At 38.4% G+C, this 112,003-nt stretch overlaps 3 protein-coding genes across 3 annotated transcripts; all 3 read right to left on the reverse strand.

Moving 5' to 3' along the window:
* Nucleotides 1–2,771: 2,771 nt before the first annotated feature.
* On the reverse strand, nucleotides 2,772–17,076 carry LOC140236492 (receptor-type tyrosine-protein phosphatase alpha-like). The gene is made up of 18 exons (XM_072316415.1): nucleotides 17,069–17,076; nucleotides 15,410–15,459; nucleotides 14,718–14,935; nucleotides 14,063–14,150; nucleotides 13,515–13,591; nucleotides 12,583–12,619; nucleotides 12,157–12,254; nucleotides 11,341–11,454; nucleotides 10,513–10,655; nucleotides 9,308–9,443; nucleotides 8,728–8,877; nucleotides 7,826–7,925; nucleotides 6,838–6,911; nucleotides 5,852–5,983; nucleotides 5,131–5,259; nucleotides 4,307–4,470; nucleotides 3,462–3,594; nucleotides 2,772–2,978 (listed from the first exon to the last, which is right to left on the reverse strand). The coding sequence occupies exons 1-18, from the start codon at nucleotides 17,074–17,076 to the stop codon at nucleotides 2,907–2,909; spliced, it is 1,923 nt and encodes a 640-aa protein (XP_072172516.1). The 3' UTR covers nucleotides 2,772–2,906.
* Nucleotides 17,077–17,129: 53 nt separating this feature from the next.
* LOC140236493 (phosphatidylinositol phosphatase PTPRQ-like) lies at nucleotides 17,130–79,951 on the reverse strand. The gene is made up of 10 exons (XM_072316416.1): nucleotides 79,867–79,951; nucleotides 61,610–61,693; nucleotides 60,760–61,071; nucleotides 56,552–56,830; nucleotides 24,285–24,581; nucleotides 22,913–23,203; nucleotides 21,936–22,238; nucleotides 20,823–21,005; nucleotides 18,377–18,624; nucleotides 17,130–17,204 (listed from the first exon to the last, which is right to left on the reverse strand). The coding sequence occupies exons 1-10, from the start codon at nucleotides 79,949–79,951 to the stop codon at nucleotides 17,130–17,132; spliced, it is 2,157 nt and encodes a 718-aa protein (XP_072172517.1).
* Nucleotides 79,952–86,045: 6,094 nt separating this feature from the next.
* On the reverse strand, nucleotides 86,046–108,882 carry LOC140236494 (telomerase protein component 1-like). Its single transcript, XM_072316417.1, has 23 exons — nucleotides 108,655–108,882; nucleotides 108,214–108,282; nucleotides 107,334–107,440; nucleotides 106,278–106,411; nucleotides 105,460–105,590; nucleotides 104,498–104,593; nucleotides 104,002–104,094; nucleotides 103,337–103,530; nucleotides 102,666–102,777; nucleotides 101,258–101,365; nucleotides 100,747–100,920; nucleotides 97,670–97,857; nucleotides 96,503–96,681; nucleotides 95,767–95,932; nucleotides 94,672–94,771; nucleotides 92,833–92,961; nucleotides 92,096–92,220; nucleotides 91,235–91,364; nucleotides 90,421–90,540; nucleotides 88,565–88,711; nucleotides 87,676–87,756; nucleotides 86,687–86,845; nucleotides 86,046–86,183 (listed from the first exon to the last, which is right to left on the reverse strand). The coding sequence occupies exons 1-23, from the start codon at nucleotides 108,880–108,882 to the stop codon at nucleotides 86,046–86,048; spliced, it is 3,108 nt and encodes a 1,035-aa protein (XP_072172518.1).
* Between the last annotated feature and the right edge of the window lie 3,121 nt (nucleotides 108,883–112,003).

Consider the following 112,003-nt stretch of genomic DNA (forward strand, 5'->3'; position numbering starts at 1 on the left):
TTTTTCTGTTTAAAAGTCCTATATTTGATCACACAACGCATGAATGAAAGCAAAACGTATACAGAACCACATCTTTGAGCTGAGTAGGAGCTATCATGTCCTATATTTGATCACAGAACACAAGAACCACACCTTAAACTGAGTAGAAGCAACAGCTTTCATGATTAATTATAGCTCACTCGTAATCGCATGTTATGAAGTCTTATTAAGATAATGACGTAAGTAAATGACACATTATTTTCATATGCCTTAATCACTGTCCATGTTCTTAGACACTTCTGAGAATAACTCAGTTTCAGATATCATGTAAATTGGACTTTTATACAACTTGACTCATAGCTAGCAATCAGCATTATGTTTGATCACCTGTGCACCTATTTTCATTTTCAAGATGACAGTTAATGTTCCTTAATGAAATGGCAATTCGTACGGCATTGATGTAACATCTCTTGAACTTTTTCATATTGCTCTAAATTTACATGTATGTAAAACATCATGAAATCTCATTTTTGCAGTCATTCACTTTAATTCTCATGGTATAAGGGACCCCGCTGTAAAACAACGCTGTCACGATAACAGAGTAGGGTCATCCGTCCGTTAAATTATCCATTTTCATGTACCTTTGTTTGTATATATTTTTATGACGGAAAATAGAATACAACATAATACATTCCATGTCTGCAACAATAAATCTAATGTACATAATAAGATAAAGAAGTTTCTCGAGCACCGTATATAGGTTAATCTTTTAGAAAGTGTAAGTGTATGAATGTTAAGAAAGTACAAGTTTACCCAGGAGAGATATACAGGAAAGCATTGAGAGTACTCTGCAGGCTGTTACTGGTATTATTGGCATGTACGTTGTACTAAATGTATAGTTTGAATGTATTGCGACTAATTGACAAATTGCCCAACATCGACGTAAATAAGCACTAAATTGATCAGTGTTTTAGTACTAGTCTAGTACTAAAACACTGATCAATTCAGTGCTTATTTACGTCGATATTGGACAATTTGTCATTTAGTTGCAATGAAAACATCTCGACGGAAGAATTTCCTAATTTGAATAGTTTTAATGTACTTATAAATACCTTAAAGCGCCTGAGCAATTAGAGGGATGGTACAGTTTCGGTTTGAAATAGGGCTTCAGGTTTCCAACTTCTTTTAATGGCATTTTTCTTTTTAGATAATGAGAAACCTCGTGTGAAATATGAAAGAGCATACAATTCTAAGAGGAATTCAAAGTTTATTTGTTACTTTCAAAAATTGGTTTTGAAATGGCCGAGATATTCAAAACAAAGCAATCCTAATAAAAGGTAGGATCCACCCTCTATTAGGATCGCTTCATTTACTTTGTTTTGTCAGTGGTGTCTAAAGTGTCTTGCAAAAAGTTACTACCTGAATCCTCACCTCAACCAATACCATACCATACCTTTAATGCTCTCTTGATCATTTTTCACCGTTTCTTGGCAATAAAACACCAATACACAGATGCTAAACATCAATCCAGTATTACAGTCCTCATGTTTTCGTTCTTCCACTCTGACTACAGTAACGTGGTCTATAAAGTAACATTTCTGGGGTTACCCCATCGGATTTTTGAACTGCACACCCACAGAGCTGTGCCTTTCTAATCCGCATATAAATCAAGGGATTTAATTATTGGTGGTTTCTGCATTTCAATTACCCTCCCCTAACAAACGCACACACACACACATACACACACATGCACACACAGTCACACACACACACAATAACAAAACAAAACAAAATGTGAAACCAGCATACTGATCCCATTCTAATAATTGACTGATAACAAATGTCAACATCATTATAATTCACACTATTTTGATGATTACCAGTGAAATTTGATATCCACAGGCGTAAATATATACAGGAGAATTGATATAACACAATTAACGCTACATGTCTAGGCACTGAAAATGACATCGAGTCTGGGTATTAAAGCACGAAGGCAGTTCGGAATAAGTTCCAGAAAACATACAATTCAGTTAAATCAGCTCTGCACAGCGCTGAGTAATAGCATACTCCTCGTGCTTCTGCCTACAAATAGGCTACAATACAGTCATATTCAAATTTACACGCAGTTTGAAAGGAAACAACACATGAGAACGATACCAAGCCATAATGCATTTGTATTCAGTGTCTACACGAGACGAGTCAGACTGTCAGATACAAAGCACTGATCTTACTTATAATTATTAATGACGGCTTCACAGAGTAAGCTGGCAGAGGAGAAACAAAATAATGATATAATATATTATTATCAAGTTACGAAAATGGCCACTGCCAGATGGGAAGATTTCGGAATGCACAATGGATGAATAAGTCTTAAAATAAACACGGATTGTAGAAACATGCACGAAACGATTACATCACTGAAGACAGGAAAGTACGTTTCCACAAGAATATCATTTCAAATTATAATTTCTATATAGCCGACACCTTGGACTGCACCATGACTTAAAAGTCCCCATTGTGTATCTCGGGGACAAGTAAGATTGCAATTTCAGTAAATTCAGAACTTTCTGTGCCAAAGACTGTGGACTGTATGTACAATAATTATTATGGTTTTCTGTACCAATCGGCACTCAAAGCACACAAAGGGTTTACGTTCGTGACAAAAATTGTCTAAAGGACAATCGACAGAGGGCGCCATTCCGCTTCCTCAGCGGTGCTCCAACTTTCAGTGGGCAACACACTCTCTCCGTACAAACTATAATAATTATAAAGAAATTAAATGGAGCACACCAGACAAACAAACAATAAGCATTTCAACTCTGAGGCATTCAGATATCAACGAAATGATTGCAGCTGATCAGTGTTTGCCACACGTTAATTATGGATATATTCTTTCCTCCAGCAGGAAACGGACTTGGTTCTATTTACACGTTTTGGTAGATGGAGTCAGAATCCAGCTGTGTTCTCACCGCCTTGTAGATGAACTCGTACTGTTTCTGCGGATTGAAAGATACGCCATAGTGTTCAGCGTCAGGTTAATGAATATGGTAATAGACAATAAAAAAAAAATAAGGATGCACATTTTCAGAGAAATGAATGAATTTGGAAGAGTAGTGGTGCGATAATATAGACAATATTTGACATTCACTATAATACTTTTTTTTAATAACTGCAACCCTTCGCCTAAGGCACACAGGGTGGTAAAAATAGACACCAACGCTTGACAAAATATCAATATCTTAAAGTATTTTGTGGCACAATTCATTTTTCATCACACGAATAAGTTTATTGGGACCTTATAATACATTCATATTTTAAAGGAAGTAGATTGCCCACTGTCAACATTATTATCTGTGCATGTAGACGCTGTGAGTATTCCCAACTGTAAGCAAATAACCACAACAAACAGAGAACCAGGAAATGCAGTGTTTAATTTCAGGCAAAGGATGGATACATCACAATTCCTTCTACGAAGTTACCATGGTTACAGCACCAGGGCGAATGGCTCGTAGTCTCTTGCAAGCCTGAAACACGTCGACAACACGTTCTGCCTTAAGTCGTTCAAGCACGGCAAACAGAGCACAAATCATGCCAGTCACACCCTCTCCGTCTCTAGATATTGCAAATATTTTTGAGAAAAGAATCGAATCACTAGAAAGTCAATAACCATAGATCACATGCGATTCCATTTGGTCAGGAATGTGCTTACTTTTTCGTTCTTTCACAAGTGTGTCGAAATTGCGTTTGAATTTTGATTATTCTTGTGAGTATGAGCTCATGACGTAGCAGGATGATTTGATGCGTAAGGCTCTTAACATGTAAGGGAAAAGTTTCTATATTTAAATACTGTCCGGCCTTTCTATCCTTTCTATCCATTAATGGGTAGGTGGAATTCTGTTGTGATGAATAAAAGATATTACATCTCTTTAGGAATATATCGTTCATTCTGAGAATGAGAAATTTCAAAGTAAAACGCCTAAATCCTATACCCTGTGAGATGGCAAATCAAAATACCACCACTTGCCGCTTGTATTGGAGAGCTGGAGATCTTCATTTCTGTCTTTCAACACATGAAGATTTGTTAAGATTTGTCACGTCAATTACTCACTTTTTTGTTCAGAATTACGAGATTACTGATGTAAAATTTTGACGGTGATGGTTCATCGAATTACCCCCTCCCCCCTCCCCCCCCCCCCCCCCGCCTGCAATGTCTGTAGGAAGGATATTTCTGAGAGAGCGAGCTGTCTGTTTTTTATTAATCACGATGAGCACACCAGGACGAGATTTTGAATAGTCTTGAAGACCATGGAGGAATTCTTCTCACCTGCAGTGAACGAGAACTGGTCCTGTACTATCCCCGTCCTCCCCCTCACTACATCTCGCCTTGGTGAGCTGCTCGTACAACTCCAGGACGTCTTGAATGGAGGACGGCAGCTCGGCCTGCACTGGACATGACTTCAACTGAAGCTGGCGCACTTCATGTACTTTCTGCGGAATACACGCCACACTGAAATTTTGCATCTCCCTTGATAATCATTAATTCGAGTATCACGAGTACCAATCTGGACTACGAAACATGAGATGCTATGTCAACTTTTTAAGATATTAAGGTGTGGTGGTCCAATTAATCGCGTCTTGTGGTTTACATGGGTCCACGATTTGAACTCTTGTTTCCTTTTAAGAAGTTTTACCAAAACTCAATCACCAAGCCTCCCCTTCCTTGCTGGATTTTACCCATTTGCACACTTGGGCAGAGTAGAGTGATGTGGATTGAGTGTCTTGCTCAGCCCATAAGTTCCATTGCACAGCCTGAACCCAAGACCTTGAAAAGTTTGAAAAGTCACTGTGCTGTCAACAGACCACGACTTCACCTCCACTTGGAATTTTTCTTATTCACCATGTTCACCCCCTTCCCCTTGTATTTCAGCGCCTTCATCACTCGTATTGTGTGTTCTTTGTCATCTTTTCATATTCTCAACTTCCTATCTTTGCCATTCTTCTAAAATCCTTACTATCTCAATCGTTACATACAGCAAGACGTAAGAGAGCCAGTTCAAGTAACCAAAATTTTCAGAAACGCACATGTCATTTCTGAGATATTGAAATCTCCTTGATGATTTACGAACACGAAATTCGATGAGACTTTACCTTGGACTCGTCTTTGACGACCTGTATCGATCTGCAGGTGATGTGATTGAGATTCTCCTTACTCAAGAGGGTGACAGTGTAAGGCCCGTATTTCTGGCTCCCCTTCTCGGGAAAATATGAAGCGAATGACTGTTGCGGAAGAGAAAGATCAACATCAGCTGCAAGGATCGGTATTTTGGGGGATTTCTAGAACGCTGTATACCGAGTTTCATCATTGGGGTAACGTTTGGTTGACAAATTTGTTGAGGACAACGCGAGTCAATTAAACTTTTACATGCTTCAAACTTTTTTTTATTGATTTAACAAAGATGTCCCAATGAGCATGGTATCAACGAAAAAATATTTACGCATTCATATTCATAGCTATTTATACGTAATGTTTCGAAACACCATTTCCTAATATAATCACTGAATCCCCTAACGTTGACAACACCTATTTAAGTTAAGTTTTGATTTCCGTCTCATTGATTTCTTCCAAGATGCACACACCTGATTTCATTGATTTCATTCAAGGGTTGAGATGAAATCAAGAAAAGGGGAAGAGAGATACAAAGATATCGGTAAGTATAATAAATATAATTTATAATCATATAACAGTACATGACGAATTTGGCAAGAATACGTGACTGATTTCGTCTTATTTGGTTTGTCAAACTCTAAAGCTATACTGATTTCTCTTTTTTCCAAATTATCACAATCAGAGATATGAACGGATGTTCACCTTGTCCTTGCAACTTCCGTGCAGCATGAGGATGCACGTGACCTTGTAGTCTACCACCAGACGCCAGAGATCTACCACGGTTTCCGGCAGTGGTGTCTGGGTCCCTATAAACTCATTTTTGTGTTTGAATCCCTGGGTAAGTTTTAAGGAGAAAATCAAATGTGAGCCGACAATCGTTGTGAGTAGTGACGAGAAGCTTAAAATCTTGTTTTTATGTTAACACTGTCTTCATTGATATCTTGTAAAGTAGAGATAATCAGAAAAAAAAATCACAATTAATGAAAATAACAGGAAAAATAATGTACAAAATAATGATAACGTTATTTATCATGTTGACTATATTTTGATACAATTATGGTTTCATGGTTCCAGGTAACTCTTTTCCTCAGATAAACGTAAAACCGCTGTTTGCACTTTAATACTTATTGAAAATACTTCCCCACATATCATTTTTGCAAGTTCAAATGGAAATTACCATAAACGCAAAAAGTTAAAACTATAACTGATTAACACATAAAGTATTGTTTATCGCTGCAGACATTTTGTCAAAGTAGATGCATCTCTAGCACCATATATACAATGTATTATCGTTTAATATTTTCCTGGGTATAGTTGTATTGGATGGAGGAAGAATGGGACAAAGCCTCGATTGAAAGTTTGATTAAAGGCCCTTGATGTCAAGATCATACGTAGTATGATAGAATGAGATGACAGATATAGAAATGAGATAAATCAAAATCTCATGTACAGACAATCAAAACAAGACTAGTAATACTTCCACAGCCATCCCCACTCCCAAGGAGTGACGAGTCGTTACGTAGCGTGATAGAAGTGATGGGACCTTTGGTATAAGGTATGATATTAGATACAGTATTAAGACATGGTGCAGGTTGTTGCTAAAATCAAATGTAGTTACAGAGAACATGATTGTTGAATGGTAAGATTTGAACATGGGGGCTAAGGTTTAAGGAGGTACACCACATTACCGGAAGGAAAGAGGCGTTGATGTAGTCCGTGCAGCCGTCAATCTGAGTCATGAGGTAAGGCCGCATCCTGTCGACTGAAGTGTGGCAGTGAAGGAAACTCGGTTAGATGAGACCATTTTAGACAAGAGACAGATACATTCCACATTATTTGATTAAGGTATTTCGTCTTATCGCCGTAGTGATCTTCTTTATTCATACAGTTTTTGGTATTGACAACATCATAATTGATAAAATTGTAGAATCGCAACTGATGGACAAGTTGTCATAGTTGACATAAGCACCGATTATTTGGAGTATAGCCGAGATACATTTTGGGAGCATATTACATACATACCTCTTAATTACGAGTCGTATCCATCAAACCATTCTATCATACGTCATAATATCCGTCCGATATCCAGTGGTGATTCTGAGTTCTTATGGCCTCGGGTACTGCATATTCATTCAAATTTATGATTCTTGCCTAGAGTTGTTGCGTTGAGTTTGTTTTTTTTTTTCGCATGAATTGATAAACTGCCCTTCATCGACGTAAATAAATATAATGATGGGCTGCCAGTCTAGGAAACAGTAGGTCATAATATGAATACGCAAATAGTGAGCTCATGATATTATCGCCTCTCAATATCCTATTGATCTTGTACAAAATGTAAATGATGAAATGTTCATTTTTTTCTGTCAAACCGTACAAAAAGTGATGTTATTATCGGCTGAAATCATTCGAAAATCGCATTCAGTCAGCTATAGCATTTGAGAGTTGGGCATATCTGAGTTTGGGAAAAAACAACAACTACTGAGAATTTCAAGATTTCTTGTGCAAACTATAGGGCAAGTTGTAAGTCATGTTATGGAATTTCCGCATTTTTATCAAATTTTGATCAAATTTTCCCTGTTGTGCTAGCACAATACCACTCCTTCTTTTCAGACTAACTTTATCTGAATCGTAATTTCCCTTTAAGTTGTCGTGCATTGTACATTGTATGATACATACTTGGAAGTTTGTTCTTGTAGCGATTCTTCATTGAGTTGAGTTGACTTCTGGCGCCAATGGTTTCTGTCTTCTTCGGATGGACAGAGAAGGCATCAAGAAGCTGTAGGTGATAAGAATAATGATTATCACCTGACAGTAAATGTATCATAATCATCTCGATCATGGAATATAGACTTGATTTTACTTGCTTGCTTTCATCTCTGAAAACAATTTTCCAGGCATTCCAACACGACAAGTGATGAAACACTTGCAAAATGCCTATCTAAATGAATGAACAAGACGAGACAATAAGTGGGCTTCTTGTTGAAAGTTTTATGTACGCGACTCTGTGGCATTTATTGTAATAGTCTGCATGTGTGGAGTGCTATTCATAGGAAAGAAGGGGCACAATAGGTGATGACTTGATTCCAGTGAAAGGGGTTACACAGTGAGGAATATGTTTTGGCGTTACTTCCACGATGAGAAGGTGGTATGCAAGAGTACCAAATACATTATAAAATATACTCACAATAAACTTGGGATTGGTCGCTTATTCTTTCGAAGCTTCACCCGGAGCTGCACTGTCTGATCCAGTGCCGCCGTATCCAATCAGAAATACATGTTCATAACCTGAAGCAATGCTGAAATTTGTCTTTTTTGTCTTTTTTTTTCTTTTTTCTTTAGAAAGGCACAAAATCTCGCCAGAAGCAAAATATATCTACCAAAAGGGGTCAGTACCACGGTTGAGCTTTTCAATATCATTCTTTTTAAAGCTATTGTTTCCATTTCCGTTGGATAAAAAAAAAGAAAAAAACACGTAAGGATATAAGGTAAAGAAGTAGAGATCTTTACTTGTATGCTTGTTTTTTACTTTAGGGAAATTTTTGTTTTAGTTATTCATCATCTGATCTCGGTGACCTTACCCGGAACTCCTGGGCCATGGGGCAGGATCCAGTCCGAGGATCGGTGGCAATCAACTCAGCGTATCGGGCCGGGAAGGCGTCGGGGTAGATTCGAGTGTCTCCGCACGTCTGGCTCTCGAGAAGGGCGTTGTAGATGAACTTGTATTGCTCCTACATACATGCGTATTTAGTGTGGTATACCTCAGTTGTGTAATGTACACATACCATTATGGTATGATTCAGAGGACTAATGGCCCAATTTATGATGATGTAAAATATTCAATATTACAGAAACTGAAAAACAATCGAGTAATAATTTCTACATGACGTGACACTCACACACACAAACACAAGCACACAAATATATATATATATATATGCATTCATTTCAAACAAGTTTGGAAACATCGTCTTCAAAAACCTTATTTTTGCAAAGAATCCCTCCCCCCCCCCAAAAAAAAAAATGTATATATATATATAGGACTATATATGATTTATATATATCATTTCAAACAAACAAACACCAACGCGTCAGCGAAAGGCACTCTTTCTTTATAACTAAAGTAAGAAATCGATTTTAGCAATTAAGCAAACGCCTTACCACAACTTGGACCATCTTGAACCGGCGTTGCCGTAAACCAGAGACGAAGTTGTAGACATCCACCTTTCTCTCATGTTTCATCTGGTCCAACATGGCGTCTAATGTAATATACGTCCCCGTCCTGCCTACACCAGCACTTGCAGAGATAATTCACACATACCAGACAAATGCCATTGGCAAATACTTGATAATCATACTTGTTCATCAGAACTTTTTGAAACTACGTTGTGCATAACTTATTTCATCACATCACGATATTGTGCATCACATTTCCCAGCTGGGTATGATGATACATTGAAATGTAGTAAACAACAACAACAACAATATCAACAACAGACAAAGTAACACCACTTAGTTGTATCGAAATGTTTTTTCTACATCATTGCAATTGTAATCCTTGATACTTTAATTCTGCCTTGTAAAGTCTCTATTTGTATCTGGCAAATCTTGCTATTCGTAATCAACATGTTTCTTAAAGGGGATGGCTAGTGACTGATCAGTGGGAATCAGTGGAAATGCTGGGGGATGATTGTTCCAATTCTTGTGGGTTTCATTTAAGAGTACATTATATATCTATCGTTGTGTGAAAATTATTTGCGTCAGAACGGTCTCATATTCAAGTAATGTAAAGTTTAATTCCCCGTCACTGTACAGGCATGCTAACCTAGAAACATTAAACTGCACATTACTTAAATATGAGACCATTCTGAAGCAAATAATTTTCACACAACAATAGATATAATGTACTCTTAAATGAATCCCACAAGGATAGGAACAATCATCCCCCAGCATTCCCACTGATTTCCACTGATCAGTTTATAATACTAGTCATCCCCTAGTATACTAAGGTAGAAGGCTATTGCCAGTACTGGGGTGCACTATTGGCATCAGACTGAACGAATTTGATGAGCCAGACAAGTGTTATGCCAAGTCCCTGCTGCAAAGTAAGTAGCGCTCATCCGTTTGGTCTTTGGTTATGGAATAAGTGTGGCAGAAAGAAGTACGCTGAAAAATGGCAATGCACCCATCGCACTCAACTAAAGTTCCACAGATGCATATACCTCTATTTCAGCCATGTAAGTGTATTCGTTACCCGCTTGATTACCCGGTTTGATCAAATAATTTAATCAAAGTGGGAACAAAAAACGTAATTTGCCTACACATCAAGGCGTGCAATTCTGCAAATGTAACCTTTATAAGCTCACCTGCAGTGAACAACAGTTGGGGTCCGATCGAGACGCCTTGTAACTTGGATGAATGTCATTAGCGGCGCTGTGTACTCGGGAACAGCCATATCTGGCCAGGCTGTGTAGTGGTACTGCACCACCTCTCTCTGAATGTCACCACGCTGATGAACACAGGGAACATTTCGGAAAAACGGAAAAACGGAGAAAAAAAGAATGAGAGAAAGATATCATTCAGAGGGGTGAAGGTTCATATGCGAGTTTCTTCACTTTGTCTCCCTCTAAAATTAAATTTGTTAAGATCGCAACTGCTGATCTGTAAATCGTGTCACTGCCGGCAACCAGGGACAGCCTGGTGGTAATGTCGCTGCCCGAAAGCAGCAGATGACAGGTTCGAGTCCCACTGGTTCCTTTGTTTCCGACAAGTTTGTTAATTTACAGATCAGCGGTTGCGATCTTAACAAATTTGATTTGTAGAGGGAGACAAAGTGAAGAAACTCGCATATGAAAAAAAAAAAATAATGTTCCCATGCCAAGGAGAGAAGGTTTACCTGTTTCATTTTTTTTTTTTTTGCCTTGTCACCTTTATAAAAGCCATGTTGTAGAAATGGATCAACTAGTGTGAAATTTCACGTAGGGAATGTTCAAACCAAACAATTAATGTTGCTTCACAATCAAGAAACGCAGTGCAAAAGACCAAAATTTATGTATAATCATTTTCTTTTTATATCAAATTTGTCTAGTTGAATTATTACAGATTCTCCAGCGTAGTATTTGGTGTTGCACTAATTTTGTTTTTAATGAGATATATCTAATCAAAACTTCTCAACGTATAATTTGCCTGCTTACCGTGATGTTGAAAGTCCTGACTGCATAATCAGGGTGAATCTCAGCTTTTACCAGCACAGCGTGGATGTCGCCATAAGTCATGGCTTCGTCTGGCCAGTATTTCTCACATTTCTTCTGAAATTTTAGAGAAAATAAGTGCAAGACGCGTTACATTTCAGTCGAAATAAAGCTTCATGTGAATCGTTATCGCACGGCTGATAGAATTACTGCAATGGCGTTTCAGAGAATGTAAAAAATCATGCGTCAAATTTACGTAGTTCATACTTCCCAGTGTGGACGAAAGCACTTCGTGAAAGGTGATATAATGTTTTATCTTCATTACCGCAAGGTATTTCCAACATCTCAGGATATCACAAAGTGCTAGCTTATTCAGCTTTCCCACAGTGATGGTGAAATTATGATATAACACATCCATCAATCATGTCTTTACGATATTAATATTAGGTCTGATCATAAAGTATACATTTCAACTGTAAACATCAAGTATCAATATCTACGAGAGATCTTAGGCTGTCAATTTCATAGATAGTCCTACAGGCGTCACTATCACAAATATCATCTCAGATTAGGCCATCAGTTTGGGGGGTAATGAAAGCAATAGTGTCCAGAAATAATTTCTGTTTAAACTTCCAACGAGGCGCTACGTATAGGATGAAAAAGGAACGCTTTAACGAGGTTTCAAACCGCGTGTTTCAAACCTTGTACATTAATGTTCATTTTGATGTCCTTTTAACAGTGGTTTTTGGCAGAGATTGAGGGATAAGAAACGTATATTTCCGCCAATTTGGATAAAAGTCGAAAAAAAGATTATCATACCTTTTTGCCTTCAACCAAGTTGGTTAGCATGACGATTTTACCACAGCCATACTGCCATATCATTCGCCAGAAGTCCTCCAGGGAAGCCACGTTCGGACCTTTAGAAACGCCGAGTGAAATATAAAATATACATCTTAAATTGAACCTTTCAAAGAGGTCAAAAGTTGTAAATCAAAGCACATATAATACAAAATAATGCCTTTATAATGGCATATTGTTATTAATTCAGATTGAGAGGGAAAAAACGACATCTTACAGTAATTTCAACTAAAATGGCAGAAAAGGTATGTTCGCATCCTAGAAGAAAAAATGAAAGTTTGACACACCAGCATTGTGCCCGTATCTGATTCATTTGACACTAGACTCGTGCGTATCAATGCCTCCTAATTGTTTTGTTTTGTTTTTTCATATAGAAATGAATCTTACCTTGGGCAGCAATAAACTTTCCAGGAGACTTGTAGCCCTTGGAATGGTGAGAAAACATAAACATTAATACAGCCATAGTATGCAAAACAACACCATTATCAATGTAGCTTTAAGAGATAGAGAGTAACCAAACAAATGAAGTGGTCTTATCCAGCTTTGTCATAATATATATTGACAAAACATTTATGTGAAAGCCATACTGTTTATCAGTGTAATAAAAGGAGATGTATAAAAGCGAACGAGATTTTCGTTGACATTTATATTGGTCTTCGCTTAACTTCCTTACTTGACGTGAAATGTCAAGATAATGGATCCCTCAATTTCTATTTTAATGACTCTTGGGAGAAACGGATTTTAATTCCTACATCATCGACCAATAATATGAAAGAATATATAGGAAAGACGTAAGGTGATATGAATGTCGTTCTATTCAATCATCACTGTCTGTGAAAACATGTGAAAATTAAAACATCGTTGAAACTTAGTAGACATGAACATCATGTTTTAAGTAGCCAAGCAGATTGTTTCTTCTTTAAAGATTTAATGGAATTAATTGTCAGTGCCGGCGCACTGTTTTCAAAAGTGTGGGGGCCCACTTCCGGGTTTCATGAGCTAACAAGCAAAAAAACAAACAAACAAACAAAACAAAAAACAAGGTCCTCAGCTCATCTCTACCCGTCCACTTCCGGGTTTCTTCAGCTGACAAGTAAAAAAAAAAAAAAAGTCCTCAGCTCATTCTCTCCCCTCCCATTGTAGTGCCTCTTACGTACTTCCGGGTTGAAAAAAGGGGCCCAAAGTGATGACACCTTATGTATTCCTTTGTATGGTGCACAAAAAGTGTGGGGGCCCGAGCCCCCACGGGCCCACGGCTGCGCCGCCCCTGATTGTGCCATCAGTTAAGCTTGATTTTCCGACAGAAGGGAATGACTTACGTCAATGTAAGAGGCGTTGATGTAGTCTGAGGATGGATCACCTTCTTTCGGAGTCAATTCCACTCGAGAATGGTCGTCTGTGGGTATACGAAATTGAGGGGCACAATTTTATCCCTTTCAAAATGTATTGCTAAACGATTGTTTTTTGCCTTCATAGAGGCAATGATCTCCATGACAGACGTCACAGTACACTTGTAACCTTCCTACAAAAAGTAAGCATCACTTTTATTCTATAGAATGAATCATTACTACAGCATAGCATGTACATATATATTTACATTCCTTATTTTCTACAAACGCGACTCCTTTATTTTGAAAATATGCGATATCACGATTGCAGCTTATTTTCATTTCCACGGCTACAAAATAGAGCGTTGCTGAAACATATATCGCGATGACAATGCATGACTAATAATGCCTATATCGACAGTCTTACAAAGCAATTTCGAAGATTACCAAATAATATCGTCGAATTGATGTAGAAAAAAAAAACATAGCACGAGTCCCATAAACCGATTGTAGAAAGAAAACGTGGTATCTATACTTACACGGAAGAATGTTGATGAAGCGATTTTTCGTCCGGTTCTCTTCTTTAGCCGCCACATCCCAGGGATGTAGTTGCTCCGAGGGAAGACTCTGTGCCAACGAATCATATAGACTTTGAACACTATTCTTAAAATCTATTATCAACTTACTTTCTTTTAGATGCAATTTGCATGACAATGATTAGTGTGGGAATTTCCTACATTCAATTAATGTCCTAGAATAAGGCGGATGAGAACCTAATAGGAATATTTTAGCATTGAAGTGATGAATAAATCAACGGTATTTGCAATGATTGTAACCTTGCGTGAGTGAGATGTTTGGTTAAGTCAGGGAAATTGAGTAAAAAAGAAGATTGGGTTAAAACAGCCTGCTGTCCGTCTCACGTCAAACCAAACCTACAACCCTATCACAACCCTAACCTTAACCCGAGTACTAATAAATGAAATAAGACCAAAGAAATTGTAGCTAGAGCAAAATTTTAGTGCCACCTCCTCTAATAATCGCCATTGCTGTGACAATTTTGTGATGTCACTAGTGTTACAATCTATTGTTTTTATTTTGCGCCTGATTTGACTGAATTCGTTGCAGTCAACTTGAATATGAGTAAAGCTGCGTTAAAAGGAAGCGCTTTTGTAGAGTAGATTGGCAACATCTTACCTGATACTCTGCTTTCAAGTCGAACAGACCTCCCGAATTCTTCTCCGCGAGATAATGGCCGAGCTCACCTACGGGAATGGGCTGGGGCTTGTTGCTTTCAGTCAGTACGTTTTCGTATATCGAGGTTCCCGCCGTGCCAGGGGCAGTCGAAGCCTCCTTACCGTCCAGCGACTCGCATGAGGAGAATGAGGGTTGTGAGGATCGGTCTTCACTCATATCTACAATCATGAGAAAAGGTACATATTACATGAAGCTGATATTGATGTCAGAATAGCAATTATTTACCAGAAAATGAAGAGGAAGAAAAGCAGCGAAATATCGCAATACGACGGTCGAAAGATTTAAATTATAATTATTATTGATGGTTTGCATGTAATGTTCAGCTGTTCAGTCCTACTGTCAAACTTTGCCCAAACATCCTTTTGTGCAAATGATCATGTATCAAGTGTAAATGGGCAATATGAAATAAAAATACATCATGCGTGTGTGCATAGGCCCCTATGTGTGGATATGCATGGAGTACGAGCTTATTCGATAGAGCGACGATAACCAAAACCTCAATTTCCATTTGTCATCAGTCTCGATTGAAATACATAATGTATGCTATAAAACTGTCCTCACTTATTTTACTCTCCCACACACAAACCATCTTTGTTCTTTTGAACAGATATTGACTCCTAGGACAACCTTACCTCTTTGCTTTGGGTGATGGAGTTCTATTGATTCGCTGTTACCCGCGGCCCTGTGAACAAAATCAGAACAGCTATCTTAGGCAGCATCATGAAGTCATGCATTGTCTATTTTCTACGTCTGATGCTAGGGATATCTTTGACAAACTATCACTTATGCGGCAAAGAGCAAGAGCAATCATTCTCTATGCTGGTCTGTGGTATCTGAGAACTCGTATGAGCAGTTGTAGGCCTACATGTCACAGGCAATAATATATAAGTTATTGTGATATGATCAACAAATAAACAATCTGTGCTGCTGAAAACCGCAGGGTACGGTAAGAAGAAGAAATGAAAGTTCAAGGTATGTTTTTAGTGAGTTTGTTCGAAAACTGATTGAGGTTTCTCTGTTCTGGCATATTCAAATAAAGTGTTGCGCATAAACAACATGAAGAATAAAGGACCCCTATGGAAACCAGCTCTGCTGATCAGGGTATTCCACCCCATGAAGCGGCAATAAATTCAAAATTCAAATTCAAATTCGAATCAAATGAGATGTTGAGGAACCGCATGTCAATGTTTCCGAAAGAAGACTATGAGAAAAGAATGAACATGTCCTTGCGATAAAGCCCAAAGGAATATACTCTGTATTTACTCATTTTAAGTGAAACAAGCAAAATAAAACGTTGATTTACATACCCCTCATTTTTTATCTTTAGGGACCCTCCTGAGGTTTCCATCCCACGGGCTGTTTCGCCCATAGGTATTGTGCTTGATCTCTTTCTCCATTTTCGTCTGAAAATACAGAATACAACAAACGATTGTACGACATCATCATCTACAAGTTTCATCCCAATCGCAACAAACAAAAACTGCTATAAATACTCGTTCATCCCAAGAACGATCACAGACTGGAACACACTCCCTCTGACAGTCACCGACATCACAAACAAAGACTCCTTCAAAGCAGCAATCCTACAGTACACCCAGGAGCAAAGCAACTAGATCCCACACTTCTTTCGCAATAAAACACCATCGCACCCCCTATCCGGTTGGCCCCTACTAAGGAGTGTTGGACAGTAATCAAGAAGAAGAAGAAGACATATCTCATTTTAAGCAATTTGTAGATTTGAAAGGCGACATACAGTATTTGTTTACACAGAAATTATTGTATATGAGATTGTGTGTGCTCGCGTTTATGGTTATTTCTATTCTTTCTTTATATTCATATTTAGTTCAAATTTGGAAAATACATAAAGTGTCTTTTATCCTTAACACGTAAGTCGCATACTCAGAGTATCATGAAGTCAACCCGGTACGATGGCGTATTTTGTAATTAACATTAATGATTTGAAACAGTCTGTTCAACTTGAATCTATTTTTGACTGAGGGGAGGAATCATCTAAATCTTTTCTCACTCCCACCTAATCTCATAAGAATATTGAACAAAAATATGTATATCATCAAGCTTGAAAAGACTGGATTTAAATCAACATGAGAGGTGAAGTCACCCCTCGGCAGTCTTTTTCGACTCAAAAAGGAGAACAATGTCTGCACATGATTTTTTTTTTAAAAAAAGTATACCTTACTCAACTTACAACATCAAGCACCCATTATCTGTTCAAAACTTTAGAAAAGGACTAAAAAGAATAGATCTACTTTTTCCATATGTTACCTACATACCTGTACATGATTGCCGCAAAAATAATTATCATGAGTACAGCAAGGAAGGCAACGGCTCCTATCACAGCAGGTAACACGCCGCTATTGCCCGGAAGGTTTTCATTGTCGGCAGGTTGAACTGGTTGTTGTTCGGCAACTGGAGTGATTGGTGGTGGGGCTAATATAACAAGACTGGGCGTTACTTCGACATAGATAAACCGTCACTAATGTTATCACATTTCTCTATTGGATTTACAAGTGAGATTAAAAGGTGCGAAACAGCTACAATCCTCTTTGTACCAACTTGCCTATGAACAAATGTATGTAAATGTATAAAACATATTTATGATTATATTCATATATATATATACATATATATATATACAGATGAAATATATTCTATAATACATCAAATGTCCTATAATATATATATATATATATATATATATATATATTATAGTTTTTTTTATATTTTTTTATATTTTTATGTATTATGCTTTTTCTTTGCTCAAAGTTTTCGCTATATATATAGGTGCTTTCGATTCCTGTTTGAGTACATCAGCCAGATAGCATACAGTGGCATGATATGTAAAAAAAATGATCATAAACTACTTTATTTACTCGTCAAATGCAGGGTCGTCCATTCAATGGGGTCACTTGGGCTCCCTTCATTGGTGTCGGTGAGGGCGCGAATCTACAAGGGAAACGTTTTCAAAAGTGCCTATATGTATGTTATACTTAGAAAACATCGAATTCATATGTCTTGAAGAAATGCTCGAAGAAATAATAAAATGATTCTAAAGTTAATATATAGATGTATTTGAATATATAATATCCATTATGTCTATTTTTATGTATTATGCTTTTTATTCAAAAAATGATGCTGTTCCACTTAGTGACTGTATACACGCTATACACTGCTATACAAGCGATTTTTGCAGCATCGCTATGACATAACTTTTTAAGTTATAGCACAGATTAACATTTCCTTTGTAAAGCTTCCATAACCTTCCACCTTCTGCAGATATTCCTGTAGATCACGACAAAACATTGCATCATTATTTTCTTTAAACTCTATTGATTGTCTCTGACACTTGCAAGGCCTACCAAATATTGATGTATGTATGGATGGGTAAATTGAAATGTAATAGGTTTGAATTATAAGGCAATATTCCTCAGCCCTTTTGTTTTCTAATTATTAACATTTTTTTTTTCATTTAAAACTTGCGCTGGAATACAAAATAGGGCTTTGATATATATTTTCCTGAGAGGGATCTATGTATCAACTGTGTATGGATTGGGCTTTGGAGTCGCGAAGGAAAAACAAACCTGTAATGAATACAATGTTCCTGAATGCAGTGCATTTAGTTTCGTCTGCATGTTCCTCTGACACAGCGCCTCACACGCGACGTTGATGGTAAACCTGGACTGATCCTTATCCTGCCAGCCGATCGCCTCATAGGTTAGATTGTAGCCAGTGATTGTAAAATACTGAGGATTTGGTCGCTGCCATGTGACGATTGCTTCAGTTTCTGTCACCGACAGGACAGTCACGTTTGTCGGCGGTCCCGGAAACTCTACAAACCACAATGGGAAGGATCAGCAATCATGATCATGGGCATGTATTTCGGTTCATCCCAATCGGAAAATGGACTTTGTTAGGCGAATTCAAAATAATATATATTTTGGGTTGCTCCTTTTTTATATACCAACGCCTGTCCTGTTCTTAGTTTTAATTTTATGATTCAAACCTATATTTTAATCAACAAAAATGCTGCGAATAAAGATTTTTTTTACCTTATCTCGTATTCAGCCTTTCTCCAAACTTTTGCTGAAACTATATTTGCCCCAACAGAGATATCATTGTACGGACAGAAAACCTCTCAAACCTCCAAGAAGACCATGTCAATCCTTGTCAATGAAATGAATAGAATATTCTTCCTTTGAAGTACATTTTTCGCCTAGGACTTAATTTCGAGTGAATCGGTAATGACGAATATACAAAGATTTTTACTTCGGTTTGGAACAATGATTACTTTGGGCGTCTCAAATCATAACATTGTGTATAATAATCATGGTTTGCACCACAACGTAGTACTAGACACGCATTTGAGACAAGGAATTCGAGCCACACAGAATGATATAACAGCAGAAAATAAACACTAGTTCACACGTCTTTGAGTTTCATAGCTTAAGGTTCCATTTCTTACCCTGAAAAAAAAAGGCGGAATATTTAGTTCATTTCCGCTGTCTTCCCTGTAAATAAAAGTATATCAAACTATTCAAGAAATGAACTCTGTAAATAAAAATTGATCGATTAATCTTTACTTCACACTTTGTTCAAGGTACCACGAAGCAACATTTAACTTGATGTTTTCCTTATATCCTTCCATGCATTTTATTTCCGTACATTCTGTCATTTTAAGTTTGTAGTGATAAAACAGCAAATTGTTATCAATATGAACTCGATGATAATGTCGAGCATTTCGATTCATTACTGATTGACATGAAATGATCAATGGTAGCTCCATGATCAAACAAAGAAAATTGAACGTTTTCATCACATGATGTGCTTGTGTGTGTGTGAATGAGTAAAAACGAGAAATGGGACAGAGTAAGAAAGACGGTGCGTCCGACTTATAAAATATTGTATGTAACAGAGAAATGTTGTCAATTACTTGGCTTTTTTGTTTTCCTCGTAGTCTCCGGACTGTAGCTTCCACAGATGTCAAAATTACACGCTCTGACCTTGAAACTGTAAGAATGAAAAGCCTTGAGCTGCTGAATTCTTAGAGTAGTAACCTCCTGCGTCGGTTCCACTGACGCATTTCTCTGCTCTACCACGACGCCAGAAGCAATATCAGTCAAAGCATACTCGTAGTGGGTAATTGGTCCGTGGCGTTCGCCACATCGTGGCTTCTCCCAGCTGAATGTAAGCCGAAGTGACGCAGTTTCTACCACATTTACACCAACAGGGCGTCCTGGCACTATTGAAATGGGATGAAATGAAATATTTCTTGGCAATATAGTAGGTGCACGGTGTAGTCATGTCAAATTGAAAAATGAAAGAAAGCTTAAGTGACTGACTTAAAAATAGATTTGAAACAACTAAAAAAGTGAAATTTAATCCACTGATTATTTCACATTTGAAAATTAGCTGTTCTTTTTTAACATTCACAATATGATCATGATACACCTAACGAGAGTGCAAGCGATTTATCATGGCAATTACACTAGTATAATTTAAATGACGATGAATTCTAAGTAATTTCTGCGCTCCACTTACGACAGTATTAATCGGATAAAGTATTGTCTTCCAATATCAATCCAAACACAATTACATATCCTCTATTTCATACTCAAGGAATATACGTTCTTTTCGGCGAATTCTGCGTTGTGCTGGCAAAGATCACACGGCAGCATGTTGACAATGCTTTAGTATAGCAATATGCCTAATGAGAAAGTAAGTGAAATTCTTATTGTGCATAAAATAAGTAAAATCAAGAACAATGAAAAATTATTAAAAAAAAAAGAATCTTCCCGAGGAAGAAAAGGTGATGAGAAAAAAAAATTGAATGGACAATGAGCCAGGAAGAGGTGGAGACATACATAGAGGAGATAGGGATGGCAGATCAACACTTGCCTGCATGGCGCGTGATAAAAGTTGTACACGCAGAGGCAGAAAGATACCCGTATGAATTACTTCCCGTGATGCATACACTATAGTTCGTATATGGAACAAGGTTGTCTAAAACCCGTCGCAGTCCGTCCTGACTTCTGACCCATCCATCGTCGATCCGATAGGATGAAGAAGGAATACAGAGGTCCCTGTTCAAAACTTGGTAAGTTACACGATAGTAATTCACAGGACAAGGCGGCTCAGTCGGTCTGTTCCAGGTAACGTGTGCCTCTCTTGAAGTCAGCTGACCGATGCTGACGTTCTGCGCCAAACCAGGTGCTGTAAACACATTGGATGAACGGGGTTCATCAGTGATGTTGGCCCGATATGACTTAGTTTCAGCATTTTGGTGTTGCGTAAGCTTTAAATTTTCGAAATAGGCCTAATTATTAATGGGAGATATTTTCACAAGTTTTGTAAATCTAGGGTTTATCATCGAACATTTTTACGAAATCTAACTTCATTGTTATTTCTTATGTGCTAACAGGAATTATCGAACGATGCAATGGAATGCAAACCGAATTGTCATGTCATAGTGGGGAAAACAATCTCAGACAACGCCACTATTGTACAGACACAATTAAGATTAAAGCAGGCCAGTAACTAGCGGGGGTAGGGTGTGATAGGGGTTCGAACGACCCTCCTCCCCCCCCCCCCCCCCCAATCAAGAATATGCACGAGATTGATAGATGTCAGTTTTAAAAACGCAAAAGCTCATTCGCGTGGGAGGGGGATACCCCTGCCGCTGGATTTGATCTCAGCTCGATTAGCGTCTCTTGTGCTTCTTTCCTTTCATTAACAAGAAATGATTACCTGAAAGAAGTGGTTGACACCTTTCGTAGCACAAATCCAAGAAGAATGATGCTGAACTTGGTGTAGATAATGAATTAGGACAACTCAGTATAGGCACGAAGAAGATATGTAAGAGGCTTTTCTTCATGGCTGATGTAGCCTACACGTCATACCAGACTAGAAATGGTATAAAAAAGATAATAGTTGATTTTACATATTGGGGGGGGGGGGGAGGGGTACCGTCCGGGAGGGGTGTATATATTATTCATCTATTCATTACTGTCTTTTTATAGAACGGTCGATCCCTTTTTCAAATTTGAACCGCCCATAAAAATCCTATCCTAAAATCCTAATTCTAGCCTGTAAAGCAGATCAGAACGGAAAGTAAGAAATAATAGATTATCTCAAACGCTTCACCTGCGTCATTACGGGTCGATCGCGTCAAGCTTTCCCTTTCACTGTATCGTGTGTCCACGTCCGTCTCGGTAACTACCCGTATGCGGAATTCATAGCTGGTGCACGGGATGAGGTTGTTAAACTCTTTGGACGTGGTTGTTGTAAGGCCATCACTAATCACTCGTTGGTTGCTCTGTTGCACTAGCTTGTATTCGTAGCCCTGGATATTACCGCGTAAATCTTCACAAGCTGGCCTGTTCCATGCGAACGTAATACTGTCTTTGTTCCAATATTCAGCTCTCAGGCTGGCGACAGAGCGAGGATCTTTCGAGACATTGGCACAGTGTAGGAAGAAAGTTTAGGCTAAATGCATTGAATTGGCAGTTAGGTGACGTTGTCATTCGTATTCTTCATTAAAGAGAAACTATCTCTCAAAGGTGGGAAAAGAGCAGGAATTTAATACAAGAATGCAATTATAAATTAACCAGCATTAAGGATTTAACTAAGCCTCGCTAGCAGAATACAAAATTAAACTTCAGGTCTAGCTAAACCATAGATGAATCTAAAATGGGTTTAAACCTTGGTCTACAGTAGCATACGGGCCAAAGTGTCTGTGGTGGTGTCGTGACTTCCCACCAACTGTGCTCAATATACAAGTGTGCGCGGTATGTTGTGTTGTGTTTGGCTGAGTATCATACAGTGCATATTTCATTAATTCATTTATATTTTTCAATTTCCAACAGAAACATATAGAGATTTTACAGCAAATTTAATGCATAAATTTCATCACATTATATAATAAAGGATAGGTTTACAGAATATTTTAAGTATACAGATATGCTGGAAATGGGGAGGAATGCTAAAGAAGCAGGGCTGGTAGGGTGCATTCCCCCACACGTAATACAACATTATTCATGTCCGGGATACGTGTTTGCATGTATGTGTGTCATTGACGAGCTAACACGAAGTCAACAGCCAAAGTCAATTAATGGATATACCTGCACTCGAGGTTGTCAAGAGTACTTCAGCCATGCTGGCAGATACTACCCTGATCCTATAGGTAGCGTAGGGTTCAAGTCCAGTTAGAACAACGGGACTTTGTGTGATGTATTGGCTCATCACGGGCTGATTATATGCCACAACTGTCGGACACGCTTCTCTTCTTATCAGCTGATGGGTTACCCGCACCTGGGGTCGACTGGTCTGGTCCGGACAACCTCCCCGCACCACCCATCTCACTGCCACAGCCGTAGAGTTTGCCTGACTCATTTCGGCGCTGTCCACTAAAACTAAAAATGATCGAAACCGGTAGAAATATATCTATAAAATATAATGTGGTGTCTTCATTTTTGCCTTTTGAGAATAAAGATTTAGATGTTTGTAAACATAAGTTTATTCTTATCTTAATTATAACAATATTAAACGATGACAATGTAACAAAGAGATCATTAATGTCTATGCAAATTTGTGCATGATATAGAGGTTTGAGGTAATAAGCAACCGCATTAATACGTCATAAGAATTCTATCCTTAAAGGGGGTGTGTTTCCTATATGAAGGTATTATTTTACGGGCTTTACTCTAACTTCTAGTTGAAAATATTTGAGAATGAGTGTATGAAGGTCTAATCTTCAGGGTTATTTCTAGCATTTAAAGAGGAAATCCACCCAAAAAATAAATAAACTTCAAAAGAAAAAGAAAATTGTCCCTATAGAAAGAAACAAAATAACAAAAATCGGATAAGAAATAAGGAAGATATGACATTTTGAAATTTCACATTTTTTCGGAAAACATTTCTTGATGAGTCCCTATGAATATTCAAATGAGCGAGGTGATGATGTCATACCCTCACAATTTTTCGTGTGTGTTATATATGAAAAAAAAAATCAGCTAATACATGTAAAAACACGTTCTCATACCAAGATATATCAGAGTTAACATTTGTTATTTTCTTATTTTGGGTGGTTTAAGGCAAATTCTATGTTTGTGCAGCTGAAATATGAGCTTTTTGTCATTTCTGTATATGAAATGAATAAGAAATTGTAAGAGCATGACATCGTGAACTTGCTCACTTGAATATTAATAAGGACTGGTCAATAAATGTTTTCCGAAAAATAGTAAAATTTCAAAATGTCATATCTTCCTTATTTCTCATCCGATATTTTGTTATTTTTGTATCATTCTGTAGGGAGGTTTTTTTTTTCTTCTTTAAGAGAGGAAAATGGAACTGAGTCATGCAAAAACAATCTAAGAAAATGTTGGAATGTCTTGTCTCATTAAGTTTTTCTTAATTAGCAATCCTTGTCTCCACAGAATGCTTTATGTTTGATGCTTGTTTATTTATTTTTGTGGGGGTGGATTTTTTTTTTACCTCCATTCGATGTGGTTGCTTCTACCTCAGTAGACTGGTTGTTGGCGCCAGTCACGGTGATTCTGTAAGTGGAGTAGGGTTCAAGTCCCGTGAGAACCACGCGACGTCCGGTCACACTTCTACTTATTTGCTCATTGTCGCCCACCGAGTGTCTCGGACAGGCTACTCTTCTTATTAACTGGTAAGACACCAGCACCGAGGGTTTCCTCTTCTGGCCTGGACATGATCCATGTTCTGTCCACTTCACTTTTAATGACGTCGAGTTAACCTGAACAACCTGAGGACTGACCACTGAAACTATCAAAAGGGAACGCGGAAAACGTCAGTCACAAGAATGATGCGTCATGGTAGCTAGGATTGAAACAAGATGATTCTTACCTGTCATTATCGTGATTATAGCTACAGTCAATTTCTGTTCATCCCACTCTTGATATTTCGACTAAAGCACTTTGTCTTTCGTGCATAACTATTGATCCATTTTTTTTTCTCCAAAATTAGGATAACAATCGGCAATGACTTTGTTGACGTTTAAAATGCTAGTTGAAGAAGATGCTTGGATGTATTGAAAGTGGTCATTAAGGAAGTGCTTATTACCACTAGCTGTGTCGACAGGGAAGTAAACGGATAATAGATATTGCTTTGCTCATTGGCATAACCTATTCGGTGGAAAAGGACTCAAATCATCAGGGACCACACGATTGAATGTTTGTTTGTTTGTTTCCTTGCTTGTTTGTATGTGTGTGTGTTATGGACTGACACGCAACGTCTCCTTTATAGTCTTCAACTTTTTTGTTTGTTTGTTTTTTTAGCATAACGAAAGAACACTTTAATTACCCTTATCATACGTTGGTAGCAATGCGAGGGAATGTGTACTTTTCTTTTTTTTTTTAATAATTATATTTTAAGTTTCTTTACATCGTTGACCCGCACTGACGTCACGAGCTCCTGCAGTCTTCTTTGTCCAGCGATGGCGACACCGAAACTGTAAAAATGCATAGCTTTCAAACGGATTGTCCGTGTTTTCTCAAACTCACTGATGTGTTCTGAGAATACTGCTGCTATCACTCTATCCACAAATAATGATATTTGGGTGTCATACCTCTTTGAATGTTCATCTCACATGTAGATTTATTCTCCAGTGTCTCTCTATGATTCCCAAAGTTTATTAAATTAAAAGCAGTAGAGTTCGCAGTATAATTGAGGGCTTTTTACACTTGTAAATTTTTGCTTAGCCCCGGACTATCGGTGGGGCTAAGGGGGGGCCTTAGCCCCACCGATAGTACGGGACTATCCTTAGCCCACTTTCTGTTTACACTCGTTTTTGCCAAAGTGGGCTAGCCCCACCGATAGTACGGTACTATCTGGCCCTGCAAAATAGCAGGGGTTAGCACCGCAATTGCGGTGCTAGCACCGCAATTGCGGTGCCAAGCAAGTGAGTGTAAACAGAACGAAAAAATAATCCTGGGCTAAGCGACGGAGACGAAGTGCGACCCTCACTGACCAATCAGAAACGAGGTAATCAAGTGCTGCCGGTGCGTGCGTGTACGTGTACAGTACACAGCGTAATTATGAATATTCATGTGGTTTGGAAAGTCCGGGGCTAAGAAAGACGAGTGTAAAAAGGTCAGTTTTCTCCTTAGCCCCGGACAAGAGATAGTACGGGACTAATTGGCGAGTGTAAAAAGCTGAAAAAATTGGTACGGGACTAACGATAGTCCTGGGTCAGAGAAAGTCCGGGGTTAAGAAACACAAGTGTAAAAAGCCCTTTGGAGAAGCAACGCAGAGATAAGAAAATACAAATATGTGTAGTCTTGGCGACGCGCATTCCAACAATGGTAGTTAGTATTTTGAAGAATGTCAGTACACCTAGCGATCAAAGAACAATGGGTTATTTTGGTTAAGCCGGCAGAATATCGATACAGGCATCAGACATGACATTGTCACATGCACCTTTTATTGAGTTTTTGCAGGAATACTGTAATCTAGCTAGATCTATTCGAGATTCACTGATTTTCCTTTGTTATGCTGAAATTAATCTTTATTTATATGTGATTTAGTCTGTATTGTTTGATTATGTCAGTCATGTGGACATTGAATGATGTCATAATGTTCATGTTTGAGTTATGGATTAATAAAAGAACTGTATTACAAAAAAATACATGTGTAATTTGATGCTGTTGCTCCACTGCATATACAATCTTTTCGTCTCGACAATTAACACTGAAATCTCTCATTTTTTGTCATGCAGAGATTTTAAAGCAGTATATGAAAGGATTCTGTGTGACATAGATATATTGCAAAATCATTCATATCGCTTTTTTATGTATGCATCATGATTCCCACGTTCACACTCTGGTTTTCCACGTGCATTGCATATTCGGTTACAGATCGCTATTCCGAAGGTCTGTTATTCCGAAGCTTCGGTTGTCCGAAAGTGAAAAAACTTTCTTTGACTCGGAAATGAAAAAGAGTTCGCTACTCCAAAAACAAATTACATGAAGTGAAATATTCCATGTAGTAATCAAATAAATTCCGAACAAAAAAGAATTAACCATAAAACATTTTGGACAGGAAATCTCTACTTAGTTTATGAAACTGTCGGATTAGGGAAGCTTATCGTATTTCTTTTTTTTATCAACAAAACCATAATACATCACATTAAAGTATCAAATGTCACTTTTCTCTCCGAGTATCTGTAGAGCCCACAAATGTCAAAATCGTCAACTAATGTCAGAATTACCACAAATGTCAAAACACGTCGACCACAAATATCATAATTACCACAAATGTCAAAATTACCACAATGTCATAACACGTCGATCACAAATGCCAAAAATTTCCACTTTTACTGCAAATGTCATTATAATAATGAAAAATAGTGAATCATACTATAATTTGATCAACGTTTGTCTGTCTGTCTGTTAAATGGGATGAAACTTGGTGGGTGGATGAAGGTTGATCCCAGAATTACGCGCAACTGTCATAACGCGTCAACCGTAAATGTCAAAAGTCATTGATTGCATTATTCATTATCGTGTACATGTACATGGTACACATGTACATGATGTGATTACACCCAAAATTTGTGAGTTTGCTTGCATCATAATACACTGACTTAATAACTTTTGTGGTAGCTCTTCTTTTGTTTTGCCCAGTTCAGTGGCGTACCGTGCGTCGACAGATCTGGGGGCACCCCCCCCCCCCCCATCCTCCCATGTGTTGGGTCCTGGTGCTCACCGGCTGATGATTTTTTTTTTTTTTAGCGATCCGATGGCCCCCCCCCCCCATAGTTACGCCACTGTCCCAGTTAAGACAAGAATTTTGTTATTATAATATTACTGACAGAATAGTGAACGGCATGGCTTGTCAAAGGTTTACAGTTTTTGAACGACAGAGAGGAGAGTTTATTTTCGCGCAAAGTTTAAATTGCTCCGGACAGTGGCGTAACTACCGGGGGCGGGGGGAGGGGCACGTGCCCCCCCCCCCCCCCCAATCCGCTGGTTAAAAAAAAAATAATAAAGAAAATAAAAACTTACGAAAATGGTAATTCAAGGGTTATTAAACTGCTTTTGAAATCGACATGAAAGGGTGATCAAGAAATTAGATATTTTTCTAAGATTTTTTTTAAACCATAATATGATTAAAGAGTTATATAGTGTGAAACATTGTTCAAAAAGCCCGGCGCCGACAAAAGATTGTGATTCAGCGTGATTCCTGGTTCTCATTCTGAATATAAGCAGGATGTGCGCAGTGTACTCAGAACATCCGAACGGCAGAGATGTTGCGCAATGTGATGTAGAATGTACGTTACTCTTCGCTTATATCAAAGCTATCATTGATTTTGCAGTGTTGTTTTACATATTGATATACTAGTCTATATTAAAATGCCTTGCATTGCCAATAATAAGACTTGACCTGGGTTATTTTGAGAAACCTCTTATGAAATATGAAATAGCATGTAATTTTATGAGGAATTCAATGTTTATTTGATGAAAATTGGTTTTGAAATGGCTGAGATATCCAAAAAAGAGCGATTTAATAAAGTGTGGGACCCACACTTTATTACGATCGCTTTGTTTTACTTTGTTTTTGGATGTTTCAGTCATTCCAAACACGATTTTCATCAAATAAACTTTGAATTCCTCTAAAAATGGTATGTTCTGTACTCTATCGTAAGTGTTTTCTTGGTATCTCGCAAAAAGTTAAAAGCCCAATTCTCATCCCCACCAATACTGTACCATCCCTTTGATAACAGACATTGCGCCGACAAGAAAGATAGGAGTTTTTGCACCTGGAACTTTTATTTTTCGGGAAGATATTTATTGGGTAAAAATGATAACATGTATTCAAGACACATGAAAAGAACATGTTTCTTCAGGCGCTGGCTCGCTTTCGCTCGCTCGCAGACACAAATAAGTGAAGTAAATGATGATTCTGGATATATGGAATGACTTTAGAGGGTATTGTTATAAGGTATTTGCAATAAATTATCAGCAATGCCAGCAGTTATAGCCTGCAATAAGAGATTGGAGCTCCACGTCCTGGGTTATCAGAAAGATAACTTTCTCTTTCATTATAAAAGTGTATTCTAGAGCGCTCGCTACGTTCGCTCGCGCATCTAATTTCGTAGTGAATAACATGATCATAATTAATACTTTATGATTAGTGCTAGTGGTGCGTGTAGTAGTTTTAGCGAACGCAGACTTTTCTTCGACAAACAAGGGTTTTTGACTGCAAACTAAGTTTTCATGCCAAGCTGGGGTCGGTGTAGTGTAGTTTCTAGCCGTTTTTATTTCGTCTTTATTTCTCCGAGTTGCAGCAAGCCGAGTGAGAGCGCATACCGAGTGATTGCGATGCCCGAACCGTTTTTTTTTTTTTCGCAATCACGGGGTATGCGCCCTCACTCGGCTTAGCGCAATACAGCGGGCTTCTGCACATTATACACAAGCTGCAACTCAGAGAAATAAAGACGAAATAAAAGCGGCTAGAAATTAGACTAGGGTCGGTGACGCTTGTCGCTATTCAGGCACTGAAAATGACAAAATTATCACAGTTTTTGCATTCATTTCATGAAGAATTCATCAAAACTCTATAAAACTATACTATGCAGGTACCTTTGATGTTGCTAGAGATGTCAGCAATACAATGGGATACATTGTAAGGTATACTACTGTATTGTGCATGGTTACCATGGTAACCGGATGCCTACGGGTGATTGGTAACCCCCACAAAAAATATCTGGAATATAGACAGGTTTGTTTGTTTTGCCTTTCAAGCACATCACCCATTGTAGATCGGATCTTAAAGGACAAGTTCACCTTCATTAACATCAGGATTGAGAGAATGTAGCAATATTAGTAGAACACATCATTGAAAGTTTGAGGAAAATCGGACAATCCGTTCAAAAGCTATGAATTTTTGAAGTCACCGCTGGATGAGAAGACTACTGCAGTGATGATGTCACATGCGTACAACGATATAAGGAAAATATGAAGAGAATTTCACAAAATTTCATCTTTTGAAAAAAGTACACATTCCCTCGACTCGTTACTGACATGTGTTATGGGTAATATTATTCCCATTGCCTTTAGAAAGAGGCAAGTCAAATGCTCTTTTATTATGCGAAAAAAGTGAAAATATGTTGAATTTTCTTTACATTTTCTTCATACTGTTGTACTCATATGACATCACGAGCCTTAGTAGTCTCCTCATCCAGCGGTTCCAACACAAAAATTTTTGAAAATTCATAACTTTTGCATCGATTGTCCAATTTTCCTCAAACTTTCACTGATGTGTTCTACTAATATTGCTGCATTCTCTCAATCCTTATGTTTATGAAGGTGAACTTGTCCTTTAAAGTACCTACATCAACACTATAGAATTAGCCTGGATAAAAGGGAAAGGACGCCGAGGATTTTTCCCTCATTCTCTCCTTAGCATTAATTCATTACTGCACATTTTGAATCACCTGTAGGTATACCATGGTAACCATGCACAATATCATACCTTACAATGTATTCCATTGTATTGCTGACATCTCTAGCAACATGTACATAGTTTTATGGAGTTTTGATGAATTCTTCATGAAATGAATGCAAAAACTCTGATAATTTTGTCATTTTCAGTGCCCGAATAGCGACAAGCGTCACCGACCCTAGTCTAATTTCTAGCCGCTTTTATTTCGTCTTTATTTCTCAGAGTTGCAGTTGTGTATTGTGCAGAAGCCCGCTGTATTGCGCTAAGCCGAGTGAGGGCGCATACCCAGTGATTGCGAAAAACAACAACAACAACTGTTCGGACGTCGCAATCACTCGGTATGCGCTCTCACTCGGCTTGCTGCAACTCGGAGAAATAAAGATGAAATAAAAACGGCTAGAAACTACACTACACCGACCCCAGCTTGGCATGAAAAGTTAGTTTGCAGGCAAAAACCCTTGTTTATCGAAGAAAAAGTCTGCGTACGCTAAGACTAAAACACGCACCACTGGCACTGGCGCCTGCTGCTAGTGGTGCGTGTAGTAGTCTTAGCGTGCGCAGACTCTTTTTCGAACAATAAGGTCTTGTCGCAACTAAAGTGGCCTGTAAAATTTTATTGATACCACAATTTGGAACAACATACTACCTAGGGGTGTTTAAGAGGGTTCAACCGACCACCCCATGCAGTCAAACCTTTTCTGCGGGGTGGGTTCAACGAAGTCATTTTTTCTGGGTCCCTGCGCCTTGACTAATCAATCATTCAGTCATTTAAGCGCAGAAACTATGTTCATATAATGCTACTGCATTCATATTTCACATTCCTCGAGTAAATTAATATTTCCATTCCATTTTCCAGAATTATTCAGAGTTACAAAATCATTAAAAAATCTATCAATAGTATGCATGAAATCGCACGATGACCAACATAAATAAAAAAAAAATCTCCCTACCGTGGGAGAGGGGACACACCCTCCCCCCCCCCCGCTCGCTCCGCTCGCTTTGCGCCCCCCCCCCCCCCCTTTACGGAATTCTTGGACTGCCATGACTATACGTACAGTAAATGGAACAGTCCAATTCGTGGCAATGTTGCTCAGTGACTGCGCTGTGGAATGTTTCACATTCCGTTATATTAAATGGGTTAGTCAAATACCGGTTAGTGATTGGCTAAACACAGTCACGTGATGGAGGTACATTCGTTATGTTCGCCCATGGGCGAACATTCTTGTTATGTTCTCCCATGGGAAAACATTAGCCGGGTTCACACGTACACCAATTAGCGGGATACAAATCTCGAGATTTGCATCGCGACCGTCATCCCGAGTATTTTGCACGTGTGGACAGAAAAAACCCGAAAATTAGCGGGATAAGCATCGCGATGCTAATCCCAGGAAATCTTGCGCTGGTTCGTCAATTAGCGGGATAATTGGCCCCGCGCTGGTACGTGTGAACGGTCGGGATTAGAATCTCGAGTTTTTATATCCCATCATGTAATGCGCACATCACAACAGCCAGTGCCGTATATAGACCGATTCAAGCAACTGTTCATGGAAGTGCGCCCTCTTAAGGCGACGCCATAACTGGGGGCCAAACAGGCCGGGTCGGCAAGCGCCGTGCGTGCGTGGCAAGGGTGCCAGCCGGCAGCCAGTGCTTTTACCACCCGGCGCCAGCCGGCCACCTAGCTATCTCTGGCGCTGGCAGCGATCGACGCATTTGGATTTGTGACAACTAGAGTCTATATATTTTTTTTTTTTTTTGCTAGCTAACTAAAAATAAATCAAATTAAACAACTTATACCGACTATGAGCGAATGGGTATATGACATACGGCTGTAGCCAAAACTTGAATTTCAAGGTAAATATCGGTACGATCCGTGAATGTTTGTAGACTCTATTTCTTTGGCGATGACTTGGGTATACTCGCGTGTAAGCCCCGTATATTCACATTTTGTGTAAGACTTGCAAGAGAATAAAAACCGCTGGGGAGAGTTATTGCTAGGCGCAGGCAGACGTCTTGCTAATAAGCCTAGGCTGTTGACAAGTTAACTGATATAATTAAATACAAATAATGAATAAGAATCTTGAGCTAGATATGGCGCAATATTGCAAGCTATCAGTTAACTTAACCTTTTTAGGGCAGGCTCTTGCCTTTACTCGGGAGTGTCGGGCCAGCAGGGTAGAATCTGTCTAACGTTAGATCTTGTCTAGAAATCTAAGCAAGAGTCCAGACTAGATTTAGACCTATTGACTTCTATACATCCTATATCATTTTCGGTTGTCGATAACTTCAGGCGAGCCTAACTGAGTAAACCAAACGGAATATAAATTTACGCGTTTCTAGGCCGTATACACTCTAAAAACGCAAATGTTGAATCAACATTTAAAAGGGCCGAGGAGTGACAGCATTTTTGAAGTGTTGCATCTAACTTTTAAGATAACATTTTAAATGTTGAATCTAGCAGGAAAACCAACACTTTGAAAATGTTGTCACTCCTCGGCCCTTTTAAATGCTAATTCAACATTAATTTGTGTTTTTAGAGTGTATACAACTGTACCTAAACTTAAGTTACGACTACGTCGCCTGATGTCTACAACCGAAACTTCTACTGTTTTAGGTCTAAGTAACCTTGCATATCACGTTAACGCCTAATATTATAATCTACAAAAGTGATTTTCAAATCATACTTTCTTAGTATGATTATGAAACAGATGTTTGCCACCATCCATGGTTTAATATTTATAAGTATCACTTTATCAAAAGTCAAATTTAGAGTTCCAGGCCAAAATTGAATAGGCCTATGGCCAATTCAGTGCTGAACATTGAAGAAGTGAAAACAATATAAGAATTTAACGCATCTTGAAACATTTATTTAGCTGTAGTGTAGGCCGTAAAATGTTTGTCATAATAATAAAGTCTAGCCAGGAAGTGGATTCTAACTTTGGCAAGTAGGACACCAAGGATTAAAAAAAAAAATCCCCCCAAAAATCGGTGAATTATCAAATTCTTTGATCTAAACTTGTCTTCCAAGATGAACAACATATTTCACGAATATGCAGTGATAACCTAATTAAATAGAGAATCTAGTAGACATAGTTTGTTTAGAAATCTGTGCATTTTTATATTGTTGTATTTCACTTAATTGTCTTTAATTTTGCCTTAATTTATCATGCGTCAACGGTGTCTGAATTTCACACTCTGCCGTGCAGCTTCCATTTCCATTTTTTTTTCTGTTATTTGTGCACCCAACAACTGCACAATGTGTTTTCCTGATCCTTCCTTTGAAGCTTTCAAAGTAGATCATTGTCTGAATCACTCAATTTGTCCAAAAGAAAAGCATTAAAGGCCGCTGAATGACTTTTCCACACAGTGAGTAAACAATCACAATATAGCGCGGCGCCAGCGGTCGCCGGCCGCGGCGCAGCGGCTGCGCCCGGCTAACTATGCGCGATGGGTACGCTAGGCTGCTGAGCTGCAAGTGCAACTCGCTGGGTAGCTAGCTCGCTGGAAGCCCCCGTTGGCCGGCCGCGTTTTTTTTTTAAGACGGCACAGATTGGGGCATGGCGCGTGTTAAACCTATAGGAAAAACGTTGGGTTAGGGTTTTTGGTTATGGTTAGGGTTAAGGTTAGGGTTGGGGTTGGGGTTAGGGTTAGGGTTAGGGTTAGGGTTCGATGGTTAGGGTTAGGATTAGGATTAGGGTTAGGTTTAGGAATAGGGTCCCCGATAGATTTTTAGTTTCCCCAATCTGTGCCGTCTAAAAAAAAAACACGCTGGCCGGCCCCCAGTTATGGCGACCGTTATAGCGCCGCCAGCGGCGGTAGGTGAATAGGTCATCGAAATTGAATCGGTCTATAAAGAGAGTCTGGTCAACTGCTAATTTGGACGCCATGTCGTTACCGCGCGTATTACGCTTGGTTACGTCTGAGCGTAAACGCTAACCCTGTAACGCGGCGTTACAGGGTTAGCGTTTACGCTCAGACGTAACCAAGCCAAAGGGGTAGTTAACAATGGGCACTGCGCACGTATGAGCGCACTTCAGTAACGACATGGCGCCTGTAGATCACGGGACCAGCTTTTGACCAATCACAGGCTTCAAAATACATAAGCCAAAAACCGAGTTGGCCAGACTCTCTTTATATACGACACTGACAACAGCGAGGCCTCTGCGAATAGGTCCTTCACCTCTTTGGCGCACCAAAACAACAGCGCGCGAACCACACCACTGACGCGTAAAAGACAATGGGCAAAGGAAAGTGCGCACAGGCAGTGATAGAGAAGGGCGCTGCGTGACCCAGTTTGCAGGCTTTGCTGTATATATCTCTATCGGCAATTAGCGGGATAATTCCGTATAATAATAATAATAAATAATAATAGTGGCTACTTGTACAGCGCACAGGTCCACTTTTCAGTGCTCATGGCGCTTCAAAAATGAAAAAATATCATATATTTACATGCATATACATATTCAAACATTTCAACAAAGAAAAAAAATGGTAAACAAAAGCAAATATATACCAAATAAAGAATACAACATATATCAATTGAAAATACAATATTAATCCAATATTAATGACATACAGCAATTACAGTCCTCAGTATGAAAGGAACAGATAAGTTTTAAGTTTGGATTTGAATGACTCTGTAGATGACAGTTCCCTTAACTGAAGAGGTAACTGATTCCATAATTTTGGTCCCATAACGGAAAAAGCACGATCACCATACCCATGTTTTATCTCTGGGTGTTTGGAGTAAGAATGCATCTGATGATGAACGTAGCCTTCGTGTCGGATTGTATTTTTGAACAGAATTACTTATGTATATTGGGGAAAAAGAATGAACTGAATGATGTACTAATAACAGAATCTTGAAAATAATCCTTTTTTCTACAGGTAACCAATGTAAGGAACGGAGAACTGGTGACATGGAATCAAACTTATTAGTAAAAGTTAACAATCGGGCAGCAGAATTTTGCAACCGTTGAAGTTTTGTGACATCTTTTTTTGAAAGATTACACAACAATGAATTCGAAAAATCCAACCGAGAAGAAATCAAAGCATGAATAAGTATCTCAGCTGCAGATTTAGACAAATATTTCCTTATGAAACTTAAATTACGCAACTGATATCGAACATTCCGCTGAATATGAGTTACATGACTTCGAAATGACATTTCCTGATCAAATATGACACCTAAATTACGGGCTGTTTTCGACGGAGTAATGCAAGTGCTACCGATGTTGACATGACATGACTGATAATCAACTTTGCTTAACATGTGCTTTGATCCCAATAACAGAAACTCAGATTTATCATCATTTAGTTTAAGGCCATTGGATGTAAGCCAAATTTTCAGGTCTTGCAAACATGCTTCGAGTTTAACAATGGCGGATGACAATGAAGACACAGTGGGTTTAAAAGACAAACAAAGTTGTATATCATCCGCATAACAATGATAACTAATACAATGCTTGCGAAATACTTCACTAATTGGTTGCATATACAGAGAAAAAAGCAGCGGGCCTCCAACAGAACCTTGAGGTACACCAAACTTTGTCATAGTTTTACAAGAGGTAGAATCACCAATTCTGACATAATGAGATCGATCACATAAGTAGGATATAAACCAATCAAGAACAGTTCCTTTGATGCCCAAATATCTCAGTCGTTGAATCAGAATAGCATGGTCGACTGTGTCAAAAGCTGAGCTCATATCAAGCATGATAAGAGCAGTGATGTTACCACTATCTAATTCTCTGAACACAATATCTGATAAGTTGACTAACAGTGTTTCTACACTATGACCAGGCTTGTACGCAGATTGAAATGAATCAAGCAATTCATTATCTTGCAGATACATTGTCAGTTGTGAGAAAACAACCTTTTCGAGCAATTTACTTAAATAAGGTAAATTTGAAATTGGACGGTAATTTTTTAAACACTCCTGATCTAAGCCTGCTTTTTTCAAAGTTGGATGAATAACTGCTTTTTTACACACCTGTGGAACTATACCTAATCTCAGGCTAGCATTTATGATTCTTGTGATAACGGGTGCTAAAACTCTGCCACACTTCTTAACCAATTCTGTTGGGATTGGATCAAGTTCACATGATTTGTTAGGTGAGTTCTTAATAAGCTTTTCTATCTCATTAACAGTGACAGACTGAAACTCACTCAATTCTGACTTGACTTCACATCAACTACAATGTCATTTTGGCTGTTCACAACGAGTTGGGAAACTCCGTTGGATTGCCACAATTTTATCAATGAAATATTGATTAAAACAATTGGCTAACTCAACCTGATCACCATGAGTGAGGTGTTCTGGTAAAGGAGATCGCTGTTTTCGGTAAAGTAAAGCATTAGCAACTTTGTACAACTTCTTTGTATCTTTCCCACAATCCGTAACCTTTTTTGAATGATATTGTAACTTAGCATCTTTAATCAAGGCATTTACACATCGCCTTTGTGCATGATACATCTGCTTGTGAATCTCCAGTTTTGTGGACCTTGACTTCCTTTCTAACTGTCTACGAAGCAGTTTTGCTTGAGCTATTTCTGGGGTATACCATTCCGTATTGGGGTGTATTGTGACCTTGATTCGTTTCTCAGGTGCCAACTTATCAAGGGTGGCAGTGAGTAAGGTGTTATACAAATTCACTTCATCATCAACATTATTAACTTGAGGTTCAGCTGATAAAAGAGACTTAACATGAGTATCAGCAACAAACTCTTGTGGGTTTACAGATTTCAAATTCCGTGTCACAACAAATGTTTTTTTGATACAACGTTTAGGAAGGTTCTATTCACACATTATTGCTGAATGATCTGATATACCTTCCACAACACCGGTATTACAAAGTTGTACAGTGTTACCTTTATGAGTTATAAGCATGGCCTCGATTATGAGTTAGCTCATTAATATGTTGAATCATATTAAAGGCTGACAATAATTCAGAGAACAACTTCGAATTCGAAGTTGATGAGTCCACAGGTATATTGAAATCACCTGCAATCAACAAGTCAGACGAGCAGAGAAGCTGTCTATCGAGAACATTAGAAAACTCATCCAAGAAAATCTGAAACTGTACTGAACTGGGTGGACGATATACATTGATGAAATGCAACGATTTCTGCATATAATTCAGAGTCATCTGAATCATTTCAAATGTTGTAACATTTGGGGAATCTACAATTCTGATATCTAAATGACTTTTAAACAACACAGCTATTCCTCCTCGTTTGCCAACTCTGGGAATGTGCTTAAATGTGAAGCCATGTGGTGTCAATTGACCAATCGGAGCAGCATCATTAGGCGTAAACCATGTTTCACAAATAGCAACAACGTCTAATTCATGATCAAGAATATAATCTACAAACTCAGCGGTTTTGTTCTTCAGCGATCTGGCATTTAACATAGCAAATTTCATATTCATACATGAAATATCAGAATTCACAAATTTTCTTTCGTGTAACAACTTCACAGTTTGATCCCTATTTTGTCTTATTACTTTTTTACCTCTGTGAGTCTTTTTCACTCTGTTAATCTGTAGTGCTGTTATTCGTTGCCATGTCACTTCATTAATCCTAAGGCACTTACAAGAAGGTTGAGTGGAGTAAACACTATGAGTGTTGAGTGGAGTATGTGTGGACGCTCGCCAAATTAGCGGGATACCGATCGCGATCGCTATCCCGCTAATTTGGTACGTGTGGACGCTCGCAAAAAAACTCGAGATATGGAGCGCGATCGTCATCCCGCTATTTTTAGACCGGGGGCCCAGAGCATTTATTCAGCTGAAAAAGGTCACACTTTTTGATGGTCTCATCATGTAAGGATGTGGCCAAGGGTCAATAAAATGAATTGCTGGCAAGTCACATCCTGTACCGTAAGCCTAGGGACCACAAAAAGGGACCCCGAAAAATGGATTTATTCAGCCGAAGGGGGTCACGGACAAAAGTTGGTGGATATTGTTCCTTTGGGTGTACTTGTCATGAAAACAGCAATGCCAGCTATTTTATCCTGTACGGGGCCCCAGACAGTAGCCCCAAAGGGCCCCAGAAATATGGTGTTATTCAGCTGAAAAGGGTCACGGCTAATTTCTTTTGCAATGGAAGTAGTTCCCATCAGAGATATCCAAAACACCAATGCCAGCTATTTTATCCTGTACGGGGCCCTAGAGAGTAGCCCCAAAGGGCCCCACCCCCCCATAGGCCTACGTATAAACACACACAAACATTGATTTTATTCAATTAAAAAGAGTCACGGCTAATTTCTTTTGCAATGGAAGGAGTACCAATCAGAGATATCGAAAACACCAAAGCCAGCTATTTTATCCTGCACGGGGCCCCAGACAGTAGCCCCAAAGTGCCCCTCCCCCTATAAGCCCTACGTACAAACACACACACACACACTGACTTTATTCAGCTGATAAGAGTAACGGCTAATTTCATTTGCAATGGAAGTAGTACCCATCAGAGACATACAAAACACCAAAGCCATTTATTTTGTCCTGTACGGGGCCCTAGACAGTAGCCCCAAAGTGCCCCCCCCCCCCCCCAACACACATACTCACACAATCTAGTTTCATTCACCTGAAAAAGGGTCACGGCTAATTTCTTTTGCAATGGAATTAGTACCCATCAGAGAAATCCAAAATACCAAAGCCAGTTATTTTATCCTGCATGGGGCCCCAGACAGTAGCCCCAGATAGTAGCCCCAAATTGCCCCCTTACCCCCTCCCCCTCCCCCTCCCCCCACACACACACACACACATTGATTTCATTCAGCTGAAAAGGGTCACGGCTACTTGCTTTTGCAATCGGAAGTAGTACTCATCAGAGATATCCAGAGCACTAAAGCCAGTTATTTCATCCTGTACGGGGCCCCAGACAGTAGCCCCAAAGTGCCCCCTACACACACACACACACACACACACACACACACACACACACACACACACACACACACACACACACACACACACACACACACACATATATTGGTTTCATTCAGCCGAAAAGGGTCACGGCTAATTTCTTTTGCAATGGAAGTAGTATCCATCGGATATCAAAATACCAAAGTCAGATATCTTATCCTGCAGAGGGTCCCGTACAGTAGCTCCAAAGTGTTTTGCTTTATTCTCTTTATTGTTTGCATCTCTTCTTCTTAAATATGCGCTCCTTCGTCTTCATTTTCGCGACAACGACAACGCGTCCTCCTCATCATCATCAGTTTTGCTGTTCTGGCAAACATTTTCCAGCGTATCGGCTACGTTCGATTTTAGAGCGGCGAGTGCGGAAGACGTGCATAATTGAGTCTGGGAAAGTGTAGGAACAGCGTAGCTAAAGCGGCCAACAGCGTTATCGAAGCAGGAATGAAGCGTCGTAGGAACAGGCCTTGATTTTATACGAGAGTAGAGAACTTAGTGAGAGCGTCGTTAAAGCGGGAAGGTCGTGCTTTGATCAAGAAAGCGGCGCAGCAGCGGGACCATGTCGTCGGTGTCTAGTTTAGACTATATTTCCCGTTCTTGTGCCGCTGTTACTACGGTCAGAAAAACCTGGAATTGTTACGCTCATCCCGCGGTATTTACACTGTCACTGCTCTCTCCCCGTTTGAGCTACGATTCAAAATAGGTCAATCTTGATGGGGAGATGAGGAAGAAATTTTGAACCAGTTCAAAATTTCTTCCCGATCTTTAAAATTGCCAGATCCAACCCCATCACCCAAACGCTGCTGCTACGATGCTCCCGGTCCCCGTACACTTTTGCCGCTCTCTCCCGATCTGACAGATTGAATAGATCGGGATGCAGATCTTGATAGTGGAATTACATGTGGGGACACTTTAGGAACACTCCGTGGGGCCCCGTACAGCTATATAACTGGTTTCGGTGTTTTTGATACCTCCTTGAATACTACTTCCATTGCAAAAGAAATTATAGCAATGATTCTTTTCACTTAGAATAAAATAATACGGGAGCACTTTCCAGCTACTGGCTAGGGGCCCCTTAACTGGATGGGTTTGTGTTTTACGTATCTCAGCTGTTAATTCCACTGCCAAGGAAAATAGGCATACATGACTGTTTTCACCTAAAAACAATTAATTCATATGGGGTGGGAATACCTTGGGGCTATACCTGTCAAGGGCCATGCATCCGGGCCAATATCGCACCTCTTTTAATCGAATTCTTTAATGTTGAATTAAATTTAGCAAAAATTTCGCCTAGATGACATGGTAGTTCAATGTCATATTAATCTCTTCATTCAAATTTATTTTGAAACATTCACATTACCTCTAACCTTATTCTAAATAACACTTTTTCAACTGAAATCGATATATAAGACAAGTACCATTCCACTATCCGTTCATTCATAAATTCATAATGATATAGTCACGTGATTACATGCTGCGCTCGTTCATTCAAATTGATTTCTGGCCATCTAATTTAACATGTTCTGCAGTCAATTAAACAGATGTGTTCATGCTTGGCCTCTTTCCTTATTTTCTTTCGTCGTAGTTATTGTTTGTAAGCATCATAGCATTTCATGTTTTCGTATTCGTTTAAGAGACTTTGACGCCATTTTTTAACGTGCTTTTTGAATCCAAAGAAGTAAGAAGCCACAAATTATTTGGCCGTTTCGAGCGCTTTATTACGAGCGGTCGGCCAGTTACAAGAAGTCAAGGTTATGATCCTCAAATGTTTTTTTTTTTTTTTTTTATAATTCTTTCTATGTCTTCTAGAGATATACGTCTGTATTATTGTGCTGTCATGACTATAAAAAATGAAGTTAAGCTGCATTACTGGTACACGTATAGGCCTATAATGACATGTATATGAAAGAGAAGGAGCGTTACCAGTCTGGTTACAGAACAACCAAATCCAGTTATACTAGATAAGAAATATGACACTTTTACTGCTTTATAACAGTAATTTATAGATGAAACGAAAACACACATAGAAAGACATGTTAAAAAGATCTGAAACAAAGAAATAGCATGATTTGAATTTGAATGAACACGTTTGGAATTTGACTGTCTTTCGCGAAATTTAATGACTGAAATACACTTTTCGGCAAGTCAAGGCGAATTTGAATGAACGTAGGGTACCAGCCAATTTGAATACCCATTTTACGAATTCGAACCTTCTATCAAAATTAATGAACCAACAAAAGTGCGAAATTGGCTGGGAAAACCTAACTGGCTTTGATGTTTTGGGTATCTATGGATGTACACTAAGGCCTACTTCGATTGTAAAAGAAAAACAACTATGACTCTTTTCAGCTAAATGATGTCATAATAATTATGGGGGGGAAGGGCACTTTATGGCTACTGTAACCTGGGCCCAGTACAAGATGAAATGACTGGTTTTCGTAATATGGTCATCTTGGTTGTGCACTATACAGAAGTATGCTTCCTTTGCAAATTTCTTGAGTGTTTTGCTACTGTAACATATGGGACCCCGTATACAGGATAAGATGACTTGCTAAGTGTTTGTGATATCTCTGTTCAGTAGGCCCTGATATTAACGTTACAAAAGAATTTGTAAGACCATTTTCAGCTGATTCACAGTACATGTACTGTGGAGCTACTGTCTAGGGCTCTGTGCAGGATGAAATAACTAGCCTTGGTGTGTTGAATATCTCTGATAGGTACTTCTTCCAGTGCAAAAGAAATTACCCGTGTTTGGGGCTATACTGTGCGGGGCCCCATACAGGATAAAATAACTGGCTTTGGTATTTTGGATATCTCTGATGGGTACTACTTCCATTGCAAAAGAAATTAGCCGTGACCCTTTTCAGCTGAATGAAACTAGTGTGTGTGTGTGTGTGTGTGTGTGTATGTGTGCGTGTGTGTGTGTGTGTGTGTGTATGTGTGTGTATGTGGAGGGGGGGGGGCACTTTGGGGCTACTGTCTGGGGCCCCGTTCAGGATAAAATAACTGGCTGTGGTGATTTGGATATCTCTGATGGGTATACTTCCATTGCAAAAGAAATTAGCCGTGACCCATTTTGGCTGAATGAAACTAATGTGTGTGTGTGGGCGTGTGTGTGTGTGTGTGTGTGTGTGTGTGTGTGTGTGTGTGTGTGTGTGTGTTGGGGGTGCACTTCGGGGCTACTGTCTGGGACCCCGTACAGGATAAAATAACTGGCTTTAGTGTTTTGGATATCTCTGATGAGTATGCCTACTACCAATTGCAAAAGAAAGTATAGCCGTGACCCTTTCAGCTGAACAAAATAAATGTGTGTTTGGGGGGGGGGGGAGCAATATGGGGCTACTGACTGGGGCCCCGTGCAGGATAAAATAGCTGGCTTTGGTATTTTGGATATCTCTGATGGGTACTACTTCCATTGCAAAAGAAATTAGCCGTGACTCTTTTCAGCTGAATGAAACTAGTGTGGGTGTGTGTGTCGGGGGGGGGGGGGGGGGGAGCTCCTTTGGGGCTACTCTCCGGGGCCCCGTACTGGATAACATAGCTGACTTTGGTGTTTTTGATATCTCTGATGGGTACTCCTTCCATTGCAAATGAACAGACCGTGACTCTTCTCAGCTGCACGAATGAAATCAATGCCATGGGACCATTACATTGAATAAGTGGTGAGAGATTTTCATTTCTGATTACCACGTAGTTGTCAAATTCACATCTAGTCTGAGTCTATTATGTGATATCATAGCTATTTTTACCAGCACTCTGCTTGTTACATCAATCCGACGCCATTTTTTTTTCTTTTGTGTGTAATTCAGACTAGATTTTAGATTCAAATTATACAAGCTATAAATGTCACACTTCAAGTGAATTGAACAACAGGATAACTGCATCCGTATGATACTATAGGTAAATTTGATTTACATTGAAAGTTGCTGATATTCATGTTAAGTAGGCACATTTATTTTATTCTCTTAAAATAGCAGCATATAACACATGATATTTGTCGTAGTTGTTGCTTATAAATCAATGTAACAGCACAATATTCTGATACAGGTAGATTGAACCTCCTTTGTTGTTGTTGTTGTTTTTTAACCTCAGTCAGTACCCGTTGAGGCCATGGTTTTGTGCGTTCGTATCGTGTCGGTAGCATTCTTTATTTCATTTTGTGAATCCCTGTGCTGTACAAATTTTGAGTTTGTACCTGGAGTTTTACCTCGTACACAGGGTGACGATATGACAATGTTCCACTCCCTCTATTCTTTAGTGATAGCAATTTACTTTGCAATGTATGAATCCTTCTCACTGGTAAATGACCGGGTACCATTTCTCGCACCTGTTATACGATATGTAAATGTCATGCGCCGTAACCAAATTTCATGTATTCACATTAAGCCCGAGTCACCCGAGCAACCTACCTTCCTTTTCATGAGCATTCGATTACGTAACACTGATTGTAAGCAAGCATTGATATTACTCATGCACACTGAGTACTTGTTGATAGTGTTCTTTGCTATTCGTGAATTGCGTGGTAGTCATGGAGATATGGAATTCTCTACACTTTTGCAATCCGTTGTGTTGATTCCCCGATAGTTCATCATAATGGATAGTCTTCCAATGCAGTCACTGTCAAACGATGATTTTGTAGAAGCAGTTCTTGCCAGTAATTATACTACGTCTCACAAAACAAATGAGGTGTATTTTCAGTCTGATGTTATTCATCGTTTACATGAGCAAATGCCTGACTTACATTTAATATATGACGAAAATGATGCAGCTGTACCTCATATAACCACTGAATATGTTTTACCACAACAACTGGTACACCGCGAAACTTTTTCTTCACGTAATAGTTTTTCTGTAATGCATCATAATGTGAGAAGTTTACGTAAAAATTTTGATCAATTAAAATTACTTTTAAATCTTTCATCAGTTACTTTTTCAGTTATTGGTCTTTGCGAAACTTGGTTGCATGATCCGCTTCATTCGCTGGTATGTATTGACGGTTACACTTTAGTTTCAAAGGATAGAACACGTAAGGATGGTGGTGGTGTGGCCTTGTTTGTTAAAGATGATGTCAAGTTTAATGTTATGGAAACATTTTGTCAAGTTTCTGATATGATTGAATGTGTCTTTATAGACATTGTTATACCGAATGCGAAAAACCTTATAGTTGGAGAAATTTACAGGCCACCAAATAGTAATTTTAACGATTTTGTCGGTGTACTGCAAACTATACTTGACTCTCCATCTCTTATGAACAAGCATTGCATATTGATGGGAGACTTTAATGTTAATTTATTTTGTTATAATGAAAAGCCCCAGTGTCAGGAATTTTTAGATACAATGATGTACAATTCATTTATACCTTGTATCACGAAACCAACAAGGGTTTCTGATACAACTTCGTCACTAATTGACAACATATTTACAAATTTATCTCACGTTGCTGATCAAGGAATCATTGTTTCTGATATATCGGATCACTTCCCTATATTTGTGACGTTACACGATATTTTTGAAAAAGGTAAAACAAATTATAATAAAAAGGGATTTCGAGTAATGTCACAACAACGTATAGAAAGTTTTAAAATGAGTCTTGATCATACCGACTGGTCTGCTGTTTATAATATGAACGACGCTGATATAGCGTTTGATATATTCAATGAAATTGTTTTGCGTTTATATGATGCTCATTTCCCAGTTTCATCGATCAAATTAATTATAAAAAAATCCCAAGAAGTCCTTGGATCACCAAATAAATTTTGAGATCTATAAATCGTAAAAACAATTTATTTTATAGATATAAGTCTAGTGGTACAGAAGAAGCAAAACGTAAATACTCAGCTTACCGAAATACTTTGACTTCTGTGCTACGTAAAGCAAAAAAAGATTATTTTTCTGCACAATTTCAAATCCATAAAAATGATATCAAGTCTACTTGGAAAGTTATAAATGATGTATTAAAAAAGAATGATGGAAAGAAACTGGGAATTGATAAAATAATACAAAATGGAACGATAATTGATGACTCCCGTGGTATTGCTGAAGCATTCAACACGTATTTTGTAAATATTGGGTCAAATTTGGCCAGAAATATTCCTTTAACGGAAAAAACATTTCATTCATTTCTTGTGAATCCCAATCCTAGTTCTATATTTTCACGCCCGTAGATGCATTGGATGTCATTGATATTGTAAATAATTTTAAAGCTAAACAAAGCTCAGGCTATGATGGTATTTCAATGTTTCTTCTTAAACAAATCATTTATGAAGTAGCTGCACCTTTGACCCATGTATTCAATAATTGTCTTTAATGACTGTTGTGTTTCCTAGTAAAATGAAAGTTGCCAAGATTATTCCTGTTTTTAAGAAAGGCAGACAGGACGACCTGGGCAATTATAGACCTATATCTCTTTTATCATCATTCTCCGAAGTACTTGAAAAAGTTGTCTACTCCCGAACTATCAAGTTTTTAAATGACCATGATATCTTAGTAGACACTCAATTTGGTTTTCGCAAAAAACATTAGACCTCTCACGCTGTTTTGTTGTTAATAGATAAAGTTGTTCAAGCTATCGAAGCTAAATCTCACACTGTTGGAGTTTTTCTGGACCACTCCAAGGCGTTCGACACAATTGATCATGAAATATGACTGTACAAACTGTCTCATTACGGGATTCGTGGCAGCGCCTTGGAGTGGTTCAGAGATTACCTCACAAATCGATCACAATTTGTACACATTAATGATTCTGATTCAAGCACAGCAAATATAACGTGTGGTGTTCCACAAGGCTCCCTTTTGGGACCACTTCTTTTTATTGTGTACATAAATGATTTGCCCAGGTCATCAGCACTCCTTTCTTTCCTCTTGTTTGCGGACGATTCAAGTCTTTTTTTGACGCACAAAAATCCTACTGAGTTACTTGATATGCTTAACTCTGAGTTGAATCACGTCAATGATTGGATTCAAAGTAACAAATTATCCCTAAATCTAAATAAAACTAATTTTATGGTGTTTAGTAATACAATCACTTGTTTACCTGGCTCAATTTCAATCACAGGAATAAACTTACAACAGACAAATTCAGTTAAATTTCTTGGTCTTTTAATTGATTGTAAATTATCTTGGCAGGAACAAACAAATCATTTATGTAAGTTATTATCGAGAAATTTGGGTGTTATACAGAAGCTTAAGCATGTTTTCCCAAAATATATATTACGTACCTTATATTCGACTTTGTTATTGCCGTATCTTCATTATAGCATACTGGCCTGGGGGAATTGTTCCAAAATACGCCTGGAGTCTATCTTTAGAATACAAAAGCGAGCTGTAAGGATTATCAATTGTACCAATTATTTAGCACCGACAAGCCCTTTGTTCAAAAGTAATAACCTCTTAAAGATTTTTGATATATATTCTTACTCCCTTGGGATTTATATGTACCAGTTAACTAAAGACGAATTACCTTATGCTTTCACTCCCATGTTTGTAAAAAATAAAGTTATACATTCCTACCCTACAAGACAGGAAAATTCATTTCACTTTTCTCCCGTGAGAACTGCATTTGCTCTTAAAACAATAGTACATACAGGTCCAACATTCTGGAATAGCCTTGACTCCGACATTACTGAATCGTTGTCATTGAATTGTTTTAAACGTAAACTAAAAAAATCCCTTGTGCAGGCTTATATCTAATAATACAACATGCAATTTTATTTGAACTCCCTCTTCTTTATCAGATTCGTTGTTTATCATATGTATTCCATGTTTGCCTTTTGTTTTGTTTTTTCTTACTGAGTCATTTATGTCAAGGCTATTCCTGAATTAATGAATCATTATGTATCATGTGCGTTTTTGCGTATTCTTACAGTTACGTAACTGTGTTGCTCGGGTGACAAGGAGTCTTGTAAACGCGTTACAGGTGGCTACTTTGTATTTCGCTATGCTTTCGTATATTTTATTCCTTTCTTTTGCTCTTTTTGCTCTCTTTTCTTTTACGTCCCTTTCCTTCCTTTCATAGTTTTCGTTTCTAGGTTGTTTAAGAAGACCAACACTTTCATATATACAGGGACCTATACATTACAAGCTTTGCTTTTTAGTAGGTCCCCACATTTCATGTTTGTTAAATTGTCTTCTCTTGTATTTTTTTTTTTTGTAATTTACGACGCTATGTTCAATCTTATGTTCAATCGATCGTATCATGTTTGATGTTTTGAAATGTGGAACAATAAAATCAATCAATCAATCAATGTTTGTGTGTGTTTGTACGTATGGCCTATGGGGGGTGGGGCACTTTGGGGCTACTGTCTGGGGCCCCGTTCAGGATAAAATAGCTGGTATTGGTGTTTTGAATATCTCTGATGGGAACTACTTCAATTGCAAAATAAATTAGCCGTGACTCTTTTCAACTGAATAAAATCAATGTTTGTGTGTGTTTGTACGTAGGCCTATGGGGGGTGGGGCCCTTTGGGGCTACTGTCTAGGGCCCCGTACAGGATAAAATAGCTGGCATTGGTGTTTTGGATATCTCTGATGGGAACTACTTCCATTGCAAAAGAAATTAGCCGTGACCCTTTTCAGCTGAATAACACCATATTTCTGGGGCCCTTTGGGGCTACTGTCTGGGGCCCCGTTCAGGATAAAATAGCTGGCATTGCTGTTTTCATGATAAGTACACCCAAAGGAACAATATCCACCAACTTTTGTCCGTGACCCCCTTCGGCTGAATAAATCAATTTTTCGGGGTCCCTTTTTGTGGTCCCTAGGCTTACGGTACAGGATGTGACTTGCCAGCAATGCATTTTATTGACCCTTGGACACATCCCTATAAATATATGATGAGACCATTAAAAAGTGTGACCCTTTTCAGCTGAATAAATCTTCTGGGCCCCCGGTCTACTCAGCTCATCTCTCGTGCGAGCGCTTCTACGCTCTTTGTTACGCCACTGCCAACCTGCGCAGCTAGGATGCGCACAAACTCAACCGAGGAACGTCCTTAAAAACGTATGCATAAACATATCTTTTTCTTGTTCTTGCCAGCAATTGCTTACGATTTTGCAAGCTCTGTAAAATGAGCTTGATCTTTTGCTTAACTGGGACGTTCTCTTTTAAGTATCATTTTCATATTCATAAAAGAAAGACCACACTTGTGCAGGAGTGGTATAAATCTACAAAAAAAAAAAAACTAGACTTGGAATTTGTCAAGACTGACAAATTAGGTGATCCGATTTTTTCTTTTAATCAATGATTCGAGTCCTGATCGCAATAGGCATGACCATATAGGTTTTATCTGTGTTTAGAGACATTGGCCGTGTGATATTTGGGTCCTCATTTAGAAAAGAGAGTCAGGTCTGCCATCTTTGGTACCAAATTCCGTATACACTAACGAAGATACAGAATGAAGTATATTTGACCATTGACCCAACTTTGCACAGCCAAGATGGCATCACATTCTGAGCGAAAAGTGGTTATTTTGTGAAATGATTCTTGTAACATGGTCTTTGCGTGTGCAAAATATGGGAAAGATAGGACATGTATTCACCAAGATACAGGTTGAAACATTTATGACCTTTGACCCTAATTTACATACCCAAGATGGTGTCTGGTCAAGTAGTTGTTATTTTATGAAATAATGTACGTGACATGAACTAAACTTGTGCAAAATATGGGGATGATAAGGGCTGTTTTTCTTGAGTTATTGCAAAAAAAAAGTTGCAGAATGAAAGAAATATCTTAATACATCGAAGATAAGCTTTAATTTCAACCAAGTTTTTGGACGTGATGCCGACTTCGTATGAAAAAACGAAGGGCACATTCATGATAGCCCAAAGTCTCAGCTACAACATATCAAAATCGTGGAGAAATTCACCGAAGCATAAGTGAGCTAGTGCTCGATAAAGATAGTAATGTCAATTTTCATTTCCATAAAAACTGCACTCCCATACAGATTACACGTAAACAGGTCAAATTTGACAAGGTTACTTTCAATCCATTTTAACGAGGTGTTGCCATCATCCAATCAAAATTATGTTATTACAATTATGAAAGACCATTTCATAAGCTACAACATACTGAAATTTGGGTGAAAATTGGCAAAGGATAAGTGAGATACACTCGAGTGAACTTGAAATTTGATGACGTCATTTTGAAAATTTACTTTTTTTACTTTATTAAGAAATTTGATATCTTTTAATCATTTTTTTTAGCATCGCCAACCCATGAAATGACATGTACAACTCATCAGCTTTCAGAATGTGTCAAGAAAATGGGGGGTCACCGTCCATTCTGACGAGTAAAATCGGATTTAAAATTGGCGGTTTTTTGGCATATTTGCACTGTATATCGCCATTGACGCGCGCACGGAATTTCAACTTTGACGGGCCTGTATGACGTCATATTGAGTCTGATTGACTTGAAACTTGGTAGAAATATTCCTTAACATTTCAGGCATCCGATAAGTGTGAAAAAACGGGAAATTTCTATTGCATATGAGATGTGCGTGCGTTTATGCGCGCGCGCGTACGCGTTCGTCCAATTTTTTCAATTTTTCAAAAAATGCTCCAAATGGTCTGAAACGTGTGCAAAAAAAATTTGAGCTCGATTTGAGCATACAAATATTTCAACGCGCGCGTACGCGCACGTTTTAAGAGAAAATATGAATTTTGAGAATATGAGTAAAATGCGCATAACTTGAAATGTATATGACGTAAATTTCATTGAAAAATTACATTCCATTAATGAGATATGAATGAAAATGTGTTTTCATATAATGACGTCATAGTGACGTCACGGTCGACTGATCGCAATGATACATTAGATTTGTCGTCTTTGGGACATGATACATATACGGTATGAGTTTGAAATTGATACTCTGAGAACTTTTTGAGTAAGTAGATACACAACTTTTGTCCAGAAATAAGAAGAACCAACAAAGAATCCGTACAGATACAAAAGGTGATCCGAGAGGATAGTCGGACCACCTAATTACTCCTAAGTAGTGTAACAAACTTTTCCGTTTCAACAACGGGAATGTTCAGTGGTTAGCACGCAAAATAGTAGAGCTGATAAGCCGAAAAATTGTGCAAAATTTGACTAAAGCATGAAACTTTCCCCAGTGTTAGTACATGTTATAAGATTCATTTTAAGATCGGGAGGTAAGTGTGAATTGACCTCTGATGACTTCCAAAGGTCAATGACCTCAAAATTTGATAAAAATAGATATTTTGCGTCATTGATGAATGTTAAATACGGTAATGGTGTACTAAAAACTTTGTTAAACTTTTTTGTTACAGTGGAATTGTCTTCATGTTCCATAGAACCCTGACAGGTTTCTACCTTTGACCTCTGATGACCTCCAGAGGTCAATGACCTCAAAATATCAGAATATTGATATTTTGTCATTGATTAATTATAAACACAGCAATGATGTACTGAAACCATGTTTGTTTGTTTGTTTGTTTTGGTTTTTGTTTTTGTTTGTTTGGTTTTTTTTTTTACAGTGGAATTGCCTCAATGTTCCATCGATCCTTGACAGGTTTTTACCTTTGACCTCTGATGATCTTCAGAGGTCAATGACCTCAAATTATCAGATTTTGATATTTGGTGCAATTGGTTGATGATAAACATAACGATGTCTTAAAATTTAATTTGAGTTACAAATGAATCGTTTTCCTATTCCTCAGATCAAGGGAAATTATTTACATGTCTCTGCCTTTGACCTCCGAGGACTGAGACAGGTCAATGACCTCAAAATATCAGAATATTGATATTTGACGTATATTCAATGGTTAACCGTATACCTGGTGTGCAATCATGCATTATGCTATAAGCATTAATTGTATGCTACAATAGAAGTGTCTTCTCATTCCACAGAACATTGGTCATTACCCTGTGTGTATCCAACTTTGACATCTAAGGACAATGCGAGGAGCAGACTTTTAGAATATCAAAATTTGTGTAGGATTACAAATATTGATGTTTGGCTTCATTGGTTTAATCCTAAAAGTTTAATCATGTACAAATCACGCCTTGACGTTATAATCAAAGCATGTACGCATATTCCACAGGGCATTGGTTCATAGTAAAAGGTCTCAGGAATGTGAGCGGTGAATTACTTCAGTAATGAATTGAAGCTTACGTGTCTTCAGTAATGGCAGTGACCTCAAATATAATAGTTATGTTTGGGTTAGTTATGCAGCCTAGCTTGCATGAAAAAAATTATGTGCAACATTATCCAATTTGCACTGGACAAAATTCGTACGCTTAAACATGGAAGGTGGGGAAAGGAGTACCATATTTTAGGTTGATGCTTAATAGTATGTGAACAGGCATATGGCAAAGTCCCTTGAACTGGATGAAAGGGTGAAAGATGCTAACCAGAAAACAACAGGCCCACCTCATCAGGTGTACGTCACAAGTCAAACAACTCAAGAGTCGTACAGCCCATGAGTTACGCAGCCCACGAGTCATACATCTTGTGACCTAAACACTAGATGAACAAGGTCCATGAGCTCGACATCAAATATAATAGGCCCAAAAGCTGTGCGGTCCGCGAGTTCGACACGAGGAAAACTTGGCCCACGGTTCGAGATTGTATTTCATTGAGCTTAATCTATTCAGTGTATAGGTCTTGTGGACCTCTTATGGGCCTGGTTTGCCTAAACTTAGTGTTAAGCTCATGGGCAATGCTACCTAGTTTCGAGCTCGTGGGCTGTATTGTTCCGATTAATGACTCATGGTCCTGGAGAATACAGTGACGTCATGGACCATCTAGAAAACGACATACTGTGAGGCCTAACATGCATTCCACATAAAGTAATCCTGTGTCTTGCTATTGTCATCCAGTTAAGTTTAGGTCATTAAGTCAGGCAACTTGGGACATTTTTTGATATCTTTAGGTACCTCACTTCCAAATAGGAGTGGAACTACTATTTGCTCTAATTGTCTTCTTCATACTCGATACTCCTTAACAATTGGGCCTGGCCAAGAGTTGTGCCCCCATGCCCAAATATTGCTTGTTTCCAATATGGCCGCCATCCGGTTTGCATCCAATGTGTGAATCAGGGTAATATGGCAGCGGGTAATATCACCTGAATGATCCGGTTACAACTCTCTGCCAGCAAGTGATAATTCAGTGTAACCTCCTGCTGAAATAATGCTAGGGTTATTGGTCTAGATGACCCTCGATCTCTTTCAAGACAGGGCAGCATCTGCGTCTTCAGTGAAGCACGCGATTGAGCTTACATTGCACGGATCGGCACACAGATCTCCACCACGACTAAACTTGATAGACATCCTGAGGTCAGACAAGCGTTCGTCCAGGTGCACAACCACTGTATGCGATCATCAGAGTCTTCCATTGGCAATATCTAAACAGTTTGGGTGAAGGCAAGCTTGTCTCTATGATGGGTGCATTGCACATAGAGTACAGGATTCACGAGATGATAAGAAAGCTTCTTTTTGACTCGCGGGATAGGCTACAATCCTTTCTCAGGCAAAGGTTCTGAATTATCGGGTCGTGCTCAGTCTGCACACGTGATCTGAACACCATATCAAGTATACGTGTGCAATGATTGTGTGCAATGATATGTGAAAATGCATGGAGAAATCAAAATACATACATGAAAGTTTATGTATTTTACGTGGAATCAGTTCCCGTCTGTTGTCTTCATCAATCTTGCAATGTTGTTGTTTATTATTTTCCCTCTCCATCACGAGTATAATATGGAACGTGTTCATCATTTCACGTGAAGTTGTTGTGATGTCGGAAAATGCAAGACTGCATTGCAGGTGGTCTATTGCAGGTGGCCTTCAATTTGTTTTTCACATTATATTGACATGTTTAACAGACTGTAACTCACCAAGATGCCTCTTGAAATGTTTTGAAAAACTTCTGCTTGATTTCACGTGAGCGGATGATTATCAGTTATTGTCTTTCTGCTATCATCGTGTGTGAAACAAAGTATTGTTTCTCTTCAAAAGATAGCGTGCCAATTAATCTGTACTTAATAGTTTGGTGCTCTAAACAAGACATTCCAACCCACCTCTGTTGCAGCTTAGATATCCGTAGGCGTTGTGGTGTAGACATGGTCAATAAAGCGAGACTTCTCTTTTCTTTTCTTTTCCTTTCTTTTCCTCATTGACAAATAAGTTTAGTGGGAAACATAGAAGCATTCACACATAGTGTTTACATTTCCTATCACATGCTTTTAACATCGGAATTTTCACGTACACATTTTCCCTGGAATTTTGCCAAGAACTTTTCAACACAATACATGTTCAAAAGAAACCACGACAAATTACTCAAATCCGATTTATTTATGTTTTCCTGGAAAAAAAATATGGCGTAGAAATCAGTCCTATTGAGATATGTCATTAGAATCGCCAGCGCAATATATATATATATATATATATATATATATATATATATATATATTATCTATAAGAAATATATCGCATTTGTCACTTGCTGTCTTTTTTCCAGGGTGGGGCGGTACAGGTTTGACATATCTGCAAGTGCAGTATACAGTGTAATTTCTTCCCCGGGGACATGGTGACATACACTTCACAATTCCATGTTCAATTTTCCTAAAGAGTACACCTAAACAGAGGCGGCGGAATGTGTGTGTGTGTGCGTGTGTGTGTGTGTGTGTGTGTGTGTGTTTTCTAAGCGTGGGGTGTGTAGGGGGGGGGGGTCCGGGGCAATGGCAAGGGTCAATGGTCGATTTTTTAATTATGCTTTTTCCGTTTTCAGTATGCACCAGACCAGATTATATAGGGCCAACCAATGCTCTCTATAGAGCATCATCATGTTTACAATTAATCAATGATGCTAAACATCAATATTCTGATACTTTGAGGTCATTGAACTGTCAAGGTCATCAGAGGTCAAAGGAAGAAACCTGTCTGTGCTCTTTGGAATACAACGTCATTATTGTGTAAGTTCCCAAAAGCTCCTTACGACTTTCTCCAAGCCGGCGACCATATTATTATTGTACAGAGGCGGATAGATATTGGATTGGTCATCACATTTACAGCTTGCCACTCTAACTGATTTCTCGGCTCGAACATGCTTTTTCTTATAACTAATTTACTAACAAGCTTCCTTTCCCTAAAGCATTTCATTGGCTCAATCTTACATTGGGGTGTGGTGTTCACTAGAAATTAATTCCTTATTGGTGGGGCTAAGAACCACCCCCCCCCCCCCCTTAGCCCCACCGTAGGTACGGGACCAAGCAAAAATTTGCAAGTGTAAAAAAAAAATCTGGCAGGAGGGCGACCTTCCAGCTCAGAAGATCATTTATGTTTGGGGATCAGAGGGTAAAAACACGCCATCATGTTATTCCCCGTAGTTTGGTGCGGGTCTTTGGGGATGGAGAGCCATTGGAACTGACCACTAGTGAGGAAAGTAGCCAATGTCTAACTCATAAATTCCTATGACCATAGAATACTAGAATAGAATGGCTGGAAGGAAGATAAACGTTTTCATAAACTCCAAGAAGGGGAAAATACTTAGCATATTGAAAACGGATGAAGTGTTCTGTTTTCTTTCACTCTCTATCCTGTTCTATTCTATTCTATTCTATTCTATTCTGTTCTATTCTATTCTATTCTATTCTATTCTATTCTATTCTATTCTATTCTTTATTTTATGTGGTAGTAGCCATCTTGGCTACAATTGTAAAACAGATACCTATTCTATTCTATTCTATTCTATTCTTTATTTTATGTGCTAGTAGCCATCTTGGCTACAATTGTAAAACAGATATGTTTGTTTGTACATCCTCTAAAGATCACCAGAGGTCAAAGGTAGAGCCTTGTCTGTGCTCTTTGGAATATGAAGACAATTTCATTGTAAAACAGATATGCTTGTTTTGTACATCTTAACCATGTTTATCATTAACTTATGACAACACAGATCAATATTATGATATTTTGAGGTCATTAACCTCTAAAGGTCACCAGATGTTAGAGGTAAAAATCCGTCTTTGTTCTTTGGAATATGAAGACAATTTCATTGTAAAACAGATATGCTTGTTTTGCACATCTTAACCATGTTTATCATTAACTAATAACATCACAGATCAATATTATGGTATTTTGAGGTCATTGACCTCTAAAGGTCATCAGAGGTCAAAGGTAGAAACCTGTCAATGCCCTGTGGAATCGGTAGATTTGTAGTACAAGTGCATATTTAGTGCAGCGTAACCAAGATCTAGGCCTATCATTCACAAATGCCTCCAAACATCAATGTTCTGATATTTAAAGTTCATTGACCTCTGGAGGTCATCAGAGGTCAAATCAGACTTACCTCCCGATCTTAAAATGAATATTGTGGTATGTACTAACACTGGTGAAAGTTTCATGCTTTAGTAAAATTTTGCATAATTCTCATGATTTTGAGGGCTTAACTGCTCTACTAAAATGTGATGTAAAACAGGTAGGATGTCTGACTTCGGTGGAGAGCAAGGAGACCTCTCTCCACGCGCGATCTGAGAGATCAAGCAGTGACAGGAATCAGCCAGTACATCACGTGTGTATAGATGTGTGTGTGCGTCTGTGTGTGCATTTATGAGTGTCATTTCATAGCTTCGAGAAGAGCTTTGTACAGTGTTGTCACCAATTTTGTTATCTCCCCCTCCCTAAAAGAAATAGGTATGTTACCAAAATCTGTGGCCCGCTATCTCTTTTGATCGTTTCTTCTGCAGGCCCGGCTAACAAATTAATTAAAAGCTCTTGCTCTAAACGGGCGATTAATATATCCGTATACGTAAAAAAAAAAAAAAAAAAAAACAGAGGCACTGATTTGATTTGATTGTACTCTAATCCGTTTTATTTCATTATATTATTTTCCCACTATTATAATGCAAACAATGACTTTTGACATTTGCGGTTGACGCGTTGTGACATTTGCGGGTAATTCTGGGATCAACCTACATCCACCCACCAAGTTTCATCCCAATAAACAGACAGATGGACAAATAAACAAACGTTGATCAAAATAGTCTGATTCGCTATTTTTTCATTATTATAATGCAAGCAATGAGTTTTGACATTTGTGGTTGAAATGTTATGACAATTTTGTGGTTAATCAGCTTTTGACATTTTGTGGTTGACTTATAATGGCATTTGTGGTAATTATGACATCTGTGGTAATTTTGACATTAGTGGACGATTTTTACATTTGTGGGCTGTACAAGTATCTAACCTCATTTCATTTTCTTTCCAACGAATCCTGTTTTAGCTTTGGAGAAACGAATCCTCTGAATAACGACGCCCCTCCGTGTTTAAATTATGTGTGTTCGTAATATCGAACGTCATGAATAACAAACCTTCGGAATAACCTACAAGTAGTACCTATATCCAAATATTATTTACCTGATAGCGATGTCGTAGAAGCAATTCGTGTAGACGCACTGCCTGGTTGGCCAGAGGCCATGGCGCGTATGCTTAGGCTGTAGGAAATGCATGGTTCAAGCTGAAGGAATTGTGTTGACGAAGTGCTCAACCCTTGTAACATTAAATGTCGGCTCTCACCCAGGGTTACATCGTAGTAATTAAAGTCACCTCCCACGTTGGCACACGTAAGGGGCATCCAGTGAATTGTGATGGAAGCAGGCCCCACCTCTACTCGGGTGATGTTCACTGGAGGGGGAGCTGTCGAATTTGTAAATACATTCAGCGTAGGTCACTAGATATAGTGTTGCGTTTTGCGTGTCGTATGTCAATGCTATAAACATGATTCATGTTAATTTGCATTTACATGACGCACGAAAGCAACAAATACATTCTACATGATTGTTGCTCATTTTAGTTAGGTATCCCCTTGTATTTACCGAATATACTATATGAATGATGAAAAAGTAATGATAATAATATGAGACGTCGGTTTACTTCTATCATGTCTATAGGCTTTAGAGTACACAGTGAAAAACACACACGCCAAACAATAAGGGGGTTTCACACCGGGCTTTGCGTATGAGTTGCGTAGTGTTGCGGAGTAGGGTTGCGTGCAGTGACTACGAAACACTACGCAACTATACGCTGTGAGTATACGCTGTGCGTACATCTCTCTGATGCCCCATGCAGTCACACAGTGTTTTACGATGGGTTACGTCCGCCGCTGATAGATACGGATGAGTGGACGCAGGGGGACGCAGCGTGGACGCAGGCATCCGCAGGGACGTATGTAGACGTAACTGTCCGTAACTCATCCGTAAAGAAACGCAAAATGACGGCGCCAAACCTGCGAAATTTTGAAATGTTCAAAATTTCGCAGAGGGACTCCACGGATGCAGACTTACGCAAGTAACCGTAACCAAAAGTAACTATCCGTAACTGAACGTAACTATCCGTAGCTTGGACGCAGACCATCCGCAAAAATTTTTACCTCCAGTCCGCTTGCGTTCGTTTACGTCCACCGTAATCCGAAATTAACCGCAAGTTAACGTGTCACAACACTTTCGTCCGCTTACGGATATTTGCGGACAGTTAAAATGCTGCGGACGATTACGTCCTTCGACGTTTTCCGTTTTCCACCCGCATGGGAACACAGAGACTCGTGGGAAGCCACACAACTCGTATTGCCAAGCTGCAGCGCATTTACCAGGAATGCTACAACACAGTCGGAGCGGTGGAGAGGCAGAACCGCATGGTCAAATTATGAAATTTCTCCCACAAATGGTCATTGTATAGGTGGCACCCATATACACATGACATCGGTTGACCCTTAACTGGTGCTTAACTTTTTTTCTTGCACTCTTTGAATGTTTATTTTTCGAAAAAGGTAATATTTTGGGTAGGGGATGGGGTTACAGCATTTTATTCACTTTTCTGGCCGGGGAACGTGTGGGACAGCGATGAACTATATAAAATGAGAACGAATATAGTACGTAGTTGTCTATAGTCTTACCCATTTTACGCTCCATGGAATGTGTATTACAGTTTTTATATAATAACTTGGGTGTGGGAGGGGTGTTTAAAAGTCCGAATGTCTTTTTGCTGGAAATTTGATAAGCATTGCTTTATTATAAAAATCTCCTTAGCATAACCCAGTATTAAAGTCATGAACATCGATGCACAACAACAGCGTAACTACAGTTTGTCTATTCCATGACTGTAGGTATATGATATTTTCTTACTGTAATGTTTAACTTATCAATCTATAATTTTATTTGTGGTATAATTATGTTATGTATTCTTTACATTTATGATGTTTATTCATATTTGAGTTGCGCAAATAAAAAAAAAATTAAAAATTTCATATATCTTTTATTACTGTAAATCAATTTAAAGGAATACGATTTTTTTCACAACTTGTACGTAATTCAATTTCAGTTTTCCCAAGTGTAACAATGTACAGATGTAAGACAGTCAAAAATGCGATAACCTTGCTGTCATAATACACTGACTTGGCAGGGGTCGTCAGAGAAAACCATATTGTCCATAATTATTTATAACAATCTGTAACTATCCGTAACTATCCGAAAATATCCCAACTCTCCGTAAGTGTTCAGAACTATTACGTGCCAATTCGTAAGAATATCCGCAAGTGGACGCAAGGATTCGCATCTGGTCGTATTTGTCCGTATCGCCCGCATTTTTCCCCGATTGTTTTGTACAAATTTTCTGGTGACGGCAAAGGATCCAAAGGAGTCCGCAGAAAAAATGACTTTTTTTGAACGTAACGCCGAACGCAGAGCAGTATGTGACTGGGGTCTTACCCATTTTGCGTTCCTCGGCGTACTGTTACGTTGGGTTGCGTACTCACAGCGTATAGTTGCGTGATATTGCGTAGTCAGTGCACGCAGCACTGCACTACGCGACACTACGCAACCCTATGGTACGCAACTCTACGCAAAGCCCGGTATGAAAAATGCCCCGATTTAACCGTTCACACTGCCCCTGAATATCTATTTTTCTCACCATATGGATTCGAAGTTTCCCAGAGTTCCTCAAAAAAATGTGCATCAGAGCACTGAATTTGAATTTCGAAGATGTAAAGCTCTCTCTTGTGGGAGAGAATATACCTCCTACATCACACCCTCCCCCAGAGGTCGCTTCGTTCCTTTGCTTGCGTGTTCTCTCCGAATATTGAACATAATCATTCTTGCGCCCGAGAAAAAAAAAAATCTGCGTACCGCCAAGCTCTCATTTCACCGATTCATATTGCTGATTCAAACTACTAAACTTAATTGACCGTTTCTTATTGGGTTACAATTGATCGTTTTCTTGTTTTCATGTAAACGGATAAGTAAACATCTGTTCAAAGTGAACAAATTGGACTTTATATAATTATACATGTTGTATTTTCTTAGGAATCTCTGAAATTTATTTGACAATAGTCGAAGAGAATCCCTCAGACATATATAGTCCATTAATTTCTGTTTGGTTTAGATGAGTTTTACTCATGTCATAAGTACAGCAGATATTGATCTTCTCTAAATTGTACAAATACCCTGAGTATAATGACTGCTATATTTGTAGAATACTAGTATACTTGCGACATGCCCTTTGCAAAAGATTAGAATTTTTGGTCACTCTGATTTTGATATATATGGATCTAAATGTAAATTTTAAAGAGTATACGAAGATCAAAACGACCGGAAATAGGCTAATCGATCACCCGATTCTTTCAATTAACGGTCCCGCTATCGATATTTTTTTCCCAAATACGTCTTAAAGGGGAAATCCAGTCCAAATATAACAGTAAAATATTACGAGTTCAACGGTAAAATTTTTATCGAAATCGGGTGAAAAATAAGGGAGTTATGACATTTTGAATTTCGCTAATTTTTGAGCAAACAGTTTTTGAACGGTCAATATGAATATACAAATGGCAAAGTGAGCATGTCATTCCCTCACAACTTTCTATATAATTTGTACATAAAATTTTGAAATTTCCAGTTTTTCATTCAGACGTAGTTATGCGCGAGGCTCATATCCTGATATATCTAACTGATCACTATTCTGAAGTTATTCAACCAGGAAGAACATTATGTTTCAGACTTCAATGACAGAAACATTGAATTTTCGTCATTTTTTTGTTGTTACACGATCAATGGAAAATTGTGAGGTTATGACAACGTCAGCTCACTCATTTGCATATTTATACCCACTGTACAAGAACTGTTTTGCAGAAATTAGCAAAACTTCAAAATTTCATAACTTCCTTATTTTTCATCCGATTTCAGCCACAATTTAACCGTTGAACTCGTAAGATTTTATTCTTTTTTATCAGATTAACTTTGGACTATAGTGATATTGAATGCGTGCGCGCCATCAGCTGTCTTGGCCAACGGCTCATGAACTGTTCGACATGAAATCTAGATATTATTTGTAATCTTAAAATTTAAGCGTATAGCTGGAACGCGCACACATCAGTACCGGCGCTTATACAGAGCGGAATTTAAACGTGCGGAGCGCAAGTGTTAAAATTGATAAGGAGATATGATCTGATTTATTGAAATATGTATACTTTCAGGAGCTATCACAAGTGAATTATGGCTATTTTTTGTTTATTCTAGCTGTACACAAATTTGATTTCCAGGGTAGGCCTATTGGTAAACTTAAAGACGATTCCTCACCAGTTCTTTGTGTATTGAGAGAAATGATTCCTGCATCGGCGAGCACAAAATTGTTTGCCGATTCCGCCGTGACTCTTACGTTGTACGTCGTGTACGGGTCAAGTCCAGTTACCTCCATTCTGCTACTCCCCTTTGCCACGTAAATCATATCTCTGGACGACATAGCAGACGAAGGACAGGCCCGATGTTCGATACGTGTGAGCGTCACTTTGTAGTGATCCACGGCACAGTTGATACTTTGGTAATGCATTATCCAGTATATCATGGCACTAGTCGCTCTGACTCCGTATGTAGCAAAGGTGTCGAAGCGGACTACGGTAAACGGAAGAATGAACTTACGATAATACCTACCTACATTGTTATATCATTATTAAAGATCATTTAACCCGTCGATTCTTTAAAATCAATTTTGCCATAAGCTACCCCTTTGGTGTTTTGGTTTTTTTTTTTTTCGATTTGTCTCATTCAAATGACCCAATCTCGCAAAAAAAGTAATTCCCTGCAACTACTGACACTGCGTTATTCTTGCGAAAAATGGAATACATAGCGATGCATAATTATATACTTCAACTCCGCAATGAAAACATATCATGACATTTTTTATCACATACTCATTCGTACCTCAAACCTTAATTTGTTCATATAACACCTGTTATACGAAGTACTTATATGACATTATAATGCAGTCTGGATTGACTAGGTTTGCTCAGAGGAAGGGTTTAAACATACACTGCCTAGCAACCTTCAAGGGAGGCCGCACATAAAAAAGATCAAGGCCTCTTTGTACGATCTACAATACACATCAAATCAACAACAACAAAAAAATGGAAAAGCTGTAATTTTTTTTTACCATTGTCCTCTACAGTGCACGCTTGACGACGTCTTCTCAGTCGTTGGTGTCCTCCGCAGTCCTCATAGCCGTTAAGGGCGCAATCTGTCCCAAAACAGTTGGTGAAATAAACATAGTGGATATTAGATGGCCAATACAGTTACTAGGATGTGATTGGTCGACAGCTCGTCACATGATACTGTTTGCGAGGATCGTATATGTTATACTTTCCCAGATCGTTATATTTCACCAACTGGTCAAATGAATATATTTTCCATGTCTGTCGCCCTCTTGTGGTTGAAATACCAACAATTACACCAACAAAAGGGTGTGGGACTACGGTAATTGGGACTACGGTAATTGTGACGAGCAAACGATTACTATCGATAACGCCAGTCTCGATCGATATAATCTGGTCTCCTCCCGTAGCTCTCCTCTGTTGATCTTTTTGACCTGAGCCTAACTTATAACTAGCGTCATTACTGGACTTGAGCCTAACGTTAGAATTAACGTCGTTAGAGGACATGAGCCTAACGTTATTATGCGTCGTTGGGATTAGTTAGTAGGCCTAACAGTAATGTACTCTTCTGAGAGCGTAATCAAGGCCATCTAATGTAACAGATATTGACTGGTAGGGGGACCGGTGGAATGTAACAATCTTTGGAACGCCAGGGAGTTATATTTTCCCTCGTGATCATCATCATCAAAATAATCCCTGGGGAAAATATAACTCCCTGGCGGTCCAAAGAATGTTATATTCCACCGCGTACCAGTCAATATCTGTATAATATCAAGGAGATTCGAGAGATTAGAGTTTGTCTCACATTCCCTTTGAACCTATGTGTGAAGCCGGCACTTAGAAACATTTGAAGTATATTATGTACCATAAACGGGATCTGCCTCACAGAAAGGAAGACGATTGATTCATTGCTCATTGCATGATGACCAGCTTCTCTCGAAGAATTACAATCAAATGTTTTATGAAGGTAATTATTTTTCCGCCATCTGTGCTTAAAAGGATGAGTGATACATTATGGTAAAGGGACGGTGATGCGCGAATAGAAATTGTGAAAAAAAAATTGATGAAATAAAAGTCAAAGGTAGTCGACTGGGCATGTCATTCCCGATATGACTCAACTGAAAATGTCAAAGTCAGGGAATTCGACGTCCTGAAACAGCTGAATCAACTCAACACCACCAAATTAAGTGGACCAGATGCAATAAGTCCAGCCAGAATGTTTCATGCTGAAGCGTTATCGTCTATCATCACACACCTCATCCAGCATTCATGTGAAACTGGAGAGCTACCCCAGGTCTGGAAGAAAAGTATAATTACCATATTTACAAATCCAGCTAACTATCGACTAATATCACTAACATGCTTGTGCTGCAAGATAATGGAACATCTCATTCTCAGTCATGTATCTAAACATCTCGCCATCAATGACATCATCGTGAAGAACTAACACGGTCTCGGACAACACCTGTCTTGTGAAACCCAATTAAATGAACCTATTCATGACTGAGCCTCTACAATCAACTAGCAACATTTAGACTGACGCCTTATTCCTTGACTTCAGCAAGGTATTTGACAAAGTTGTCCATCGTAATCTCGTCTACAAACTGGGCTTCTATGGTATACGTGGCCGCACTCTGTTCTGACCAGAATCTCCTCCAAAAAGAAATGTCAACTCCAACGAAATTGACAGAGACCTGGGACATGGCCCTTAAAGGCAGCCGGTCGTCGCAGGCGATTCGCAGCTCAGTAGAAAAGCACGACAAGCTGCTCCTCCCGTTATTGTACCCCCGTACGTACCGAATGCCGAACACGACGCTACGCAGCGCACCAGCGAAAACCTGATGGGGCACGAGCGCCGTGTGAGCTGTCCACTGTAATTTCAACATGGACGCCCGAATACCTACCGAATGGGGCCGAATGGGTGCATGCACAAAACCGCACAACAGCCATGCGCATGAAAATCTCTCCCGGTCCGCGACACAACAAGTAGTGAGAGCTGTGTAGGGTGTACGTACGTACGTATCTGGCTCCAGTCTCTGTTTATATGCACTATGGTGCCAATTTCAGCAATCTAGGCAATAATATTTAAAAATGTCTGAAAATATTATATAACAATATCATAAATTATTCATATATTACGTTGTTTAATATTTGGTATTTATAAATATGCTTTGATGAAGAAATATTAAAACTCTAAGCTTCATGTATAGCAAGTTGCAATGCATATGGCCATATGGCAGGTTGTTATGATCTCATCGTGCAATGTTGTCTGCTGCGTCAGCTGCATGTGTTATACGTACAGCTTACAGTACGTTGGGCCGGATCGTAACATAACAAAGTTGATAGAAAGTCGTCGGTACCGGTATGTCAGTATCAATATTGTGTGTGGTATGCGAGTACTGTTTGCAATAAAAAGTGCTGTACTGTTTCGGCTTAGCCTTGGCTTTGGTTTAGTAATGAAACCTCACAATGGAGATCAAACAGCCGTCCAACTCGAGGCAACGTATCTACTTGTTTGACGCTATCGACGAGTGGAGAACGCAGAGAGACGTGTTCTTAGCTGGAGGACAAGTAAGAGACCAGAGGGGGAGGCTCGCAGCGTCAGCGTGCCGATGAAAATTTTGCTTTCCACTTGCTGGAGTTGCATGAACAGTTTTGCAGGAATTTTTATTTAGAATGTGCAAATTCGTGTTACGACGTGCACGGTGGAATTGTGTTGCCACGGCTTACGCCAATCCAGCAACCCCAGCTGGCCAAGTCAACAACTTCAAGGAATCCAGATCCAGATGATGTGTAAGTAGAAGTCTACACATGAATCAGTAATTGAAGTGGAATGACTTTTTCTAATCTAGTATCAGTAACTTTAGGGCATTTGCGTTTGATCGACAAGTAGGCCTATTTTTCTATGTATAATTCCGCGTTCTCATTTATGTCAAATTATGATAATGCCGTAATTGAAATGACATTTGCTGGGTCAGTTTAATGTCATTAGTCCCATTAAATGAGAAGTTTTTCATATCAATCATGTTATGCAAATTCCCCAAGAATATGATTTAGGATTTGCAAATAAATTTAAAAAAAAAAAATGAATAGATCTATCGCAAGCTCCATCATACATGTAGTCTAACCCAATAGATCTGGTAGAACTCTAACGTTTAAACAGGGGAACTAAAGGTTCAAAGATGATAGATCTAACAATAATAGATTCTAGTTTAGGCCCTACTTCGACTTGAAGGTATGTCGGTTGGTGCACGGCCCCCTTCTATCACGGCCACAGTTACACTGTGCAGTGCAACTGTGGCCGTTGGCCCTGCACGGGCACAGTCGCTTCCGGTCCCCGTCCTGAATTTACACACGCCAGGGCAAGTATGGTTGGACCTACTACTAATCGACCGCCTAATGTTTATCTGCTTGATAAGAATATTTAACACTGAAATTCACGTAAAAAAAAACTTGACCTACGTGATTGAGAAAATCCAGCTCTATCAAATGCCGTTGTTCCGTTTTCGATTCGAAGTTTCAGTGCAAAAATATCGCCGACGAACTTGCGTGGCCTCGTTTCAGCTCTCCGCGGTAAATCGCGTTAATAGGATCGACCGCTGTTTTTGCATTGACAATGCACGCAAACCGAGTTGTACTGAACACCGTTTGTACGAAGCTTTTTAGAAGCCTTTTAGAAACTTCCATAGACATTACATTGTGCTGTCATTACGATTCGGTGAAAATATTCATTCGAAATTTTGTCCTTGATTAAAACCATTAATGAACAATGAATAAATCGCGTTTTCCCACACCATCCTCATCTACATTCAAAGCCAATCCATTTTTATGTGCTTTGCGCGCAGAGAAGTGCGTACTAAGTGTTAAGTGCGCGAATTATACGCGGTCGGTTTCAATAAGGGTGGTATGGTCGATATGTAGTAGGGCTACACAAGACACAGGGTCTCCGACCCAATCGTCCGCGTTCAGAATGGACAACTCGGCGGTAATATCCGCTACCCATGACGATGTGTCATCGTCCATGATGGCCACCCTACCTATAATCTGATCTGACGATTACAGTGTAGTTAACGACTGACGACGATCGACGGTGCGATGAAGAGAAGGCGTAGGCCTACACTGTAGTCGTACAAGTATAGGCAGCTAGCTACTATAGCTCATGCGAACATTGCATCACACAGTACATACAGTATACCATACATTCAATTCACATTACACAAAACGTACTCCCCGCGCTCAGATCAATCAAGCGAGCAAACGAGATACTATAGCGCGATACATTGCTATAGGGATGTCTTGCGCACACACACATTTCGCTTCGTAGCAACTTCGGAAGCGAGTTTACGTGCTGCCGCCCGCGGCTGAAATATGTCCATGTATCCTCGCGACTGGGTGTCTTTAACATCAAGAAATGTGCATTATGACATCACCCTCAAACGTAAACCAATGACATGCTCCTACACCACGCATGGATGGGAGGTATCGAAGACAAAATCCTGCCTTTAAGTATACCTAGGGGTCACGGTCGCCAATGATTTGAGCTGGGGTGCACACATCCAGAAACCAGGTAAATGCCTCCAGAACCATTGGCAAATGCGATAAGAAGGCGAAGGTAGCAACATACAACAACTTGTGAGACCTCAGCTTGAGTATGTAGCTTCCACCTGGAATTCACATACCTAGGACAGCCAGATCCTAGAAAATATTTAGCGCCAAGCAGCCAGTTTTGCGTTTCATGACTACTATGGGGAATCTAGTGTCAGTTCTATGCTCTCTTCTCTTGGCTTGAATACTCTACAACATCGTCGCCTCCTCCATCAGTGCGAAATGTTCTGAAGATTCATTATTGTCTTGTCAACATCGCTATGCCAGAGGAGATCAGCATAGCACAGAACAACACAGGGAACTTCGGCCTGTCATGCCAACAACCGTATCGAGTCACTACCATCTTTACAGTTTTTACGCCCGAGCCATAAGAATCTGGAACACTCTTCCAACCAAAGTAGTATAGAACCAGGTACTTCGGTAGCATTTTAGGAGTGCAGCCCTACCTGTCATTATAGATAGATGGCACCGCCACCTACCCTCAAGTTTCTGTAACGAGAGGCACACCCGGACCAAGAGCCTGCACCTGTCTGTAGATGCCCCAAGCACAGGAGCTCACATCACCACAGGCACATGCTACAACACTCCGCACAGCACAGCCCTCTCCAAAACAATGTCTTCGCTTTTGGGAGAGTATCCATTCAGTGTTCAAGATTCACGATCTGGGCACTAATCTGACAAATTCATTTATAAAGAACTACAAATGTACATAATAAGATTGTAAGACAACATTATTGTCGGAATTTACCGGAGAATTGATTGAGGGTACGGCTTCAAACACCGTCACAATATACTGCTGTGATTTACCCTTTCGCACATCTTTTTTGAATATGTTTCAGTTCACTCAATCAATGAACAAGCAAGACATACCGGCGGCGTATTTTTTATTTACACGCAAGCCTGTGGCTTTTCGCAATTTAATTCAATGAAACCGCTTGTGATGCGTCTATGCTTACTCCGCTCAGGTTGCGAAGAGTTCTGTGGGTTACTTTATATACTTGTACAGTGCCTCCGCTCGCGCCGATTCGATTCGTACACGTGCATCAGTGAGTGTGTGAAAGTTTTGCTTGCCGTGGTAGACCTGCATCCAACAAGTCCATGTATACGTACATTGTACTATGTAAACGAGTGAGAGTGCGAAAAACAAGACAATACAAAACAAAAAATTTGAAAGTTATGGAATAGGCTGGTACATGTGCATGTACATGTATCAGAGAGTTCTGAAATAACATGATCGCATAATCTAATGACACCTGAATGGAATGAAATACATTGGAAAATCATGCTTGCCATTTTTCTCATTTTAAAATTAATACATTGTATCAAAAGTAATGTATTTGTCTTTCAGACCCCCCTCACTCTCTTATTTCCAAAACGTCTCTCTTCTCCGTCTCTCCATACATCATAGTATTTGTTCCAAATACAAGCTCTCTCCTATCTCTCTTGACTCCCTCTCATATCACATGATTTCTGTTTCTAAGACCCCTTCTATATATAAATATACATTGTATGTACATGTATTTATGTTATTTCTCAGACCCCAACCCCCTCTGTTATATCTGTTGCTATAATAAAGGCCCTACATCTATCTTCATACTGATGGTATATTATTTTGTTTCTCAAACCTGCCCCGCTCTTTTCTTCATACTAGTTTCAAAGACTCACTCTGCATATTCATTTTCCGACCTCTCTCGGACCCCCTCCTTTTTCAAATTCATGACTCGTGTATTCCTTGCTCGATCACTGCTTGAATTAGCCTATATATATATCATACAATTTATTTGTTTCTCATACTCTCTCTGTCCCTCCCCCTTCTCTCTTTCTGATTCTTAAACTTTACAATGTTTGTTTACAAGACCACTTTCTACTCTCTATATACATTGATCAGTTTGCCTAGAAACATGTACAGTCGCTACAGTCTATGTATGAAGGAAAATTACACCACTATTGCATGAAGTCATTATGCACTTTATTCACTTCTTTATATTCAAGCACTTTTTTTTCATGAAGGTACAGATGTATAGTCCAAGAAGTACTGTAATACAAACTAGAAGTATCACCTAATGTGATTAATATATACCCCCAACTAGACACTGAGGCAGTTAGCTCAACTAGCAATGATTACTTTGTATGCTTTTCCTGGAAAAAAAATGCCATGACAATGTATTATTGAATAAAATTAACAGTACAGTAATGTGTTATTTTGCTCACTCACAATAATGTGCCATATCTCAAGTCATGTGCTCAAAACCTGAGTGAGTAAAGTAAATAAATCAGCAATTTCTATGATTTTCATGAAAATAATGTTACCATGGCAACACAATGTTTGACATTAAGAAAAAAATGAAGTTTGCAAAACTATAGCTGTCACATGTGCCAAAATTTCAAGTCAGATGCTCAAAAGCTGAGGGAGTTAGGTGAATTCACAATTGAATGTATGATTTTCTTTCAAAATATGCTGTCACCATGTTAGAGCTCACTAATGTCAACAATAATCGACCGCTAATGTCATAACAACCACTAATGTGGTTGTCGAACATGAAGAACATTCTTCATAAATTCATTTGAATTTGGATCGTGCAATATCATAACAACCTCTAATGTCATAACACGTCGACGACAAAATGTCGTAATGACCACTAATGTCATAACATGTCGACGACAAATGTCAAAATCGGATTAACAATAAATGTCATAAAACGTCGACGACTAATGTCAAAATTCCCATTTTTGCTGCAAATGTCACAACACGTCGACCACAAATGTCAACATTTCAAAATTACTGCAAATGTCTTAACGCGTCACAGGGGAGAATCCAGGAATTCCGTAAAGGGGAGGCGCCTTATACAAAAGTAACCCCTCCTTCATTTTCTTTCTCTTTTTTTTTCTTTTAAACAAAAGAAATTAAACGAAAAAAATAAGGGGGATGGGGTTGCGCCAGCCTTTTATTTTGAAAGGTGTCTCCCCTTTACGGAATTCCTGGATCCGCCCCTGAAATGCAAGCAATGAGTTTTGACAATTGTGGATGATGCAATCGCGAATCGAGAGGGAGCGCATCCCCCTCTGGTGCCCCTTATATTCTTGTTAAAACAACAGAAGTAAAAAAAAAAAAAAAATGGGGGCGGGGAGGGGGGGGGGGTACGCCAGCTTGTGCTTTTGTAGAGGGGCGGCGCGGCGCCCCCCTCCGTCTCTTATATTTTTGTTATAACAAAAAGAAATAAAATGAAATAAAATGAAGCTGGTTGCGCCAGCTTTTGATTTTGTATAAGGCGCCTCGCCTTTATGGAATTCCTGGATCTTCCCCTGTGACACGTTATGACATTTGCAGTAAATTTGGAAATTTTGATATTTCTGGTCGAGGTGTTATGACATTTGTGGTTAATCCGATTTTGACATTTGTGGTCAACGCAATCGCGGATCGAGAGGGGGCGCTTCCCTCTCTTGTGCCCCCTCTCTATATTTGTTAAAACAACAGAAATAAAAAGAAGAAAAGGGGGGGTTCACGCCAGTCTTTGATTTTGTAAAGGCGGCACGCCGCCTTTACGGAATTCCTGGATCCTCCCCTATGACGCGTTATGACATTTGCAGTAAATTTGAAAAATTTGACATTTGTGGTCGACGAGTTATGACATTTTGTGATTAATTCGATTTTAAATTTTGTCGTCGACGTGTTATGACATTAGTGTTATGGCCATTATGACATTTGTCGTCGACGTGTTATGATGATATTATAGTGGTTGTTATGACATTACACGATCCAGATTCAAATGAATTTATTAAGAATTTTCTGCATCGATCATGATATTACAAAAATGAAATACAGTCATTTCTTTTTGTTTACAAGAGAATGAAACATGCAGTGTGTACATCCGAATCTAGTCTTGAAGTTATTAAATGTGGCGTCCCTCAGGGTAGTATATTAGGACCTTTATTTTTCATCATATTACATAAATGATTTTTGTAGATCATCCGACATACTTTCTTTTATACGTTTTGCCGATGATTCAAATATTTTCTTCTCCCACCAAAATCCAATCACTCTACTGTTAATTCCGAATTAAAACAAGGAAAAGTAGAAATTACGCGGTGCGTAATATATGTCCCCGCCGGAAGTAGCATTTTGTAGCAAAATGTGCAATATAGGTAAAAAATCAAGGTCAAAGGTCAAAGAAGTCAAAGGTCAAAATTCTGTGTAAAAGTTTTGAAGCCCTCACCTAGTGCCATCACATAAAGCAAACGGAATCGAAATCGGGTTAGAAATGGCGAAGGAGTAGCATTTTGTAGCCAATGTACAATACAGGTCAAAAATCAAGGTCAAAGGTCAAAGAAGGCAATTAAAGGTCAAAATTCTGTGTAAAGTTTTGAAGCCCTCACCTAGTGCCATCACATGAAGCAAACGGAATCGAAATCGGGTTAGAAATGGCGAAGGAGTAGCATTTTGTAGCCAATGTACAATACAGGTCAAAAATCAAGGTCAAAGGTCAAAGAAGGCAAAGGTCAAAATTCTGTGTAGAAGTTTTGAAGCCCTCACCTAGTGCCATCACATGAAGCAAACGGAATCGAAATCGGGTTAGAAATGGCGAAGGAGTGGCATTTTGTAGCAAAATGTACAATATAGGTCAAAAATCAAGGTCAAAGGTCAAAGAAGGCAAAGGTCAAAATTCTGTGTAGAAGTTTTGAAGCCCTCACCTAGTGCCATCACATAAAGCAAACGGAATCGAAATCGGGTTAGAAATGGCGAAGGAGTAGCATTTTGTAGCCAATGTACAATACAGGTCAAAAATCAAGGTCAAAGGTCAAAGAAGGCAATTAAAGGTCAAAATTCTGTGTAAAGTTTTGAAGCCCTCACCTAGTGCCATCACATGAAGCAAACGGAATCGAAATCGGGTTAGAAATGGCGAAGGAGTAGCATTTTGTAGCCAATGTACAATACAGGTCAAAAATCAAGGTCAAAGGTCAAAGAAGGCAAAGGTCAAAATTCTGTGTAGAAGTTTTGAAGCCGACATACTTTCTTTTATACGTTTTGCCGATGATTCAAATATTTTCTTCTCCCACCAAAATCCAATCACTCTACTGTTAATTCCGAATTAAAACAAGGAAAAGTAGAAATTACGCGGTGCGTAATATATGTCCCCGCCGGAAGTAGCATTTTGTAGCAAAATGTGCAATATAGGTAAAAAATCAAGGTCAAAGGTCAAAGAAGTCAAAGGTCAAAATTCTGTGTAAAAGTTTTGAAGCCCTCACCTAGTGCCATCACATAAAGCAAACGGAATCGAAATCGGGTTAGAAATGGCGAAGGAGTAGCATTTTGTAGCCAATGTACAATACAGGTCAAAAATCAAGGTCAAAGGTCAAAGAAGGCAATTAAAGGTCAAAATTCTGTGTAAAGTTTTGAAGCCCTCACCTAGTGCCATCACATGAAGCAAACGGAATCGAAATCGGGTTAGAAATGGCGAAGGAGTAGCATTTTGTAGCCAATGTACAATACAAGTCAAAAATCAAGGTCAAAGGTCAAAGAAGGCAAAGGTCAAAATTCTGTGTAGAAGTTTTGAAGCCCTCACCTAGTGCCATCACATGAAGCAAACGGAATCGAAATCGGGTTAGAAATGGCGAAGGAGTGGCATTTTGTAGCAAAATGTACAATATAGGTCAAAAATCAAGGTCAAAGGTCAAAGAAGGCAAAGGTCAAAATTCTGTGTAGAAGTTTTGAAGCCCTCACCTAGTGCCATCACATGAAGCAAACGGAATCGAAATCGGGTTAGAAATGGCGAAGGAGTGGCATTTTGTAGCAAAATGTACAATATAGGTCAAAAATCAAGGTCAAAGGTCAAAGAAGGCAAAGGTCAAAATTCTGTGTAGAAGTTTTGAAGCCCTCACCTAGTGCCATCACATGAAGCAAACGGAATCGAAATCGGGTTAGAAATGGCGAAGGAGTAGCATTTTGTAGCAAAATGTACAATATAGGTCAAAAATCAAGGTCAAAGGTCAAAGAAGTCAAAGGTCAAAATTCTGTGTAGAAGTTTTGAAGCCCTCACCTAGTGCCATCACATAAAGCAAACGGAATCGAAATCGGGTTAGAAATGGCGAAGGAGTAGCATTTTGTAGCAAAATGTACAATATAGGTCAAAGGTCAAGGTCAAAGGTCACAACTGAAATTCTGTGTAGAAGTTTCAAAGCTCCAATGTAGTGTTATCATATAATGCAAACAGAATCAAAATTGGCTCATAAATGACAGAGAAGTAGCAAATTTAACATTTTGATCACACACGGACGCACACACGGACGGACGCACGGACGGACGGACGGACGGACGGACACACACACGTACGGAGCCCGTTTCATAGTCCCCTGTTCGAACTCGTTCGGCGGGGACAAAAAGTGACTCAATGGATAAGAGCCAACAAATTATTACTGAATCTTCAGAAAACTAACTATATGTTATTCAGTAAGTCTATATAGAAGTTTTACCCACAGATATCATCTTTGATGACATTCACTTAGAGCGTGTATCTCATATAAAGTTTCTCGGTATTACAGTGGACGATAAACTTTCGTGGAAGCCTCATATTATAAATATTAGTAAAATAATTTCGCGTAATATTGGTATTATTAATAGACTTAAATCTCATATCCCGTTGTCTTCTTTGCTGACGTTGTATTTTTCATTAATATTGCCTTATTTAAATTATGGAATCTTAGCATGGGGTATAGTGCCCATCAAACTTTATTAGATAGATTATTGTTATTACAAAAAAAGGCACTTCGTATTATTTGTGGCGTTTCTCCACGTTCCCATGCAGATCCATTATTTGTTAGATATACGATTTAAAAAATCAAAGATTTGTTTTTTCTTACAGCTGGGTCAGTTTACGTTTAATTATAACACAAATGCACTTTCCAGCATTTTTGATTCAATGTTTCCCCGAAATCAATATTTTCATAATTATCCCACCAGGCGATCAAATGAGTTTCATTTACTCCTTCTGAGAACATTATTGGCTCAAAATACATTTATATACACTGGCCATAGATTTTGGAATTCTTTAAGTTGTGATATAAAAAATTCTTTATCTTTGAATTCGTTTCAGCGTAAGTTAAAATATTTTTTGTTGAACTCATATATTAAGATATATACGATTCATTACTTAGCTGGTCTTTACAGCCTAAGGGTTCATCGTCAATCATTGATTTCATCATTGTGTATTTTTTTTACATTATCTTATTTGTATACACTTTGCTCGGCTGACTGAGCTGAAACACCTCAATTCCCTCTTACGATCCCGATGTTTAGCGTGTTGGCTTTTCCTTTCATTTCCTTTTTCTTTCTCTCCTTCCTTTCCATTATTCTTTTGTTTTTTATTACTGTCATGGTATACCCTACTGTAAAGTCATGTAATGTCGTTGTGTTTCTATTGTCTTGTCTATTGTCCTGTCTTGTTCTCTCCTGTCTTTGTAAAAAAAAAAAAAAAAGTTTAATGTATTCACAAGAATCCTTTGAGTGGTTCACAATTTACAAGCATGCTTTTCAGTGAACCTCTCAGTTCTTTCTTTTTTCCCCTCTAAACATAACTTTGTATTCTGCCGGTGTGCATGTATAATTTCCTATTTGTTAACCATTATCTACCACGTAAAGTCGAATACATGCCTATGTTATATCTTCTGATTCATTTCGTGTTATGTTTGACGAAAAAGAAAGAAGGAATGAAATAAATGAAATGAAAATGAAATGAAATGAATATAAAATTGAGATATATCGACAGATTAAAGAAAAGAGTATAATGAGAGAACGCGTCGATAGGGAACCACTCGGAATAAAGAAAATCACTGACTGAATTAACGGAGTGTATAAATGCAGAAGACTGTCGTCAAGTAAGCATATAGCTTGAAGATACGGCAGTCACATTAGTGGTTGTTATGACTCTACTGGTCGATTATTGTTGACATTAGTGGGCTCTACACATGGTGACAGCACATTTTGGATGAAAATCTTATGCAATGATATTGTGAATTCACCTAACTCCCTCGGATTTTGAGCATTTGACTTGAAATTTGGCACATGACCACGTGACAGCTATGACATACATAGTTGTGCAAACTTCATTTTTTCTTAATGTCAAACATTGTGTTGACATGGTAACAGTATTCTTACTGAAAATCATAGAAATTGCTGATTTACTGACTTTACTCACTCAAGTTTTGAGCACTTGACTTGAGATATGGAACATGTGACTATCAGTGAGCATAGTAACGCATTTTTGTTAATTTTATTCAATGTTGAACAATACATTGTCATAGTATTTTTTTTTAAGAAAAGCATATATACAAAGTGATCATTGCCTGTTGAGCTAACTGCCTCAGTGTTTAGTTTTGGGGATATTAATCACATTGAGTGATAGTTCTAGTTTGTATCACAATACTTCTTGGATATTGGAGGATCCGATTACATCTGTAGTATACCTTCATGAAAAAAAGTGCTTGAACATAAAGAAGTGAATAAAGTGCATAATGACTTCATGCAACAGTGGTGTAATTTTCCTAGATAACATGTGACTGTACATGTTTCTAGACAAACTGATCAATGTAGAGAGTAATAAGTGGTCTTGTAAACAAACATTGTAAAGTTTAAGAATCAGAAAGAGAGAATGGGAGAGACAGAGAGAGTATGAAAAACAAATAAATTGTATGATATATATAGGCTAATTCAAGCAGTGATCGAGCAAGGAATACACGAGTCATGAATTTGAAAAAGGGAGGGGTCCGAGAGAGGTCGGAAAATGAATATGCAGAGTGAGTCTTTGAAACTAGTATGAAGAAAAGAGCGGGGCAGGTTTGAGAAACAAAATAATATACCATCAGTATGAAGATAGATTTGGGGGCCTTTAATAGCAACAGATATAACAGGGGGTTGGGGTCTGAGAAATAAAGTTAATACATGTACATACAATGTATATATAGAGGGGGTCTTAGAAACAGAAATCATGTGATATGAGAGGGAGTCAAGAGAGATAGAGAGAGCTTGTATTTGGAACAAATACTATGATGTATGGAGAGACGGGAGATGAGAGACGTTTTGGAAAGAAGAGAGTGAGGGGGGTCTGAAAGACAAATACAGTACTTTTGATACAATGTATTAATTTTAAAATGAGAAAAAAGGCAAACATTTTCCAATGTATATATGATGTTTGTTCCATTCAGGTGTCATTAGATTTAAGCGATCGTGTTATTTCACAACTCTCTGATACATGTACATGCATATGTACCAGCTGTAGCCTATTCCATAACTTTCAACTACTCTCCCTTCAAGCTTTCCATCCATGCTCTGCTTCTCCACTCCTTTTCCCTTCAATCGTTCCTGTCAATATCTAAATTATCAATCAACGGAGATGGAAAAAGTGCAGTTACATTTTTACATTCTGTTAGATTACTCGTCATGTGTAGGCCTATTGTGTCGTTATGCGTTTCAATATCGGGGGGGGGGGGGGTGGATTGGCTTCACCTTCAGTCCCCCCCCCCCCCCACATATCAGTAAACGCAAACGTGTATAGGCCTACAATTTACAAAGGCGAAAAATGACCATCTAAATGTAATTCTTTGGGAGTATGCTCAGCGCCCCTACCATCCCTTTAAAAATCACTCCAACCTGTATATATATATGAATACAAATGAATATATATATATATATATATATATATATATATGAATATATATATATATATATATATATATATATATATATAATATTCGGTCAGTGTAGCCTATTATATACACCCCCATCATACACCAATAATTGGTCTTCCATGGAATGTACCCTCATTTGATGAGATATCACAGAATATTCATTGCTTTTTTTATCTCTTTCCTTTTGATTCTCTCTCTCTCCCCCTCTCCTCCTGGTCAGATTTTTTGTTTTGTATTGTTTTCTTTTTCGCACTCTCACTCGTTTACATACGTACATGGGTGTACTTGGATGCAGGTCTACCACAGCGAGCAAAACTTTCACAGCGCGTACACACACTCACTGATGAACGTGTACGAATCGCGAGCGGAGGGTTCAGTGCTCACAGAACTCTTCGCAACCAACAACCCTAGTGGAGTAAGCATAGACGCATCACGAGCGGTTTCATTGAATTAGATTGCGAAAAGCCACAGGCTTGCGTGTAAATAAAAAATACGCATACCGGCATTATCTTACATCTTAGTTCACATGACAATGGGCGTTTTCACACCAGCCCGATGTTTCGAAATAGCTGGCTATTTACAGAATCTCGAGCTTGGATCTTCCTAACCCGATGACGAAATAGTGCGCCATATCTGATAATGTGAATTTAAATTAGCGGTCTAATTTCGAAAGCCAATCTAAGCTCGCAAAAATGTCTCCACTCAAACTCGGGAAATTCCGAAATAGCGGGATGATTTGCGAACTGGCGCGCTACTTGATACTAGTTACTTTCAGATGGTAATCCTTAATTTCGAGGATAGGCTAACTTCGAAAATGACAATTTCGTGACGATTTTTTTCCGTTGGCAAGTGACAGCGTCAATTTCGTAAAGAAATTGTCATTTCGTTGACGAAATTGACGTTGTCACTTGTCTACGAAAATATATTTTCGTCACGAAATTGTCATTTCATGACAAAAGAGACCATGCGACACTTGGCGCCCCATTCTTTACTACAATCTTATCCTCGAAGTTAAGATTCACTGTCTGAACATAACGATTTGGAATTCGCCTCTAGAAATTAGCGGGATGCATTTTTGTGCCTATCGTGCCTATAGCGTGACCTGATTGATCGAGGCAACCTGCATACAAATCGCGGGTAAATTCTTAAAGGCCCGCGCTATACCGACGCTATTTCTTTTGTTTTTCAGTAGGTATTTTGTACGTCACTTTTAATACTATAATTTGTTGTATTTCTAGATGTTTGTATGTTCAGTTAATCTTATGAGAATCTATTACATTAACAATTGTATTTTATGCCTCGCTTTCAAATGCTTTATTGTCACTGGTATTTTCTTTAAGTAAGTTGATTTTTTTTTTCAGATTTGCATGAGTATACCATTTTATGTTATTTTTAATGTTTGATGTTTGTCTATCTTATGCTGTTTATAATATATATATATATATATATAAATGTGTGTGTGTGTGTGTGTGTGTGTGTGTGTTATTATGCTGATCAGGCCACTCTGTATAACGATTTGTAAAAAAAAAAAAAAAAATCAGTAAATATATGCATAATGCATCGGCTAAGCTCAATGTTTGTCGTAATTGGATGCTAACCTATACATCTCTTATAAATGTTTCTATTCACTCTACTTCATGTTTCTTTTTTAAGCTCCTATACCTTATATACATAGGCCTATGCTGATCGGGCTACTCTGTATAAAGATTTGCAATAAATAGATAAATCAGTAAATATCTGCATAATTCCTTGGCTAAGTTCACAAATTGAATGGTTGTTTTCATTATCATTTGAATGGAAGTTAATAAATAGTGTTGACAAAATCGTCCTATGTCGAATATAGCTTTTTTCAACTTTTCAAGATGTGAGTGCATTACAATTTAGCAGATTTTGATGGGAGGATTAACCTTTCACATTGTTTCAATGACGAAGATTACCGACCAAAAGGGGAAAGGATTTTTTTTTAATGCATGGAGACTCATACACACAGGGGATTTATTGTTTAGACAAAAATTGAAAATTTTCGAAGCTCTAGGTTAAAAAATCAAAGAGGTTTTTAGTGCTGCAGTACAGAAAAGTGGAAAACATGCATGGGGCAAAGATAATTCGCACTCAATAGACGCTAATGAAAACAATTTCTAGACAAAACTTAAAAGTTAAGATAGTTCAAGATATGCCATCAAGAAAGATTTACTCATATTTTGGGAATATGGGAGGGACAGGGATATTGAAAGGTTGACTTCACTGAAATTGATATTACACATATTTTGTGGGACCTGAGATCGCATTACTCTGCCGAAAAGTGATATTTTGTTTTTCATTCGGGTGAACTAAGAAATGAAGATTTGCTGAACCATTCATGCCTTTATCAAACAATGTGTTGTGTTTTAGAGGACGGTTATGGTCTTTTCACACGGAAATCATGGTTTCATATTATTTATATATATATATATATATATATATATATATATATATATATATATATATATATATATATATATATATATATATATATATATATATATATATATATATACAAATCAGACTAAAACATTTTTCACTAAACCAACTTTTTATATTTTACAGGTTGAAAATGTTAAATTTTCTGCATGCACATAAAGCGACGTTCGACGAAGTTTGACTTTTGCATGCATCGATAGACATAACTTCCTGGATATCTAGACGTATGTGGTCAATATACCTGTATTTGTGTGCAGTGTGTACAGAATGTTATTTGGGTTTGGTTTTTTGTGGGTTTTTTTTTCTAGAAGCCAAGGATTTCATGAGTTGTATGTCAATTTTGATTGATGACGAAACATTCGTAACTGTACCTCAACCTGCTTAGCAGCTGCGCCATTGATTTTATTGATATTTTTCCATTTGCTATATTTGATATATTATTTCATATACGCGATTCGTAATTCCAAGTGGGTCAATAATCAAATCATTTATCTTGTTCATTATATCATAACCTCTAGAAGCTAAGTCGGGTTTGACTCGCTGGTTATATTTAAAGTAACTTCGAGAGCAACGCGGCCTTGCGTCATGAAAATGTACAAAATGCTCGTCTGAAGTTGGCTCTCTTATAGTGCTAAGCCTGTGTTTCGGCCAGACTGAAACGACAAAAGAGACTTTCATCTTTGGATCACAGTTTAGTTGGGAAAAATCTTTTGCGACAATTTTCTAAGAGAAATGGTATTCAATACGCACCAAAATCATCGGCAGGAATATCTTTTTCAAAAGTCAGCCTATTAACCCTTTCTGTGCCAAATCTGAGTCGAAATAGCATGAACTTCACACACATATTATTATACCTACGGATAGGAAAACAATGTAGCACGCAAAGTGTTAAAGTCGTTCGCTGTCAACATATGACTATAATTGTGTTCCTATTTTTATCATACCCGTATAAACAATACAAAAATGTGCAGCGGGTAAGAAAGAAGCAACGTACGTGCTGTGAGCGCATGCTCAAGCAGCTTGTTGCAGCTCTTACAGTTCATTGCAGTAATTTAGGTATAATAAGATCACTTCATGCAATTTCTCGTGAAATAATTTTCTTATTTACACACTCAGAGATTTCCCTCATTATATGAATAGGCAATTCACATTTTGTAATTATTTTCATTGGCCAACAGTCGTCAATTTACGTTTGAAAGATGGGAGTACTTATTATGCTCTAAAAGCATTCGATGATAAATGTTTATAATGTCTTTTCTGTGCAGATATTATGATTTTTTATTTGACAGTGTTTGATCCTTTAAGATTTATGGGAAAAATCGACAAACTTCAAAAATGTATTCATCAAGCGAATAAATCAAAACTTTGACAGGAAGATCGCTCTTTGAAAAGGCAATTCAGCTTTGGATGACCAAAATTGTTTATCTGTTATAGATTTGACTTGCAGAGAATAGTATACACTGTCTCTCTGTAGAGCTATACTACACTGAGTCACAAAGATGTTGAGAAGACTTACGTGCTAGAGTACAGGAGAAGAGTGTGACAAGAAAGGTGAGAATCCACACACCACGCCAGTCCCGTATTAGGTCCATCCCTGCCATCAGGTGGATGGAGACAAAAAGAGAATATTGAGGTTTTTGAACGGATAAACCCAACAAGTTGCTTCACTTCACAAAGCTGCTTCTCATTGAAACTTTGGCAGACTGCGACTGTCTCTGTCCTTCGTAAGTCGCGTGTGGGCACCGTTTGTCAAAGGCGGAATCTTGGCAAATGTATATCTACTTCCTTGTAATAATATGTAATATGTCAATTCCATTGGCGGACTTGCACGAGGAAAGGATTCTCTTCTTTTGGTTTTCAAACGATTTGGTATATCCGGCGTTGGCATTGTCTCCATCGTACACTTACTATTAAAGGAAGCGTTTGACTTTTAATGTACACGTTGGAAAATAAGCAAGTCGTATGTTTCAAAAGTAGGATGCAAGAAATGTTCTAAATTTGCCATCAGTAGCTAAGAATCAAATATTTTCTGTTGAATATTAAAGTGAAGAAACGTACATTTAGCCCTGATGGAAAATACTACTTCAAACAGTACAACGGACACTGATGCTCTCAAGATCCATTGATACTGATTTACCGAGCCCTTTTTAAGACGCCAATCACACCTGTAGACAACGTTGAATTTGTTTCCAGCTAGTATAATTATTTTCAAATAATTCCATGTTAATCGCTTCTTAACACTCTTCAGCTGGATAAATGTAATAAGTCTTTGGTCACTGTGTATGTTTATATATAATCATCATATCCATAAGACCTCCCCCTTTTGCAAGTTTGCAAATCATACACCCATTAACACACGCAAGCACACCCACACACACATGCACACACACAAACAAGCAAACAAACAAACATAGGTACGCATTTTTACTTAAATCCTCAGATTTGATGGTAGTGCATTATGTTGATTTATGATGGGTGTCTTATGATTTGAAATCACATTTTTGTTCAACGTTTTTTATGTTGATGTTTGTAAAGACTTGAATTGAAAAGGAATTTCCTAATGGACTATAGGGATTGAAATTGCCATTGAAATTTAATGTAAAATACATGTAAATGCATTCGATAAGTTGCGGTTACTAGCGTTGCTCTCCGTTGCTACCTGTTTCCACCCCAGAACTCGGCTGGCAAGACTTCCTTCCTGGTCAAAGAGTCATGTTTATATCAATTCATATGTCTGGAATCTAATCCAGGATGGAGATACCTGTCTGTCTGGTCTGTTTTGTTTTGACTACCTCAACCACACTTCCGCAATCCATATGTGCCAAATATGACACATTGGAAATGTGTGAATAAGTCAATTCCGCTGTGACACTCTTGTTGTTATTAAAACCCTGTGAATGGTTTGAATTTGATTCCAGAGTACACTGCTTGGGAATCTTCGTTGAGAAACTACAACATAATATTTTGTATATAAACTGCGCTTGACAACTTGCATCAGATTCAGCTGCGGTGTTTGTCAGTAAAAATAAAAACAAACAAAGTAACAAACAAAATTGCGTTCATGGAAATTTGTTCTGAAAGGTTTTTGAATAACTCTCATCCTGGAAATGTCAGAGTAATACCAGAGAATTCACCCCAAACAAATAATTTGTATTTTCAATGATTGCAGAATTATTTGTAAATACGACATCAATAAAACTTAATAAAAATCGGATAGTCCCTTCAAAACCTTACGAATGTCAAACATTTTCATCAAATCTTTTGCCAAAATAAGTAGGTGTAAATATCAGAGTTACATGATGTCACAGTATTAGAGCAGAAAGAATAAATAAAGACCTCAACTTTAGGCCCTATATTGAAGGTAATTCTCACTCCCTGCCTTTCGAAGGAGGTAAATCAAATGCGCTTTCATATTGCTATAAATATGAAATGTGAAACTCTCTTCACATTTCCTTTAATCTTTATACTTTTTAAGAACTTGGAGCGTGAGACTTCTTAATTACCTTTATCAAGCTATTAGTCTCCATTCCATAGCCAAACCTCATCCGCCTTTCCGTGACAGTCATGAAGTTATTATGTTTACCTAATCAACGGACATTTTTCATACGGAGCTAATGATCTGTTATATCATACAATTTACAATTTACCCTATTGTTCTATAAGGTATTATGCCATATAGAACAGTAGCGTAAATTGTCTAACATTCAAGCTTGAAGAAACGTGTATTAATTCAGCTATTAGTCCCCATTCTTTCTACACCAAACATATATCTCTCCACGACAGTGTGTATGTTTACCTAATATAATAGAACTGAAATCAACAGGTCTTTTTTATACAACTTATCATTTGTAAGATACCTTATGCATAAAATGTTCAAAGAAAAGTGTTCAAACTTTGATGAGATGTTGTAAAAACTATAGTCTTTCAAACATCTTTTTATTTACAGTTTCTAAAGTGGCTCTTATTTCATTCGTTTATGTATTCAACAAGTAGAATGCGCAGCTAATCATTTAAAAAAAAACAATGTTTTTTTTAACCTCTTAGCTGTTTGTAACCATTGGTTTTCCTCCAGTAAAGCCCATATGCTATTGTTGCTGCAATAAAATCGACTAAAAACAAGTCATATGGCAAAATAGTTACTGTTTTACCCTGTCAAACACTTGTCAAATCAGCTGGCCGCGTGTTTACAATTTCGGAGCAGTCCGTCTTCTTTCACGTCCACACCAGATTCAAATTTGGGCTGTAAAATAGAGTTGACAGAAAGTTATCGATAGATGTGACTAGAGAGAGAGAGAGAGAGAGAGAGAGAGAGAGAGAGAGAGAGGACCGTTTACACCGAGTACGGTTAGGGCAACGGGGCGGGTTTTTGATATGATGAGCCAAAGGAACCATGTCTGGTCCTGTTACAATATCACTTCCCCGCTAATAATTTTGTTACAAAATTAATCTTCTACAACTGTTGATTTTGTAGCTCTTTATTTTGACATGAGAATAACATTTTGGGTGTTTTTGTACCGAATTACTGAATCTTTTTGAACAGAACCAGACATGGTTCCTTTTGGTGCACCATAGCAAAAACCCGGACCGTTGCCGTACCGTGCGCCCTAATCAACTTTTGTTTTCGGATGATGAGACGAAGTAATAATCTTTCGACGAAGTGAAATCCATGTTCCTCTGTGCTAACACCTAGGAAGAAAGCTATTTGATTATATATATATATATAATAATGTATTATATAATATATATATATATATATATATATATATATATATATATATATATATATAATGAGATATATACCCTTCCTTTTTGTTTGATCTGGTGATGTTTATTGATCATTAATCGCCGTAGAACAAAAGTAGGACTTCCCTTGAAAACTACTCTCTTCAAAATGAATGCGGTCGTCCTGTTTTTTACAAAGGAGATCAGAATATGTTCACGTGGAAATTAAACATTCGTAGATCAAAGTTTAAGGAATCCTTCACGCCATATTTGAAGTGGTCTGGAAAGCTTACTCTGAATTTGATGTTAGTTCATTGTCATGTAATTTGCGGTAGTTGCACATTATTTCGGTAATGGTCAGATACAAAGGATGGACGTCTCTGGCGAGTCTAGGATCGATAGCAAAACATAACTTATCCTTATATAATGGACCAGACACAAAGACTTGTCGGTCCTTTGAATTGAGGAACTTCATCTGTCGCAACATTATACTGCCAGGATGCAGCCATTGTGGGTACTAGTACGATAATACAATCATGACAACATCATTTGTTGTTGTTTCTGTTGTTGCTGTGGCGGCTGCTGATGCTGCTGCTTCTGTGGTTGTTGTTATTGTTATTGTTGTCATGACACAGTATGTGGCTGTCACAGGGTGACTCACGGGATGGATGGAGACAGACAATTAATTAACGTAACACTAGTTGTAAGGGGAATTGTCAGGGAAAGCCCCTATCGCTCTATACAGATGTTTGCGGAAACAGATGTGATGAGACGACGGAAAATAAGGTCAAGTCTATGTAAATCTTCCTCATTCCGGTATACTGGTCTATACATTTAGGCCTGTAGGAAACTCTTGGCATATAAGCATTCAAAATCGGCACATTCAAATTGAAAACGCTTTGTTGGCTGAGGAGGGGCAGTACCTTAGATAGAAAAAAAGGAGCCATTAAGGTTTGTTCACAAGCAAACACACGCATACAGACACTTATCATTGCATGTATATGTATGTCATGTTGTCATCACATGAAATATAAGACGTAGGCAGCTTAATTGTCGCAAACTTGCTCTACAGTTTCATACAAAAAGTTTTTCAACATCTTTTGATTCGTCAGAGAAAAAAAAAATTGACATGAAAACGAACTTGATAAATGGCTCATGTCAGTGTAAGTACCATAAAGTATTTTTTTTACGTTCTCAAATTCCACGAACGACCATTGAACGACCTTACTAACCGTTCCAGTTTCGAGATGATACCTATACTTAATTGTCTATGCATGATCATATTGATATTATTATCATTTAGTGGAAATTAAAGGGCAAACTTTCATTTCCAACATGACAATAGGGACTGACGAAACTTTCAATTCAATTCAATCTAATGATTTCATAAAAGCAATACAGCCAATATTTGTACAATAATCAAAATGTCGAGGAAAACCACGAAAAAGATTGTGATTCCCTATAGAGAAGTACATTAAAAAACAGATCGGCATGAAAATACAAAAACTTATTATTCTTTAATGACAAAGAAATGCACAACGAATAATGTCATTGAAAGAGACTACACTTTGCTATTTCTGTATTTTCTATGAATGCAGCGCAGCTTACCCAAAGGGGAAAATCAAAGGATTCTTTGTGGAATGCTAAACCAAAAATCTTGCTCTACCTATATAATAGTGTTTGTGTTCTTATCAAATAGTAAATGGCGTTTTCAACCTACTCAGATGATGGATAATGAAATCTGTCATTAAGCACGCACAATGACATTATATCTATATACATTACATACATACACATCAGTCTCAACATAGATAAAGCAAGACGTCTGCCAAACAAGTATCTATTCGTTCTACGATAAATTTATTTGTATCTATTTTTGCTTGCCATTGCTAAATTTTTCCACTAGATGTTATAATTACATGCCACATATATACACGCACATGTCTAATTCGCTGTCCTCTATCTTTTTATGTTTTCTAACCGCAAAATATATTTTCAAATTGTTCCGTTCAAATCACGTCCAATCCATTTATGTCAATTTCTGATTATTACATAGTTTATCACTTGATCCATGTCCAATATTTTTATCCCGTGCAGCTCCATTTATGTTTATTTCTTTTTTGCTTCTTGTTTGCGTACAGACAGATAAAGCTGATCGAAGAAGACGTGACTTGTGTTAAAAGCTGTTACAAATCTGGTATCCTGAGACATCCTTTGCAATAATTTATCTCACCTGTAAGATGACAGATGATAACATGACATATATATATATATGTATATATATATATATATATATATATATATATATAATATGTATATGTATTAATAAGATCCACCCAGTACAAATTTTCTTGTGCTTGTTGTTACAAACTATATATCGTAATATCATACATTGAAATACAATGTCTAGTATATACTTCCCACAAGGCTCAGAGCTCTTCAATATGAAATAAAAAAAAATACTTTCTACTTTCAACACAATTAGGAATTGAAAATGAAAGTGATAATGAACAAGGTGAAATTTGTCATTTATACATCACAATATTATATTCAGGTGGGCGAAAATAACATCCATAGGCCTACACATGGTAAATAACTAGAGAGTGGATTTGAAACAATTTCATTTTCAAAGTTGTTTTTTTTTTTTTTTTTAGAAGGATTTACAGTTACAGATTGTCTGATGATTAAGGAAAGAATACTTCTTTCTGAGAAGGTTCTATAACTAGTTATAGATTCCGGGTTATAGACATGATTAAACATTTAACGCCAAACCGGCAACTTCAGAAGTGTATTTGAATTAACAGACCCAGGAGTTACACATGAATGAAGGTGTAAACCTAGATTCCACATTATTTTGTCCCACTGTACGCAGTGTCTTTAGCGGATCACGGACGGCATCATGAGAAGTTGAGAAGACAAGCCCCTGGGTGCGTTTCGTCGGTCTGACGTGCTACCTTTCGCCGGTCGGAAGTGCTACCTTTCGTCGGTGACATTGCTTCCGTCTATTCGATTTTGTTCCTCTTGTCGCTTGAGTAAGGCGACCTGCCTTAACCTTGGATCTTGTAGCGAGTTGTACGCACGTTGCGTGCGTGGGTGGTGCTTGCCAAATACCTGTTGTACGACAATATTGTATGGCACAGAGGCATGAGCATTTTGAGAGAAAAAAAAAGCAAGAGTTATAAGAACTCTACTTTCGTGAACTGCATAAGCTGACATACATCCTTTTTAGTGGAGTATTTGGTTATTCCTTAGGACTTTCTGAGGGTTTGTGCTCATTTTCCAATTAATCCAGTTCAACTCAAGACAGGAAGATATGTGTTCTACCCGGTTTTTTTTTTTATTTTAAATAAGTAACTCTTTACTTGAAAAGCACATTAATATCATAGTTGAAGTAGGTTTTCCGCCAGTAAAGTATGTGAACGTGTTCATGAAAACAGTAATTTACACAAACTTTGGAAACAGTCACACAGTTTCTTAATTTGTATATTTGTATAAGTTTTAAAGCAAATATCGGCCTTATAGTGAGTGTGTTGGGGGATTCTCTTTGCATAGGGTGGTCCAGGGACAAGGCTTGATTCTGTAACCTATACATTTAAAGTTTTCTACGATCGTACCATTTCGCACACGTCCCTCCACTTCAAGAAGTATTCGTAAGTCAAGTCGTTCCTGTGTCTAGACTGGTTGCAGATGCCAATGTTGAGGTAGCACCGGCTGGTCAGTACGCTGTATTCACCGTTAGCCTGCAGCGACAGGTCGAGTGCCCGGTAGAAGAGCTGCAGGAAGCACGGATGCATGGCTATTATACAACTAGCGTGACGATACCTACTCCTAGCAAATTAACCCTTTGTGTGTCACATTAATATCTTGTCCATAGATATGTGTGTGAAATTTGTGCATATTTGATTCATTGGCACAGAAAGGTTTAATGCTAAAGGCCCTACAGTCGGAAACAGGTGATTCTCAATTCGTGTCCAGTCCGGTGTTACATCATTTCATAAAGGTATCGTACACACTTTTCTCCTCTTGAACCAATGGTGTAAGGGACACCTGGCAGCACAAGGATAGGGGTTATGGCAGATCCTATGGAGAACTGACACTTAATATGCTGTACATGCAAGGGGATACACACTATACAGTACCAAGACGCAAGGATTGGAAAGGGTGGAGTACAATCCCGCATACCGCCGTCATTTCACAAAGATAACTACTATTTCATAGTGCCCATTACCCCAATCCCTTCGAGATTCTCGAAATACCATCTTTAGACTTTGGAAAAGATCCATGTCGGTTCAGATAACTATAATCAGATAACTATAATCATGATTATATTCACGAAATGGCTTTGGAGAGCAGATTACACAAAATTCCCCTTTCTCTTCTTTCCAATGTCATGAATGTAAGATAATGGGTTTGTTTTTATTTGTTGTGTTCTCAGCATGCATGCCCTTCAACAGAAATAAGTATACTAGAATTGCATCGCAATCCTCCAAACAAACAAGGGGAAAAAATGCGAACAGAAAATCTGAAAAGAACAGAATCTATATCAGTATTTGAAGTCGAGGGGGAAGAATCTTAGCATATTGCAAACACATTGACTGTATACCTCCAGCTGCTCATCACTTCCACGCAGTTCAAGCACGGCTTTCGTCATAATACAATCGGCCATTTCACTGACGTTACCAAGCTGTATGCAAATGAAAATATAGGAGGGTAACATTATGATCTTACTTGAAACACTGTGCATTGCTGTCTTTCTTTCTTTCTTTTTTTGGTGGCTTTTTTCATTTCGATTTGTAATCTTCATTCAAAAAAAAAATTCTATTTATAGCCTTGATGGCAAGAAAAAAAAAAAAGGTGGTTGGATTGTATTCGGTTTTGTGTCGGTTACCCGTACAGCAAATTCATTTCGAAAGAGCTGTCTTCTTTTCACTAAACGTCTGTCAACGGTGATGAGCCTCGAAGATCTCACACATTTCATGGCGGGATTTATTATTTTAAAGATTGAAGAATAGGGGTTATAGTAAATCCATTTACATTGAAATCATGCATTCCTTTCATAATCCGTTATCAGTGATGCCAGTGAATATTTACAGTTATTTCGTTATGTTTTTTTTTTGTATTGTTTTGTTCTTGTCTCAATATAGACATTTTGATTACCCCACTTTTTTTAGTATGGGAGAAGGCTTGACATAAACACTTGCCTGTTCTCTTACACTGTGTATACAATTATGATTTTAATACTGTTCTTTAATTATCGTTTATTATTTTACTAAGTTGTGGGAATAAATGATATGACATGGATATTGTGTATATTGTATGTATGATGAACAAATTACATACACACATACACAAATCACTAGAAAGTTTGAATTTATTTTATTCAATGTCCATGTAAAAACCAAGTAAACCCTAAACCAGTCAGCGATCTGGGTCAAAGGTAGGCCATTCAAGGGTCTTATACATTACGGAAGTGATAGATTTGCCGGCCTTACCGACTGGAAGATCTGGTACGCTCTTTCGGCCGCCGCTTGTCCCTCCTCCCGTAGCTCCTCCGGGGTTTTCCCTTCCATGTCCGTCTCTATCTCCCACATCTTTTGCAGGTTAAAGGCCAAGTGAATCAGAATCTTTCCAAGCTTGTACTACGGAAACACGAGACGAAAATGACGGAATAATGTACAAGCCTACTCATTGTGTCGTTGTTGTTTAATGTTAAGTTTCGACATAAAGGATAAGCACAAAAGTGTACCGAACAGTTTTTGATGTTCTCGGATGGCATATTAAGTTATAGTCAAGAAGAAGAAGGAGGAAGCGAGGGCGATTTGTGGATAATTTTGCTTTAACAGCGGAAAGAAATCCTGTTTGATGCTATCAAAGAAGCTTGGACAAGTGGAATTGATCTTAAATGTTTTGATTCCCTAACATTGTCATTGCCTCCTTGTGAAGATGTGGTTACAGCAATCACGACCGAAGCAAGTGTGTCAAACTGAGCATCTTTGTTATGTCCTGCAGAACAAAAACTCCCTGAAGGATATTCCCAATGCCTTTCAATCTTGTTCTGCGTCATAAGTTACGTATAGTCCACAAATTACGAATTTCTTGCTGAGTTGTTGTTTTTTTAATGCTCACGCACTGAATGATTGTTGTTTCTTGTTTTGTTGTTGTTGTTTTTTTTTTGTTAACTTTGGTTGGACTCCTTCGAAAAACAACAATTTGCTATCCATAGTACAAAATACAAAGTACGTAGACGGTGATACTGTGCACTTTAACGTTTCCCGTCACATCGCTACACCTGAGGCTATGAATAACGATTTGTTTGTTTGTTTGTTTGTTTGTTTGTTTTTGGTTTGTTTGTTTGTTTGTTTTTTAATGTCCAGTTCAACGCACTGGTAACATGTAAATTGAAAATCTCTAAAGTATACATGACAGACATTCGTCGTAAGTTCCTCGACACCAATATTGCCTGAAAATTATTCAAGTTTTAGTGAGAATATGAAAAAAAAATATTCATATTATTATCTTCTTGTTGTTATCTTAATAGATCTACAAGTAGGTAACTGTTGCATCAGTATAACCCAGAGTCCTGGCTTCACATTGATACCTAACCATTTGCCTGCCACGTTTTGCCACTATGAAAACTGGATTCTGTGTCGTAATACGATTCAGTTTGTATAGCCGTGTGATTCGAAAATGAACACTGCCCTGTGATAGTACAACTTATTATACAAGTTATGATGCACAGGACAAAGTGAATCGGTGAGAATTGGATGCGCGAGTTTAACTTTGGAACTGTTTAAACACACGAGCGCAGCGAGTGGGTTTTAGACTGTTCCAAAGTTAAAAGAGAGCATCCAATTGTCACTGATCCACGAAATAGTCCTGTGCGTCATTTGTGTTATAAAATGGGCCCGTAAATTCATGAAATACAACCATTTTCCCCATCATGCGTCCGGTATACAACACTCATGAAAGACTTGAGCCATGCGTTTGAATTTTACCGGACGCATGGCTCAGTGTGGATCAGTAAAAATCAATGCATGACATGACCAATCAGATTGCAGAGATTCTAATTTAATAACTGATTTTGACACGCTCTGAAATCATTCTGGTCATCTATGTGTTAGTTTCCTGAAGTAATGTATCGGCAATTCTGAATGGTCATTGGAACGGCGTTCATTATGATAATTAAATGCTGTTTTTCTCATTACCACGAATGTTCTGTGGTACAAAAATACATAGAGAGTGGTACTGTAAAGTTTGTACGGATACGCAAATACCATTAAAGGACATCACGCATTAATTGTGCTCGATGGCGAGCAGGGCTTTGGCTCAGCTCGATTACAGTTCTTACTTTATGCTTGTCCCCGCTCAGCGTCTCACGAATAGCGATGGACTGCCTAGCAAACCTGATGAGCGGCATGCACTGAGACCTGACCACGCTGGCTCGCTGGTATTGCTGCGTCTTCACAACCTATGTGAGAAAGAAGGATGTACAAACATTTAATCATATAAAAGAAGCAGAAAAAATAACGATAATCAAATATGAACACAATTAGCTGTAAATCATGATGATAGTGAAGAAAACGACTATGATAACAATGATAGACATTCAAGAAAGGATGACATTTAATAACATTCTTTTTAATGAACTTAGATGGGAAATATAGTTTATGATATTCTATAAAGCACAGTAATCATTACGATGATAATAAAGATATGAGGATACTTATAATCGTGATTATGCTCAAAAAATAAACAAACAAACAGTATATAGACGGTATATAGGATATCCTTTCGCAGAAGGAAAAAACGACATGCAAACAAAAAACTGAACCCTGTTGTTCATTTTCAGCAGACTATTATGACTTGTAATTCTAGATCATTCATCAAATCCACCTTCGTCTGATAACTTTGTGTGTGCCTTGATATGCAAAGTTACTGATTATACTCTACCTGCTTCAATGAAATACTACCCAAACTGCTGTAATTCACAGCTGACAAATGCAGAAAATATCTGTCATCATCAAATTTTTATCAACAGGTGTCGCCCATGAAGGGCGAAGTTAGGTTATAACGGTTCAAAGGAATGAATTATGTGAGAAACATGATAATTTTGCTAGATTTGCCCTAGCCAACAGATAAGACTTGGAAAGAAGGCAAGGTACCTGATCGTAGATGACTGTTCCCAGGTGGTAGTATTCGACCATTTTCTCCTTCCGATTTCCCCTCGATTCCTCGAGATTCAAGCACTTTTGTAAGAACTTCATTGCTTCGTTATGGCGGCCTGACTGCGTGCTGTGAGAAATAATGATTATTGGAAACGTGCTCTTGCATCTATTTATTTAAGGATTTAGGTATTTTACTGATCATAAATCGTTCCCGTTTTTATTTACATATCTTGATATAATTATTGGTGTATGATTTGTTCGTTTATATTTCTTTCTTTTTTCCATAAAGAAATATTTATTCACTATTCAACATTTAGGTAAACGTAAATGTCACATCATTATGATGTTGACATGTGATGTTTAAATTTCATAATGTCAAAAAATGTTCATTTTATATGCACTTAGTGATTTGTAAACACAAAAATGTATTCCTTCATCGGCCAAAATTAAGTTTCAAAGTTACCTCGCTGTCTCCTCAGACGTCATCAATCGTCTTATACATCAAGATATAAAGAATTTTTTTAAGACAGTTATTAAATTTGCTTATACGGACAACATTCATTGAATCATTGGCACTCAGCACAAAGTTTTGCGCTTGCTGGAAGCACGATTTTAGTCATGGCAGGCTGTGCTAGACTGCTCGTATACACCCTATTTGCATTTCTATGGTACGGTCTGTACCAGACCCTTACGATTTGTTTGCATTTCTAATGGCTCACCCAATTCGAGAGTCTTCCGAAAAGACCAACTCAATCATTTAGAGCGGTATTTAAACACTCCGTTTAAAACCGGAATATGTTTTATTATTTGCCCAGCTTTTACTTGGGCTTCAATAAATACCTTTCATTCTATACTCACGCGATTCTACTGATCTGTTCGACATGCTTTATAAAGGTATCCATGTCCATGTCTAACTCCGCTTCTTGAGCGAGAATATTTCCGTAGTGCTCGAGCATCACATCTTGCCAATTCTCTCCAAATCCCTGGATAAATGATAGCAAGCAGTAGGATGTTCACATGCAATGAGGGTATGTTCAGCAAGATTAACAACGAAAAGAAATCACGATTCCGACAGCAATCCAGGTTTTCGTCCCAAACGATACACGTCCAAAGCCTCATTATACTTTGCGTCATCGACATTTGCATTGCATGATGGGGTTAGAAATGGTTTTCACATAACCTTTCTTTTATCTATATCATGCATTCTGTAACGTTCAAATTAATGCTAATGATTTCTCCATAATGTTTCCATGAAAGACATTTCATGACGCAGATTAGTTAATCACTGAAGTGCAGGAAAAGATCAGTTCGCTAGCTTGTTCGAATTTGAGGCACATCTTAATAACAACTACGTTGCTCCTGACACCATTTACGCCTGTCTGAAGATCGCCAGGCTTAGGGATAAGTTTCGAATGCAGACTTGATTCCAAATATTGCCTATAGTGCTAATACGTATATAGGCAATGATATAGGGTGGATATACATACTTACCACTATAGGTCTACTATCATAGCCTACCGTAGGTCGCCATGTTGAGAATTGTTCTAATTTAAGTATACATAGCAAAATAGCTTATTTCATGATTCTTAGCATACCTCTCGCCAGTACTTCAGTAAGAAGACGCTATACTCTTCATAGAAGAGCTGCTCAAAGACAGTCCAGTCGGTCAGGACCTTGGTTAGACTCTCTTGATCGCCGATCTGGAGGAGATGGCTTGGTAGCTCCTGGTATGGGTAAAATAGGCGTAACCATGATGATAAGAACAATGTTATGAATAGGCGTAAATACTATCAAAGCTATTCGTCGTCTTAACTCTCGCTTTGACCGTTATATGTATAGATAACATCATTATCCCAAAAATTGTTACTGTTTTTACATACTTGCTATAAATGCCCTATTCCTATCCATTAACCGAATTATGATGTCAGTATGATCACAGCATAGACATCGTCATTGAAGACACCATAAACATCATCTTCATTTTCCTTATTTTTTTTTTTTTTTGTGCTCATATTGATGAATGTGATTGAAATGTACAATAATAAACCAAATTAATTCATGTAGGATCAGCACATTTGCTCTCTTCATTTTCAAACACATCAGCCTAATCAGAAAAGTGAGTAACAGCAGATAAACTCGACGGGAAACTTCATGATTATTTCGGCTATATGCGAATGCCATAGGTCTCAAATAGGCTCTTTACTGTGACAACCTTTGTGGTTTATAAATCGGAAATCCCTGTTATTAAAGGACAAGTTCACCTTCATAGACATGTGGGTTTTGTGAATGCAGCAATGTTAGTAGAACAAATCAGTGAAAGTTTGAGGAAAATCGGACAATCCGTTCAAAAGTCATGAATTTTTGAAGTTTCTGCTCAGTCACGGCTGGATGAGAAGACTACTGTAGCTTTTGATGTCACATGTGTACAACAATATAACGAAAGAATAAAGAAAACTCAACACATTTTCACTTTTCTCGCATAACAAAAGAACACTCGACTTCTCTCTTTTAGAAAGCAGGGTAAATAATATTACCCTCAATATACGTCAGTAACAAGTCGAAGAAATGTGCACTTTATTAAAAAAGTGAAGTTTTGTGAAATTCTCTTTTTATTTTCCTTATATCGTTGTACGCATGTGACATCACACACTGTAGTAGTCTTCTCATCCAGCAGTGACTGCGCAGATACTTAAAAATTCATAACTTTTGAACGGATTGTCTGATTTTCCCCAAACTTTCACTAATGTGTTCTACTAATACTGTTGCCTTCACTCAATCCACATGTATATGAAGGTGGACTTGTCCTTTAATGGAGTTCCTGGTTTCACATGATAGTTTCATATGTGTTTCTTTTTTCTTTTCTTTTTTTTTTCTTTTTTGCATCGCCGAAAAGTATCGTGTGGAATGCAAGTCCTCTCTTCTAGTAGAATTTCTAAAGCCAAAAGTCACAACTAAATCAAAGGTAGCAGAGTTTGGTCAATTATGGAGACAAGCAACTCTATTCAACTGCTATTGTCAAACTGTGTTTGTCTGTGTTGTGAAATTCAACGTCAAGCCGCAACTACCAAAAAACAACAAACAAACAAACAAACAAAAACACACACAAAAAAAATCAAACCAATTTAGCATATTATGAGCTACACTGAGTATTTCGATTGTTCAAAGATGGCATCACTAGCCAATTGAAAACGGCAACCTTCTTCATTGTTCTTCTCATATTTCTGTTTCATTTTGGTATTGAGAAGATGTATTGTATAATTCATAATGGGAATTTGTCCCTTCAGATTTTCTCTTTTTCCATAATCATTGCCATACCTAGGCTTCTATGCTCCTTGTCACACACACACACCCACAAATACACACAATTATATTAAATCTCACTTATCCTTCCCCATCTCCTTTCTCTCTTCGTATCCCCTCCTTTTGTAGTTTACCTCTATTTTCCTTTCCAGCGAATTTGTTTGCATGAAGAATTTAGCCAGTTTGGTGTGCCACCATTGCTTGCATTTGTCCTTGTCCGCTCCACTGAAATACCTGCATTTTAAAGGATAGAAGAACATCGACATCTCTCTATGTTGTTGTTGTTTTTTTTAATCTCTCTCTCTTTTGACTTTTTGTATTCCCTACAACATTATGTTACCCACTGGTAGCGTCCACCTAATGAATAGCGAGGAGAGTAATTGTCACAACAACGGACCTTTTTTTTTAAGTGCTTGAGTGTATAAATGCATTTATTATACGTGGCCACTAAAGAAGCCCTTGAGTGCTTACAAGCAAGCTACTAGGAAACCGACGGCTTTCCGTAGCCTCGAAGGTCTAGGTAATGATATGAAAATGCCTTGACCCGGGACAAAACCGTAGCTGGTAGCGGATTCGAACCAGGGACCTCATTATTTAGGATCTGTGATCTTATCCATTGTTTCAAGGGCAGAATGTAAAGAGCATCTAGACTAACACATCCTTGAAAAAGAAAATCCTCCAACATCAGTTCCATATCTTCACAATAAAGATTATATTGCTAGTTCCTATCACTCACGAATTCCCTCATACAGGCACAACGATTTGCATGTACGTCATTGAGTACGGGCCATTATTACGTAAGTTTGCTTTCTAACAAACTGTCGTCCTACCATAGATATGATATACACTTGTAGTCTACATTTTTCTTTTGATGGCTGTAATCATAAAAAGAATAACAAAGATATGATAACAATAACATTATTGTAAGCATTATCTTCAGCAGTTTATCGTAATAGTATTGTTGTGGTTACCATTTTTGTCATTACAAATATCATATGTATTATTTTCCTCCCTATCATAATACTTGTCATTGCTACATTGCTATCATCATCAATATTATTATCATTATCACTATCATTATCATTATCATTATTATCATAATTATTTTCATTATCGTTATATTATCATTATCATTATCGTTATCATTATCGTTATCATTATCGTTATCATTATCGTTATCATTATCATTAAAACAGTTGTTGTCTTCATCCTCATCCATTCCAACTTACATCCTGCGCACAGCTTTGCTCACGGCGCGATGGTAGAAGTCAAGCCGACCTTCTCCGCTGTCTCCGAAAGGACGAATAAAGGGCTTTAGGGCGCGGTACACGACTGCCCACTTCGCGGCAGGCAAAGTTCCTATCTCTCGACTCGATTTCTCTTTCGTCGACAAGTCTGCAGGATTTACAAAATACAACTCGATGAAGTTTAAACACATAATTATCATTAGCATTATCATCATCACTCATACGACACTCTCGGCACGCGAAAACATACACACGCACATCTAGACATATAGGCTAATGTTCGGTGCATCTGCAGATAGTCGACAAAAGACGACAAAGATTACGATTGAAAATAGACACTGAAGTTTTTGACCACAACACAATCCCAATTAAATTAATGATAATTGTCACTCCTAAAGGTGACTCAATATCCATTTACTTTTTCTTCCTATAATTTTCTGCTGTTCCTCATTCTGTTCTTTAATTTCTACACAGTATCTGACCTTCAAACATAATGAAAGCAATAATATACCAAAGCATTGTTTGTTTTTCTGCGTGCACTACGCAGCTGACATGGAATTCATTCTTAGAAACCGTTCAGTCTATTTGTATGCAATGTGAAAAGCATTTCGTGCTCGTGTTGGCATGCCCGACATGGCCGATGCGCGAAGTACTGACCCGACCTCTCACAGGGGGTGGTCGAAACTAACTCCGTGCAGAAGTCTAAGAGCTGACAAACCTTTCATGGCTTCACTGACTTCACCGCTGGGCATGGTGAGGTTATCTTCGTCCCCTAGGATGGACAGGAGCTCTGTCTCCAGGAGACCAGTCACGGAGCATTCCAGGAGACACAGGGTGGCCACCAGGAGCTTACCACCATTCTCTTCCTCGAATCGCTGGAAGACCTGCATCAGAAGACTGGAAAGGAAAGAAGGAAGTCTGTGTAGATAGGTGTGTTCTGTAAGTAGAAGCACGTTATGGCATCGTGGATATGGCACTAAGCTCTTAAATAAGGGATCCTGGAGCCGAATCCTACTCGACGTCTATCAACATCCTTCGTCAAAGTGTTTTGTCCAAGGAGGAGGTTGGAGGTTATTGTAATTTCGTTTGTTTGCTTGTTTGTTTCTCAGATGTAAATTATTATATTTCTTTTCTTGCATCCGAAGTTTGCTTTTTCTCTAATATCCTAAAAGTGTAGGAATGCAGCCCCTTCACTTTGCAAACATTCCCGGTTCCGTGGCATACGTGAGGTAATGATATCGTAATACCAGGACTCTTTGCTAGCCCTTGAGAGCCTATGTACTTGTAACTACATTTGAGGACTTTGGGTATTTATGTGCTAGTTATAAGCCACATATTACACACACTAAGTTTCTCATGTTTTCACAAAAGAGTGATATCGGCTGTAGCTGCAAATGCTAATGACTCAAGGCGGTGATCTTTTCGCCTCACCAATATTTTCCTCTAATTATGATGCGACAATATACATTCATCACGAAATAAAAGACTGTTTTCGGTCAATTTACAAATGATTATGAATCATTAGGCCTATATAATTAATATCATAATACTTGTATAAGAATCATTTTCAATAACCCTGTTTTTGTCCGCATGATTCCGCCACGGTTATAGTACCTTAGTCAATATCATATACATATTCTTTTTAGAACAAATAATGTCGAAAACCCAATGATGATCTGAAGTGGATATAAATGTAATGACATAAAGAAACGAAAGTATCATTCTTATTTTACATTATCCTAATGAAACTTGACCAATCCTGTTTGTTTGTTTGTTTGATATTTGCTTTAAATCAACATTGATTGAATGAACTTGTTCTTGAATTGAGAGTTGTTTCTCCCTGCGAAAGGACCCTAGAACCGAGGGTATAGAGTTCAAAACTCACTCGAAGAGCCCGTCCTTTAAGGTGTTGATCTTGTCTGTAAGCTTCTCGAAGTGACCGTACACTCTGAGCTCCTCACAAGCCACAGACAGCCAGAGAGGATTCTGCGAAGATTCCTTGGCCAGTAGGGTTGCCATCTGGGCCTCGTCTAGCTTCTTGTTATATCGGCCGAGCATTTCCGTGACGATGCTCTGACAAAACGAAGGTAGAGGGAAAATGAAATTCCTCATCGGTCGAAAATCCACTGTACGTCATCTTAAGCACAATGCAACTGGCATTTAAAGAGCAATTTCAGGGAATATGCGCAAGCGCGCAAATCAACTCTCTTTGTCTCTTCACCACCTTCCATCTCTCTCTGTCTCCTTCTATGCCTATCTCTGTCTTTATTACTCGCCTGTTACACGCCACAAAATGTGCCCACACACTAACTAATTGAGTTGTCACTCTCATACCTCAAGGAAAGCAGTTACACACTAAGAAGAAGAAAAACACGACAAACATAACTTTTTAATAAGAATGCCCTACACCTCTGCCAACCACAATACATGCATGACAAGGTGAAATGTTGCAAATAAGACAATGTGCAAATCGTAGCATTATGATTTATTATAAATATGTTTCTTTAGAATTAACAGATGGTTACATTGCAAATCACACTCAATCTCCCACCAAGGAGGTTCAGGAGCTAGAGTTTCAACGGTCTGTAACTATTCAAACAGCCGTCAGTTTATCAAGGATGCATTAAGAAAAATACCACGGGTGCATTTTGTGCCTTTAATGATAGGAATTTGATGCTGCCATCTTAATTCTGAACTTCAGCATAATGTTTGGTGTATAAGTCCCATATTTTTTCCATCACATGACATGAAATTCCATCTAATGAAAAAAAAAATAATAGAAAAAAGAAAGTCAATCCCGTCCAGAAATTTGTCTGAACGTGTAAATCAGAGGTTTAACTTGTGTCTGAACCTGTACTCATCCGGAAAGCAGATTTTATTAATTCCGACTTATAGAACAGATATGACTTGATCTTTGCGTATAGGTCTTTATAAAATGTCAGATTAGTGTTGGGATGGGTCTCTCTTCATTTTTTTTTTTTTTTTCGTGTTTAAGCAAGAGATTATCTCATGAATATTTATTCGGCAGGGCAGCAAAAGCCTCCATTTTCTTGAAGCACACATAGTTCTGCGCCGCATCGTATTGTTTGTGTGTTCACACTTAGATGTTGTGTGCTGTGTGTGTGTGTAGGTGTACGCGTGATCGTCTGTGTACTGTATATAGCTGTCTGCACGCAGGTGGTTGCGTGCATCAACCGCGATCTGAACTTGAAGAAAAAGAAACAGCAGCTGCCGAAGTCCTAGGCATTTTATTCAAATGTTTTTTGGGGAAAACAGAGATTATTTATAGTCTGGCAAGAATAGTCAAGACTTTAGGCTGAGTGCCACCCAACACCAACACCAACACCCACACCCACACCCAACACCCAACACCCACTTTATAACAATGTACCTCGGTAGAACTACGGAGCCATTTACTTGATGAAACTGATGATAGTATTCAAAAAACATATCTAGATATGTCTGAATTCATTAGGAACATTCAGGGAAGAGATACGAACTTCGAACTTCTCAGTTCCAACGTTCAAAAGTTCAAACTTCTCTGGAACATCCAACAGCTGGATAGCGATCTCTATTGTACCGAGCGAGTCGGCAACCAACTGTCCGCACCAAAGACCCTCGTCACCATGATGTTGACAAAACCAATCTCGACGCCGTGCCGGAATCCGGATGCTTATTATGAACGAATTAGAGAATACGTTACATGCACCCTATTCAACAAGCCTTTTGAAAAGTGCATACCGGTGGGCATCCGAATCAGAAAAAAAAAAAAAGCTCAGAACGCCAATTACCTTGTAAGCGACACGTTTATCATAGCAGAGATATGGATGGCTCAATAAAAAGAAAGATACCCTGCCCGGAATTGTACGTTGTGACATGAAATTGCTAATTCTTTATACTCTCGGAATCTCGTTCACTACATCAGGCCGTCTGCAGGTCACGACTTCTGCATATAATGATGAATTGCTTGTCGTTCCAAAAACTAAGAAATCATGGGGGGGGGGGGAATTCGTTGGTTAGCATGTGCTGGACCTTACCTTTATTGGAATTAGTTGCCTCAAGCTATCCTATATTTTTCGAATGCTGACAGTTTTAAAACTGCCCTCAAACTCATTTGCTTAAAACTGCTTTCCAGTGGATCCGTGTAACTACATTATGTAATTTATTTCTTTTTATTGTTGTTTCAATGTATTTACTTCCATGTACATGTAATTGTAATGATTTTTGTATTTCATACAATAACTGATTCTTCCTCACTGCGCTAGCTTTCAGCACAACATAGCCATGTGGAGTTGGCGTATTAAGTACCCTGTATTATTGTTGCTAGCAAGTGAGAGATTAGCCAACATTGTACATTCAATAGGGCTATACTGTTGCCTTGTTCACGGTATTTGAAGTTCTGACGTAGTACTTCCCTTTTCACATCCTTGTCTAAATAAATGGCAAATGTCATGAAACCATGGGCGCGATATTGCACGACACTGCAGGAGCGTTGAATTTAAAGGGACAGTACAGTTCTGGTTGAGGTGAGGATTTAGCTTTTAACGTTTTGCGAGATATTCAGAAAGCACTCTACGAGACGTCAAAGAGCACGGGAATTTTCACAGCCTGCGTACTGAACAATCGTGAGATATATCTCGCTTGCCTACAAAAAAAAAAAGAAGAAAAGGCGCTGTCGAGACATGCCCAGTCGAATAAATTTGATATTTACTTCGTAAGTCTTTGCGCAATTTCTTGTGGAATCTGACGCATATTCCAAATGTTTGAGTGGCGTCATCAAACACGAGTTCAAAGGGAATACGACTGCTGTGACTCCATCTCTTGAACCTCCGTGCTTCTACGCACCTATGACAGAAAAGATACACTCTTCGCTGTATAATATACCCTTTGTGCAACAGCCTACATAATGATTATGATTGCAAATCCAAGTAATATTTCGTATCAAGCATGATAGTGTCTAACCTTTCTAGTTTCCATCACAAGCGGCGTGACGGGAATTTCGATAGGATTAACAGTCCTCTCGTGAAGCTCTCGATGAGGGGGTGTGTCATCTATCATGGACAAGACAACCCGAATTTGTGGAGCCACTCGTAGAGGGAGCCATGACAAAAGCGACTGAGACAGGTCTTCGTCGAACTGTGGTAGTACACGAAACAAACAAACAAATAAACAAACAAAAAAGAGAAGAGGAATATTTGACAAAATTGGCAAATATCGAGTAGTTCGAATAATAAATAATAAGTTCTTTTTGTGATTTTTTTTTTCTTTTTGCCAAGTATGACTAAAACCAGCAATTGGATTTAAAAAGAATAATTCATTTAATCATAAAAATACGTAGATGGAGATACAACTGTATATGCAAGAGATCGCCATCATGAAAGAAAAATCGCAGAGATGAAACAAAAACAGTCAATACACTTCAAAAGAACACAGTGAATTTTTCCAATGTTGCTCTTTTTCTCTCCATGTATACCTGGTTGAGGGCGTCTATCACAATGATGGTCGGCTGCGTTTTGGCATTGGACAAGACACTGCACATCAGCTGACACGTGTTCTCCATAGTGACGGGCATCGTAGACTCCTATAGAACAATAGAAATTGATATTACTTACATCTTGTCGTGGCAAAGAAGTTCGTAACATACTGACTTGGTGACAAATATTAGAATTTGATGATTAAGTTACGCATCTATGATAAGAAAACACACAACCCCACGCACTTTTTTTTTTCAAATAAAGTGTCACACAAATTGAAGTCAAATGTCCCAATCAACAAGTATAACTTTGAATAACACTGAATGCAGCTTGCAGAGCTATCTCTGGATGTCTGCGACCAACAAGAGTAGATATGACCTTTATTTACTGTGTGGTATTGCCCCACCACACATCAGGCGAGAGGTCTCAGCACAGATGGAGAAAACCAAGCAAGAAGTTAACCCTCGACACCCACTCTACAATCGTGAACCTGCTAAAAAGAGACTCAAATCCAGACGCAGTTTTCTCCATTCAACCGAATCCCTTGATGGCACCGCCCATGGTCGAAGGATTACCCTATGGTCCAACCACCTCCAGACTGTGACGCATCAGCTCTCCTATGAACCAAGTGAATCACTCCCTCCGGGTTCAAGTGAGGCATGGCTCACCTGGTCATGCCTGAATCGCCTACGGACAGGAACAGGACGATGCAAAGTCCTCATGCAGAAATGGGGCTACAATAGGGATGGAGAAACTGCTTGCGACTGCGGGCAGGATCAGACAATGCAACATCTTTTGGTCTGCCCCCTCCTACCAGAGCCATGCACTGTCAATGATCTGGAGACTTTCAACACCAAAGCCAGATCCTGCGCTCTGCACTGGACAGGACTTGTGTAGTGACTCGAGAAGAAGAAGACTTTGTTAGCTCGGTGAGTAATAAAGTTCTATCAATTATGATCTACTATCAAAGATACTGATGATGACAACGTTGTATTTAATTGGCACAGTGGATGAGATGCAAGAAAATAAGGAGAATTTGGAGAAAAAAAGAAATCTCTTATTTCCTGGCTAAGATTTTACCATTAAGAACGTAGAATATTTTTCACTAATATTGTCCATAAACATCTCCTGAAATTTCATAGAAATTAGAGATTATCAAGATTACTACTACAAGTTTATATAAACTTCTGCATTTAATGTTCCAAAACTTCTGCGTCCAGTCAGGTCTATAACCATAGCGAAAGAAAAACAACAACAACAACAACAACATGCGTGTGTAATCTCTTGTCAGAATTAGATTTTCGATCGGGGACCTACTGTAGAGTGTTATTAACTAAGTGATGAGATATCAATGCGTAGGCCGTTGTTATCGGAGAATAGACGAAAGCCGAAAAGTGTTTTACTCACATTGACCAGGTTGAGTTCCTTCAGTAATCTCTTCAGACACATCTCCAGGTCGGTCGAACCCGGGACTGCCCCAACGAAATGGTAGAAGACGTGCCATCCCTTCTCTCCACCCCTGATAAAAGATGTTGTCATGCCAGCTGTTAATACAAATATCTCAACAACGTTGACAGCATTTGCATTCTACAGCAACTACAGATCTGTGTGTATGCCCAACTTACTCAATCTATCTGTGCCACAGGTGTTGTTTTTACGGAAACATGCCTGTCATTTTTAAACAAAATCAGCCATCATGAAGCTTAGTAAACCATGACCACCCTCTAGGGGAGCAATGGCAACAACGCCGAGGCTAGCCTGGATAAAGAAGAATATGTTTTTTGAAAGGGCGCGACATGAATATTTTTCTCGTTCGTGCCACTAAACATACATTTCAATGTGATACTTTATTGTCTCAAAATCAAAGGAAATGTAAAATTTCATTTTGAATTTAGGTACCCGCCTGATCGGACCACCAAAAGAACTTTGGTGGCCCGATATCAATTCTCAGTGGCCCTGCGCCACCGGGCCACCGCTAACGTCGTTACCATTATTGTTACGACGTACGTCGAGCCTCTTTTCTGAATATCCAACTACAGAACAGAAATCTGTCCATCTAATGTAGTAACTATCCTTACCCTGGTATGCGATTGTTGAGGGTCATAGTTTGCGCGACATCCCCAACCCTAGCCATGATGGATGTCTTCCCCGTCCCGGCCCCGCCGGAGAGCACCAGGGGGGCGCCTGTCCCTTCCTGCAGGATGTACGACTGGATCTCCTCAAAGATGGTCACACGGCCCAGCACCATGGGGCTCCTGCTCTTTAGAAATGACTAGAAAGAAACACGACGGATAGAAGAGTTTTTACAGAACAGTAATAATAACAGAACTTTGATCCATCTAATTATTCTTAATTGTTGTTAGTGGTTATGCATATTTACTATCGCACTTAGCTTCTTATTTCAGTATTTTCGTCTTTTCCTCTTGTACTCTAGTTTTTTCAACATGCATTATCTTTGATAACATTATCACTTTAATACAGTAATAATAGTAATCACTAATAGGATTGATATTGTGTAAAAGTTTACCATTACAAGATACCATCATAAAATCATTGTCATTATCGTCATCTTTATCATTACAATGCACAACTTAATGGGATCAAGTCTTGCTTGGTTAGACATGTCGTTGAGGGAACTCGGCTTTGAAATTATTCATTCATTTCTCGCCTAAAATATCCGATGTATCGTTGTTTCCAGACGCTTCAAAAATGTTTCCAAACATTCACGTTCATCCTTCCTCACCTCATGGGCTTCTTTGGTCTGTTGGAATGGATCCATCGTGACTTCGGTCAGGGGATACTGGTAACTGATTCTTTCCTTGAAGAAGTCAAAAACCTGGTTTCAAAGGAAAAAAAAAATGAAAGAAAGACATCAAATACCATAACGTTGAACACACGAGAACGCTTTCAATAATACTTCTTTGTCTTAAAATATCCATTGCTATTTCGAAATCAAATGATTTCAGTTGCTTTACAGCATCATATTCAGAAGAGAATTATAATCTTGATATTGCCTGTTTGCTGTCCTTTGTCACCGAGCTGTTCAGTATCTGAAGTGATCATGACATCAAGCGAATGTCGTGCAGTTTTTTTTTCCCTTTTTTTTTGTAATCGTTCAAACTCAGGATACAAGTATTGCAGGTGCTTATACACGAATTATCTTCTTTCTAGCCAATGCATTATCATAAAAGGATTGCTGTTAGTCAAGCAGATAACATTCATTTTTCGGAGTTACTCACAAGTTTTGAGAAGGATTCCTGAAGTCCGCTGAACATGATCTTGCCGTCTCCGTCTACGCCAGCAAACTCACAGTCATACCAATGAACCCGAGAACCCTGTCAGTATGAAAACACAACCCATGTACGATTGGAAAGGTGGTTATAGGGCACATCTAGGTGAAGGATTAGTAGATAAATACAGATTTAGATCCCTGGGCAGAGAAACAGTGTGATGGGAACGTTGATGGATAGACAAACAGAGAGAGGAAAAAGTACTTTAGGAATAAAGGAGTTATTAATAAAAGTTATGTAGGCTTCTATGATTATGTTGTCATTTCATGAGAAAGCGAAATTGACGCCTATTGAAATAGATATCATTATTGTAAGGGGATGGGCGTTGCAAGAAAGCTGTGAGAACAATCCATTGCAAATCCCCCAAATCAATTGTGTAAAGTCTTAATGCAATTGATGCACTGGCTTGCTTCTTGCAACAGAAAGCCGCAGTTGATTGCAACTTGGGTTTGATCTACCAACTGAAAATCTGCCACTGATATTCGCTATCGTCTGCACCTCGACGTTCTTGCAAATCCATGAGGCATGAGTCATTACGAAATGACATCACTGTTCAAGTGCATATCCAACGGGATATCACATACAAGACAGCTGTCGTTCATTTTAAAAGTCGGAGCTTAAAAACAAACTGATGATTCTAGGCTTCTTTTTTTCATCGTCATTCAAAAAAATTTCCACGAGCGCATTATCAATCAATAACACTTTACGCGTGGATAATTGAGTCTTAGCCATTGCTTTATTGAAATGCGTAACGCGAAATTTCATGATAAGATTTTTCCCTTCGGTATAACTGTCTAGATGGGTGAGAGTGTCCTGTGCAATATTAAAACTCAACAGTAACGCACGGAGCCTGCTCCAAAGCATGAAGAGAATTATGAATGTAATAAAATCATATGCGTCATAACATTTACCAGTCTAGCACGCAGCATGTTCTTCAGCATGTCGAGTTTGTGGCTGGCTATTGGGTTCGCGTCGATGAAGTCGTCCTTGTGAGCAGCCGGTAAGGAGTCGATAAACTTCGTACTACGAATCATGAAGATGGCTGTGTGGGGGAAAAAGATGGGGGAAACACACACACACACACACAATATGAGTAGATAAAAAACTGCTTTTTTTCATTCACGATTCTTGTATCTTACACAACAAAACGGAGAGAGGTCCTGTGATGCTTTAGATCTAGTCAGAACCTTAAAGAAGTTTAGTTCACGGAAGATGCTTCAATTTTGAAGTAGTGTATCAGTATTATTTTATCGTAATCTTGACAACGTAATGAAAGAAATTAACCTACACTGACTTTCTCTTGTATCATATACCAAATATATTCTCACATGAAATATATATTTCAGCCTTAATATCTTATGAATCATGGTATTACATTAATATGCATTATATGCTACCTGTGCTTTTGTTCATAATCGATAATGTGCTATAAAACGGTTAAAAATAGATTGACAGCAGTAGACCTGATTTTCTTACTTTTTTCCACATTGGAAGGGCACAGAGAGAACAAGCCCATCTTTTCATTATTACAACTTGTCTTGACAAATTTATTATCACGTCAAGAGAGTTTTTATGTCATACTAGATAACTATCAAACATCCTCAAAAGTAGATATTATAATAGCTCTTTCTCACGGCTTGTGCTCGTCTCATTCAAGCTTCTTCTGTATAAACACACATAGTATTGATACAAATTTTAACTATTAAATCATCCAAAGTCATCATCTCACAATTGGGGTTGTCAATCCGGTAGGCCCCATGCATAATCTCCATCTCAGTAACGGAGAGTCCGTGCACCCAGCGGTACTCCTGAACGAGGGACTGGGGTACGTCTTGGTGGGTGGGGATCCAACCAGCCCGTTCGCTGCACGGAGGAGAGTTCGAATCAAGGAGAAAGCAAACTTAATAACACTTTAAATGAGGGGCATAGAAAGGCGGATACTAACGAAGGGGCATTGAAAGCTGGATACTAAGTGGAGAAGAAGGTGAGACTTGAGAAGGGCAAGATATAGCTGGGTATGGAATATGATGAATATGGAAGTTATATCTGATGCGATATGATGACAAAGAATTAAAGTCGTACATTCGCTAATCACAAAACGTTTCATGTTCCTGGCCAGATTTGTATCGGACTCTTATGAGGAAGAGAAGTCGGCCTCTTTCTATTGGGATGTGAAACGGTGATAAGGAACAATGCGCTCTCCTGATGTCTAACGTCTGAGGTTCTTGTGTCAGAAGTCAAACTGGTAGAGGAGTACCTCAGAAGTCAAACTGGTAGAGATGAAATGACTGAAGTGAAAATGCCAGGGGCAAAGTTATCTGTGGTAAAACACTGTCTTTGGCAACGGTGTCAGGGTTATAATGTTATGGGTATTATGTACCCTTAATAAAGGTAGAAAACAATATCTGGATTGGTATTTATGTCCAAGTTCATTACTTCATATACATCGGATATTTTTACACCAAATCAATTTCACCACAAGGATAAAGCCTGCACCTGGTGTGTAAAAGAAAAAGGAATGCATTATAAGTCCAAGTGCAACCTGACCAATAAATCTTCCCTAGAAAGCACACATTCCAACTCCTTATCAATCTCTCCTTTTGTCATTTTCTTTACCGATGATTCCTGTTTCTTTTACCACTGACTTTTCTATCTGGCTCCCTGTCTTCCTGAAGGAAGCACTATCGTTTCGGGACCAGCGAGATGAAAGAGCGTAATATGATTCCACATAATTTTTTTTTTCATATACCTCAATGGGATCTTATGCTTTAATTCTCAAATATACCTGGTGAGGTTCAAGAAGAATGGCATGATGTTGTCGTCATAGCAACGATCGATCTCTCCGAGGCACGCCCTCAGAGTGTCAGCGCTTGTTGTATCCTTTGGAATGCCCTGTGAGGGTGAGTCATGGGAGGATTGTGTTAAATACACTTATATATCAAAATTAGTGTTAAAAGAATGGTGTAATGCTGTGATCACCAACAAGATTTCTACCAACAGTCGATACCATTCCGTCTTTACCGACTAAACGACATATAGATGTCGATTTCAGATGAAATCATTTTTGTTGGAAACTTTGATATGTATACAATGATTACAGTTTGCGACTTTGGCTTTTTATTCTCGGCAATGTATTGGGCAGGATTTACATTAATGATGATAGTTACGGTAAAGGCAGAGGAACTGTTAACTGATTGGTCGCGATTATCTTTTGTGCAAAGAATGTGGTCAAGCAAATAGCAAAACTTAAGTTTCATTAAGATAGGAAAACGTAAGGTTGTGGGATATTTCAGATTCAGACGTTTTCCTTTAACAGTGATAATTATTACAGATATGCAAAGTATAAAAGATGATGATTTCATCGCTTCAATACACAAATAATCTTATTTGTCGCAATGTTAAAGATGTCATTACTGGTAAACATTATTAAGCAACACGATTAGCCATCACTTAAAGCAAACAATAACTTTCGAACGTTTGAGTTTACCAAAAAATGAAAGAAAAAGAATTTTAGAGAAGAGTTATTATTGTGTGTCAACGAATGGGTGGTACCTGCGACGTGATGATAACGTCATAACCACATCTACGTTTGATATGAAGATTGAAGATGATTTGCATACAGGACATGATGTCAACATTATAAAAACCAATGAAGTAATTCATACCCATCTGAGGTCACACTCCACGAGGTGTAGACGTCGCTTCTCGCACCATTGACGCAGATCTGGGAAAACCTGGTCAGGGAGTCAACAGCCAAAACATAGGTATACATCAGTTAATACTGTAATATACACATATTATTCTGATATCAGTATTGTATTTGATTACGCTCCCGTTAGGGGGAAAATAGCATGTCGTATGTTTGAACTCTGCATTGTAATTGCTTGTTATGCCAGGTTTCGTATTTGTTTTCCTGTCGATTTTCTGCACTTAATCATAGTGTTTTCGTTTATTATTGCTGTTGTCTTCATGTATATTTCCAATTTGCCCGATAACGAAGTATAGGCATCGTCTCACTCGAGGCTGTATAATCCTTGTAATGAACTTGTATAAACAACGGTGTCAATGACGATGACGTCAACGCCAACAACGCCAAAGACGGTTACCTCTTTGACGAGGACCTCGCGCTCTGCGTGGAAATCCTTGAAGGTGGAAGAAACGAAGATGCGAATGGTCTTCCAGCCGGATCTCCGAATCACCAGCTGCCGGTCAGGGCCGCTTTGTGTCTTGTCCATGAGCGTCTTGGACACCTTCTGCCACGTTTCTTCCACAATGTATTTGTACTGCGAAGAGGACGAGGGTACGTCGAGTGAGGTTGACGAACCGCAGCCCATGCTATGTGGTGCCAAACTCGCGAGACCTATACACGGCGCAGCATGAAAGGATATGGAGAGTCAAGGGGATAAGAATACATCATGATATTTCAGTGCAATCATAATAATAATAATGATGATGATAATGATGATGATGATAATAATGATGATGATGCATGATGATGAAAATAATGATAATAGTAATGATAATAATGATAACGATGATAATGATGATGATGATGATGCATGATGATGAAAATAATGATAATAGTAATGATAATAATGATAACAATGATATTGATAATGATAACAACAATCATAATAGCGGCTGCTGGAAGCGCCACCCATAAGTGTTAGGTCCATCTATTGGCAATGATTAGTGCTGATGGCGCTTCAAGAAAAAAAATCATCATGATTCACCATTCTTGAAAAGCATTCCCCCCTTCATACTACAATATTCATAACACATTATACTGCGGGTTTGACCTTGATGGAGATTGATGGAGTTTCCATTAACTGTAAATAACATCTTAGGCCCTAAAGTCACTTTCTCCTCTCTAAAAGTCTTACCATCTTGAGGAAAATGTCAATGGGCTAGGTATACCTTCCATGTCGCGGCTATATTCTTTGATTATGACTTGCGATAGAAAAGTGATGAAAATACAAAATTGTACCAAAGAAAAAATACATCAAACTGCATTTTATTTCAAAATTCAGCAACTCATCGGAAAAGCAATTCTTGCATTCACGTCCACCCATCCCCACCCCTCAGGCTCTCTTCCTCTGCAGAGATTGTCGGTTGTGCGTTGTATCAGTTGCGAGGACAGATAATAATATAGTAGAGTAAAAACAAAGCATGGACAATGATCTAGGTATTTTCATGAACATTCGTGCTAAGCATATTGATAAAAAGTTTATGTGTACATTATTATAAATTATGCCTCCTCAGACGTAATATTAGCAGTTATGGTTCTACTTTACAAGACAGTATCCACACACACCACTACACGAACGAATGCACTCACGCGTTTACATTTAGGCCTACGTTTTCTGTGTTGGAAGCACGCATTTCAGAAGTTTCTTTGATCAGGGTTGTCATTATACGTATACTCGTCAGACCTAATACTTATCGCTGACCTAAATTGCGTAATGCTTTTTAGGCTAGAGCTAGGCGGCATAGAGCTTTCAATTTCAAAATTGGCAAAACTGGTCTTACCACAGACAAAAATCTAGGGTTCAACAGGTAAATGCGACACACACGCAAGACGGAGAAATAGCCGCCATCGACATGCACAATAAAGGCTTCTTCGAAGCTTGGGATGTTGCTATACCTACCGTAAACAGGTCACTCCGACCCGTCCGCACACTGAAGTACCAGTATTCGATCAAAACTCTCTCACTAGATACTCGAGCAGTATGTGCTCGTCTCAATTGGTCAGTGTGGGTTGACTGATTAGCAGAGCGTGTAAAGGTATTGTGTAGGTTTTCTATTCGGCTTTCTTTTTACTTATAGCCCGCTGTTCTCATTCCAAGTCAATTGCTGTTAATTTGTTTGCAATACTACCAAAAGAAAAGTAGAATATTGTACAATAAATTAATATAGCAATGAATTGAAATATAAATGATTAAATTAATTATTAGGATTAAGAAGACAAATAAGTAGATTATTGAATGGTAGATAGGGGAGACCTGTACGCAAAATTAACTGACAAACAAATCCATTAAGTATCACAAATAACGGCATTAATACATTGTGTATTTGGAGCTTCATAACTCCTTCTAGAGATGATATTTTCTGTAACAATCATGGTCCAAGCAACTTTCATTTGTAAGATGGCTGAACAAATTCCTCTCTTACTCCCCATTATGTCTCTGAACTGGAATTTTGCGAAGTCAGGCCTGACTAGTTATTGAAGGAGAGAGTTTCTTGTTCACCTCCCTGGTCAGCCATTGACGGTATTCATTTGCTGATAAGCCATTAGAATTATTATGTGCTAATACCGGCATATTTTCCTCTTTAGATCTAAAGTAAATTAATACCGTTCAACGCATGGACTTTTCTTGGTTGTCTTTCATAACAGGTTGCATATCCGATCCCAAGTGGCTGTTTAGTTGACAAGTCCTCACAATTTGTTTTCTCCATATCAGGAAAGTTAGTTCGAACAGTGTAGAAGGTTTATTAATCCGTAAACAAAATAAAGTTCGTAAGCTCGAAGATTTGTTAGTATAACCCCACTCATTTTGTTTTTCTTTTCAGCAACCTTTCACCTTAATGTTTCAGTTCAGATTATAATAAATACTTTCTGAATAATGTTCGGGTTAATAAATCCTTTGCCATTTTCGGATTAACGGATATATTGGATTGCCGAATATGTGTGTTTCGGGATATTTAACAAACTTTTCGAAATAAGGAATCTTATTTCATTTTTGGATTGACGAACCGTCAAAGTAACGAACCTTGTTACATTTCTGATTAACGAGCCTTAAAAATAACAAACCTTATTTCATTTCTATATTGACCCACCTTTAGAATAATGAATCTTACACACACAAATTCGTCTTCGGATTAATGAACCTACGGAATAATTCCGCAAAATGTTCCGATTAATGAAACCTTTTATATTTTTTTTTTACCTATAGGGATACGAAATTTGTGTTTCGGAGTATCTACTTTGTCAAGTATAGACACACGCTCATCATTATAACATTGCGAATATTATTTCACATGAGAAATGTTCAACTTTCGAATCACCATGGATTTCTTTCTCTTGTTTTTGTCAGCGGAAATGGGTTATTTGCGTCTTAAGGATGACTTCGGTCCACTCTTGTAGACAGCCATATAAGTTAATTTCAAAAGTGTGGTTTACAACTTCATGCAGGAGTGATAATTATGTCCAATCGAAAATAGGCTCTATGCGCATTACAGGTGATGTTCGTCATTCTAATATTCCGAAACACACAAATTTCCTACTCTGATAGAGGTTCGTTAATTGTAATCCAAAAATAAAAAAGGGTTCGTTAATCCGCAGATTTGAGGCGTTATTCCGAAGGTTCGTTAAATAAAAAATGAAATAGGTTTCGTTATTCAGAAATTAATCGGGAAATGAAATAAGGTTCGTTATTGAAAAGAAATATAATTTAT

Source organism: Diadema setosum, chromosome 13 (genome assembly GCF_964275005.1).
Source record: "Diadema setosum chromosome 13, eeDiaSeto1, whole genome shotgun sequence".
In the NCBI taxonomy this organism is placed as follows: Eukaryota; Metazoa; Echinodermata; class Echinoidea; order Diadematoida; family Diadematidae; genus Diadema; species Diadema setosum.

Coding starts and splice junctions, on each gene's coding strand:
- LOC140236492 (XM_072316415.1), bottom strand. Junction 14,936..15,409: donor CCATCACCCAAAGCAAAGAG/GTAAGGTTGTCC, acceptor TCATGATTGTAG/ATATGAGTGAAGACCGATCC. Junction 13,592..14,062: donor CTTCATCAACATTCTTCCGT/GTAAGTATAGAT, acceptor GTATACCCACAG/ACGACCATTCTCGAGTGGAA.
- LOC140236493 (XM_072316416.1), bottom strand. CDS start 79,951: ATGGCAGGGATGGACCTAATACGGGACTGGCGTGGTGTGTGGATTCTC. Junction 61,072..61,609: donor GTGCACTGTAGAGGACAATG/GTAAAAAAAAAT, acceptor CGTTTACCGTAG/TCCGCTTCGACACCTTTGCT. Junction 21,006..21,935: donor ATCGACCCGTAATGACGCAG/GTGAAGCGTTTG, acceptor ATGTGTTTACAG/CACCTGGTTTGGCGCAGAAC.
- LOC140236494 (XM_072316417.1), bottom strand. CDS start 108,882: ATGGGCTGCGGTTCGTCAACCTCACTCGACGTACCCTCGTCCTCTTCG. Junction 105,591..106,277: donor CCGGATTGACAACCCCAATT/GTGAGATGATGA, acceptor TCCCCCACACAG/CCATCTTCATGATTCGTAGT. Junction 96,682..97,669: donor TTAAAGGACGGGCTCTTCGA/GTGAGTTTTGAA, acceptor TTTCCTTTCCAG/TCTTCTGATGCAGGTCTTCC.